Here is a 144,179-nt window from a genome sequence, read left to right on the forward strand (position 1 = left end):
GAAAATGTCACTTCGACGCTGTGGCTGAAATGTACGAAAATCCTGCGGCCTTCAACGTGTTAAATATCTGCATTATTTATGGTCGTAAGAAGAAACTCTGTAAGACAAGGTTACATTATTTCAACCCTTTCGAAACTGATGTTTTTTAATGATGAAGTCAATAATATAATAGTACGAACTATAATACATTCAAATGTGAAGAAAGAAATAGGTTCAACCTAATTTTGAAAATGGAATACATGTGATACATGTATTAGTCCTTTACAATGCGATCATATGTCTCAATAGGTCTCAATGGTGACAGATAAAATGATAACAACTGGAAAACAAGTTTATTCGTTAAAATGTCTGACAAAATGGTTACGAAAGTCAGATTGTTGATATAATAAAATAATTAATTATGAAATAGTGAATAATAATGTGTAAAACATTGAATACAGAGCACAAGTCTACATCTTGTACATGCAGTTTTAGTCCGCTTTTCCACCTTCGCTACTGAACATCTAGTACACCCTTTACTTCATAAATCTTATTTATAAAAATAAATAATTGAATTTAGGAACATATATCCCAGAAACCCTTGATAAAAGTCACCTTGGAATGTATTAGCCCCTGAGTCCTGAAAGACTCAAGGAGCGCATGTAACGATAGAACAATTTTTCAGATGTTACCCACGTAAAAGTGAAAAGATAGAACACAGATATTGTACAATTCATCTAATACAATATCAGTCATTAAGAACATAACAGACGTCACACAGAGTACCTAGGCAATACCTAACACAATATCCCTCGTATAAGATCCAATAAAACTATTGTATGAAAAACAGTGTAAATACCTACACAAGAGACGATAACAACGACACTGACAGCGTCTGAATTATCCGATCGGATTTTACTTACCCAAACGTTGATATACACAATACGAAGAACTCGTTGTTAGAGATCATGACTCCCCCTAACTGAATGTAATAACAGGTTTGGAAGGCATCCAGAAAACGAGACCTGGGAAGCTCCGAGCGTAATCGTGTTGCGAGATGTTTCGATGTGAAGGTTTGTAAAAGACCGTAGGGATCAACAGAGTACAGAGACTCTAAATGTATCTGAATAGAAAGTCAGGGCTTAGCCTCAATTTTGCAGATCCCGTACCAACAGGCGCGGAGTTAACAGATTCTGTGCGGACAAGTTAGGTCTTTGTAAACATGATGCCGACAAGCTTATCGGACATGACCTACTAAAAGCAAAACAATTTTATACTCATGCATTAAATGTAATTCGACGAACTCGTTAACCGGTATCCTCTCGTTTCATTTCATAGCTAAAGTACAGTAAAGCCTTCTGTATCCAAATACCCAATATCCGAATACCCTAATAGTCAAAGGCAAAAAATTTCTGCTGTTGTAACTATCTAATACTCACATACATTCTATACTCTCTTCTAATCGATCAAATTTGACGTAGTCACTTACATATGTTGTAAAATTTCTGTAATTTACCACCCAAAAAGATACAGGATCCATAAATATTTAAACAAATAAACAATTTTTTTTATCTCTATTTAAATAAATGAAGTTTAGTATCAGAAGAATGATTGTTCTATTATCCGAAAATTCCTTTGTCTAAACACTTTTGCCTCCCTATTAGTTCGGATACGGGAGGCTCTACTGTGACTGATGATCATTTATGCCGTTCAAAAGCTAAAGTGACTAACTCCATTTTTTTAATTTGCTTCAAATTTTAATGCCAAAGCACTTGATTAATGCTGAACTTTTTATATTTAAAATAAGTTTCATTGATAATTTTTGTGGTGTTAGTCACTTTTTAGTATTTCAGTAAGCAGACGATTCTAATTTTTTTTCAAATTTCAGGATTGTAGCGGAACTCAGTAGTATTATGAGACAATTTTTTTTCTTTGTTACTTTTTACGTCTTCAGGAAGAAATCACCCCTTAAAGTTCAGGGTATATCTATTAAACTATAGTAGATATAAAAAAACTGTTACTATGAAAACCTGATGGTCTTTTATACTCTATAAAATTATGCAACGAAATTGTTAAAGATTTGATTAATTATTTCTTTACTTATTTACAAAACAAAATTTTAACAATCTTATTGCACGATTTTATTACAGCGCCTAAAGTAACATGCCATTACATTTTCATTTTTATATATCCCCATACAATAGTCCCCTTCAAACCTATAAACTTAAAAAAACGCGGAATGTCCGAGTTACTAAAGTTCCATTGTAGGCACTTAGATGACGCGATGTAGAGTAGTCAGATATCATTCAGCATAATTTCCTGTACCCAATACACAACAGAACAGGTGGGAATTTAGAAGTTACAGGATAGTGTCTCATTCACGCAGGATTAAACAAATTCAACGTCGGCAACTTGAAAGCCATCCGATACTATCTAGACCACTCGGCAGTCCCTACATAATTCTAACAATCGCAAAGTCATCTGATATCATATAGAGGAAACACTACAAGACCATAGAGTATAATTAAGACAACTGGCATTTGATATTGTCTAGTCTACATGGGATACTAGGTATCTAACATTGACAACTTTAACCATCATAGAACTTGCTTATATAGTAAATATTGTTGTTTTAGGAGTCGTTTAAAACGATTACATATTTCTTAGTGTTTAGAAGTTTTCGGGAATTTGTAAAGATCTCTGATTACCTATTTGGTATTGGAGATTTCGAGGATATTAAAAATACCACTAATTGGTCAGCTGAACGATTAAAAAGTATTTCATTAGTAATCAATAAACCAAAACATGAACAGGTTGTACTGTTGTAGTGCAGCACTAACAGACCATTATCAGAGTGTCATTTGACTCCTGATGAAGCTAGCTGCAATTCTTGTGAAACATTGGAATGGTTGATGACTAGACTGCGGTAGTTTATGCAAATTCAGAATTTCAGATACGAATATATGAAAATTAAAATGGGAACAAATTTTGAATTCTATAGGTTTCACGCCGTTAGTAATAACACATAAATAATACAAAGCTTTGTTAATATTTTCATTTTATTGCCTTGTCCAAGTTAAAAGATGCTATAAATGCATCAAAAGCTGCAGTCAGAGATGATTTTGAGATATCGGACGGTTTTGGTATGTCATAGTCTTCGAAAACCTCTGGTACGTATGTAAATCTCTGAAATCCGTGTCTTCTAAAACTTTTGAATCTATCAAAATCTGCGAGACTTACACTTATTTATACTCCACATAGAGAACAGTCCGTTATTAATGGTAAAACCGTCTAGGTGTTGAATCTTAATGAAAACATGAGTAACATCTTTTACAATTTTTCATCACATAGTTTCTAACACTAAATGTCAAATTACTGTAGAAAGCATATAACTCCTGGCATGCCATTGACAATAATTGAAAACTAACGCTAGGAATAATTCAATTACTACTGTTAAGTTTGTAATTAATACATGTATTATATAATCATTTATCAAATTATAATTTAATCATATGACCATTGATGGCAATAAATGTTAGTAATTCTGTCGGTTCGTGTGAAATATTCATAAGATACGTAACCCTCGGAAGGCGGAAAAACCGTCACCAACAACGTGGGTCTATTGAGACATATTTGAACAATTTCCTTTGTTAATTGGTTTTCTTTTTGTTTGAATTAATATGAACAATTACTACTTTAATTTAGTTAAGAAGCTGTTAGTTCGGAAGCTGTTGAGTTGTATGGAGTTCTTGGAAACTCGGGTCAAAATGATCCTGTCATCATCATCCGAGGATTAAACACTTAATTCATTTTGAAATGGTATCAACACATTTATTGCTCGTGTGATTATGCGAATATCAATTACTATTTTATTTCAATATCATTCGAACCTTCTTAACAAGTATTTCATTACTGAATTGCTGGGAAATCATTAGGAACAAGAAAATCACTTCCATCATTACTATTAGGAATATTACTGCAAGTAGAAATAACCAGTCATATTCAGACACGCGGATTAACCCTCGCTGAACGAATGCTAGGCCTTATGGACCCAAATACTACAACGGTTACCTGCCCGTAACAGATCTTATTATTATTGCTCTAACATAAACAACGATGTATTGACTCAACCGTAGTAGGAATAGAGCACGTTGCGGAAGGATCTCTGCAACAGTGTTTACTGCATCGGCTCAGAAGTGACACGAAAACGCATACGGTGCTACCTCTGCATTCGAAATGACAATAAATATTACAGTTCCATGTGACAATAAATATAATTCGAAATATCAAATTTGCAACGTACATATTAACGACAAATGTAAATGTTACGTGTGAAATTTGTAGTAAACCATGATAAATGTCCATTACATATTCCCCCCCCCCCTTTATTACATAATATTTACCACAGAATTTAGAAAACATAATAACAAATTCTGTACGAAAACTTTCAGGACGTATGCGTATAAAAAACTTTTACCGTGGGTCCAAATCACCTGACATCCATACGTCGCGTCACTGTTCCAGGATCCGTCGTCCGATGGTTAAACAATGCACAGGTATACTTATACATAAAAAAAATGCTCAACCCCAAAAACAAAGTCATACAAAAACATTTTATTCTATAAAATCTATTCTTCTCCTCTATTCCACCATCAGTTCCAGACAACCAGTGCAATTCTAAAGAATATTTCATATTCAACAGAACTTTCCAGTCGTGCTTACGTAATACTTGATTCACCGTAATTTCCTGTGGTAATGCAAGAATCGTATTATTCTCTGAAAGGAACCTTCGTGATTAGAATTTTATTGCTTCCATCACGAACGTTATCCCGCGACGGAAAGCTCGATTCAGAAGGGGATGGGTGGGGCCCGCAGGCAATTAAATAGAAACTATAAAGGGTCAATGATTTCCGAACAATACGCACAAAGGGACCCGCGCGTTGCCATTCATAATTATCCTCGCCGTTATCAATTTATCTGTCGACAAACCTTTCGAACTTTACCCCCCTCCCAAACACCAGATAACCGATAGCGTTAGAGCAATTACGAAGGGAATCTCGCCGCCTGATTACCCGTGCGCGTGCAATTTGTTACATGTTCGTGTAATCCAACGAACAATTTCAAGTGGACCAACACCGCGTCCAGGGCGGTTACAAACAACCACGCAGGACCAAATATTGTTTCGAACAAATATTGATATAGTTAACGGTTCCTTGCACGAGTTGTAATTAATTCCGGGTTCGAGCCATGCCTCCGGCCAGCCAAAATTAGTAACAACCAATCGACACGAGCCCGAAAATTCAGGCGCGGAATTACAAGATCCCCAAGAAAGTTTCAAGGGAACAAGTGGTTCTGTCCGATCTGGGGGGGGGTGACGTTACCACCAGTGCATGGAAATGGTATCTCAGGTTGGTCGATAAACGACATCGAGACAAAAAGCTTGCCGGGACGCGAGCACAATCGACGGAAAAGCGAAATAAGGTTGACAAGCTCGACGGGGCGGCGTCAGCAAACCGGAATATCGGTTCCTCCCTCGGTTCCTCGAGTACGGAATGCTCGTTTACATCGACACGATAATAAGCCACGCTCGAAAGTACCGTCGAGACCCCTCGAGATTCCGAAAGGAACTTTGTTCGGGAATTTCCCCGCGGAAGTCCGTGTCCCGGCGTGAACGCGAGAGAGAAACCGCGACCAGCGGAAAAACGTGGGGAAGAAAAAAGGATGAAACAAATCGCCGCCCCTGATAAAAGTGAAAAGTACGGATGGGGAGGGGACGCTTAAATGAGTAACCGTGGCGCGTTACATACGACGCGATGGGACGAGCGAATTAAATGAGGCCGGTTCATGCATCGTTTTCCTGGAAATTACATGGAATCCGTCGCGGTTTCTAATTAGTTCTCGACGACACGCGCGCGAATGAAATACACTACCGCTAAAAAGTATTAGGTTACCTGGTCTGGATGAAGAAAATGCGATGTTTCGTAAAAGTTATGTATTTTAGGCGATGTTTATTATTCCACAGTAGCATAGGCGATATCCATCCAGATGTAATATCCCCTAAACAATACAGGGTGTAACTAAAATGATGAAGAACCCAGAAATGGGAGACTCGTGAGGTGATTTGAAAAAGGTTTTTCCTTAGCCATAATGTTGTCTGAGCCTTTGTTAACGAGATATTAACGAAAATCTCCGACCAATCAGAGCGCGAATCTACAGGCCGAGTTCCCGCGGTAACGTTGGCTACGCGTTGCGATTGGTGGCTAACGTTACCGTGGGGACTCAGCCGGTAGACTCGCGCTCTGATTGGTCGGGGTTTTTCGTTAATATCTCGTTAACAAAGCCTCGGACAACATTTTTGCCAAGGAAAAACTTCTTTCAAATCACCTCACGAGTCTTGCATTTCTGAGTTCTCCAACATTCTTATTACATTCTGTATTTATTTCACACTTTCAGCAATTTCGTAATGGCTTGTAACGTCCTAATACTTATATGCGGGAGTGTACTTGCGAGGCCGGTTTGATTGGCCGACCTGGAAGAAACGAAAGTCAAGTAATTAACAGGTAACGAGGGAATTGCCGGATGTTAGGTTCAAAAGTGCACGAACGCTTACTGGTATTCGATGGAATGTAATTTGAATGACTGACGAAAGACTGCAGTTGTGATTTCATCATTAGTTATTGTGTACAGCTATACAGGATGTGTCATCTCAATTTACGTCAATACTATTGTATGTGGAGAAAAATGGACTCAAGCAAAGTTGGATGATTTCAAGGGGGACACAAGATGGGTCTAACGAAATTTTTCAGGTGGAGACGCTTTAGAGATTTGGGGTGACCTTTGATTTTTTACATGAAATTATAGCAGGATTGTAGTACCATAAGTTGCGATTACTTTGTTCCAAATCAAAAGATGACAATTTTCAATTTTCAATTTTGCAGCTCTGTAAATTGTTAAATTATCTTGATTTTTACACGAAAAAGTATTTCGCCTAAAAATACCTGCAAAGGAGCCGCAAAATCGAAAATGATTATTGTCTGACTATAGGACCAAGTTACCCATGACTGTGATAAAGATACCCCAACTTACGGTACCCTTTTCCTGAATGCAACTATCTCGGGTCTCAAGGATCAAGCTCTGGTAGCTGTTTGTAAGATGAAGGAAGTTGTGAGAAGAAAAGACCATCACTCTCTTACTAATATTAACATTATTTACAGAAAGGGTCAATGTAAAGACCATTCACAGTACGACAATTTCGAAATCGATAAAGTAACGATTTGTGGTACATTATGTAGTGTATAGAGTGATATTTCTCCACATTCAGCGATGATACACTGCTTCATATTAGCCATTGTAGTCGAAGCTGTTGCGTATACTTTATTCTCCAAATGGCCCTATAAAAAGAAATCGAGGGGCGTCACATCAGGTGGTAGTGGCTCGAAATTAATAGGACCACATCGTCCTATCCAGCGATTTGGAAAGTCAGTTTAATGTATTTCTTGCCGCATAATGTACAGGGCATCCGTCTTGTTGAATCGAAATTTCTTGACAAATATGCAATGACACCAATAATGTAATTAAATAACTTTAATATACTTAATAACACTTTGCCAAAAACGAAAAGGGATCTGATACGTGTACCTGACAATGAGTCAGTGTAAGTTTACTTAATTATCATAACTACTTAAACGTCTTTTTCAACGACATTATTTACGCATTTGGAAGAAGAAAAAGAGGGAAATAATTAACACTGATAAGTACAGTCATACTATTTTACCATTTAACAAAAAATTAGGGAATCCTGAGCAATGAAGATGAAGAAAATGATGAAGATAACATCATAATTTCGTATATACTAGAGTGAACATGGCACGTGACTCTGAAATTTATGACTATGCACAGAATCATTAATAATAAGCATTTAGTACGACGTTAATCTTGTCTATATTCATATGATTCACCAAATCAACATAATTGCATATATTCAGGGCAAGCAGTTTATATCAAATTTTAATAAAAATTGCTTCGAGGGTCAACCTTCTATGAATAAATTCCAGACTATTTATCATGCGAGCTAACCATTTGACTGCGCAGGTGGTTAATAATGTTTTAGAGCTCATAAACTGGTGTACATAGACAATCCAATTGTTCGCACATTTATATCTCTTACAATAAACATGTGCATACAACAGAACGAGAACAATATAATGGTAAGGATTAGAAGGATTTAGAAACGTTTTCGCCAAAAAACGAAGTGAAACTTATGCGAAAGATACACAAAGTCTTCCAGCAATCGAGTCTCAGGAACTTGTTAACGAGGGATTAAGTCGTTTACTCGTGCCTTTGACAGTTTCCAGAGTTTTCCTGAAGTTAGCGGAAAGCGTTCAGAATCAGTTCAGGATAAAATTTTTTATCACCGAGTGACGATTAATTTACTTAAGACAGAGTGGGATATAAATGGCTGTTCGAAAATATTAAAGGCACTGTTGTCCCTGCTAAGTTAACAAAGACACGCAGACGTCCTTAAGTTGTTTTTATAGGTCGACCAAGATCAGGGTCTGTAGAATAAAAATATATTTTATGGAACATCGTTTGAAATCATATATGCAAACTATACAAAATAGCAACTCCACAGGCATGAATAATAATAATTGGTCATTTACTTCACAGCAACATGATAGTTTTTTTGAGCAAACATGCTTTTGGTAAAACATGAAAAACTATCTACAACTGAAACTTACAGATACGTGTACATGGTTTCTCACAAATAGGTATTTAAATTATATCCGCAGGTATTAAAAGTAAGGAAAAACGATTCAGAGGAGTTCACACAGTTTCAAGACGTGCATCTGGTGATGATAAAAAAATCTCCCAATGTCGTCTTGAAGGTCACTTCAAGGTCATCGACATTTTTTGCATATTACATTCTGCTTTTTATAATGCGACATTGTGGCCGACATTAAGACGAGTTCAACACATATGACATCATGACCTTATAACTAATATATGGATTATTTGCAACAATTACCAAACCAGGAACTTCTGCTTCTTAGAGTGTTACATCTTCTCATTCTAAAGTGTCTTTTTATCTTTTAGAATCTTTGGATTATACTGTTCCATAAATTAGAAAGATTATAATCCACCAGCCCTCGATAAACAAAACAAAAGATCTGAACTAGTACTAATGGCTTCACAACGCGTTGACAAACAATAGAACCCTCTGACATGCGAGAAACAAATATTGCTACCAATTAATTTTAGTGAAGAATCGAGAAATCATTTAATGACACTGATATCTTAAGGTTTAAGGTCATTTCATGGTCATGATATCCTGGGTCATTGAACTCGTCTTGCTGTCAGTTACAATGACGCATTATAAAACATAGAATGTAATATTCACACAAATTTTCTTGACCTTGAAATAATCATTTTTTCTTACTTTCAACAACTGAGGGAATAGTTTAGATGTTATTTATAAATGAAAAAAACCCTGTACCTTTTTCTATTTTCATACATATCAGGCACTGACAACAAAAGAAAAACGTCACTCCAATGGAACATCTGTAATTGAATCTAGAACCTGCACGGCGAACATAGTAAAACTGTAACCGAACGAGAATAGGACTTAAGTGGTACGTAAATGGCATGGAACTAGGAATCAATTAGTTCGCTAACACTTCTTGTAGTGGTTCCTGCACTTCACAGTTACCTTTGTCTTTAGCTTACCCCGCTTGTCCATTTTTAAAAAAAGCTACTATGATTCTATTTTTAAACATATCATTGAGTGAGTCTTACAATTTTCTTCGCGTATTTATAGCAACTATTTCAACTTAATGTATACCAACTATTTTATTAACAGATGCAAAAACTATTTTTATACTTTTAATAAATCAAGGTAAGACATGTTTGTGTAAATCTAGCTGGCTGGATGGAACTGTGTTGGTTATCTTTACCAACTCATTTCGTTTGACGTACCATAGGTTTAAGGTAGATTCTTAATTAGAAAGACATAATTCAACTGAACTACATAGTGTGAACTAACTGAACTATCAAATAGAACCAATCAATATAAAAATATATGACTCCATTTAAAAAAAAAACAAATTTAACTCTCATGTCCTCTACGCGTCCACCAACAAAAAAATCCCCCCACCCCCTCTCCTGAAACGAATCAAACTTTATCTGAAACATTTTTCGGTATCATCAACGATATAATGATATTCGCGGTGATCGATTTAAAGGACTCGCCCTGCAAATTGGTTGACGTTCAGGTGGCGGGTGCGCAGTCAGCAAATCGGTGACATTGGAGTCGTTTAAGATATGAACTTCCGCCTAGCATACCCTATACAATGAGTAGGTGGAGGTGTATAGTCTCTCGTCAATTTTGCCTGCCAGGTGAACATCTCGTGAAGTCACCCAGTACATTCGCTTCTCTGTAGATTTATGATGGGTAATTTCTATTGTAGACACCTGGACGTACCACTAGTATACAAACGTGACCTGCATACTTCAAGAATTGCAAAGTGATATCCTAAATGCTAGACTGTGCCTCGAAATTATAATTGCGTTCCAGATGTCCGAACATAAACCCATCGACCATAAGTCCTAACAAAGACATTAAGGACTTGTACGTGGATCTATTATAATTAACTAAACAATATTTATTTCAAAATATCCATCACCTAGGAACTAATACATAGTGAAATTAAGTTATGTACACGAGTTAAGTAATGTGATTACTTAAGTAATGAGTCAGCGTCGAATCTGTAGCAGAGCTTTACTCGAAATGTGCACAGCTTTACCTGACGAAAAAGTTTCTCCCGGTGCGCTCGACGCAGTTCTGAGAGGAATGTGTAGAACGAGAATGTTTAGCGGGAAAGTTAAAAGAAATGTCCGACGCCGTACGCGTTTAATAGTCCCCGAATGTTACTGTAGTAGTTACCTATAGTGATCGAACCGATATCGATACATATTGATGATATTCGAACAATTCGATACCAAAGTACCGATTGAAAAGTACCGAAATGTATCGAAATTTTAGGTACTAGGTATCAATTTTTGGTAACCATACATTTTGAAGCGATTCAAAACCAATACAAGTAGTACTATACTATATTGACACTTCACCAAAATATTAATATCTTTATGATATTACTTCGAAAGTACTAAGATACAGATACTACACAAAATGTGGTACATTTCTTTAGCATTGATTGAATACGTCAAAATAATGAAAGAAGTTCGTGTACATAAAAGAGAAGTTGATAAATTCGTACCACGTAAGATATTCTAAGTTATATTTCCCATATGATGCTGATTTAAACGATAATTAATATTGGAAATTGCAGCCTGAAATTAAATTACCAACACGAATTCTTCCTGTGGTAACCATGTTTACAACTCTTTTGTTTAATCGATAAAATGTTATTCTTCCCATTAATATATCAATATTTTGGTGAAGTATTAAATAAGTAGGTATCTATGTAAATGTTTGAAAGGTATCAAACAGGTATCCATAGTTTCATAAATGTATGAAACTGTTGTCAATGTTTTCGTAGAAGTATGAAACGAATATCGATTATGTTTTATACCCTATTTAATAGTACCAAACATAATCGATTCCCCCTATCTATAATAATTTGATATCTTCTAAAATTGTACACAGATAGTGATTAAATACTTCACCAAAATAATTGATATCGTAAGAGGAAAAATGATATTTTATCGATTAAACAAAGAAGATGTCAAAATAATTACTGCAGAAAGAATTTCTATCGGTACCAAATTTTGTTTGGTATCACAAAGATATCGATACTTGCGTGAACTATCAAACAGATATTATTTAAGTTTTGTTTATATAAATGTAGGACACTTTCACAGGGTGGATTCTACAGCCAAAATGACTCGAAAATGAACAATGATGAAAGTGTGTTCAAGGTTTCCTTCTCGAGTTATTAATTGTTGAAAAAATGAGAAAAATACGCGTAAAATACGTCTGACGCGACCGATTATTCTACTTAAGAGGCACGATCTTCAACTGTTTTATGAGTTAGTGTCATACATTTAATTTTATTTCATTTATTATTTTCAATAATTGCAAGTCATCGATCGAGGCCGTGTATCAGTTGGGAATCGACTGTTTTAAGTAGTATAACTCAACTTAATTCACGCACCAAACTTACTTCACGCGTATTTTGCCCATATTTTCAACAAATACTTGCACTGAAAGAACATATAAAACATATAGAACATGACATATAGAATCCACCGTGTGAAAGTGTTCCACATTTTTATTAACACCCTTTAATACTTGTATTGGTTTGGTATTGATTCAACAAGTATCGGTACCGCGTACTGATACCAAGTACCTAAAATTTCGATATCTTCTGGTCACTTCCCACTGAGTACTTTCTATCGAATTGTTCGAGTATCATCGATGAGTTACCAATGTTTAGTAGTTACCGATATGTTACTGTAACACATATATTTCCTTACAGAGGAGACACAGGGCGGTAATGGATCATAGAATAATACGCGCCGTTAATAACGCGATGACGGGAAATGGTGCAATGCGTATCTAGATGCATTCTCAGCCGGAAAAAGCCAGCGAAGTAAAAGATAAACGATCCGATGATGAACAAACCACGAACGAATGCATTTCACGTTTTTGTCACTGTCTTTAGTCACAAGTCCCGAGAGTTTATCATTTGGTGTATACGACTCCTTTTTTTTTAAAAAAAACTTGCATACGAGATAATATAAGAACTTTAGATAAATTTATTTCGTATTCGTTAATTTATGTTTACGTAAAATGTTAGATTGAGTTGCAAATAACTTCTATTTTCTTTTCTTTAATTCAGAACGACACTGTGCAATTAGCATTAATCTATTACACATTCTTTATGAATATAAAACATTGCAATTGCTGTTCAATCGAAATGGTTTAATTGTTATTGATGTTTAATTATTTATTAATGAATCATCTATATCTGTAATGGATCTTCTTTTTCACCCTATACAGGATCTGGGTCTTGTTTTGAAATATATTTTAATAGTCGCTCTCCATTGACTGAGTTAAGATAATTACGCTCATGTTTAGCATAATAATTATGCATAATAATTATGTTAATCATTGTTCTGTATTAACACATGAACAGAAGAAGATTTATTCTATGGAACTGTCTTCTAGAATCTGTAGTAGCTAATGTTACTCAAAATTGATTGGAAGTTTTTATTAACAATAATAAGGTTTACTAACCCCTTACGTGTCCAACCCGTAACTGTCACGGTTGACATGACGCACGCAAATTAACCATTCCGTGAACACTCTTTTACTAAAAATATGCAAATCGATAAACCGGCGAACATCTTCAAGTATGTGTACGAAAAATTTCAAAAAAATACACTATTATCACCTTATATATAATTTTTATAATAATTTACGAACCAATAATTTTGACTGCTTTGGTAGTTCTATTAGTTAAAATGGAATCACATGTCCCAATAGATCTCAATACTGACAGAAAAACCTATAACGACTGGGAAATAAGTGTATTTATTCAAACGTTTAACAAAATGATTAACCAAGTGAAATTGTTGATAGAATAAGGTCATTAATTACAATGGTGTGAATGATAAGATGTAAAACATTTAATACAGAGCTCAACTCTATACCTTGCACATCTAGATCTAGTCAGTTCTTCCAACTTGGCTGCCAAACATCTAACACATTTTTCTTCATAAATTTCTATTATAAATATAAACAACTGAATTTGAGAACATATATCCTAATAGGCTCTAGAAAAGTTTTAACCAAAACAATTAACCGAAGTAATTCGAGGAATCACAAACAAAAAACAACAATCGCCGAATAAGTAAAGAACACCGAATAGGAAAATTGATACGTGCTCCAGGGAAAGCATCCCCCTATCAGCAAGTATCACAACGAAAACAAATAAGTGTAGCTCGGCGCATACGTAATGCATTTACCCCGGAGCCGGTCGAGTCGAACGAATCGCGATGCGATACGAGATACGCAGAGCTCGAGTCAGTCGGTTACATAATAAGCAAATCTCGAATCAAGAACGAGAATAGTTCCCGAAATCTTCTTGGTGATGGAGGCGGAACCTCTCCAGAGGGAAAGTTTTCCGCGATGTCCTGGATTCTTCGAACGATGAGCAAGAGAGAGAGAGAGAGGGGGGGGACAAAGGAAGGAAGAGGATGAAGAGTCTGAACCGAAGAAGAGGAAGCGAAACCAGTAGGAAAAATGGCATCGTCGAACGAATGGAAGAGGGGTGGAGGAGCCGACAGGGTAGAGAGAGAGAGAGAGAGAGAGAGAGAGAGAGAGAGAGGGGGAAAGAGAAAAAAGAAAGAGGAGACTCACCCTTGCCAGAGCCACGGCTGGAAAGCTGTCCCAGGCGAGTTGCGCTTCCTCGCCCGTGTTTCCATGACGTTGACCCGAGAGGATCCTAGCTGCTGTGAGAGTGCTCATCCCCATCCCGTCGCCGACGAAGAGAACGACGCCCCGCGCCACGCCGCCCGGCGGTGTCGTCCCGCTGACGCTCGAACTCGCCGCCGACGCGCGAATACGAGCTTCGATCGCGCGTGTCGCTGCCTCATACCAGACCTCCCGCTCTGTGAACAGAAATTTTTCCTCGACTGAGCGGCCTGGTATCGAAAGAGAAAGAGAGAGAGAGAGACAGAGTCCGGCTCTGGCGGGCGCTATCTTAATTGAATCTATAGTCTTGAAGCGTCGCCGGGAAAATCGGCTATTATTGCCCCGACATTTGCCGTAAGTATTGTACGGTTGTCTTCGGTACTTCTTTGTTGCTGGCGTGTACAGGAAGATGTTCGGATGGAAGCGTGCCGGATCCCATTCGCGACCTGGCTATATAATGGGTTAGGTGGATCGCTTCGTCAGGATTGTTATATCGAGTCGTACACGCGCTAGCTTCCTTGGGGATATTTCTTTCACGGTTTTGCCGCGCCGGCGGGATTGTAACGTCTCAATGGTAGCTTCTCGCGATACTCCTGGGGGTTTTAGCAAATATTTTGACGACCGATTTACGACTCGTCGTAATTGGTGATAATTAATGGTTGTTTATGCACATTAACCCTAGGCGGATGATGGTTCGACCATTCCGCGGAGGCACGTAATAGGTCAGTATTGATCCATTCGCATCTCCTTTCTTTTATACGACATAGGTATGCGATTTTTTGCTTATAAGAACTGATGTTTCCTACTACATATGAACATTATTTTTTCAGAAAATATTAATAAACAAAATATCAGTAAATTACTCATTGTTTATTTTACGAGTTTATCGCGGATTGATCATTGGATTGAAACGGCCACCCTAGGATAGCTAGTTCTATCCTGAAAAGAATACGGAGTGAAGGTGGTGTTGCAGCAAAAAAAACTCACCGAAGCTTAGCCGGAACAATTTATTGTTGAGAGTCTTAACAATATCACACGAAAACACGATTACACTCGGTGGGCACTGGAGAGACGCGAAGTGGTGATCGAGAGTGCCGTATACGAAAGATCTAGGCGATCACGAAAATCATTTACACTAATCGCCAATGTTTGCCACAATTTTACTCGAGTGTCGAGAGCGATAAATATAACACTTGTAGTATTGCGATAATTAACGCACGAGTTGAAAAATGAGAAGTTTGTTAAGATCCGCGATTACTAAAAAGGTTCACAACAGAATGCTCGGCGAGCAACGAAGTTTTTACTGGTTTTCGTTCGAAATTGGTTAGGATTTTTCAGAGACGCGCCGGATTGGTTCCACGAATATCGATCACCGCAAAAACTATCGATAAATGATCGATATTTCGGACAGAGTTGCGCAGATTCCGTAAATACGTTCACGCACGCGCTCTAACGCACCACGGTCGCGAAATTCAGGGACGAAACTAGCAAATCGGCGTTGGGCGCACGCAATCGTTGACAGGCTCGCAGTATGATGCGAGAGCCCCCTGTCCTATTTACTTTTGACGAACGCGTCTCTTACCTTTTCATTTCGAAACACTCATAAAACGTAGATAAAAAGGATTTATTCTGCAAAGTGTGCACGTAATAAAATGTTTGTTGATTCATAATGTATTGTACATATATATCTTTGGCAATTGCCCCATTTGAATTTATATACTTTGTCAATACTCGAGCACATGTGACATTTCCCACGCTTCCGAGCAAATACGTCTATTCTTCATAATATAGACCAATACTGACTGAAGAAATCATTTCTTAGAGATACCCGAGTAGTCTTATAGACCCTGAAATTCAGAGATTTGAGACTTTCACGACCTGACAACATACAGTTATTACTGTTGAAGCTTTCGGGTGTAATCCGTATCCTGGTGGAAATATTTTCCCAACGTTTCCCAAGCATTGCAGCTAGCTTCATCGAGGGTTAAAATGACACACTGATACTGGTGTGCCTAGTGGTGCTCCACTAATATACTGAAGCTTGCTCACGCTCCGGTTCATTGTTTACCAGTCAGAAGACATTTTTCATTAGTCAGCTGAACAATTCCGGTTCATTGCTTACCAGCCAAAAAACATTTTTAATTAGTTAACTGAACAATTGCGGTTTATTTCTTACCAATCGAAAGACACTTTTAATTGATCAGCTGAACAATTAATAAAAATGAATAGGAACATGAGCAAGCTCCAGTATATTAGTGTTGCACCGCAAAGTACACACCAGTATCAGTGCGTCATTCGACCCCCCAATGAAGCCAGCTGCTATGCTTGAGAAACGTTGGGAAAATAATTCCACCAGGACACGGATTACATTCGAAAGCCTCAACAGTAATAACTGTATCACAATAGACCCGACACAGACATCCGAGAGTCTACGTTTCCGTAGTCTATTTGGAAGACATTATTGCGTTAATGCATATATATGGTATTGACGATAATGTGCTGTTCAATAACAGTTCCTTCGTTAATTATAGATTTGCATTAGAAATTGTTGAAAAGTAGTATCCAAGAGCGAAGTAATCCATTTTTAGTCTTTAACCATAAATGAAGAACAATTGCTTTAAATACAAGGAGTTTTAATAACTCGAATGTCTGAGATTATTGTGGGTGACCACGTTAAGCCACTTGTTACAAACAATGAACTTCCAGGAAGATCAATTATATTCACCAATTTTCTTTAAGAAACTTTCATATAATCCATAATCTTTGAGTAACTTTTTTCATAACAATCGATTTGTTGGTTCACCATATAATATTCTTTTAAATAAGACAATATACTCTAACAATTTTGTTATATCTACTACAGTTTTTTAAGATGTACAGAAAAAGGAGAAAACACACATTACCTTTGATGGTGTTGTCACCCTGATGAATCAATAAATAGCAAAAAATTCGCCTGATTCTAACAAGGTCCTCTACCAACTTGCAAAATTGTTTAAAAAATTGGAATGTTCAGGTTACCGGAGTTCCCCCGTAAATTTGTGTTATTACAGTCTCCACTAATCTACGTATCGTCATTCGAAGATTGAACTGTTTCGCACACAGTTACCTCTCATTAGAGACGCGTTATTCATTTGGACGATTCTTCACGAGTCTAATGAATATACCTGTTTGCATAGCGGGAACTGAACCCTAAAAATATGTTATTATGCTCCGATGGGAATTCGCGAATGCTCGGTAAGTACCGTGCTTCTTCCCGGAGTAGCTCAGCTTCCTCCGGATTGTCATGTTGCAGCTTGAAGCAGCGGCTCGTCCCTGTCTGCGACAGAAGCGTTTCTCGTTTGAATGCTGCCGAAGGGACCAGATATCTTAATTGAATCTGTTAGTAAAACGGGCCGAGTCCAACTGTTTCCAGAAAAGTCATTTGCTGCAGTTACCGTTCGCGGAAAAAGGAGGACCTTCGCTCGGAAAGCTGAAGCCGTACTGAGACCCTTAATGTCCATATGAGCGGTCGCTTTTAATACAGGAAAATTACGTTCACCGAGTTATAACGAAGGGAAAGTTACAGAGCTTACGGTCGTTTAAAAGTAACGAAAAACTCATCCAACCTCTAGCTTTCGTCGCGTAATTGAGACGAATAAATAGAAGGTAATTTGCGGACCGTGGCCTGGAATGATATCTGCTAAATTTAAGGAAATACAAAGACCATTTTCATGGAAAAGAATGGTTTCTTTTTTTACACGCAACGAAGGAGACGTGACTGCACTTACGATCGATATTACCGAAATCGATATAATTATGTTGTAATACTTTCTGATGTTAATTTTATGAACGTCACAGGACATGAGCTGTCACTCTCGTTGAAGTCTTCGGATAGGATAGTGTATCTCAGAGATACTGACAATGACATTGTTTTAAATACTTCGGCTTCGTAAATAATACATTCTGTACGTAATATGAGTTAATACATGTATGAATGCAGAATTTAAAATTGCAAGTTTTTGAGTGTACTTTTTGGGTTGATACAATGAGTGTAATATTGAGTTCTTTCTATAGTCATTTATTTCTATAATCAAATATTATCCTCTAGCAGAAGGCTCTTGGGATATTGAAGTGTGTAATGGGGTTGTAATTGTTTTGCTTACGAAAGCTAACTTCGTATGATAGTTTATTTGGTAAGGATGCTATTTTTATTGCTTGGGTGATGCTAAACCATTTTCTTCGGACTCTAAGCTGAGGTTGATCAGCTACATGTAGAAGACTTTGAACAGGGCTTGTTCAGAATGGTTCCGGTTGCTATTCTTAAAGCCGTATTATATGTATATCACTTATTCTTTGTACATATGAATAAATTTTAAATATGAATTATAAATACGTAATATTATATAAATAATTTCTATGTTTTGTATTATTTACAAGCAAACGTAATATCTTCGGGAAATTGCTGGATCAAAAAACTTAAATGAGTATTCAATCATTATTATGTGCACCTTTTATTCTATTGTTTCCACATTTTTAACCTTTTTACTGTTTCGTTATTTCTTTGACAGTATGAATACTTATTTACAGCAGTAATGCAACAAGTAGAAATATTTTATGTATCAGTTTTCCGGAAATGTAAACAGTACTTTGTGTAAATACAGGATGTACGATTCAAATTTATTTTATCAAACGTTTAAATTAATGTCCATTCATTTCCAAACATTTATTTATTCTTTTTACGATATTATTTCGGATATCTGACAACATTAAACAATTTTAAATTAAAATATCTACTAAACTAATGGCTTTTTACCTTGATACTTTTTCGTAGAGAATGGCAAGGTAAATCGACTATTTTTCTTCCAAAACGATTCAACTATTATCCGAATCATTTTCCAGTATCATCAACTGTTTCGAAGATAATCAGTAAATTTGTTTAAAGGATTCACCCTGTATATGAAGCCGAAATATTAAGTAACCAAAAAAATGTTTGCCGTCGGTTATGTATGTTTAATCAAGAACTTATTTAACATAGAATTTACCAGTGTATAACACTTACGGAAATTAATTACTTAAAGTTTTGAAAAATGACCTTGTTTATTTGTGAATGTATGTTTTATGAATTCCAATTTCATTGTTGTGCTTGTTTATTTTATGAAATCCACTTGAGCACCAGGAGCCAATTGATTCATCTTCCATATTCCCCATAAATCATTACTTCAGACTATCATCTTTTTTTAACAATAGACAACAATTTATGAAATCGGCGATTCCTAAATCGACAAAACTTCGAAAAGTTGATGAGGCACTTTTTCGATACCAGAGAGAAAAACTTTAATAAGAAAATAATAGAAAGATTGTTAGATCGTTGGAAAAAGGTAATAGAAGCCAAAGGTGACTATTTGTCCTAAGTATTGTTCGATCCACATTGCGTACTATTTATCTCTACTGATTAAAACAGCACGAACTTTCTCGGTTACCTAATATTTACAAAATGTTATTATCAGTACTTGTAAGACACTCAACCTTATCCGAGGACTTCTACGTGAGCGACTGTTCATGCCGTGTAACCATTACATCCCCATGCTCGGTGAGATTCCAACTGTGAATAGGTGTTGACGGAGGAAGTTCGGTGGATTTGTGTCCGTGGCGATTTTGTTCGATGCCCGGTGGTTGCAACGCCGGAAACGTGTTAAGGTGAACGACTGTTTCCTACAAACTGTGCTACTCGGGGATCTCGCCGTTACGGTTTGTCTAGGAACACATTGCCGACTAGTAGCCGCTAATGGGTAAGTTTAAACTGCGCTATACCTACCAAACTACCATATCCTGTCGCGATATTGGCCGAACCCGTATCTTCCCAGAATGCAAGATCCGATAGGCGACGCAACGGAGAGGTTTAATCTGTGTCTCCCTTCGGAGACATATATCCGCCACGGTACTATCTTCAGGAAAGAAGAGATCCTATGGAACTAGCTTTACTACGATCTAGTACATTCGGCGTAGACATCTTTTATACTACACGTTGAAACATTTGTGATATCTCTTGGGCTTTCTTGTACAATTGAACTGATAGAGGAAAGTAGCCAAACATGAAATACCACTTTGTTTTTCGATACTTAAAAAGTCAAATAAAAGACTGTTATGCGTATTCAAACATATATTTACGCTCAATGTAAGAGCAGTCTTATATTTCTAACGTTATAAACAATGTTCAATATTGAATTAAGATTTAAAAAAACATAAATTGTATCTAGTATGGAATATGTACCCAAATATACAACACTGACGTCCGGGACAATATTTTCATGGAATACAAACAAAAAAGAGTTTTATTCTTCTTATTGATTAAGACAATTTGGTTATGAAATCGCATTTTTTTAAATTAAATAAAAGGAATAGCTATTTGCAATAATTACACATCCAAGGGTCAAACTCTGGACCAGCACATTTGCCATATTTCATATTTAGAATTTCACAAATTTAAAAGGACGTTTGCTTTGTCTAAACAATTTACATATTTTCACGAATATACTTATATAAAAAAATATAATAAAATTGTCACCAATACGAAAAAAAAACGTTATATTTACACACCGTCAAAAGTTTACGAACAGCAGCAAAATAAAACGATCTTGCAATGTCACTAACATTCGCTCGACTGACGAGTCACAACGTGTGCAGTGTCAAAGTAAGCAACTGAGATAGCGTTTAGCCGTTTTACAAATATTCATTTGTCAGATTTTGAAAAATGACACTATTCCATGTTAGATATACTATTCCATATTTGGCCACTTTCCTCTACCTTTTGTATCTCAACATTGTCAGTATCATTCTGCCAATAATCAATACGTCCCAAAAGTAGTGGTACATAAAGAGAATTGCCTATATTGGACCGGCGTCTAGATTGGACCATTTCTGTATCTTGATAAAAAAATATATTTACAGTGTTTCCGTTGGCAACATCGATTTAAGGAGCAGAGATGAAACGTGCGAGAACAGCGAAACGGTTATTAATTTATTTGTCGTTTCACGTCGTTGAGATATAAAAATACGTGGTGCGTGATCATTATTGTAAGTACCATAATTTTGAATAATACTAGTGTAAAGTGTACTGTCTTACCTACACTTACATATCCATACTTACCTATTTTCGTTTAAATATAATAATGAAAACATTTTTCTAATGCAATCTACAAGTTGCCTAATATTGGACCACAATTAGTTGCTTGAATTAGACTGGTCCATTCTAGGATACAATCTATATCATAGTAGCAATTAGTTCAAAGCATACTAATAAGGTTTTTTTATTGCAAATTTTTCCTTTTATACAAATTCAAAATGACTACAACACAAAAATATGGAAAATGTGAAAACCCACCAAAACAGGTACTATTACACTACGTACACCGTAAGATATTTTTTTCTTTCTGTTTCTACTCTTTTTCAATGTCCTGAACAATTTTTCTAAATTGTAGCTTTAATTGCGTTGATTTTTAGGAGCAGTCCAACGTAGGAAACCGATTATTCAAATTAGGAAACCGGTTGCCTGGAATGGACCGAAGTCATTAGTTTAGTTTTTTAACGATATTATTTTTATTATACATTCTTTCAACACGACTGTTATATCCTGTATTCTCAGAACCGCTTTTCATTGCACACTTTTATCATATTACTTTCAAACGCGAAGAACGAGCGAAAACCGTTAATTCCGAGACACGTGGAAGCAACGGGCCTGTTGCTACCCCGTATCTTGCGCGTTTTCTAACAAAATGAAGGGGGGAAGAACTTATAAAAGGATTGTTCAAAACCGGAGAAGCTCTCAGTATTCCGGCTCTCATTTACATCGTGACACATTCGGCTCGTGTGTTATTCTTCTACGCCTTGTTCGTTCGCTCTTCGACAATCGCGCTCCGCTTTAATCTTTTATACGCGACAGCGGGCTGAGAGAAAACGGTCACTCAGCTGTTCAGTTCGGGTTTCGCGACGATATCTCTTCCTTGTGCGACGCGACCTCGCGATTACGCGCGGCCTACAGACGAGTTTTATAAGACACCGGACCGCGAAGTGCAACGTCCGAGACGGCGACAACGTTTCCCGCAGTGCCTAAACCCTGTATCACGGCTCCGAGCGCCAGCGAGAACAGTTCTAAGTTTGTATCGAAATCCCGACAGAACCGAGTAAAAGCGACACGAACCTATCATTCATCTTCATCACCATTGGTATGTTAAGACTTATTTGTATCTGTTATTTTATTTTTAATTGTTAGAATATATCTTTAGTATTATTATAAACGAGAGTGATTTCCTATTCCTCCCGTTCCAAATCCAAACCGCGTACTTCCCCGGTAAGTTTAGACAGGGCGTGCTTTAGCACCTTAAAAGAGCCAGGGCCCGAAATTATAAGTAGAGTAACGACCGCAACGCGGGACGTAACACGACAAATGCACGATACAATCTAGATATAATGCATCATTTTTTCCGTTTCTCTTTGCATCCTTTGATGTTTGATGCTTGTGTAGGAGAAAAAAATAAAAAAGTGTTCCAAAATAGGCAACTCTGCCCTGTATTAATACATATAAAAAATCCAAAATACAGACATTTAATATAATCCTTCGTTGTCGGAAGAATCAAATGTGAAAATCCATGTCTGTGAAAGCAACTACTGCGTTCACGTCATAAATACCCCTAATTCCGCGTCACAAAAGAACGCCGTAAAAAAGGGAATTAAAAAAGTTTCCATTTTCCTCGTAAATATAGCGGTCGCAGAGCATAAAACACTTGCTATTTAATTCAACGAAAGCGTCCATTATTTCGCCGTTTACCTTTAGTGTGCGCGACATGCTTTATAAAAACTTAATTGTTAATAGCGCATATGTTAATCCGTCCTCGGACGGGATTGGTCGAATCGCTGATCCGGAACGTGCGCTTCAGCGTGACGAGGTGTATATATAGCATGAATTTTTCCAAGATCCACAATTCAGCTGCTTCAGTGCACAGCGACAACATGGAGTATTTCAGGTCTTTCCTTTGCGCCATGGGACTGTTGGAGCCCGCCAAGGTAGATTTCATTTCCGAACTTCCGCCGGAGGTATCGCAATTTATCCTACGGAAGCTGGATACTGATTCTCTATTGTGCGCCTCGCGAGTGTCGCGAAAGTGGCTGAAAATTTGCAGATCTGACGGAAACTTGAGACAATCTGCTAGATGCCACAAGCAACGAATCGAGAGGCAAATGAGGCTGGAGTTTCTGGGGCAGGTATCTGCCGCGCAAACAGGGATTGAAGTGCACAGGAAGTTGCGCGAAATGACGAAGGTGGCCATAAGCGGGCCTCGTGATAGATTCGATACGGCTGCTTTGTTCCAGAAGGTCCGGCGTCCTCGGAATATTCCGAAACGCGTCGGGATGAGAAATTGTTTAACGTCCAGACGTAGTAAATGTATTAGAATGTAGTTTGTTCGATTTAATATTTTTAGTTTATTTGTAAAACTAGATGTTAAGTTCTTTTAATTTTGTCATATTAAAATACATTGAACAGAATGACACGTAAGCCTTAAGAAGGATTAATAAAATGTTTATTTTATTTTGAACTTCTCAAAGCTTGTAAGTGATGAAATAAATTTTTCAGAAGTGATGAATGGAAATTCGGACTCTGCATAAACATTCGCAGTTGAGTAATTGTAATAAGTATAATATGATAACAAATATCTTATTACTAGACTTTAGATATTTATGCAAATTCAATATTATGCAAGAATGAAATATATTACTCTAGAAAGAATTTTACTGTGTCTATTAATACTTTGATGTTGATTGACGTAGCAGTACGTCTTTTCAAAAACAAATGCTAAGTGCGGTCGACGTAGTAGTACGTCTTTTTTAAATAAGAACTGGAGTTGTAAAAAATAGAGAAAAATCGCTTTTTCTATATACAAAGTTTGACAAATCCAAGTTAGTTAGTAGTTTCCATTTTTAGTTTTGTGCATGTTATAAACACAGGCCGCTTTGAGCGTACAATCTTACGTTGAACCCTCCCGCTAGCAAAGAGTTAAGTACAATCTTTGTTCAATGTATACTAATATATCATTACTTACAAAGTATTCATATTACCGATTTTAAATAACTATTAGAATTACATCTTTTAGTAACGAATATTTTTATATTATATTTAAAAAATAGGAAGATATGTACTATAATATATAATATAATATTTTTTTAATAGATGCACGGTGATCCCTCGATGAATGCGACACGAGCAACGACGTTATTCCTACAACTGGGAGGGTCCCCTTCTGGAATTAATCAAAACATAGTAAACGGAAGCTAAGCAGAGGCTTGCCATGAATCCTCCGAAGCGGACCCGAGTACGTCGCACTCATCGAGACATTACTGTACTCAGTAAGTAATTTTGTACACTTTATGGGTATATTATAGTTTTCAATTTAGATCAAAACAATCATATGTCTAACATGTTAAAACGTAAACGATCACGAATCGTAAAGCATAAAGCAATTTTTTTTATGGGATAATACAAAAACGTTTCGTAGCTTATCGAAATAATTTAAATCAAACACGAACTCGGCTTAAACAGATGAAATTCCAGATTACGAGGTTTAATTTCTATTCCTGAATACAGGGCGGGAATAGAAACAACGAGCACCGCGGGAGATATGAATTTTGTAAATTTACAGATCCGCGAGCACCTGAAACAGTAACAGCGGTTCTATCCGCGAATTACGTCAACTCGCCGCAATTAATCCACCGAAAAACAAGGCGGCGAAAATTTATGTCTCGGGAACACCCCGCATTTTTACGTTAACGCGTAACCCACGTCGCATTTTATCGGACAAGCGATTTAGGTCGCGCTTCGTGTTACACCATCCCGGAAATAATTCCGTACGAGTCGCGATTCTACCGGCATCGAGGTTATTACGATTCTTCGAAGTAATACCGTTAAATGAATCGGATATTTCCAGACGGTTTTGGTGAATTGCGATTTAGATGGTGGACCTGGACAAAGCTGCTTAACACTAGAACTGTCAAAGCAGTCAAAATGTTGCAGGTTTGCATTTCAGGTGATTTTTCGCAACTTTTATTGACAACATATATATAAAGAAATTAAATAACTTCTAAATCTATCCTAGTTGCGAATGGAAATAGATATATGTAGATTAATTGTGGATAATTTTAGTGCTAATACTTCTTCATTGATCGGACCAAATTTACCTGTAATTACAGACTATGTAGAATTTCATCGGTTTTTTTCGTTAATTTGTTAAAGATTAAGGCTAGAACCTTGTATATTGTTTGTTATATGAAAAAATGTTTCAAACAAAAGTTTTACGATATCGAGGGGGGCTTACGATGTAATAATTAGGTTATTTTATTATTTGGTTTTTTGATCGAGATATGAAGGTAACCATCAGCTTTTTAAATAAAATGTGTAAATTTGGTCTTACAATTCGAAAGATTATTGAACATTGAATAAAAAAACTGTTAAGATACATGATGTTCAAAAACCAATAATTGCCGAGATATTTTTTAAACGATTTTCAACGTAAGCAGTACTCAAAAAATTATCCATTGCAATCAATACAAGTCTGTAGTTGATCAATGAGTAAGAGTGACACACATTCAAGTGTTTCTGTAGTTACAGCATTCTACTCTAACGATGCAATCTTTTATACTTTCAGACGTCGGCTCATCTGTTTATTACAAACAAGCATTACGAATCAAGCAGGCAACTATTGTACGGATCTTTCAATCACAAAAGTTTCATCATCGTTTCCTGAATATACCCTAATCGTTTTTCACTTAGCGTCCAATGATCCGAACTGAAGGGTCAAATGTCACACATTACGTTAAAAAAACTCAAAGTAACCTTCATATGTTGATCAAAAATAAAAATAACAAGAAACTAATTATTACATTGTAAGTCCTCCTTGATACCATACAACGTGTGTTTTAAACATTTTCTGATATAATAAACAATTGATAAGTAATTTAACCTTTAGGCTGCCGGCATTTTTTCATAAAACAGTGGTACTCTTTGGCTAAAATGTATGTATATACAGGGTGAGTCAATAAGAACAACTATCCACAATAACTCATTACCTATTAGTTATATCAAAAAACGTTTTAATGAATTATATAGCATTTCAAGGGACGCATCAGATGGATACAATTTCATTTCATTATTATCTTTTTTTTAATACCATCATGCTATAAGCAGTTGAATTCGCCCTTCTATTGACGACAAGGTGGTATTAAAACGAAGATGCAATAACCTCGCAAAAACGCAAGGTCACCTTGAGATCTCAAAAAAAGAGAGATATACCACAATCAAATCATATGTATCCAATGCATCCCTTAAAATGCTACATAATTCATTAAAATGTTTCCTGATACAATAAATAGGTAACGAGTTATTTTAGATACTAGTTCTTCGTGACTCATCCTGTATATAACATATACACTGCGCTGAATTTCTAGTTTTGTCAATGTCCCAAAATGAATACTCTCGGCAGTCTAAAAGTGAAGGTAACCGAATTAGATGACTTACCCCTACACGTAAGTTATTGATATCGATATAATTCACAAATTTCTATAATAGAAAATATAATTAACAGTCGAACATTCGAGTAGAATTGGCACCCGAACATCGGGTCGAGGGTCAAAATGAATTCTTCACCAAGTTTTATTGTCGTGGCTCGTACAAGAATGTGATTAAATCGAGAGAATAATCGGCAATTCGGGGATTCACGTTCGGAGCAGGTGTTCACGATCTGTTCCTCTATAAAACCGTATATCCTATCGCGAACCACGGAATATTTTAGCTGTCCGGTTCGCGCGTCGAACGGGTTCCTTCCCGCGTGTCGTTAACCCGAGAGCACCGAGAATGTTTGATGCTTTTGCGAAGAGGGGCGGGAATTTTATGGCGGCCCGAGTACCCGGTGAAACACGCGAACCGGGAGTCGGAATTTATTTTACTACGCGCGGAGCCTGATAAATATTTGCGAGGTCGCGACGGATTGAAATCCGCGCGCTGCCGCTCGTTTGAGCCCCCGTTCCCAGCTGCCGATTGACTGCGTGCACCGGCTGAATATTCATAAATACATGCACACCGACGATTCTACCCCCTCCCCCTACTTCTCACCACCACCACCCTTCGAAGTCGTAGGTGACACATGGATGTAAGCCCTGCGTTGTGCCCGTCCGTATGCTCGCTACGTTCGCATAATTGAGATTTAATTACCAGGAATTCCCTTGCATCACTAGATTAGTGATCCGCGGCTACGCGTACTGCCAGATGTTGCGGAGCATGCGCGCATTTATGATGTGAGCCGATGGTAAATATTATATGATTTGATTACGCATGTTCATCTTATCTTCTGGTCATTAACCCGCTACGGCCAACGAAGTTTTCGTAGTTTCGTTCCAGTTGGACCCAGGTGAATTCGCAATTTCGTTTTTGTATTCGGTTTAATATTTGTTTCAGTACTTAAAATAAATGTACTACGTGGTAGGAGACTTTTCTTCGACTAGGGGAAAAAGCGGCGTAAGGGAAGGGCCTCCTATCAATTGGTGAATTTATTCCAGGTACTGAAAGAAATTTTAAATCAAATGTTAATTTTGCATACATTTCAATAATTTCCAATACCAAGAGGTAGGAGCATGGTAGGAGGCCCTTTCCCTGCGTCACTTTTTCCCCTAGCGGAAGCCGAGTTTGCTCACGAGTAAACGTGGTTTCGTACCAGCACGTCCATGGTGATTTCGTCAACCTGTGATGCACTCGTTGTCAGTATTGTTTATTTTGCGATACATTTATGAAATTACTAACACAACAACATATTTATGTCAAATAAAATTTTAAAGTTTAACAAAATTATTTATTTTTACAATTTATAATTTTCATTGGGAACGATGTTAAACAAATTGGTATTTTTAAATACTTTACCCAATAAATATTAGACCTATGAAAAGATATATAAACTAAAAATGAAAATTTAAATCAAATTCATTGAAAATCCGCGGATTTTAAATAAATTTTAAAAAATATCGTATATATATTAAATTTTGTATCTAATATGTTTTTTTGTGGATTGTTGCATAAACAAATAATAAAAATCAATTTCTGCGATAGCACAACTCTTACATGATTAGAAATAGGAACCTTATATAGAAATTCTTGAATATTTGTAATCGATACTGACATATAAGGTATTTTTCGTAATATTATGACTGTACACACTGTGTTCAGATATCTTTTTGTCTTCTACGCACGTTTGATAATTTGAGAGGTAATTTAGAAAGAAACTAATGCTGAAACTAATCGGCGAATTCACTACCGTGTACAAAAGTGGCCAAAAATCGTCGTTTGATCAGGATCAGGGGTTAGACAACAAATTACTATTTTATTTACTATATTATTAACCAAGAATGCGTTCTTTGGAAGAGCTTTGATGTGTTTGTTCGTACTGTTACAATGAATCGTTCTATCTGAACCTCTTATAAAGTAAACGGTTTATTTTAAGTATCCAGTGTTGCACGAACGACCTATGAACCAGAAGTGGATAAAATTTTATTCGAATAATACATAGTGACAAGCAACTGTATCTAAGATCGTTATCCTGACTTTTAAACAGTTAATGTGATTAAGTAATTGTTTGCCAAGTGTCTACTTATTCAAGAAGAAATATTATTTTATTGTGAGAATTAGAATTTCCACGTTAAATCAACAATAAATGACAAACTGCTGTTTTATCTTTTCATTGTTATTCGAAACTCTTTATCTAGAATCTAGACAATGAATTTGCCCATCTCTGATATCGACTAAACGTTCTGGCACTTAGATAATTAGAACACATGTATCAAAAAGTGTTATCGCCTATAAACTTTTCAGTACTATTGGGATCGTAAAATAAGGAGGTGATCTTGGGCAAGATAAACGCAGAATACGTGTTAAGGTAACTGAATTCAATCATTCTATGTACATAATAGTTTACTATTATATAGTAGGTAATATATAGTTATACTGTATGTACGTATAATAGTTTACTATTGTATAATAGGTGTATACAAAAATAGTGGCCGTTTTTAATAAAAAATATTGATTAATATTGAACGATTCCGGCAACATTTCTATTTGCACTAGTTCCCTATATTTGGTACAATTTTTGCGCCATTTTTCTGACAAAAGATGAATTTTCCGTTGATAAAATAAAATCAAACTGCAATATCAACTTAAATGCTACGCCCTTTTTATGTATTACGTAGATTTTTGCATAAATCTACGTAATACATTTTATCTAAACAATAGTTCGGTTAACGTGTTAAAAAGCATCGATGGCGTTCAAATAATCCTGAAAATAATATCAGGACAGAAAATTGTTTACAACGACATATGTATTTGTCCACCTGAGCAGTGCAATTTTGTAATGAAACATGTTTTCATTCACACAGATATTTCGGTTTTCTGTTTCTCGTGAATCATCTTGTCAGAGTTGCCTTGAATAGTTACTTTTAACCATGAACTTGGCGAATTTTTGTCGGAATCTAGAAGTCTGTCTTGTTGGTACTAATCCGCGGCGACGTCATTATATAGATAAATATATACATATCAACTTAATACAAATATATACATAATAACATAAACTTGTACACATATATACATTTATGTTATAATGTATATATTTGCGTATACGTGCTTAATTACTTCAACTCGGATTAGTACCAATAAATGTAACACGGTGTGCAGGGCGCCCATGAACTGTCTACGCGAGAGAAGACATCTAGGTTTCTATAAAAATTCGTCAAGTTCATGATTAAAAGTAGCTACCCCTGGCAACTCTGCATCCTGTATACTGGGATTAGTTAACAGACATAATACGAATGTGACTTCAACCTATCCACGTAAAAAGAGATCTTATTCAACGAAACAAAAGAAACCAGAATTTAAAAATTTTCTATAGAATGTATGAACGTATAATATTATTGAACATTTTTTAATGAATAGTGAATATTAATTAAAAGAAATTAATAAACCAGAAAACAAAATAGTTAAAGATATATATAAACGTAGTGCTATTCGTCGTATATGGGAGAATTTATAACCGTAAACGTAGAAGAGTTTCAAACGAGTATCAAAGCTGAAGTAGTATAGGTGCGCCTATGGCCAGACAAGACGCGAATCAATTGCGGCAATATTATACTGGGTGAATTTCGTGACATGATAACTTCAAATAACTCGTTAATTATATGCTATACCAAAAAATATTTGAAATAAAAGTTGCATAGTTTCCGGGGGAACATCAATCGATTTGTTATTTTACTTGTTTATCGAAATATAACGGCCACCTTCTGTTCTTTAAATCGAATACCTAATATGTCTTCTCGAATTTTGATAAACCATCAAATTCTGCGTAAAAAACTGTTATATCAAGTAGAGTTTAAAATAATTAATTATTGAAATAAGTCATGTTACGAAAGTCACTCTGTTTCATAGATTTTGGAAACTAGTATAATGAAACAATTGATACGGGATAACAGGTCTAACAATATTTGTACTTTATTACACAATTTAATATAAAATTCGTAACAATTAAAAATAATTATTAAAAAGTGTTTTCAATACTAAGATACATCTATGGCATTGTATTATTAAGTGTCTTTTATTATAAACAAAAGAAACAAATGAAATAACTAGGATCGCTACCTTACAATTAAATTAGTATTAATTAAATTTTTATAATAAAGTAAAATATATATAAAAATAAGAAATGTAAAAGATTTTTGTTAAATTATTATTTAGTAATACCATCTAACGAAGATATAGGAACGAAAATTTACACTTATATCCAACTCACTCGCTAAGAATTCTTGTGGATTTAACACGCGAACAAAGTTAAAGTTTCTTAGCAAAAGACAATTCTGTAAAGCGGACAGAGTTACAAGTACTCACGTAAACGGGGTACTTCACTCGTGAAGAAGATACGAACGGTAACTGCATAAGTATAATAACCGGAACCGTTGGATATTCGTAACGCGACTTAATACTGATAAGAGTCGTTGAAAAATGAGAGAAAGATGAAAGAAAGGCGACCGTCGAAAGACACCTCTGGGAACTCCAGATAACTTTGGGAAAGTACAATACTCCTCCCGGGGGAACATCTGAGAGAGCAGATAAATGGTTTTAATAGAATCATCCCCTAGGGTTAACCGGGCAATTTTTAAATGCAGGCTTAATATAAAGATAAACCGAATGATAATGCCAGACATGAAACGGAAAATGAATTTTTAAAAAACTCTTCTCGTCAAAAACGAGAAACATTTGACAAAGGTTAATTGTAGACCTCTTTCCTTATGAGCGTCTATTTGATCACGCGTTCCAAGAGATATTCCCTTTGATGACGTAATTCGTTGAGTGATTTATACGATTCGAAATACCAAAAGTTACCAAGGAATTTTTTATATTTTCTGCAACTAAAATAAGACCAAAAAGCATTCTAAATTCTCAACATTCGTGCATGAGAGTAGGGCAGAGAAAGGTTCACTTTTTCCTACACAGAGTGTCCACAAACTCGTAATACAACCGGCCGGGTAGTGATTCCACATGTAAAAACAAGTTGAAAAGAAAGAATAACATTTTTTCATTTAAGGCTCCGTTTTTCGAAAAATAAGTCTGAATATTCATCTAAATCACGTGTGTTTCTCTTGGCCATAAGTAGAAACGGCCTATAATGAACAGACACGTTAACTAAGTCCTATTCTATTATCCGTGTATCCAACAAATTTTCAAATTCAATTATCTCGAAAGCGAAGCATCACACAAACAAATTTGATTCCTTTTTTTTTCAATTAATTTTTGTATGTGGTATCACCACGCAGCCGGTTTTACCACGATTTTGGGAACGCCCTGTAAATTTATTCATGTTTCAAGGAAATATAAAAAAATTATTATTCAATTATCTACGATACCTAATTACATCAGATGTATAGCTCACTTTATTGGTGTAATATTAGGTGTATTATTCACGAAACATTCATAGTTCACTGAATACACTTTCACTTTTTCTGGGAATATGAAAAACGATGTCCTTTATAATATTTGCAATTACTAGACTGCGAATGTTTATGCAAATATAGTATTTTATGGATTTAATTCTCGAAACTGAACACAAAGAAAAATTTATTTACCCTTTTAAGGGTAATAGGTTCGAAATAAAAAGAATATCTAAATAAACTTTCTACGACTTTGTACAATACTGAAAATTATACAATCTAATATTCTATAAATACTGGCTTTCTAAAAATCTACAGCCTATTTATTAGATATGCAGCATAATGGAAAAATATAATATTTTCGATCCATTATACTGGTTTGAAAGTGTACTGCTATGTTATTAATAGACTGCGAATTTTATGCATTTATAGTCAATAGGACTTTGTGTAATACAAAAAACAAAAAACTTTCATCGCATGTAATGTGTTTTCTACTTTATTCTGAACCCAATAAGATATTTAAGAGAAGAAATAAAATTCTATCTTCGCTGCTGTCGTCAAAAATGACTTCAGAAAATATCATTTTGCATAAAAATCCGCAGTCTAGTTATTAAGCACGAAGTAATGTGTCTGAAATGTGCGAGTTCTTGAGACACTCAATCGATTCTAATAGGAAAAACTCACGAGAAACTTTCCGCTCCTACGAATACTTACGTACATACAATCGATTTTCCGATCGAGAATGAAGTTACATCGACTACGTTCTCTTAAAAAGATGTCTTAATCACATTCCCCTCTAATTCACAAGTTTTCCGCGACTACCTCGCGCGCGGTGACCTTTGATTCACAGTGTTTCGAGTTTCAGACCTCCTCCGACTACCTTCTTCGGGAGTTCAACTTTTCGCACAAATTCACTCTTAATGCTATTACAGACCCTTTCTCCAACACAAACCCACATATCAGAATGGTGGCGCACACACGTTCGAAGAAACACCGTGCAATTCTCGCTCCAACACCGGCGCCAATTTTTTTCAGCCGTGTGAAAATTAAACGCGCCAGTCTTCGCTGTAAATTCCCGTGTCGAACGCATCGAGGAAGAACAAAACGTCGAAAGGAGAACAAAACGTCCTCAACCCGCAATGTTATCCTTATTCAAACGAGACGATCCACGCAGACTGGAAACGCGAGCAACTAATACAGGGTGTTCCAGGACGAGTGGCACAACCAAACAGGAGGTACAGTAACATCATCTACAGTCTGTTTATCGAAAGAAGAGCCCCCGGGGGTCGTCCTGCCTCGGCGCATGGCCTGGTGGGGATCCAACGCGAGCTGCGTATTTCGTGCGACGTTGTCACGGTCTCAATGCCACTGTGTGTCTCTTTCCATCCTCCGGCACTTCGGCACGAGAGCCTCTCGCTCGAACGCCCGGTAAACCAAATTCCTTATTTACCCTGCGATTTCCACGTGTAGCGTTTAATAACCTACGTATTAATTTAATACCCTTTTAATATGTTGCTCAATATTTGGGTACAATACATTTTTTCAAAAGAAATAAACATTTTCTTATTCATGTATTTTAACTTTTGACGTGTGAAAACGTTCAGCATCTCGTCAATATTCTCCGTCATTTCCAGACAATGGATGATTGATGGGCGCGTGCCGAACGCAATCCCCACTACTTGAGATTGTAGGTGGGTCCTTCTCGAGAGGTTTGTAATACGTGCGATGGAGACAGACAACCGTAGACGAGGACGCAGGTCGACGGTCGAACGTCATTGGCCAAGACGCGAAGAGTGAGAAAGACACAATCGCCGAAGACGTGTCGCGATCGCGACAACACCGCGAAAAGTCGGGCCTACCTCCCAGGGTTCTTCTTTCGATAAACAGACCATAATGTCTCCTAGACGTAATATCGCCACTCGTTATATGATATCTGATGAAGAAAGTGGTAAAATCTATTGTTAATGAACTATACTAATGGGCCAAATATATGTACAGGGTGTTCAAAAAAACATTCAATGTTTATATGGTTCATAGGACACTCTGGTGACAGAGGAACATACAGAATTGACAATCGCCGATTTTGATGCAACTATGTAAGATTGTAGTTCTCATAAAAATATTTGATACGTAATTCATTTTTATCTGCTCTCATCCACGTTAAAGGGGTGCAAACAGCCCTCACAGTTCGGGGTGTGAACTGTATTCGGTCGAGTATCTCGGAAACTATTAAAAATAGAAGAACGGTATAAATTACAATACTGCGTGTTTTTTCATAAGGAATCCAGCTATATTACTGGATTCCAGGATAATCTATTTGTTGAAACAATACATTTAAAACACAGCATTTGTTGTTAATTTTGCTGGTTCAACTGTCTATTTAATAAAGGTTATGCAATCGTAAATTTGTCGATTATAGCTCGTTCGGTACGCCGACTTCCCTGCAGCCTCAATTTTAACCATTTGAGGATCAACTAGCAAAGCATATCGTGTATAATCTGTTTGATTATACGCATTTAAGTGCTTCGTCTTACATAAAATGCGAGAAAACTTCAAACATAACTTTTTTAACAATGGAAAAATAAAAATTCCAATTTTTCTGTATTTTATATTTGGATATATAGTTTTCACATACAAATGTACAAGAAAATCGATTAACATTTGACCAGAAAAATTAACAACAAATGCTGTTCTTTAAATATATTGTTTAAACAAATGTAGTATTCAGGAATCCAATCATATAGCAGGGATTCCTTATGTAAAACACACACTACTGCAATTATACCGTGTTTTTATCTCTAATAGTTTCCGAGATATTCGATCGAATTCAGTTAACACCTTTAAATTTGAGGGTTGTTTTCACCCATTTAACGTGGATAAGCGCTGTTTAAAAAAAGGTATCAAATATGTTAACAAGAATTAGAATCTCACAGAGTTACATCAAAATCGGTGTTTCTCAACTCGGTATGTTCCTTTGTGAGTTTTACGTGCGAGGTGCGCGCGTGTATGTGTGAAATTACGATTACGGTGTTTTTAATAGTATGATACAACAAAAAATACACAGGAATCAAATCAATGCGAATAATGGTAACGTGATGTACCTGTTGAGCTACAGAGCGGAACACGCGTGCGAATTGTAAGAATTTGTAAGAATTTACCCGCAACAAGCAAACCAAACAAATAAATATCCTTAATCAACTGTGACCGATAAAATCTAAAACACAATTAACTAAGGTTTTGGATTCGTCGATACTTTAGTTTCATACGGGCCCTTACACCAGACCGCTATGTGGAAAAATTAGGGAGGCTAAATACAAGGTAATGCAACAGAAAGTAAATGATTGCGCTTTACCCCCACCCCCCCCCCGCCACCCTGGGGGAAAAAAGTAGATTTTGCCGCATCCTACAAGAAAAAATATTGTATTCTGCCCCCTCCCCTCCCTTCCCAGAATTACAAAATTTTTGAACAATATTTAATATTGCAATATAATTTGAAACACGACCAACAGCCTCTATTAACAAAACGCATACATTTTCAACGATATATGACTTTAAAAACAAAATAAAGTGTGTCTGGTTACGTACGGCCTTTTTCACTGTGGCAGTCGATGTCTTAATATTTTTGCCACCCCCCCCCTGACCGATAAACCTGGCTACACCCATGCGTCCGTCCCAAGGATCTTCTCACCACTTCACCTGACGTATTAACGCCTCAGTAATCCGCTTTTGTGGTTGATTTCCGCGAACCTGTGCTCCTTCGCATAATTTACGCCCCACCCCCACCCCCCCCTCCCCAAACTTATTATAACCTCGGAACCTCGCAACGCAAGCACAACTTGCGAAAACCAGGCGTAGTTTATGATCGCGATTGGTCGCCGCGAGTTGCAGGACCGACCGCTTCCCGTATCGCTCGCTCGCGGCGATGCTCGGGCCAGCAGGTGCAACCTAGTTCCTTTGACGGTAGGACAGGACCGGATGCGAATATCGTTATCGGACTGCCGCGGCCAAACCTTCTTTCGCTGGCTTTTCTCGTCCAGAGCTCGGCCGACTCTATGCGCCATTTTAATTACATGACCGATCCGAGCGCGGCTACCTTTGAGCCCTCTAAAAAAAAAGGTTCAGGGGGATAGACCGCGGCCGCGGCATCATCTGGACGCGCGACGATGTTACTCTCCATTCTGGAGTGACGTTAATGTTCTCCTAGGGGAGCCACTGCTTACTTTCTTGCAAAATGAATTAAGGTTATGTATGATCAATTATCGAGTGATGATAATATGGCGGGATAAAAATGTGAGACACTTTCATAGGATGGATTCCACATGCGGAACTAAGACGAAAATCAGGAATGATGAAATTGAATTTAAAGGTACCTTCCGGTGAAAATTTTTGGGAAAATCGATATTTTTTATTGTGTATTTTCATCGTATAATACCTCGAGATTGGTTATTTAAGAAGTTTCAGTCAAATATTCGCAGAAGTATTGATTCCACTCGAAAGATTAGAAAATTTAAAATCATTTTGTAAATATCTCCTTAACTATTAGGTTTAGGACGTATGAAGGTCAACATATTTTTACTCAGAATTTGATACTCTGTCGATTTATGGTACAAAAAGTAGGTCATACATTGATGCCATTTTAGTTCTATGCCTCAAAATTGTCATAAAGTGTAGCGTTAAGTCATTATTCGAGGTGATCAAATTAGCTGAGACACCCTGTATATTACATGGTTGTTACTTTAATTGTCTATATCTTTAAAATTATCCAGTATCTACACCTAATATTTCACATATATCATTAGAAACCTATATGTATACTATTATCTTACAAAACCCCGTAAAAATCGAAGTCGTACAGTTGCAGTCCTTCCATTCTAAGAACATAACACAATCACTATCACTAATGATCTATGGTCCGCCCTACTAAATGAGTCAGTAAAAATAACCAAAAGATTTTCGTGCTAAACCCAGGTATTGGCTGGTAACTATCTCTATCCATGTATCACATAGATGGTCATCACCCACTTTGTTTATAGTTACTGACTTCACACTGAATTGGATTAGGTATAGTAGTCGATGCAACGTAAACCCTGCAATTGACAAAAGAAATTAGAATACTGATTTCTCTACTAAAGGTTTCATCGGGATTTACACAGAAAAAGGTCTTTAACTTGTAACTTTACTGATACTTAAACAATCAGGTATTTATTAAATCTTCGAAGACGTAATTACAGTATATTATAATAACTAGACTGTGGATTTTTATGCAAAATAACATTTTCTAAAGTAATTTATAAAGACAGGCGCAAATATAGAAATTTATTTTTCCTCTTGAGTGTCTTATTGGGTTCAGACTAAAATAGAAAACTCATTGGATCTGATGCAAGCTTTGTTTTCTATTGCATTTCACAGAGCCCTAAGTCTTATTGGGTTCAGATTAAAATAGAAAACTCATTGGATCTGATGCAAGCTTTGTTTTCTATTGCATTTCACAGAGCCCTATGGGCTATAAATGCATAAATCCGCAGTCTAATAATACCTTACGAACGAAACGTGGAAAATATACTTCTCACTGAAATAATTTTTGAAAAATTATTGAGTGTCCACATAAGTTTGACGATGAAAGGTTGCACTTTGGACCCTAAATGTATTCAAACGTCGAATATCCATTACCTACTGGAAAAAAAAGATCCATCAAAGAATTGAACCGTATTCAAAAATTCATTCAGTTAACTAAATGAATTGTTGAATACGGTTCAATTCTTTGATGGATCTTTTTTTAGTTAACTGAATGAACTGTTAGACATAAATCTCCTAACTAAACTATGTGTGAAATACAGCGGGTCCACAAAGTCCCCTATCGATTTTATAGAAATTGTAGAAAAAAGAACGAAACTCCGAAGACGTGTTGTTAAAGAATTATTTTGTGCTACTGGAACAATTTCTTTTACTAATCACCATAAACAGGTACAAAAACCCAACTAACTGGATTCCATATAAGCATCATCGATATGTGCTGCACCTTAAATCAGTCAGTTGTTTCGCAAAAAGCATTTGCCAACATGTCTGAAATAATCTATGCCATTGTTTGTATTTTGAGATATCTCAGCACTTACAAATTCTCAATTCTTCGGCGGTGCATCGAGATTCAATAAAGCCCCAAGCAAAAAATATAATTTCTTTTGATAGCATTAGTGGAATAAATTGTTTCAGTTATACGTTAAAATATTCTTTTAAACATTTCCTTGGAGTTTTATTATTTTCTTAACAATTTTTATGAAATAGATGAGAACTTTATGGACACCATCTACAATGAGCTCGACCATATTCCACGACATAAAGACTTGCGAATGCTCGTATTTCCACAGCATCTTCGCGCCACGCGTTACAAGAAACACCGTCACGTGTCAATGATCTTATCAAGAATGCAGTCGCCAGTTAGATAATTGGTATCAACAAAGGCGCGGCTGCAATTTCGTCTACCTGAGCTTCGTTCCGCAGCCCCGAACACACGCTAATTAGTTAAACACTTTGCCGGCCATAATTAATACGGTCCTAATGAATATTCGCCGGTGGGATCGAGTTCCACCAACTTAGTTCCAAGTTTGCCCTGACACGAACCGGCTTCATTCCTAAGGGATATCCCTGTAAAACTTTCGCGAAACCGACTAAATAAAGCACTCCAGATAAGACCAAAAACAATTTCTAGAGAATTTCGAGCAGCGATTCTAAGCCTACATAAGGATAGAAATAAAATGACCAAACTGAACATTTCAGTAACCCTTCTATAATGGTGTACGGTAAAAAGTAATGACCATTTTTCCGTCGAAAACTTTTAGCAATATTTGCTACAGCATTTGTTATTTAAATTCAATCCTCTTATTTTGCATAATTTATTGTCATTTCTCTCCCAAAGTTGAAGAGATGAAATAAAATAAAATACCAGTGCCGAATTCAATGCGGCAGACATTATTTTTGAATACGCATAATAAATAACGAAATTCAGCGGAAGAGCGAGTAACTCTTTCCGTTCGGAACATATAGTACTTTTATTCATGACAATAAATTAATAAAACATGTTTCACATCTACACTGAGGGATAAAAACATTTATAAATATCCTACGTTGTATGAAGACAATGATAGTGTGATTGACCTTCAGCCCTATATATTTGATAAGTGAGCCGTTCTTTTAAACTGGTATACGTCAAATGTTGAAAAATATGAGTTAATACTTTAACTGCCATGTCACCCAAATATGGGTGACACGTACGTTGCAAAGAGGCTGGATTATTTAAATACCGGTACGAAATTCGGCGTAAAATTAATGTCGCAGTATAATTTAAAACAAAATTTATTACTTCAAAAATGAAATAAGTAGTGTCTGGCTACGTACGGCCTTTTTCACTGTGGCAGTAAACTGTTGAAAATAGTTTCCGTTACAGGTGGATGGTTTCTTCTATACACTGCGTGGCATAACTATGAAACCACCCTAAAATTTTCAATCCTTATGTACTGTGGTTAAAATAAAAATGAAACACTGTTTTTTTCTAGAGAATATAATCTATCGTTTTCTGAACATTATTTCTCAATACGATTTCAGGCATGGTATACTTGGTTCGATTTTATTTTAAACACAATACATAGGAATTGAACATTTTGGGGTAGTGTTATAGTTACACCATGCAATGTATGTATAATAATAAAGTCAATGCAGTACGATGTTCTCATGAATTAGTCAAAAGAGTTTTGGCTCTCAAATAGAATTGCATAAATGTTTCTTTTTGGAGAAGCAGTTTAAAAAAAAACAGAAAAAATACTGGCCAAAAAATTGTATACAGGTTAATGATTTTTTGGATGAGATTTAAAAGGATTACAGCAAGTAAAATATCACACAAAACATTAATGGAAGAAAATTTACAGTTAAAAGTCCTAGATTTATCCCCAAAACGAGGAAGACCAAAATATTTCAGTAAAATAGTATTATCGCTGTTATATACAAATTCAAGACCTATTAGATCGGTTAATTATAATGATATGATGAGCTTATATTCTCCCTGTTCACCACCAACATTTCACAAAATTTTCCACGAAGCAAAATGAATAAAATATGCTATGAATAAAAGTTATTAATATTATCTATGTTTACGATTACGCTTTTATTTTTTAATTTACTCTTTTATTAATATTCTTGTAATAAAATGCTCAAAAATGTATGTCAATAATCACTATTATTTGTATTTTGGAAATCAATATTAGAAAGTCTACTTCAATTGAAATATAAATTCAAAGTTGCTACGAGTCACGTTTTTAAGAACTTATTAATTTTCAAAGTAGTCACTTGCGGCGATAAAAGGGGTCAAATGATAAGTAATATCTATACACATGTATAATACATGAATATACTTGTATACTATACCAGGACTCATATTATATAAATAACTGAATATTTATAAAGTCACCTCTAAACTAATTTGTCATATACCGTAGAATCTACGGTCTAATGAATCAGAATCTTAAAGTAAGAGTCAAAGAGCAGTACACCGAAAAGAATCTTTCTGCTTGGTTTGTTCAGTGTTAAAATGATATATAATCGAACCTGATGACCCGAACAGTCTCTACTACTTTCTATTGCCCGAGTTTTGCCTGACACAGATCCTACTGAACGGGGCGACCAAAAGAGGAATTTATAGACTGCGATTGTATCTGAATTCGACAGCCCCGAAACGATCATGGACACTGGAATTTATTTATCGTCGCCGTGTTACCGCCCGGGAACTACATAAAGCAAAACCGAGGGTGGTTGCGCGCAACAGCTTTATTGCGACCAGCAGCCTGGTTTATTGCGGCGCGGAACTACTTTTTGGAATTAGCTCTTCGCCAGTCCATTCCCGATTATGAACCGACCGTTCTTCCTGCTCGCGGGCCGCTTCAGACTCATAACTTTATTCCAACCACGAATCTATTACTTCCGATGCCCATCTTACGTGTCAAATTTAAATTTGAAAGATGTCACAATTGGTCAATTCGATGTTCAATGCTCGGCCCCGGATGCCAATTTTGGGAGTCGCGAAGAAATAATAGGAAGCAATAGGCACAGTAAGTTACGTACTATTCGATAGGATCATCGACTGTAGAGTGTTCCATGATTAAGGGGGTATTCTAGTCTAAAGTGTCATTTGTTAGGTATCTTCTTTAGATCTTTTTACGAAGAAACCATAAAACTATCTGGTATCAATATTCACTTGTATTGTTAATATTATTGTTAAGAAACTGAAGGTTCTGTCGTATAATTTAAGGGGTTACAACTACCTATATGGGTAACAAAAAATCGAGTTTTAATATATATATATATATATATATTTGAAAAGTTTCAAGTTTTAGGAATATATCTTGAAAATTGCGTATTGATATCTGAAAAATTAACGACGCTACATAGCTTTGAATGAAATAAGAGCGCGCGCTCAAACGCTGGTATTTACATGAAATTTAAAAGACATTCTTCTAAGGCGGTGGTCATCACATCACGCTAACAAATTGATCAATTCATTTGAAATATGCACAGGATATTGTTAAATACCTGCATTATGCAATTTCATTATACTTTATTTACTCCCTTCTAATAGTAGTCGTCAATCATTAACCATTAACTGCAATTGTTCAGTAATTTATAAAATTCATTTTTAAAGCGTATAAAATTCTTTTTTTTAATAAACAATTAACTTTAGTTCAAAAAAACTGTATTTAGTTCAATTTCTTTGCCCGCTACTCTACATAACGTTGAAAATTAAGTTAATTGCAAATTTCAGTTTTTTAATTACAATTATGATCCTCAACTACAGACCACTCGTTTCAATAATGAATAATCCGCCAACAAATAACTATGCAACACTTATAACAATCAATTGAACATTATTTCTCGTTATCGTTTCAGAAATAAAGTCCCGTTTACTGTCAATTGAAGATATTCAAACGTCTAAAGCTTCCAAAATTATCCACTAGCTAGTGATAATAAAAGAAAAATTCAAATTTGTCTCTGATACGCGTGATCTATACTTCAAGGTTAATTAAAACTGAAGAATTATTCAATAATTCAACGCCAATACAAGCTCAATGAACGAAATTGGAATTCACATAATCTGTCTCACTTCCCGCCAAAAGAATATTCTTATTACCAATTCACTTAGTCGAGATTCAGCGTAACGCGGACACGAAGATTGCAGAATCGTAAAATTTAAAATTCGAATGCCAGAGATTCCAAGCCGCACGGATTCAGATTCCCTCGAACCTTAACAACAACCGACCGTAATTCTTAGCCGTGCCTACTTACGGCTGCCGCGAAATATATTCTCGCGAAATATTTAGAAAATCGGTGAAATATCCGAAGGGCATCCCACGGGGAATTCCAACCGCGAGACTTATGCGCCATTCAGCATACGAATGCGGGAATACATCTGCGAGTAAACCTAGCGCCAGTATCGGCGGCCTGGATCTCACGTTCCGACTGCCAATATTTCGGTAAAGATACCTGACGAAAAAAGAGCAAATATTGGTTCGAGGTGCACGGAATCATCGAATTACCTCCTTCCGCAGAAGCGTAAAAGAATTCGCGCTCGGGAATACGTAACAGTTTGATATAGTGCGATATTATAGATGATCTACAGTATACACCAGGGGTCGGCAACCTTTAGAGTTGGAACAGCCAAACCTGTCCCTTAGAACAATTTAAAATTTATTTGGGAGCTATAAATATATTTTTATAAATAAGGAAAATTTAAAGTAACATTATAACAAGTTATAGTACATGCTGATAAGACATGCACGTGATGCTGCGATACGAAGATTGCAACTTTGCATTGACGCAAACGGTCATCACTTCGAGCATCTTCTGTAATGTAAGAAAGTTTATTTTACTACCACATTTGACTTTGCATCACCTTCAATGATAGCTCGCTGAAGTCGTCTCAACACCGGCTATCGCATCACGATAAAAAAAACATAGCATTCCGTTAGTGAAAATAGAGATGACCTTGAAATCTCCTCTATGCTTTCACCCACGCAGAAAATGTTTATGTCACAATATGCCGCCCTCTATACCGTGTAAGGTTTGTATATAACATTTTATCATATTATTACAAATAACGGCAATATTCAAAGTGGACATAGTTATTACTCCACCCTGTATAACTTTAGCGTCACACAGTCGTATATCTGTATCTATTAAGTTTTATTTCATTCTTTCACCATCTGATGACACAGCACCTTATTGTTTTACCACTTCTTCATAATCAAGGAGTTTAATATATAATAATACTAATAATAATCATAATAATAACATACACCACCAAGCAAGACAAAACCACATACCTCATAGACATCGCAATACCGAATGACACAAACATAAAACAAAAAGAAGAAGAAAAAATGGGAAAATACATACCACTAGCCATAGAAATAAAGGACCTCTGGAAACAAAATAAAATTAAAATAATACCAATAATCATATCTCCAACAGACATAACTCCACAATCATTCACAGAAAACTGACACAAAATAAACATACATCCATCCATACACACAAACTTCCAGAAAGCAGTGATACTACACGCATGCAACGTGGTCAGGAAATTCATGAGTCCATTAACATAAAAATAGTGAGCCTCTATTTTACTTAGTTTTAACCCGTAAAATAGAGAGAAAACTCAGTGGAAAACGCTGAAGAGAAACTCAATATCAAATAATAATAATAATAATAATAATAATAATAATAATAATAATAATAACAGTAGGTAAATAAAAAATAAACAAATGAAATGTTTAAAAATTGTAAGTTAATTGTTAGTTCATATCCGAAGGTTAATGTTCACTAGTTTCACGTTATACAATTTTTCTTTAGACATGAAGAAAATAGATTATAGAGTTAACGATAGAAAGTATGAGTTTCGTATTTTGTTTTAATTAGTAAGTAGACAATTACAATAGAAGTCAAGCAGTCGAAAGAAATGATGAAATACAACCATTAAAATGTACATTTGCCTTATATTCTAATGTTACGTCTGTTTATGACTAGCAGACTGTGGATATTATACACTTATAACGTATCCAAAATGGGCTAACTTTATTTAGAATTTTACGGAACGTCTAAAAGGATAAATACATTTTGGATGGATCCCAATTTCAGTAAATCAATTCATAAAGTTCTATATTTAAAAAAAAAGAAACATTATTTATATGTTCTCTACTTTTTAAAAGTGATTTTATACATTTTTTCATGTCGTGTTCTGACATTATAGTCGACGCCAATTCCAATACTCACCCTGCATAATATTTTCACCTTTAAAAAAACACATGCACACTTGTATACATCAATTTTTATCGGCAATAAAATTTACTTGTTTATTTGCAAACACTCCATGCTAAAATTAATTCACTTCAAAACGTCATTCACTCACGGCATTTTATAATCGCTTCCTCCCCCTGCAGGCTGTTAAACGTTTCAATATACACGTCCACGGTACCTCCGATTCCTTTTTATTTTCATACTGACGCACCAACGAGGCAACGCTGCGTATACCTACTCGTCGAAATTGTTTTTTCATTGCTCATTCCTACTGTCATCTCGCGTAACAGAACGCCTGGGCACTGTAACGATTAATTTCGACGGGATCGCCAGTTGCTACAAAACAAGCGCAAAACATCGCTATGGTATCCATTTTCTGAACTCGTCATCTTTCCGGCTTCATCGCGTCCAATTAGAGAGCCCAATGAATCCTGACATCGATTCCCCTAATTAAAACATCGAGATTTGTTGAGAGGAAGTTCCATTTTAATGTTTAGCTGCTCTGAGACCAATTGCACAACAATTTTCCAACTAATAATACTAGTATATTTAAAAATTACAAGTTGTAACCTTGCAACCCTTCGATTTCTTTTGTACAAACAGTTTTTACTATTTTACAAGTTCTGTTAGTTAAATCACTAATAATAGCGAGCAAAATATAGTCGGTCAAACCTATTGTATAGAAAAGTAGTTTAGGGGAGATAAAAAGCTCGAGATGTTAACTCTGAAAAAGTGTGCGTCCTAATCTTTAACAATTGCGGATTTATTTATACTATTTAATAGGGTAATTGTTATACTCGCCGTTTAACACTGTTACTCATGAAGTCTCAAGCATTGAAATAAGGCGATTTCAACACATATAATTACTTGTTACTTATGAAAGTGTATAAGAAACAATTTAAAGGCTAACAAAAAAATATTTAGATCGGTACTTTTTGTATGATGAAATGTTGCGTTTATGCAACTTTGGGCGATTTGTTATTGAAGAACGTCTATAAAATAACTTATATATTGTTTTGCCGAAATACAAAAAATACATTATAGTACTATACATCATATTATAGAAGCCCACTGCATGAGAAAGATGCAACAAAAAATTTCCGTGATTCAGGAAAAAAATGGTTTATCACGGTACTACTATAAGTACCTAAATTTTTGCAAATTTCAAAACGTCGCAGGATGTAAGTGGAAGACGAAATAGTGACGAAAAAAATATTAAGCAAATCTTTGAAATCCTCTTTCATGACTGCAATATGAAAAACAGAATTGAATAATATAAATTCACCGAAACAAAGGTTGCGAGTGAAATGTTGCGTTAACACAACGTTGGGTCTTAATGGGTTAATTTACAACCACGGAACATAGAGGAAAGGCGTCTAAAACGATCCCTTGAAGGCGTAATTTATATAAAAAATACAAATGCTCATTATTTAAATAAAAGTAAAGTACTATATCTTATCATTGTCTTAAATAAAATTTAGCTACGTGATCAATTATATTTTTTATACCTACTGATAGTAAATACGACGAACATTAAAAAGCATTTCAGTTATTCCATTTTATTTAAATAAAAACAGCTTTGACGCGTTGTTTTTCTTTCATACTGACGGGGCATTGTTGTAACCTAAACAGAAACAATAATATAGCATACGGGTAAAATGATTTCTGAGATCATTTTATCCTACTAAAGAGGGATCATATGACCCCAAACACCCAACTCACATTCAGTGGTTGAATATAATATCAACTTATTACATGCAGTAACGAAACATTAATTAACTCATTATAGAATTATGGTTAAATCCGCGCAAGAAGCAGCTGTCACATTAAACCGTTCATGACAAAAGTTACACAACATTGAAAAAGACCATATCTTAGATAAATTGCAGTAATTTTAAATTTTTCTTGTGAACAACACACAGAGCACTGATACTCATATGGCACTTCGAGCAATAACTAGTGACATGCAGGGAGAACTATTGTAGAACGACATTACGATATACATTTTACCCCGAGGGATCGTTTTGGACACCTTTCCCCTACGTTTCATCGATTACACCCTTCTTGTCCTTAAAACATCTCTCCAGCAACACACAGTAAATGTGCATTTACCAGTAATTCCCTCACTTTAAACAACGTACAAGTGTCCTATTTGTTCTCCCAACAAAATAGAAATAACATTTTAACAAACAGACAACTATCAGTGAAAACACGTGGATGTTCCTTGATTCCACGAGGAGACGATGTTTTTCCGATCCACGATGCGGTATCTGGATTTACAATGCAAATAACCAACAGACCGAGCGGGCCCGCGAATGCCAAAACTCCGCGGTACGACATTACCATTTTCCACTTAAACGGCGCGCAAGAAAGTTTTCCCCGAGTCTGTCGATACAGACACGTGCCGGGGGTCTGATACCGTACGCCGCAACACGGATTACCGGCATTCGGTGTATCTCAGCCGAGGCACGGTCAATTTAACGGCGTGTCACGCGTCAATTTATCTACGACGAAATATCGTTCCTCCGCGCTCGCGACCCCGCTCGACGCCCTTCGACGCAGTCAATTCGCTGTATTAACAGGAATATTTGGGATGCTGATTAAGCGATTTTATTAGGTACAGTGTCGAGGGCATTCTGTAGACGTGGACGATACGATACGGACGATTGATGAGTGATTTTCCGAGAAGGTACATGGTATGTACAGTTGTTGGCGAATTAGAGTACAGTAGAGTCTCCCATATCTGAACATCGATTATACAAACACCTTAAGGGAGGAGGTGTAAACAGCTAAAAATGAAGAATTTGTTGGGAATTTATTGTGAAGAGAGTATTAAACCAATCTTTTTATTGTACAATTAAACTGAAAACAAACGTTTTTATTTTCACTGCAAATACATAAATATGATAGTTATATGGACTTATGTGCAGCCGGTGAGCAAAAAAAGGTGTTCCGCGCCGGGAAATATAACTGATAAATATTCAAACAATTGACCCGGCATTGCATATACAATTATTGAAATTACATTTATAATTTTAATCAATAAATCATACCTTGTAGCATTTTTACTTGAAAATAAGTTGCTTTTTTTGAAAAGATATCATTTTTCAATTCTGCATTTCTTAGAGCTTTAAAATAGTACAATTAAAGTGAATATAAACATTTTTATTTTACCACAAATCCATAAATATTGTAGTTATAGGGACTCTTGTGCAGCCCGTGAGCAAAAATGGTGTTCCGCGCTGGGATATGTAACTAACAGAACAATCAACCAACTGACTCATCCTTGCATGTACACTGACGTGCAAGCTCAGCTTCCGCTAAGGGAAAAAGTGTTGTGAGGGAAGGGCCTTTTACCACTTGATAAGTTTATTTCAAGCTCTGAAATAAATGTTAAACCGAATGTTAATTTAACGTACACTTCAATAATTCCCGATACCAAATGGTCGGAGGCCCTTCCCCTACGTCATTTTTTCCACTAGTGGAAGCAGAGTTTGCTCGTGAGGGTGCATATGCTTTAACATCTTCTCCACAGCATTCACCTATTTTGAAGCGAAGAAAATACAACTGTAGTAAATCTAACAATTCTTACATCTTTTGACGCCTGCCGTTCGTTTCTGTATCAACCGATTTCGAGATCGATATCTATTTATTAAATTTTCATTATATCCTCAGATTAAAAAGTTATAAAAAACAACCGTTACTATTTTTTTCGCGATTCCGACCAATTGCTACTTTCTCAATTTTTTTTTACACATCATTTAGTAAACTAATGTCCGTAACTTCACAAGAGAACTCAAGTCATTTGGACAAGAAATCCCAATACGCAAATATGTCGTTACGTTTCTTGCCTTGCGTCACGTTCACAGGAGCCCGCGGCTGCCCGCCACTTGCCCGTGCGGGCAACATGCCCGAGCGGACTCGGTTACCCATCACTGACATTGAATAACGCTAATGCCGGCGACACGTAAACTTTGAGTGTTAATAACTCAACAAAATATTGCGACAAATAAAAGTGTATCTGGTGTTTTGTATACATCTCGATGTCAACTATTGGAATATATGATAAAAAATGTAGGGTTCTATTAAACAATTCAGAGGTGACCTTCGCAGCACATTCCGAGGTTACCTCAAAGACAAACAATTATCCTCAAAATACGACCCCCTCGATACCATATAACTTTCATCTGAAACATTTTTTCGTATTTCTGATACCTACAGAAATAATCAAGTGTAGACATTTAAAACAGACATACTGTATATCTTATTGTTAATAAACTTCAATTCTTAGTTGCAAACACGTGCATACTTATTTAAAAATCCCACAATATCATCGAACGCAATGATATAATTACGAAGTGCTAAACTCGAATGTCACAAATTACGTAAGCGTTCGGAGTGTATCAAAGCTGCTGGTGTATACCCCAGAAGTTAAACATATCTAGCCCCGCAGCTTGCCGTAATATACGCGACACAGGCATGCGTTCAGTGGCCGTGGCAAGACCGTAGGTCCCGTTCAGATATTAATTCGCGTACACGGATTACAAGTTACATATGTTCCCGTTTCAGCATTACCGGCTGGCTACGAGTCGGAATGCCTGTCCACGAGGATTCACCTCGCCGGGAATGACGTTATTATCGCGTCACCTCAGACGCGGGGGATCGTTTCCATGCAAATCGATGCGCCAGAAAACCAGCGGCACGTTTAAACGCGATAATTCACTCTCGAGCATTTCGAATCTCTCTCTCTCTCTCTCTCTCTCTCATATTCTCATTTTAATCTCGACGAAACGAAATACGGCCAAATTAACCCTTGCTCAACCGACACTGGGTCACGTTAACCCATGTTTAAATGTGGCAGAGAAAGGACACGTGCATCCCACGCGACTCAGTCTTATCGCTATAACAAAACCACTGACTGTGTGAAGAGGTACAATGTCTCTAGCAGACATTATTGTATACGAGCAGGAAGAAAAAAATCTAACGAACTATGTCTGGATTTAGTGAATTTATATGTACTCTGACGAGCAAACTCAACTTTCGCTAGGGGAACAAGCGGCGTAGGTGTAACCTCCTACTGCTTGGATAAATTTATTTCGAAATGTTAAACTGAATGTTAATTTGGCAGAAATTTCAGTAACTCCCAAGACTAAGTGGTAGGAGGCCTCTTGTTCCTCTAGTGCAAGCCAAGTTTGCTTGTGAGTGTACAATATGAACAAAATCATAACGTTGAACTGTCGTCAGATGGAGACGCTACATCAATCAACGACAAATCATTTTATATTCACAATGTATATACATAAAATAAAATATATTCATAAAATATTTACATTTATTCAGCAGTCTCCATTCTTCTTTGTATTGTAAGCATTATTAGATAATATTTTGTATCAAAATATTAGTTCTAAAGTATGTACTGGTACCCATCAAAGTGACCTAGTCATGGCCTAATACGTCGCTGCCTTCAATCGGCTGGTCGAAGCTCAATCCGTGTGCTATCCGAGCGAAATCGAGATGCGACATAAAAGGAGGACAACGATTTTCTCTTATTACTTTCCACGAGGGGGTATCGCCATATTTTTTTACTCCTCTTCTCGCCCCAGCTGATAAACTGTTGCGGAAAACGTGACACACGGCCGGTCCATAAAACAGATACGTGACCTAGACCCGTGTTCCGGGAATAATCTGGCGGACACGCTTCCCTCGGACGAAATAAAACGAAATGGGAGGCGGTGAAACGGTTCGTCGAAGGGCTGTATCGAACCCCCGTGCCTCCGACTTCGAATTTCAATGCACGGCCCCGATCAGTGAAACAGCTCTCTAAAGAAAGCGCCGCCGCCACTGACGGGCGAAGATAAGTGAGACTTAACTTCCCTCCTCGATCGGACGATTTACGCAGCGTCACTGGCGTCTGCAGTGGGCACCAATAGGATCGCGTGAACCGACCCCTGACCTCCGATAAGCCCGCGGAATGGTCGGAAATGAGAGCGCCAGAAAGCTCGGAAACGTGACCGGTTGCATCATTGGCCGTAACTAAGTTTCATCTGGCTCGAACAACTTTCTTCATTTAACTTGACCTCGAGCCCGCCTAACGTTCTACCGATAAAAAGATCTGTAATATTGGCGATAATCATCTCGCAGTGCCTCGAACAGGTTTGTAACATTCTTCACTACGATTCGAGACGTTCCCGCGCGTTTCACAAATTTGATCTGACGCTGATTGTGGCTTGTCGAAAATATTAGTCGGAGGGTTTGATTTTTAGTAAGATCTACGCTTCTTCGACATTCTGGATCAGTCCTACTAGAGGATCTTCCTCTAGTAGGACTGATTCAGTCCTCTTACCAGAAAGCACTAAAGTGATTCCTCGATGAATGCGACACGTGCAACGGCGTTATTCCCACCACTAGGGGGATCCCCCTCTAGAATCGATCAAAACAGAATAAACAGAAGCTAAGCAGAGGCTCGGCTTCGCGCAAAAAACAAATTTATGAGGGGCTGAAAACGTTTCCGCCTTGCCAGAATGCTCCGAGTATGTCGCACTCATCGAGACATTACTGTATTACCCTTGCCTTGCCCATTCTGTGGCCAAATCCTCCAGAAGCAGTGTCCTTATTTTTATGGCCACGTAACGTCAGGCTGCTTATAATTACCAGCTTTCTGTTGTCTATTTGACATAAATAAACTTACATCTGCCGGTAGCCAAATGACCCACTGTGGTCCTTCACCATCGTCCAATCAGAGGTCCGCTTAGTCTCATACGCCCTCTTTCAAAACCGCACACATTTTAACACCCTGTCGGGAGTAGGTACTCCAATGGCCACTGAGCAATCGAACCATCTGCCTTCGACTTCAATTAAAACACGTTCAGGTTAAAAACCCGTCCAGACTACGAACCTTGTACTCCCAATTGCGTTAGTCAATCGTAAATTACAATAAAGTAAAGATGGAGCGTCGTATAACAAATGTGTATGATTGTTATGGGTGAAAGGTCTGAGCAATAGACAAACAACTGGTGTGTGTGTATGAACAAAATGCCCCAAATTGTCAAGTAGTCATTAACAGCAGCCGTCAATTTGAGAGTTTCTCGCGCGATTCACACTCGACAGTACTGTCACGTGGTGTATTCATTTGAGAGTAACTTCAAGAATTTTTACTCTCAGATAGTCGTTAGAACACTCGCCAAGAGTTTACTATCTGAGAGAACTCTCAGAATCGTATCCACTATACTCTCGTATGTAGTGACTAGAGATTCGTCCGTGCCCGTCGATTCTTTTATATTCGATACGCACATACTATTCTGTATTATTATTTTTGACATTGTATGTTGGAAAACAGATACTAGTAAATTCCTTAAAAATGAAACTAGTATGATCCAACAAAAATACTGCAGCAGCAGCCGCAGTGAACGTGTTAAAGCAATTACTCGAAGTTACTTTCCCTGTGTTCTTTTTTACCATTGTGTGCAAATATTCGATACCAAAAAATCTTATGTTTCCTTTGCAAAAAAGATCCTCCCAGAAAAACTTAAAAAATGTCACTCTAGACTAAAATGCCCCCTTAAACAGTTAACATAATTAAGCTAAAAGAAGAAACGGTACTCAAACGCACAAGCTCGTCGCGTTAAAATGTCTGCAGAAGTCGGCATAAAAGAAGTAACAAGAGACGACATTTTAAACGCATAAAGTCTAACAGCTGCTTCAACCAGCTACTCCGCAGAGATAACAAAAGAAGCCGAGGTATTAAATTCAGAGTGTGCTACGCCACCGTAAATGCGCCGTTCACGTCGCACGCACAGCACTTAAAGTCTTCCCATAGGAAAGGTTAATATCAAGGAAACCGTTCCCTTCTATTACCCGCTATCGGGCACCGTCGTCGCCCGACCAGGAAAACAAAGTAATTGCGAGCGTTCCCCTCCCCTCGATCCTTTTCTTCTTTTTTCTTTATTGATTTTGTTTTAAGTTTTTACGATCGTGTATCCGGCCGCAGTTTGTCGCGGGGACGCGTGGATGGCCCTTCAGGTTCGAGTCTGACACAACGATGGAAAATCCACTGGCGTAGAACGTCCAGTCGTAAATTGAGTACGTGACCGCGTCTGTTGCCGTGAAAACATCCACTCTCGGGATATTTACGGGTTCGCAGCCATTATGTGTCACGGAGGGCAGACATAAGACGCTAATATTTTTTATGAAATACACTCGTGTTTATTTTTCATGAGACACCGCCGCGCGACTATATGGGCGCGGACGTGCCTGGAGCAGTGCTGAAAGTCACCGTGAGCGACAAAATGGAAGCTACTTTTAAACTCTTATTTCTGCGTTTAATTGCTACGGTCTTCGGGTCCACTGTAGGATAAGTGCATGTAATATCACCCAGCGGGTAATATCGCCACTCGTAGTATCTCGTGAAGAAAGTGGTAACATTTGTCGGTAATAAAGTAAACCAGAGACTTAAACCGGTTGATTTTGATACCGGTATTATGCTATCAAAGCTATACCGAAACCGATATATTACCGAAAACCGAAATAAAAACCGGTATTTTTTCGGTTTCTATAGGGGTAGGGCTTATACAGGGTGTAACAAAAATGTTGTTCCACCCGAAAATGGGCACTCGGGGGGTGAATTGGAACAAGTTTTTTCTTAGCAACAATGTAATCTGAGGCTTCGTTACCGAGATATTAACGAAAAACCCTGACCAATCAGAGCGCGAGTTTGCCAGCTGAGTTCCCGCGCTAGAGGTGGCTACGCGCTGCGACTGATAGGCAGCGTTACCGCGGGAAATCGGCTGGCAAATTCGCGCTCTGATTGGTCGGGGTTTTTCGTTAATATTTCAGTAACGAAGCCTCAGATGACCTTGTTGCTAAGGAAAAACTTGTTCCAATTCATCCCCCGAGTGCCCCATTTCCGGGTCGGATAACAGTTTGGTTACACCTTGCATAGGGCGATGGTACAACCGAACATAACAGTATAATACCGGTATTTTAGATTTCGGTAGAAGTCCCTGAAGTAAACTAGTGGCCAAGCATGCGTAGGAAAATACTATGGTTGCAACAGCATTTGAGCAACTTCTGGGGAATGAGAAGTATTTCAGTGAATCTTGATAGTGTAATATTTATTGAACCACGACAATTTTACGTTACATAGGGAAAAGGTACGTTTAAAAAATCTAATTAATGATATGCTCAAGCAATTTAATCGGTCCAACATTTTTCTTAACGGAAACAGTGTTTTGCATCTTGGCCAAAGGTAAACTGCATACTGCTTGTTATGTTACTTTCTCATTTGTATGTAATAATATTTCACATTTTCCCTTCGTAAATGTTAATATTCGTAAATTCATGTTATTATATAATACATTATTGAAATCACCTAGTTGTAGTCTTGTCTAATGTAATGAACATCATCTAAGTATTAGGCTATTGATAGCTTTACTTGTCCCATTAGAACCTTAATAATAAAACTGTTAGCAGGAATTAAAAGAAAAATTTTCTGCTATGCCGGGTTTGCCTCTTGTAACCATTGATTGTTTGTGAACATAAGTTCTCATCATTAATTAATATTGAACGTCGGTACAACAATAGATATGAAGCTAGCCTGTTTCTAGTGGACCATCCTCTACAGTAAATCTTCAAATGTCTTCTGCTAGGTTCCTGAAAAATTACTCACCACAGGTAAAATTAATCTTCAAGGCGAAAGCAGACACCACCGTGAAAGAAGCAATATCTCTTCCATCAATTGGGAAAAAAAACAAATCTCGTACATCACACATACAGTAGGGGACAGTGGGGGAAATACGGACGCGGTTAATCTCGGATATACAGGGTGTTCGCGTTAATTTGTACCATCGTTTTTTTCGTAAACGATAAACATTAGAAAAAAACCGAAGAGGAGGAAGTTGTAATATATTTTACTAGTAATTTGATAGCGTGTCTAAAGTTTTTCAATTTTGAATATTTTTCTAGAAACAAAGGTGACCTTAATTTTTTTAAATGGATTGCTATATATTTTTTTACATCATATGAAAGCGGGCATTAAGACGAGTTGAATCATGTAGTATGAATAATGATTGGCAGAAATAAATTCTCTCAAAAATGCATTCTTACTAATGGAAGTCTCATCGAACACGAGATGTAGTCTTATAATACAACATATTAGTAAATACAATATCACGAAATATTAAATTTATTTCTTTCATTTCTGCCCTTGTATGACCCTGAAGACCATATTAATGCCTGCTTTCATATGATTTAAAAAAATCTGTATCATTCCATTTAAAAAAATTCAGGTCACCTTTGTTTCTAGAAAAATATTAAAAATACAAAAACTTTAGACGCTATCATATTACCAGGAAAATATACTACAACTTCCTCTTCTTCGGTTTTTTTCTAATGTTTACCATTTACGAAAAAAACGATGGTACAAATTATCGCGAACATCCTGTAGAGATATTCACTGTTCCTCCCTTATCCGCGCCACATTTTCTCGATTGTTTTTACTATATTTACTGTCGAGAAAACAGAGTCACAAATAAATAGTGCGTGGAAAAAGTGAATATCATTATGTCCCCTACAAGTCAACTTAAAAAAAGAATGGAGTAGACAGGAGTAGACAATGAACCACGACCAAAGGAATAAAAACATACGACATAGGACAAGCCTTCTATCAACCAATACCTAAATATAACATGGTGAGAAAAGTAAATAATGCTATGACACAACTTAGAACTGAACACTCCAAAATGAATACCTAATAAAGAAAACCGAACCCCTGCAACTGCAACCACTGTGATAACAAAATAACAATCAACTATTTGTTATACAAGAGCAAAAGATTCCTAGTGCAAGCACAAAAATATAAACTGAGTCCAGATACGGCCCTGACGTTACAGGACCACATAAAAAGTACCCTAAACTCCCCAACAGACGCTAAATTCTACTACAAAATCTAACTACATAATATGAAGAAACCACCAACCAAATTCGTCGTTAATGACCTAGCAGTAAATGTGACGAAAAACCAGAAATTAAAAATGAATATCAAAGCATCATTGATACCACACGAAAACACATGGCTTCGGAATACACCAAAATCCAATATGATCCAGTAAGAGACAGAGCCCCGCAGCATAACAATTCAATAATAAAAGCTGTATCATCTCCTCAAACCGTATGATGCCGTAATAACCATGGCCCTCTTTTAAATTACAGCATCACGCTCGACGTGCCGCAGCAAAATTGCACGATATTCCAGGAAAAATTGTATCCCCTGACGGAAGATAATGATAATGCTCGTTATAATCGAGACACGAGTATCGTTTGCTTAACGGCACCCGGAATAAATCCTGAATTCCATCCGAGCTTAGAAATTGTCACGAGGCGTTACAGAACGAAAGCGCAGCAAGCAGCAGAGACGGCGAATTTGCGTCGAGTAACGTTTTCCGCTTGCCCTCGTATATCACCGGCATAATCGTCGGGTTGAGAGGGCCGAACTAATATAATCTGAAAAGGGGGCGGGTGTGTGGGGCCGAGCATTCGCATGTCTCGGACCCCGGCTGCTTGTATCGAACTGGTGGCAGCTTGCGCGCAAACCAACCGACCAACCCCCGCCCGATACACGCTAATTAAGCTTCATGAATTTAAAATCACGCTCGTTAACCACGAGGCGCGTGTCAAACAATTTCTCGCCCACGATAATCATTATCTTCGCCTCCGTGTCGCTGTCGAACGGCCGGTTCCTCGCGTGACAAGGAGAATTTAAAAAAAAAACCAGGAGGCGAACACGGCCTGTTGAAAATATTTCGAGGAAAAGTTTGTTATAACGGGGCCTGCAACGTATATACATATGCTCTGACTCTGTATCTACGCCTTTCAACGCGGTGTATAACCATTGTCCTCGATAAAAAAATATTGGGTTCGGAGTATTGAAGTTAAAGTGGATAACGGTATAAAGGTCTATGTGTTTGTTCGTTTCCTGTTTCATTTAACTTTAACCATCGAACGTCACTTCTTTTTTCATCATTATTCCACAAACCATGACACAAATTTGGAGGTTAATCAATAGCTCAATGTTATAATGTTTATATTTAGAGTAAAGTAGCTAAATATGAGATCCATTTTTTTAAACGCGTATAATTCTTGACTAAAACTAGTTTTATTGATATACGATACACGTTTCAAATATAAGATGTGGACACTTTTACAACATATTAGAAATTATAACAAAACATATAAAGTTTCATCATAATAAAGTAAAAATGAAAAGTATGCAAAAACATGAATTCAAAAAATGATCGCCTAATATGGCACCCAGGTTTCATCTTGTCAAAATTTATTTATTTCTGTCTTTTTTCACACATTGGGCATATAAAATTAATTGCGTAGTGTACCCCCCTAATAGCCTAACGTAACATCCACTGTATGGTTATTGACGACAATTATACACGATATATTATCTTCGCCTCCTGTATTGTTGCATGAAGTTTCTCGTATTTTTTCAGTAGTATGATATTTTTGAAGTTACCTCTTCCTTTTTTTCACAATCATTTCTTTCTAGAGATGCTATTTTATTTTGCGGTTTATAATGCTAGCTCAGCTGCACTCGAAATATTTGCTACGAGCCTTTTCAAATATTCCACTTTTTCAGACAGCTTTATCCTTAACACTGCTCCCTTCTCCACCTTTTCCGCTACATATTCCCTTACGGTCACGTACAAGCCGTGTTCAGTTTCAACTCAACCGTCTACCGCACTGGCCCTTCACTTACACCCCGCGATTTTTTTTTTCCGCCTTCGAAGTCCAGCACGGGGAGAACTATTCCCAGCTAAATTAAAGTGTTCCGACTTGTAGAAGAGAAATAAATACAAGCGTTTGATTTAAACTGTGACTAGTGGAATTAAACATTACGTAAGAAACCAACGGTACTGTGTTAGAAATGAAATCGGGAAATAGAAAATCCTCATTTGGCGATAAACCATCTTTGCTTGACTATAATTGTATAATTAAAGAAACAGAAAACTATACTGAAATCTACATTAAAGTATTCGCGTTTTTGATACAAACAAATTCAAATATCTGGATTAAACTGTGACTAGTAAATTAAATTTTACGTAAAAAAAAGCTAATAGTTACTGTGTTAGAAATGAAATCACGAAATAAAAAATTTCTACTGGACAATAACTTATGCCTTAATTGCATAGTCAAAAAACAGAATACTGTTTCCAAATCTAGATTAAAGTAATATGGATTTTTGAGGAAAAAATATATTCAAATATCTAATTTAACCTGTGACGAATGGAAATATGTTTTACGTAAAAAAAATTAACGTTACGATGTTGAAAATATAATGATCGAGTAAAAAACTTTACCCAGATTTTAAAGCAATGACACAGATTGTATGTACATTTGAAAAGAAGACCTTAAATTAGGTCCTGGCAATGAAGCACAGAAACAATTGTTCTTGGCTGAATTAAAGTTTTTCAACTACTGAAGAAAAAAGAAATTTGAATATTTAAGAAACCATTTGCGTAGATTTTACATAAATTTATCAATTGTATAGTTAAAACATTAAAAACAAGCAAAACGCTATTTAATTATTTATTTCAAATAGCAGAGTGAAGCACGGATACAATTGTTTCTAACTAAATCAAGGGGGTATTCCCTTTTGTAGGGGTAAAAAAATTGATTCTTTTTAATTATATTTTCTTGGTGTATAACATTCTGAAAATGTGTAGCTAAAACGCTACGTCTAAATTTGATGAAGAGGCGAAGTTTCCTCGATTTCAAGAAAGCGATGCACTGCTAAAAATCCCACACTTAAAGTACGATCGCATTCATTAGTATTGAAATTATACAATAAAATTGCCAACAATTGCTGCGGTGGTTTCTTATTTTGTTTTACTTATTGACATCATTAGTTAGTTTAATTCGTCACTGTATTACTTTAGAATTAGATACCACGCTTGAGACGGTGTTGACGCTGTACAGACATTTACTTTGAACGTATTTTTCTCGAAACTGTGTTTCCCAAAATGGGTGCCACGATGTCTCATTACTGTCTTAACCAATCTACTTCAGATTTTGCAGACATACAAAACAGATGCCGCTACATCGTCCATACCAGAATTATATCAATACAGTAATTCCTCGATAAATGCGATACGAGCAACGGCGTTATTCCCACCACTGGGGGGGGGGCGGGGATCCCCTCTGGAATCATTCGAAACAGAGTAAACAGAAGCTAAGCAGAGGCTCAGCTTCGGGTAAAAAGCAAATTTATGAGGGGCTGAAAACCTTTCCGCCTTGCCATGAATGCTTCGAAGCGGATCAGAGTACGTTGCACTCATCGAGACATTACTGTACCTGCAATCACCTTTTTTAATCGCCTGAGAAAATTAAAAACTTTGTGATAAAATCGATATGTTTTTTTCTATGGCTGCTATTTTGTGAAAGTACATTCTTCTTTACTTTATTCTAGTAGGGACGATAAACATACTCGTATAGATTAATCTTATCTTTTATTTCTACGTTTTAAATGAACACAACAACGTGACTGGTGGCAGCCATTCAGAGCGATACGCTGCAAAAAGCATGTACAGTAAATCCTCGATGAGTGTTCGATGGCTCACCGGCACTGAATATTAAATATTTCATAAGTTAATAACCATGTGTAAGTAACATTCTATAAAATAAAATAAAAAAAAACAAATAAATGTAAGCAATATTCTACAAAAAAAACAATTATTATATGTACCCGATGCAATGAGAATTTAAATAATGAATATTACTTTCATGAATTTGTATACTTAAATAATGAAATTTATTTCATGAATTTGTATACTTATATACTGTCTTACTTTTTTGTCCCTATTTAACAATAACATAGGAATAAAAGTAAGTATAATACGAAGATAGAAGCGTAGGCGGAAAACAAATGAGCAAGATATATACCGATGCACGATTGGAGACCACACCGATATAAACGCATATGCTGATGTATATCGGTTTGCCATCAACACAAGCAAGGTGCAGAAAAGACCCCGCTTCGCCGTTCGGCGGTCCGCCTTCCGAGGGTTAATATAAAAAATATTTGTATAATAATTTTACTGTACTTCCTCGAATTGTGAACAAACATGTCCGAAAAACTTCAAGTTTCTTGGCCCAATAATTTTTAAAGAATCACTTAACAATAATTCCTCCAAATTAAAATACCCCCTTGAGGTGTTTCGACTTTCGAAAAAAAAAATAATTTATAAACATAAATTCACATACATGGTCAATAAAACTACAACATGAGAATCTACTATTACGATATTCCGCAAAACTTTGTACAAGACGTTAAATCAAAGCGACGATGGCGCAATTTTTCAAAATGGCTGCAGAAACTGTAGAATAATCCCAGACACCATCGCGGGTGCAAATAAATCGACGCGAATCTTAAAACAACGAACACGGAATATCGCGAAATAATAAATAACTTTGTCACCGTCAACCGCGAAGCTCCGCGAACGATTGCGTGATATACTGCGTGCTCCGAATAACACGAGTAAAAAAAAAGGAGTACAGAAACGACACGCGACTCTTTGATCTATCGGCCACCTATATTCGTTTCCGTTTGAGGCGTGGATAAAAATTCAGATATCGAAGCGCCCGATAAATGCTTACTACACTGACGAATCGGTGTGCACAAATAGACCATAAATTCTGGAAATTATCTACGTTGTCTCCGCGGATCACCCGAGCGAAACGATCGATTAAAAATTAAGATAGAGATAACCTCGAGAACTGTGTACTTTCTTAATCCTCCAACGATCGTGCCGGGTCTATTTGGACCCAAGTTTTCGAGAGCCTTGTCGGAAGCTTCAGCTTACGATGACTGTCCTAGACGGACAGGGTCCAGCTGAATAATATAAAAGCGGACACCACGTGATTCCTTTCAAAATAAGAAAAAAAAGATATAAAATAAAATTTTTTCATTTGAGATATTCTTTTTGAGAAACTCGACTTCGAATATTTGCTGAATACGCGTGCAATTGAAATGAACTTAGCAGGCGCGTCTGGTCATTGTATTCCGTTTCTACTTACTACCATGATGAATACACGCGTTTCAGATTAATTTTCAAATTCGATTCTCTTGAAAACTAAGCTGAAAATGGCAAAATTTTATTCCACATTTCTTTTCTTATTTTTTCACAAGGAATCATGTGGCGTCCGCTTTTACATATTATTCGGCCGGACTCTGTATTAGAACCGATACGACAACTCCGGGTGACTCGAAGAAATGAATTCTTTAGTCAGAATTTGGTTCTGTACCTCGAAGAAAAGTCATATTCGCTCGGTTTGGAAATACAAATTTAATTTATTTTGTTGTTGGTAAGATTTGTTTCAATATTATATGAGGATGTCTCAGGTCGTGTACGACAACCGGACAGAAGGTGATTCTATAAGAAAAAATCAGACGAAAAATGAAAGAATAAAATTTGTTCTGGTGATGCTTAGTCTTCGGGATAATTGAACTTGAAAATTTGTTAGATATACGGGCAGTAGAATAAGACTTGGCTGGCGTGTCTTTTCATTGTAGACCGTTTCTACTTTTAGATGAATATTCAATCCCAATTTTCTCGAAAACGAAACCTCGAAGGAAAAACATTTATTCTTTTTATCCAACTTATTTTTTCTTATAGAAGCACTTCCTACCCGGTTGTACTACCCAACCGAAGACACCCTATATAAAATGAGCTTCACTTTCTATTTATTTTATGTGACTTTTATTTCACAGTGCCTACAAAACAATCAACAAGTAGTTGATTTTATTCATGTTGTTTATATGTGTTCTTTAACAAAAAAAGCTTTACAGCTGGAAATATCAGTTTTCATATGCAAAGAATCGCATATCTAAGAGATAAGAAAAGAAAAAAAGAAATATTGACCAGTTACGAACCTCCGCAGGATCGCCGAACTATCGATACACTGAAAAGTTTAGTCCTTTTGCTAGTACGCGTCGCTGTAGTAATTGTTTCGGGACCAAATACGATTACCGTGACAGAAACGAATAGATATTCTATTTTTGTCGTCCAAGTGACTGTCGCATCGCGATGTAGCGGTAACAGGACTTTGACGATTTAAATTGTTTTATTGCCGTCAAACGCTGCAAGTCAAAGGCTGCATCCACCCAAAACGGACTTATTTATCCTGATAAAAAACCTCTTGCTATACTATTTCTTTTAGGACTTCACTCTCAAGAATTACTTTATCGTTCATATTTTCCCAGATACAAAAGGCATTCTATTCTTATGGCAAGTGTTACATTTATTCTACGCCATAAAGGTTAATACCAGCGAAACAGTATTTCACGTCGACTCAAAGAAAAGGAATAATATACCTGTTTACTAAATTCAGTTTGAAATCGTTATCACGTATCTGACTCGATGTCGTCAGGGAAGTAGTTAAATGAATTTATGCAGATAGCTCTAATAATCTGATCACCCACTACATGTTGCAAAAATCAGTCGAAAATATAGAATAAACTATTTTCGTACGATGCTTCGTTTTCGAGATAATCGAATTCAAAAATTTCCTGCATATGCATACCGCTGAATAGGACTTGGCTAACACGTCTGCTCATTACATTCCATTTCTACTTTTTCTCGGCAAGAATACGTACATACACGTTAGATGAATTTTCAAAATTGGTTATCTCGAAAACGAAGCGTCATACAAAGAAATTTTATTCTACATTTTCGACTTATTTTTACATGCAGAATGAATTCATGTACGGTTCGACTATGCGTCCTTGCCAACTCTGCACATTACATTATAAAACGTGTCGAAAATATAGAATATAATTTTTTCAACTGTAACCAGGTTGAGAGGAAATTCACGTTGAGCATTCGTCAAGCACGCGTGTGCCTGATTGTGAGTACAACCAGGTAATTTGTCTGTTCAATACTGACCATTTCTACTTATGAAGAAAACACGAAGCCGTATGGTTTTATCTGTTTTCCCTCCATGTTATTATTTTCCACTGTATTAATATGTACCAAATTATTAAGAAAGACAAATGATACGTGACCATGACAATATACATAGGCGAATATACTATAATTATACTATGTACTATAAATACATATATAAATATACATTTATTTGTATATAGTATATATAGTATAAATATACAACATGTATATAGTATAACAACCATTACTAATTGTATGACACATTTAATTGATCGTACGTAATGACGTTGTGACCATTAGCAGCCAGTATAATAAAACAAAGAGAACATCCTAATATCTTTGCAACATATTCCTTTTTCCCATTTATTAGAGAAACTATACAAAATACAGGGTGAGGCACCTAAAACAGGTCACTTTGAAATCTTGGCTGTTACTGGTAATAAAAAAAAATAGTGTTAAATCAAACTTGCATGGTATCCAGAAGCACATAATTTGACGAAAATTGTTTTTTTATAAGTGGCCTTTATGTATGTATTTATATTATATACATTTAATGTATATATGAAGATACGTAAAAAAACAAGTGTTTCAATTTTAAAAAACGTAGTCGACCCTCGCATGACCTCTACGCGTCCACCTATCAACAAACTATTCTCATCAACTTATGAGCTCCTCCATACCATGCAAGTTTGGTCTGACACATTTTGTTTATGACAAATAACAGTCAAGATATTCCGGTGGCCTGTTTTAGGTGCCTCACCGTGTATATGTATAGTATTTAGACAGTTGATAGTGTACAATTAAAGAAACATAGATATAGTATTAAAACTATATTTCATAGATATTTAATATTTTAGAACCAGATCTAAAGAATCCGTCACAGAAAATCCGAATTGTGTCAGAATTGATTTGACATGGACCCTTTGCGTCGCTGCTAAATGCTTGTACAACACAAATGCTATTTCGAAGGTACAATTATATAATGCATTAACAACAATACAAACAACCCCGTTTACAGAAATGGAAAAACACGGTACAAACAACAAAAAAGATTTTCTACATGTATAGTGATGATGCTGTAAACGAACGGAAATCAAAAAGCATAATTGCTCAAAAGTACACCCTCGTATCATTCATTTTCTAAATAAGGCGAATACAAGAAAATATAACCCATAATCGTAATTCTTTGTTTTCAACGACGCATTGATGTGTCAGCTTTTAGAATATGTATATTTTTTATTAATTAGGAGCAGTGGTTTGTATTGAATTCAGAAAAGCATCGTCTACTGCAGAAATCAGCAATCTTGTGATTGGTATAACTCTTGGTATCCAGTACAAAGTGCCCTGATCTCAGTATCTACGCGGTACCAGCACCATGGGTCTCAATATGGACGATCTGAATCTCGTAAGGGACGATAATAGTACATCCGTAGAACAAGTATACAGGTGTCCTTAGACATGTTGAATCTGAAATAGACTGCTATTCAGTAGAAACCTATAGATTCCGGAACCATGGAAATCAATACCGACAGACCCGCACTGTGAAACACGATATCAACGATCCTGATCTCATGATACCTGGTGGTAGTGATTTCAGGCCTGTTGTATCATAGTTACATGGGTCATTTCATAGAAAATCGATCAAAATTGGGACTTTTTGAACAAGACCATCACCAATTTTTTTCATTTTTTGTAAAAAATTAGATAATTATGAGGAAAGCATATTGGTAACTCTTTAATCTCCTGCGGAACATTTTGCCTGAATTACAGTTGTTTGAAAATCATAAAAATAGTTCATTTTCATTTAGCAGAGGTATATAAATAATTCAGCGCTGAGCTGCGTAGGGGCAACTCACGCGCCTGTTTCCCCGTCCAACCTTTTCTTCGCAACGTGTGCCTTCGTAGAAACAAAGAAGCCCGGACTCTTGTCTCTGTCACTCTTCTGAGCCAACTTTGCCTACCGCTGGCATAATTCATTCTTTTTGCGTTGGTTAGGGAAAAGTACACATTTTCGGGAAAAAAATACAGCTTTCTTTTTTCGTTGCAAAAAATTTCAAGGACAAAGAAATCATCATTGATCCTCAATTATCTCAAAACCCACATGTTCGATATTTTTTTATCTTTACATAACGTTAATTACCATAATTTCAGTAATAAATTTGCAAAATTTTCAAAATGGGATCGCAATAATTTTGGAAAATATAAGCGTTTTCATGAAGGCATATTTGACGATCGAACTAATTCTTACTCTGCATTCTTTTTTAAAAGAAGAACTTATTCCTTAATTTGAACTAAAACAGAGATAAAGTTATTTTCCCTTATAAACTTGCTCGCTTTCCCATACGATAAAAAGACCAAACTAATGTTTCTATATATTTTTTTATTTACACAATACAAATAAAGCAATTTTTAGTATTAAATGCAAATTTTTTGATAGATTAGACATGTATCATTATTATTTGTGTTTTTTAACAGTGTGTTAAAATTCTTTGGTTACGATGGATAGACGAAGCAATAATTAAGCCAGTCGGTTAAGGAAGATGTGTTACGTTCGAAGGAAACACACATGTGTCCCTCAAATGTGAAACTGCTGGTTCGTCTCCACATCGTAACCATAGATCCATGTTTCGTCTCCAAGTACCAGTAATTTTAAGAAACTTTCATTTTCTTCCCTCGCCTTAGACAGGTTAAAGGACGACGTTTCGCCACGTGAGAGATAATAATTAACCCTTATCGGACGCTACCGTCCTGTCTAACTTGCCGCTGGATCGAAGTTCGAACTTCTACCTGTTCAGCCTTGTCAGTCCCACACGTGATATACAACTTACACGGTAAAATTGCAATGTCATGGCAGAGGTGACATACGACTGAGAAGGGTTAAGAAATCGCAGGAGGAGCTAGACTTGATTCCGGCGTCCGGTTACCACGTCAATTTCGAAAACAAAAGATAAAGGCTTGAAAAGTATATAAGGGTTGATGGGGGTTACCATTATGGCGATACTATGGTATTGTTGTTAAGATCAACAATAAATGATTTATACATAAACCTCCAAACTTTTTAATGGGATCTGGTATATCAAATTCTACTAATCAAATTGCAACTGTATTCCGTTTCCTCTTGTCAAAATTTCAACGATATTGGTTTCGGGGTATTCTCTATCGATTATATCGAATTTCACAAATCATGAATTCTCTTCGACTTTCACAAACTGGAAATTTAGGACGCTTTTCTTTAAATATGTTTTAAGTGAACCATACAATTCTGCTTTCTAGATTTGTCACTGACACCAGTATCAATTGGAAGGACCGTATTTTGAAGAATAGCGAGATTTACACCAGTATTTAGTTCGACTCGACCAATTTTCCATATCGGACCACCGCAAAACCAGGATAGTTGAAAACTTACAACGAAAGCTTATATAAACTACAGCAAACATCCCGCGGACATCGCGAACAACTGCCTGCACATTCATGAAAATCAGCAACAAGCTACGGTAAATCTCCTACCGCGCACGTTGTCCCATTGTGTACCATATATCCCATTAAAATCGGCCCTATCAAAGGGCTTTACACGCGATTGTAATCTGCCAAGCTGGGATAATACCGAGAATCCATTGTGATTTTCCGTATTATGAATTTAGACTGTAATCCGAGGAAAAAATGGTTTTCCATTCTACACGTTGGATAATATTAATCGCAGAACAGGAATGGAACACGCTCGACGTTTATCGACATTTATTACAGTCGAAAGAAACAAAGTGTTCTTCGAATAATTCGTAACATGTAATCTGTTTCCTATTTTCTGGAAACAACGAAAGTCATTATGCCCCGTAAGAAAAGCAATAAATTTGAAATGCATCCACGAAACTCAAGAGATTTAGGTCAAGAGAGCCATGATGCGAGTTAGCCACGTTCTATACACCGTTCCAGGAAGACCTTAATTAAAAATCTGCAAACTGCAGGCCTCCATTATGCATGAAGCGTGCATGGATCCTAATGTTTAGAAAAGTATGCCCTACCAACTGCAGTAGAATATTATGCCAATTATTCCGGCACATCCCCGTCTGTTTGAACGCTCTGGCCAAAGACACATGAATGGCTAATTTGGATGAAGGGTTTATCAGTTGAAGTGCAGACTGCGAACAGACAATCTCCAGAGGTTATTATTCCTGTGAAGAATTATAGAAAAAATATCTCATCAGAATATCCTATCGCAGAACAATCACTTTACTACAAGATAATCTTACATACACATATCAAACGTAATTTTGAACTAATCGTGATGTTACAATTTAGTTAGTTTGACTTTCAAGCTAATTTCTAGCATGATTCCCATGAAACTCAGTACACCTTTTCTACACGCATTATACGCAAATGTACCGCCAAACTTGGCAGATAATCGATATTTTGAAATTCATTTCGGAGTGACGGGACTTTGAAATATAAAGTCAAGAAGCGAACGACCAGATACGAAGTATATAGGGTGATTAAAGATAAGGTCTAAAACTTTCGGAGCTTATAGTACACACCCAAAGGAGTACAAAATGTCTAATCAACATAGAGCCTAAAATCTATCCATTCAAAAAGGAATACAAAAGTATGTTTTCACATTTCTTACTCATGTTCTATACATATATCTTCCTCTTATTTCATTATAACACTCCCATCTGCGGATCATAGATCGATGTACATTTCAAATAGTGGAAATAATTTGATGTCCGTAGTTTTTTTAATCGATGAACACGTAGAGTACCTACCTATCAAGGGCACATTAGCTTTTTTTTAAATGGAATCATATATTTTTTAATCAATTGGCCGATGCAACTGGTCATTTGCTATAAACGAGTGCAAACCATGTATGCCAAAGGACCACTAGTTTAGGAGATATTTTAATATCAATATTGCGAAGTGGTACTCAATTTCAGTATACAGGGTATCCCAAAATCGTTTCGACTATCGGAAATGAAGGGTTCCTGGAATGATTTGAAACAACTTTTTCCTTAGCGAAAATGTTATCCGAGGCTTTGTTAGCGAGATATTGACGAAAAACCCCGACCAATCAGAGCTCGGATGGCAGACTCGTTAACAAAGCCTCGGATAACATTTTCACTAAGGGAAAAGTTGTTTCAAATTATTCCAGGAACTCCTCATTTCCAGGAGTCGAAACTCTTTTGGGACACCCTGTATATAGTTAGTATACGTGATATGTAACACCTTGTGCTTGTATGGATGGCATGTCAACAAACTTCGAAAGAAATGCTAGAAAAGGTTGACAGGTGATTTAGAGACTCAGTGAATCTTTTTGAATTTAGGCTCGAGGACATACTCTTGAACGTCAACTTTCAGAAGGTAAACATGGTATTTCTGGTACCACTTCGCAATTTGTAAGTTAAAATATCTCCTGAACTAATGGCTTTTTATCATAAGTAACTAACGCTTTTTTATAAGGAATGACAAACTGCACCAACTGGTGTATTAGAAAATATAAATCAATTTAAAAAACCAAATGTGACCGAAATATGTCCTCTATCCGTCCACCTACACCAAAATAAGTAACATTAAATCATTTCCCCGTCAATACCATTGAACTTTAATCTAAAACATTTCTCGGTACCATCAACAGTTTCGAAGATATTCGGGGCGATCCTCATGAATGACTCACCCTGTATAAACTAAAATAGTTCGTGTTCGACCCACTATTCTAGAAAAGCTCCTTAATAAGTAACATGTTACCAGAAAATCGCAACACGCTCACGTCAAACACAGCATTTACTATAATCATCCATACACACGAAAGCTGTAGTCTGCACGATCTGTGCTCTGGTAACGTTCTTTCTTGAAAGCGCGATCTAGACTGCTGAGTTCGCGTGAAACGTTACGCGGGCGGCCAAGTAATCCTGACTGACGCTTAATCACGAGAGCCCAGATGTATCCAATATTACCGGGAGCAGTGCTGGAAATAAGGAAGACAGAACCCTCGGGATAGACTGATTCGCTTCTACGATAGCACAAATATTTACAGACAGGGATTAGAACGACGAGTAATTAAGTCACGCAAAAGGGAATATGAAGATGCTCGAGGGGGCTCCGGAGGGCAAGGTGTAGTTAGAGGTATTAGTCCGAGATACCCGGTGGTTCATAATTCACGGGCAGGATTCCTTTCGTCGGGACGTTTTAATCCTCCGGCTGAGGGATCGGTGAACCGCTAAAGAGAAATTTAATAATTCGGACAATCGAAACGAGACGTCGTTTTATGCGAGACGGCGAAAATGGATTTCGTAGAATGTCTTTTGACAACAGCTCATTTACAAATCACACCCGAGAAATTACCAAAGGAACGACTTGAATTTGGAATTCAAAGAGCACCGTATAGGTATCTACAGATGAATTTTCGATCGTTGCGCTAATTTTATCATTAGACGGAACCGTGTGCTCGTCTTTGATCCTGTTTATTCTAGTTCTTTTGAAGTTGAATTCGATGTGAACGTTATAATTTCACGCGCAAACTTTTCGGTAGCGCGGCGTATTTGTATTAATTGTTTAATGTTGTACTGAAGTTTGCAATTTTCGTCTGCCTAGAAGTAAATTATATGGGGGCAGAAACATTCGTTTTAACTCTAGAACGACACAGCTGCATTTTTCGAGCTAAAATAAAATCGAAATGTTCCACATATTATTGCACATTTCAGGAAAATTTTGTTCCGTTCCTGTTTAGACATCTTAAACAAAGATACCGGCAGCGTGTTCTTTTTATTTAAAGAAAGGAATTCAAAGTATACAAATTATTTTGAACTATATGCTGAAAGGGTCTTTGTTTGATATATTTTGCTTATTTAAAAAATACCTACTAAGGGATTGTAAGTTGGTTAAAGATTTTTTGAATGAGATTTAAAGGGGACGCGTCATTGTTATACAAAACATTAATCCAAGAAAATACGGAATATAAAGTCTTAAATTCGTCCCCAAAACAAGGAAGGCCAAAAAATTCCAGTGAAATACACCTGGGTCTGTTTGTACACGGTGGATGTATACCGCGCAGAAAAGGTGCAAAAAAGGGACTGTATAAAATAAAGGAACCGTCTAAAGAATTGCGTCATAAATGGATTTGCAGCAAAGTAGGAAACTTATGTTAAAACAACGCAAACTATATAAAAACCTATTAAAATAGAGATGCATTCAAACAAAATATTTTATTTAATAAACATATAAAACAAAAGTCAATGTGTTAAGGAAAATAAACAGATATAAATATTTTTTTTAAATCGGCACATTTTGCAAAACGAAGTTTTTCCGCATTCTGCACACACCAAAATTTACTTTTATTTGCTAGGGTGCCATATGTTTTAGGAGAATTAAAAAACAAATACAGCTGCACTGTACAGCATATAAAAGGAAATATGGATTTGAAATATTCGTGACATTTTCTACGAACTAATTACTGCGCATTTTTACAACCGCGTTAACCCTTTAGCATCCATACCCTTAAATCGTTATTTGAAAATTAAGAGACTGATATACAGGGCGTCCCAAAGTAGCTTCGACTCCTGAAAGTAAGAGGTGCCTGGAATAATTTGGAACAACTTTTTCCTTAGCGAAAATGTTATACGAGGTTTTGTTAACAAGGTCGGGGTTTTTCGATAATATCTCGTCAACAAAACCTCGGATAACATTTTTACTAAGGAAAAAGTTGTTTCAAATCATCCCAGGAACCCTTAATTTCCGAGAGTCGAATCTAGTTTGTGACACCCTGTATATTTTGTTAATTTGAAGTCGAAAATATCGATATTAAACAGACCCATGTTTTTCTCATTTTTTGCTTTTGTTATTTATTTTTGGGGGGAGTACTTGAATTTCTCAACTGAAAACGTGGAGATCTACTTCAATGAAAAGTTAGATATTAACCGGCAACAGAATAAAATACAAGACCTATTACATTTTCTAAATATATCAAACACATTAAGGTGTGATTCTACATGCCAAAATAAAAGGAAAATCAAGAATGTCCAAATTGTGATGAAGGTTGAGCAATCAAGTTATTAATAGTTAAAGACTCGAGCTAGAAACACCTGAAACCAGGCAAACTACGTATCTGCGTATACATATTTACTTTTACCTCGTAGCAAAAAATGTGATGCATAACACTACTCGAGTCTGGACTACCTTCTTACGACACTTCATTAAAGGGCACACACGAGTCGTTGCACGACATAGAAGAAACACTAAATAAAGTAGCTTAAAAGAAACTAAAATTCACTATAATAAATAAATTAAATTAATACTATTAAAAAATTCGAGGGCTATTTCGCGCCAACTAGGTGTATTCGCGTTGACGACTACTACCAAACTAAAGAAACGTTACTCGAATCCCACACAAAGGACAGAAAAGTCATAGAAGTATATAAACAGTCAGGGGGTATAATATCAACTTTCTTTTCGAAGGCGTCGCCAACGGTCGCGAATGACCGACAGATGTTAGGACTGCACCAAGGGAAAGGTACATGTCGTATATTCGGATAATCGTAAGAAGTAAGGTCATATTTTTTGGGGGGAACGTCATTGTTCGCATTGTTATTGTTGTTCCCTTCTCTCAGTGTTTCTACGCAGATTTCCTGGTTCCAGGCGTTTCCGACCTCAATTTTTGATTGCCAATAAGTTTCTGGAAGTTCACGAATATCTTAAGAAACTTTCTAAGAAGCGAAATTAATAAATAATAATTAATGAAAGTTATTAAGATTATTTATAGTATTAAAGTTTTCTTCGAATTGTTCCTTTATTAATTATGATAAAATTGTGAAAAGTGTATATTAAATGAATATATTTTTACATGCAATAATTTTTATTGTTTTTATTATAATTATTAAACAAATTTTGATTCTAAAAGAGTTGCTACTTTTTAAATTTACTTTGCAAAACTTCAATTCTCCTTAATTAAAACACTGCGAAGATATTTAAAAACAATCTAAACACTTCTACAAACAACGCTATTAATATTGTGTTACTTATTACGAAAATCTAAGAATTTCTGAAATCTTAAAATAAATCAGTTTTTGCAGATGTAGTCGCTCAACGAGCTACGATTTATTGGATAATGATTCGCATGGTTAGAAAAAAATCATGGAAAGCTGGAAATTAGCAGTTAATCGTGTGGAAAAACAGGTAATTGAATGTTCCACGATGAAGGCAATTTTACTCATTGCCAGTCCGACAAAAGAAAAACAATCGTTTCACGGAAATTACCGACCGAAGTTGAACGGAGGAAAAACTAAGAGGAACTTTGACGAATCTTCATTTTTCTTGCCGCATTCTTATTCCACACTTCCCCACGGACCGATAGGCAAATTCGAAATAAGAGCATTTTGCATAATAAAGCGGCGGAATGAAGGAAGATCAAAGATTAATGTATATATTGATCGGTTGCGCGGGTGGTTTCGGTATTACGAGCACCGAGCCAGGAATGCAAGGAATCTATTTACAGAGGAATATCAAACGCGAAGCAGAATTGCTTCTAGACACAAGAAGCTAACAAAAACATTGCCCGAAGCTATGTACTGAATAAATAGCTGTACTGAAAAAACTAAAAGTACAAAGTGGTTTAATAAAGTATTTTGGGTTTTACTTTATTAATGATAATCCTTATACAGATAAATAAGATTTTCTGTACAGAAAAAATGTACGAAAAACAGTGTGCTAACCCATTAAGTCAAGCAGTGAAATATGGCAATTTTTACACATATAATTATTGATGACTTACAAAAGTGTATACGAAAGAATATGAGAGCTATCAACAAAATTTTTCATAGATACTTTTTGTGTAACAAAATGTTACGTTTCTACAGCTTTGGGCAATTTTTTTAATTATAAACGTAAATAAAATGACATATATTACTTTGCCGAAATATAAAAGAATCATTGTAACACTAGACACCATATTATAGAAATCTACTACATGAGAAAGATACAACAAAAAATGTCTAGAATTTAAGTAAAAATTGTTCTATCATAGTACTATAGATACTTCAACTTCTTCAAATTTTAAAACGTCGTAGGGTCTAAGTGGAAGAAGATATAGTGATGTAAAAAATATGAAGTAAATCATTCAAATTATCTTTCATAACTTCACTATGAGAAACTGCATTCAATAATGTCGATTCATTGAAAAAAAATTGTGTGAAATGTTGCGTTACCACATTTTAATAACTTGGAAATGAAGCCTCGAACGCAATTTCGTTATCTTTGATTGTCGTCTTAGTTAGCATTTAGAATCCACCCAGGGAAAGTGTCCTGCATTTTTATTAACACCCTGTATACTGTGGATCAGGAAAGTATTTGAACATTTATTATCAGTTTTTTTTCAATGAGTTTGGGTTAAGGAATTGCGTGTTAAGTGCTAGGACAGAAGGTTTAACACATTGATAGAGCTTGAAATTTCGAAGCCAATGATATTTGTTTCAGCCGCATATGGCTATTAGTTTATGAAATATTTAATGTTCAGTGCCAAGGAGCCTTCAAACACTCATTGAAAATTTACCGTATAATACTATAAAAAATTTATATTAAGAATTGCAGTGTACAGTACATATAATATTAAACACTTTTAATTAAAAAATTATCCACTAAAAATGTAAAAACCATGATACTCTTTTTTATTTTATTCTGTATAGTCCCGAGTTCTGTGGCTCCAATAATTTGATCGCCCAACGTATACATATTTAAAAGCCTCTTAAAACAGATTAACCACGAACGCCATATTTTTTTACCCTCCTAATACAACACTTCCCTCTTCGATAACTCACAACCACCTTCCCTATTCTCCATACATTTAAGCGAAACGAAAAACTCTCCCGGAGTCTCGCGAATCGTTAGAAGAGAAAAAAAAGACAATCATTTTCATTCTACGGGACCATGGAAGAACAACCCACGAGATCAAAGTGTAAAATGTTTACATTCCGGTTCAACTCGACCGTTTCGTGCGAGGCTTCCCTTTCACGCGGATGGAATCGTTCGTCGTTCGCATATATCTTGACATATTTTACGTTTTTTTGTTCTCGCAGCGTGTTCCCTTTCCCAGGCGGAGGCGGCGCACCAGTCGAGCGAACATAATGCGAAACGCGTCATGATAAATAAAGAAGACCGTGAGCATATCCTTTTTACCGGTTAACAGGCCCACGTTATCCTCGGAATATCAAAACGGTGAATTCTTTTCTCGTTTAACACTTTGACTGCCACGTCACCCAAATATGGGTGACACGTATATTGCAAAGAGGCTGGATTATTTAAATAACCTTACAAAATTTTACGTAAAATTAATATCGCAGTATAATTTAAAAGAAGACCAACAACCTGTATCAACTTAACGCATATATTTTCGACGATTTATGACTTCAAAAACGAACTAATGTTTGTCTGACTACGTACGACTTTTTTCACTGCGACAGCAAACGTGTTAAGGGGGCAGGACACCTTTGATAGCCCCAAAACAGGCCCTTTTTCAAATGCAAGTTGTGAAGTGAATAACAGTGGAGTAAACTTTTTTATACTCTTAATCGTTCTTCAATGAGCTTTATTATAGAAAAAAAGAAGTCTAAATATGTAAAAGATCGGAATAAAAACGTAAAGGCGTGTACGCGGCGCACCGTCTGATGGTAAACATCATTACGGATAGATGAATTACTAAAAAACAACGCGAAAGAGGTTTTGTAATCTGTGAAATAGTCTCTACCGTATGTCGGAAGCAGAATTTAGGAAAAGAAAATAATACAATTTTTATGTTGAGAAATACGATTTTATCGTTTTTTGCAGGGAAAAATATTTTTCATCTTTTTTTAAAGAATTTATTTCGAAAATCCGCTCCCAACGCCCCATAGGGAATGATTTTGTGCATCAGTCATTAAATTTTCATCCAAATCCTTGCAGCGGTTTTCGCGATTATATATTCATCGTCTCAAAGAACATAGTTCGTGAAAAATCGTGTTTGAATTAAGTAGTAATCGTTCGCTCGTATCTGGACGCTCTCACATTTTTGGCTGGCATTTCGTCAGTGTTAGGAATTTCAAAGTCTGCTTACGCTTGAAAAACACGGGAAAGATATTGCTACCGGAATATGGACAAATTCCAAAATCGAGTTTTTGAAATTCCCCTTAAACAATGCGTCTCTATCTTTCAAAAGGAACCGACGTACAGTGGTCCTTTTTCCCGAATAGCTGGCCCAAACTCAATTTTTAAACTAAATTGTAGCTTGTTGCTAATATGACACATCTAATATGTACATATCAGTGTAACAAATGTCGCTGGAAATTGTAAAAAAATAGGGGTCGTTTAGTGAGATATATGACGAAACTCGTGCTTCTTAATGGCTTGAAAAGGCTAGCATGTTTAATGAATCAGGCAAAGTTTATTTTTAAAGTAATCATGTGTAAACCACTTTACTATTAAAATACATGTTATAAACATAAACTTCATATATAAACAATGCATAATATCTTTGAACTTACTCTTGTACTTCCCTTCTGAAGATGTCATAAATCTTAGTTATATTTTAATCTAACGAAAGGAAAACAGTTATGTTATACACTGAATTTCATACAATGACTAGTTTCTTGACTTAAAATTACATGTCAAATATGATATCCAATTGAATAGTCTTGCTCATATTTGCAGCTTTTTAAGATATCCGCATTTAAAGTGCCAATTAGTAGGTACCCATCTACGCTCTCCCTAAAGGAACCCTTTTAGGTACGCATTGTTTTGGTTTGTGAGAATAATTTTTGTAATCAATTATTAATAATAGAAGTCTAAATGAACTCCATGTTAAATTTGATGACCTCAGATCATTGTGTTTAGCCATAATAAATATTGCATATATGCAACATCGGTCCTCAACTAGTACTCACCTTTTCGCATGGAATAAGTGAAATAGCACTTTTTTATGTCAAACAACATTTATAATTCTTACTTTGTTCATTATTATTTTCAATAACATATTTGAACTACATACATGACCTGCTAAACGTAGAAATGCTGCATTTTTCATAAGACTCGTCAAAAAATAAAATTTTCACAGTAATTAATTTCAAAACTATTTTGAAATTAAGGTTACCATATTAAATTCGACATTTTAATTATATAATTTCAGGCGAACATCGGAAAATTGTAAATTTCAACGCAAATTAATTGAAAAACAACATTTGTGCCAGTGATAATATGTCTTTCATTGTAAACTTTTCATTTTTGATAACATATTTGAATTCAGCAACTCCAAAAACATGGAAAAACCGATTTTCATGAAAATCCAATAAAGTTAAGAGTTTTGGCCCGCTCTTCGGGAAAAAGGACTACTGCGCGACGCAACGGTCTAGAGAAAATTGGTGAGCTCTGCGCCTTCTCGGCGGGAGCTACCAAGCATCCAGGAACGAAGGAGGCATCGCAATCGACGGTCCACTTCGTATAACCGAGTTTCTGCGCGAAGATTAGGAAAGGAGGAGCACGGATAACATTACAAACCCGAACAAAACGAAAAGTTCGTAAGAAGAAGGTTGGGGGGGGGAGCGATGTATCGCGAAGGAAATTCGAGGGCCTCAATGGCGGCTGTCATATTGGGAACTTCTCGAGAAGTTGTAATGCATAAAAGATGGAAATTCCATGCCCGTCCGGTCTCGCGAATAAATTCCAACGGGAGAACGGCACTATTATATAACGACACGGCTAATTGAACAATTGTGTCATATTATAAATCCCTCGGTTCTAGTAACACTCGGTTACTTCTCGTCGCAGTCTTTCCACGCGAACTAACTAGTGTATGTAATTAATGGCAAGATACTTGGTTTGAAGGTATTGTTCCTTACTCTTTAATGTCGTGATCATTCGAACCGTGTTTCTAGAGTAAGTGATTTAATTCCATCCCTTCGAATATCTTCGAAACAATTCATGATACCGAATAATGTTTCTAGTAAAAGTTGAATGGTTTCGGAAGGTGAATAATTTGATGTGCGTCGTATTTTTGTAGGTGGATGCGTAGAGGTAATTGGTAGGTCAATTTTGTTTTTTTAATGAAATCACATATTTTTTAATTCATTGACCGATGTAGCACGTCAGCCATAAAAAAGGTATAAAACCATTTGTGCCAAAAAACCATTACTTCAAAAGATATTTTAATTTTAGTATTACGAAGGGTAGTATGGAATGTAAAACTCAATAAAGTAGAATTTTTAACTCCCTGAACTTATTATTATCAATGATATTATTATATGTGTCTATCAAACACCAGATCATCTACAGTCGTCAGTATTGTCGGCCTGTCCTGAATTAAGTGTGGAGACGCTTTAGAATTTGAGTAGTAACATACCAAACCAAATGTTCAATGTCGTAATCGTGACGGTAATTGATCATACCATCGCGAGTGAAGACGCCAAAGTCATGACAAAGCGTCGCAGCAGATCACAATGAAATCGATCTTCAAACTCGTTTATTTTCTTTTGTAATTATTTTATAAGTCGGTTAATAGAATCCTACATGTAAAACTTTCTGTAAGTTACAACACATGAATGACACAAGATATCACATATATGCATAAGCATTATAAGTACAAAAGTGGAAAATTGTTTTTGCAAATAAAAAAATTTATAAAACTGATATGCTTTCATAATTCAATAAACCATTGATAAATGCACATTTTTTGCATGTAATGACTATCTGTCTCTTACAGTTAAGAATTTATATGTAAAATAATAAAAAATCATTTTATTTATAAGTGACACATCGTAGAAAATTTTTCTTTCGCTAGCCTAGTAGACCATACAAAATTGAACAATTTCTGTATTTACATTTTTGCTCTATCTCGTACCGTTACAAAGTTATATCAAGAAAACGAAAAAACGGTAATAAAAAATAACGCTAAATAAAAAATAAACGCTAATAATATAACTTTAATATACATACCTACGAGGTCAAAGGATTAGTAATTCAACGGATAAATTAATAACACGAGATTCACTGACGTATGCCATGTTAAATATAGTTCAACAAAGCTAAAAATAACAGTTCAATTTTAGTATCAAGCATTAATGCATGGCAAGTGCACTATTGAGTGACGTCACTTTGATTGGAAGACGAAACATTTCCGATAAACGGATTTTCGGATAATCGAGTCAATCGCCCAAGAATAGGAAATCCGTTACAAGAGAATAAAAAAAAAGGCAATTAAATTATTCGTCCGTGAAATTATCAACGAATAAATTTCTCTCCAATATCGTTTAATTGTCCTGTTTGATACCTTAATTTAAATCACTTTAACAAATCTCTTTAAGTGACTGCAATTTAAATAATACTTTATATTATATTTTAGTCATTAGTAAAAACTATGTGACCTATGTATTTTAATTTGGTTAACGAATTCAGGAACACCTTATGTCATTTAGAACTTAAATATGAAATTACAATGACAAGGTATTAACAGAGCACATTAACTTGATTAAAAAGAAGTCGGTCGACATTTCAATGTTGCTAAAGTCAATGCTAATAAATCATTACAAACATAGTATATAATTACGCGTTCGATGAATGCTCACATCACGGTCATTTAATTACAGTAGAATTATTTAACTACAATACATATTAATATTCAGAAATGCGTTACCATTTGAAGCGTATCAAGAAGCTTTAATTTACATTTGCGTTATTAACGTTATTGATAGAAACTGAAAATAGGATCCTTTTATTCGAATTAATATTACAATGCCTTTGTGAATACTTCTATTATTTACACATATTTAGTTAATATACTTCCGCCGGAATTTTATTTTTTTTCATAAATATTTAGCAAATGAAGTATCATCTGTTGCTATGTGCGACTGCAAAATCGATGAACGGATTGTTTTAAAATAAATTTTTTGGTTTTTCCGATATGCTTCACACCAATCTACACCAAGGTTACCTGCCATCATCCGAAAAAGATAACGACAAAATACGTTAATTAGGTAGTTTTACTGTCGGCAACATTCCAAAGTTTACGCGTATTTTTTTACAACTTTCCCATCAACTCCCGGATAAATAATTATGAACTTCGAACTCCTTAAAGCCTGTAGAAACACGTGCTGCACAAAGTTTTCGTTGTTCGTCAGGCTTAAAATTGGCCAATTTCTGCCGTTGTTATTTCCCGCTTCCTGTGAATTCACGAATTCAAATAATACAGATAGTCCTGGGTTCGCACGAAAGACCAGAAATTAATATCAGCGAGGATATTAGCCATGCACGTTTCGTGAATATATCATGCAGGTGTTCGTCGATTATCATGAGCTTTCTAGCACGGTAGTCGCGGATAAAGGCTGCTGCTCACTTAACCGCGCAGCGCATAAACGGCATCAACGTGTGCACGTAATTATACACAAGGTATCTCCGAACTGATGGTATAACCCGGAAGGATATGATACTACATGGAAGAATAAGTCGAACTGTAAAATAAAATTTTTGGTAGGGTACACGCGCCAATGAAAGAAGTTTGTAACTATTGAAATCGAATTTGAAAAAATCATAATATTAATAAATATGTGGTATATGAAAATTAGAATTTCTAATATCTATAGCTCTTTATAACATATAGATTTCAATTTGAAAAATTGGAAAATATAATTAATTAAATGTAGAAGAAAAAGAATTCAGATTTCACCATTGAATGAACAGTATTAAGTAAATGAACATTTCTAACCAGTCAGTGGTGTGAAAATTGTTTGAATATGAAACCGGGAATAGGAAAAAATCAGTATTTAATTATTTGCTTATTTTAGTAACTTAATGTATTCGTTTTTATATATGATGTTCATTCACTAGTACGCGTTCTTTTACTGGTGCATTCACCCTCGGATATTTCGTTGTCGAGACAAATGAATTTAAAAATCTACTGGATACGCGCACAATTGAATAGGACTTGGTTAACGTGTCTGTTCATTAAATTCCACTTCCACCTACCGTCGACACAAATACACACCTGCTAGATGAATATTCAAAATTGATTATCTCGAAATCGAAGTATCGTACATAAAATTTGTATTGTATTTTCATTTTCAACTTATTTCTGCATGTAGAATCACATCTTTTCGAGCTGTACCACTTGTTCTGAGACGCCCTATACCTGATAGACACCCTGTAGTGTTCAACCCTCGGAGTACGGACCACGGAGTACGGTGTCCGGGTCTAGCTAGACCCGTGCTATAAGCACACCAATACATTAAATTCCGAACAGGCCTTGGGTTTCCTGTTCTTAATATTTTACGTTATACAGGGTGACCTAATCCCAGATAGCACATGACACCTAATGACGTCTTGAAGACGGCTTAAAGGCACCTTAAACCTAAAATAGCCGTAAAATGTGCGTCTTCAACGCGTCATGTGTTATCTGGGATAACTCTGATTACCTGGAATATGTCCGTTATTTTTAGAGGTATGAAAGAACTTTACTTACTAAAATTGTATAGTACAGAAGGGGCCTTAATCTGCCAGTAATAATTTTTTTACAAGTGAAGGGTTTCCGAAGGTTTCAAGGTCACCTCTATTTCTTTAAATGTCATGCTGCACTTTTTTATTCTTTGTACAATAGGGGATGTTCAGATTATTTCAAACAGCTCTAATGAAAGGCCTGAAATCAAAATGTCTATTAACAGACTCCCGGTCAACAAAGTGTTAATCATAATTTCGAATGTATGTAATCGAATATGCGTCTCGCTATATGTGCAACAAACAGTACTAATCCGTGGATAACTGAACCCATTTTCGTTCATACACGATGTGTCTATGAAGTTGGGTGAACAGTATTATGACTGTCAATGAGTATGCTATACAAATATGTAATAAGTTGCATGATACAGTCCAGTGCCTTGCACCAATATATTGCAACACATTGTGTCCTGATCATACTTTTTGTGTGTTTGAGGTAATGTAACAGGAAGACTTGTATATGTTATCTGTCTAAGCCACCTACGTACTAGATAACTTAGTTCCACTTTCACTCTTTCCGACTATTCATCAAACTTTATTGGCACATGAATAAGTGGTACGTCGTTCTGTTGAATGGGCGACAACCTTAATTGCGACCAGGAAAATATGTCCGCTTGAATGAACACCGAATCAAGACCGCGGGACCGTTCGCGACATTTTGCGGGAACAAAACCGAACATCGGAGCCTCGGGCTTCATTCAGATGGCAGAGACATAATACCTATGTAATTATCTCGAGTAAACGTCGCGAAAGAGCGTATCCCAGAGAATCCCGTGACTACTCTTGGACTTAGACAGGGCTGAATTGGGTTATATCAAGACAGAGACGGTAAAGGAGATAAAGGTTAAGCTCTGGCCCATTACCCGTAACGATCTTTTTGCCTCGGTTACGACCACCCACATCCTCAATACGAACGCAAGGAGTATGGACACCTTTTACGAAGTGTTCTCCCTACTTTTCTTTTACAATTTGTGTCAGCATCATATAGTTTCGTTATACATTTTGTTCATGCTTTAATTTGATGATATGCAAATAGTGATGAGTTCTGAAACACTTTGAATCACTTGGAACATGATTCGGCACTTCAAATTCTTGGTAAGTCTTGAAAAGTCTTGCACCTTGAGTCTCGATCGGCCTTGAGTCTTTAAAGATACCATAGGCCCTGAAATCCTTGGAAATCCTTAATCTCTTAAAAAATCTTGTAAGTCTTCAAAAGTCTTCTAAGTATTGAAAGTCTTGAAAGCCTTCAGAAGACTCGAAAGTCTTCAAAACCCTGAAAGTTTTGAAAGTTTTGGGAGTTTTGAAAGTCATGACAGGTTATAAAGGCTTGAATGTTTTCATAGGTTTTTGAAAGCTTGGTGACTATTCAGTACCTTACAAAAGCAATCGAAACTTTTCAGGACCTATCGAAACATTCAAGTCTTTGAAGAATTTGAAACTTCCAAGAGTTTTAAAATCTATCGTATCTTTAAAGACTCGAGGCTGAACAAGACTGAAGATTGAAGACTTATCAAGACTGTCAAGAGTTTTAAATATCGAATCATATTCGAAATGATTGGAATTTTCTAGTATTGAAAAACTTTGAATCTGAGATTCAAACACCCTTCACCATATACAAGGTGTCCCAAAATTAGCTCTCGACTCGCGGATGCCGGGTCATTTCCTACCCATGCCTTGAATTTATTTCGTGTCACAATTAATCTACAATGCCCTACGGGTCGTGTAACTTGAGCTATCCCCAGTTTTCCGTTTCAATTTAGCGATAAGCTAGCTCCGATGCAACGAAGAAACATACGTACATTGTTATGCATGAAATACGTTTCGCGCGGTGGGTTACACTACTTACAACAGTCGATTCCCAATTGATACACTGGATCGATCGCTGACCTAGTCAAAATGAATGAAATGCTATCAAACGAATGAAACCAACTCGGGAAACAATTGAATAGCGTGCTTCTGAAATAAAACAACCCGCCACATCGGACGTATTTTACGCGTATTTCGCCCGTATTATGAACAATTAATAACTCGGAAACGAAGCCTTCATTACACTTTCGTCATTCTTAATTTTCATCTTACAAAGGAAGGCACGGAAGTGTGTCCCTTCTATTTTGATGAAACTTCGTATGTCTGTCAAGCAGTCAAAAATAAGGAATACGTATGTTTTTTATCGGCTGAGACGCGACGTTAAGGGGTGAAACCACCCCTTGAAGTTTCGATCCGAAATTTGTTTGTTATAAACAAATTATATTTTGGACAATTTGTTAGCACCATATTATTGTACATTAAAAAACCGCAAACCTCGTCCATTAGAAGTTTTCATGTGTCTCCTCTGGTTTTCGAGATAGTACTTTCGGGTCGAAACTTCAAAGGTTGGTTTCACCCCTTAAAGTCGCATCTCAGCCGATAAAAAAATACGTATCTCTTATTTTTGACTGCTTAACAGACATACGAAATTTTATCAAAATCGGAGGGGGGGGCATTTCTGCGCTTTCCCGTGTTAGTTTTGCATGTAAAATCCATCCTGCAAAAGTGTCCCATAATTTGATTAACAGCCTGTAGAATCACGAAACAATTCCACTTAAAACAGAACTGAAAGGGAGGTTTAAAGCTTCGCGAAGTTTTACGATTTAACTAAAAATGCATAAAGCCCGCAGTTCAGTTGTCGTCAATGTCTGCACCTGTTCAGCGAAATGTGGTCCGGTGAATCTTGTTTGAAAATAATTTTCGAAGTGAATGCGGGACGCGCTAGAAAAACCGACAGAGTAGGAAATGGAAATGGAAAAGGAGGAGGACGGAGCGAAATTCACGTAACGCATTCAAGTGAGTGACGCGGCACACGGATTGCATCGTTTACCAGGGAAGGAGTTCGCCTCTCCATCCGTCGAAAATAAAGGTAAAAATACACATCGTTTCGCGCGATCTACGATGATCGTGGCGCCGGAGTTTTTCGAAATTTTTGAAACACGTGCGGTCGACGGCCGATTCTTCGAACAACGAAAATTTCATTTTTCTTCCTTCCTTCGAATCTCCTCTCGAAATCGATTCGCTGAAGGGAGAACAAAATAAAAGTCCACGGATCTCAGTCGTCTGAGATTTATTTTTTTTTTGTTGACAGCCGACATTGATAACAACATCAACAGCACCTGTGCTGTGAGTGATGGATATCTTCGATGAACACGTAGAGTAAGTAACGGAAGAATTAACGTCTAGCAACTAATGTAAAAAGTAACACTTCAAGTTGATTCTGATATCTCGTAAACAATTAGGTTATTTCAAGAAACCGTTTCAGCATCATATGTTACCTTCGATGCCGTGGAATTTCTACATAAAACCCTTTTTTGTAAAACACATACTTTAGAAATTACTCGGGGTGTCCACCCTGTTATGTGACTCACCCTGTATATTTACATCGACTACAATATCAGTAAACATAGAAAGTATTCGAACGATAGGATAGTAAAGATTCAGAGTATGCATAAAAATGTTACATTAGTTGCAAGTAATATATTCTAAGAAGATAATCACACCATTTGCAAATACAAGGAATGTAACGTCTAGAGTACAAAAATAGTAGTTTCATAGACTTTACGTTGAAAATTAAGAATCTCTGATGCAGTAAATGATAAAGTAATCACCTTGAGTGGTCTGACAGTAGAGCTCCATCAATCATAAATATTTACAGGGAACGTAAAAAATAATAGAAACTGAACATAAATTTTAAACTACCATGTCGAACAAAACAAAACTAAGTTCATGTAAGAAAAGGGCAAAATAAAATATGTATTATTATTATAAAGGATCAATCAGACGAACTAATGTAATAACATCCACCATTTCCTGTACAATGTCCTAACACTAAACCATAAATAACGAATCCATCGCAAGATCCACGACAGTATATTATTCATTTTAATGAAAATTCTACTGAAAGAATCGATTATAAACGCCCCAAATCAGTTAGAACGCGCCACTCCTCCTTCAACGCGGAAGCAAAAATACAACACCAAGTAAATTGCTCCTCACCGTGTATTTGCCATTCTCCAGCGCAACAGTGAGATAGTAATCAGAACAGCGATGAATCACACCGAAACCACCAATTTTCCCGCGATGCAACCTGTTAAACGCCTCGTACACGATGTTCATAATTACACCCTGATTTTCATCCGGGTGGCGTAATTAACGATTCTTACGGCACGGACGTGCGTTAAGTACAGCTGATAGCCGGGGGTTCCTCGAGATAGCCGCAGATTACGAACAGATTACGACAAACGACGCGCAATCTTGATCTCGTACGGCCGCGGAGAAGTCGCGTAATCATCGAAGGATCTAGGAAGATGGAGCGTGGCTCGGAACCGCCCCTTACCTCTGACGCGCGGCGATAGGCCGCGTGATTGTGTACAATTACGAGGAATATAGTAACATCACGAAGAACGCCGGCCACTCCGTTGAGAAGGTACACGGATATTAGACGACTAAAATGAACGGTTTCTTTTGGGTTCGACTGAAGAACGACTAATAACTCAAATCATTCGCACGTTTCACAACAAATAAGTTTTTATAGAAAACGGTGTAAGTGCAAAATTGAAATTTTGTTCTTTTTTATCGAAAAATGTTCTTCTTGTCAATGGGAATACTGTAGTATACAAGGTAAATGCAATTTCCGTTTGTAAGTTGCTCCGAATAATGATAAAAATTTATCTCTCTAGGGAACACTGTAAGTGCCATTTCAAGCGTTATATTTTTGGTCTTCTATACAAGTAATCTGAAAACACACAGGATTGGAACGAACAGTGTTTGCAAATTTAAATGAATGACACATTAAATTTTCTCAACAAATTGCTTAGCGACCTCTTTGGCGGCGCTTTGTATTACATTTAATTTTTAATATTTTGGTGGTTTTTTTTGTATTAACATACGTGTTATACAGGGTGATTCTAGTAACGGAAAAAATCGTGGTGAAAAGTTTTATATTGTTTAACAAACTCTGTCATCCGACTGTATTATTTCTTAACAAGTATATCAATGTACTTATAAACTGTTATTGCACTTTTTTTAAATTGACTTTTTGCTTAAATTAATTCCTCGTGTCACTTTGCATATAAAAAGTATGTAACGTCATTAAGAATACAATATTTTACGAGATATTTCACTTTTTCCACAATTAGTATGTTAGCGTTGAAGCATCACGCCACTATCGCATGTACTGACTAATGTGCCTTTACTAATAATGGAATGTGTAATCGGCATAACAAGCACGTTTGGTTCACGGAAAATCCATATCTTACATCAATTAAGATACAGAATTAATGTGTGGTAACAGGATTCCCGACCTTTTGTTTCCATAAATGATTTAAGAGAAAGAATTGAAAGTAGTTATTTAAAGGTGAATACTGAACAACTGAAGAATGTAATGAAAACTGTAAAATCATATTCAAAACTGTTCAAAATGTAATGGTAAAACGTTTGACTACTTGCTAGAAGTTTACGAATAAAATGAAATATCTCATAAAGTATCGTGTTTTGAATATTTTATTAATACCTTTTATACGCAGAATGACCCGAGAAGAATTAAGAATTGAAACAATTAAGGAATTGTAGGTTGCAAGTGCACCGATGCACTTATGAAAAAAATAATAGTCAGATGATAGAGCTTGTTAAAGAATGCAAAATGTTCCTCTATGATCTTTTCCTAGCTTCACTTGGAATAGAGCTATAACCCGGCTCAGTACTAGAGTTACATACAGGGTGTAAAAAAAGTGTTCTAGGTCCCTGAAATAGGTCACTTGTTAGGTAATTTGTGACAAATTTTTCTTTGGCAAAAATGTTATCCGAGACTTTGTTAACGAGATATTAACGAAAAACCCCGACCAATCAGAGAGTGAGTCTGCAAGCCGAGCTCTGATTGGTCTGGGTTTTTCATTAATATCTCGTTAACAAAGCCTCGGATAACATTTTTGCTAAAGAAAAACTTGTTCCAAATCACCTTACAAGTGACTCATTTCAGAGACCAACAACACTTTTATTACACACTATATATCTAGAATCACCCTGTATACACATTAAAGAATCTGTAAAGCGTGCAAAAGATTTAAGTTATTAGTCGCTCTACAATGGAAGACGAAAGAAACCGTTCATTTTAACCGTCTAATACCCGTTCACCACCTTAAGTTGACCAGTCATCTTTCTCCATTAGCCCCACGGATCGCGTATGAACGATGGGCACGTAATCCGGTAAAAATTTCCCTGTCCGGTCCCGCGCCGCCGTTATCGACGGAAATTTAATTAACCGGTTAACTACGGAATATGCAGATAAATCCTCATTATCCGGTCCCACATTCGTACGCGGGTGCATCATCCCCGTGTATCGTTGCGTGGTGCATCATCCCCGTGGTTCGTTGCGTGGTGCATCGATCCGCGGAGAAAAATGAAAAACAGGAAAGGAAACGGCGCTTTTTACGGGGCAAGTTGTTAAGTGTTTTCGATATACGAAAACTTCCCGCGGCAACGCGGAACTGCCGAGAGATCCTCGGGAGAAAATAGTTATCGGGTATCAAAGTTGGATTATCTCGGGTAATTCGTACCCGTGCGCGTTTTAGAAACATCCGGCGAACTTGTGTACATTATTGCAGTGAAAAAAAAAAAGTTGGACGAGAACCGCCGAAGATTCAATACGTTAGTTAGACACGCCGAGATTAGTGTCTCTCTCGATCACGTGTTCCAACGAAATTATACGTGAAAGAGAGATGAAAATTCGAGTTTCACTGAAAAAATTGTTTCACCCCTTAAATTTTTTCGTGTGTAGAAAGTATGACAGACATGTCACGATAAAGTGACAAATCATTCAAACTACTCATTCTTCAACAAAAGTACCTGAATAGTTCTTTGTAGAGAATTAAAAAACACGTCAGTTGATGTATAATATATAAAAACATATAGTTTTATTATTAACAAATAGAGGTAACCCTAAAATCTCTGAAACGCCTCCACTTCTCTGCACAGACACGTGCACCATATGATGCACCACACGAAACCGTTTAAATTTTCCTAATGAAATTTTTTCTACCTCCTACTGCTTTAAAGATATAGCTTGGCCGAGTTGCGTGGGCACCCTGCATATTTACTTCGCCAAGTACATTTAACGAAATAGCGAGGAAGGGCACAAGGATAAATGAAGTTAAATGATGTTCGTTCTGTACAGTAGCCGGTAAACTCAGCGTGTAATAGGTATAGTATTAATTGAAGAGTAACCTTTTATAGAGAAGGCTAAACTCGGCAGCTGTACTTTAGTTTCAGAATCTGAAAGGTATTGTTTAATTATTGCGAAATATTGGAATTCCAATAGGGATTCTAAAGTTCATCACATCTTGTTATAATAATATGAATTGGAGTAAATCACGACTCAGAAACTGGAATTAAATTAATTTACGAGTAACGGGCCAAAATTGGAGTAACTTAAGGGACCCAGCATGGACCCAAACACGCGAACTGGTTTAACCACGGAAAAAGGTACTCGATTCAGACCATACCGAGACCTATAGACTTGAATCAGACCACAGAGGATCAAGAAATTCAAATTGGGTGAAATCAAGTCGACAAGATTCGAATCTAGTCATTCCGGATAATGGACCCAAGTGTAATTGCCTGGTTCAAGGCTTCCAAATACTAGAAACTTCAACCTAATACCCTAAAACATAAAGTCTGTGTTAGGACCCTGAATTCAAGGGCCCATAAGTTGGATCGCTGGTTGCGAGAGTACTCTAACTTGTTTCGAAGGGTATCCTAACTTAGACCCCTGGGTCCGAGGATCCTTTGACATTAATTCCTGAGTCTGATAATCCTCAGATTTAGTTTTCTAGGTCTACATATCCTCGGGCTTGGGACCTTCGGATCAGAGGTTCCTTGTCATTGTCCCACAACTCTGTGTTAATACGATGAATGTTTTGACTGTGGGTTGACCCAATTCGGGTCTTTCTGATTTGCTTTGGCCCGATTCGTGTCTCTCGCTCCAGACTTGATCTAATTCGAGTACGTTAGTCCTGATTTGGTTCCATTCCACTCTCTAAGTCTTGATGTGGTCTAACTCTAGTGCCACGGTTCTAGTTTGCCCTAAATGGAATCCCTCTTTCTGGGATGACCTCATTTGTATCTTTCAGGCCTAGGTTGATCTCAGACGGGTCGAGTCTGACGGGTCGTACTTTCGACCGTAAGTTAGTTCAACACGAATCTTTCTGCTGTGTATTGATCCGATTCGGGTCTCCTGGTGCTAACTTCGTTTGCTTCAAATATGTCGGTCCAGGTTATAGTATTTCAAATATACTAAATTCTCACTTAACTAAGAACATGTCAGCTTTTATAGGCGTCAAATTGTAACAGAAGGTACTACTAACGGTGGAAAATTGAAACCAGTTCTGTTCCATCTCCAATTATCCCAGAACACATTGTTAAAGTACCAGGTAAACAAGTCTTTCATCCCCCAGGAAAAATATTTCGCTCCCCTTCTTTTGTGCATCGAAAGCAGTACCGAAATTCCCGAAGGCGCTGGTGGATTAGAGCAATAGAGATAGGCACGTGACGGGTACTGTGCAGCAATAAACGTCGCACTTTCATTTTGCAGAGTGTGCAGACGCCGGACAAACGTGATCCGGGTCTGAATACTGTGACAAAATATTTAGTATCGAGACATTTTATGTGGGTTATATGCAGGTGGAAAGTACAATATTATAAATAACACTTACGTATTGAATACCTACTAATAACCTTGTACCAGCCAAATTGAAACATTGAAATTATGAAAGCAATGAAAAGTAGTCTACGTATTTCATCGTTAACATATAAATTAGTATCTGTTTCAGCACTTTTTTCTTAGCTTACAGTTATTTTTATTAGTACAAAATAAATCTCGGAATCAAAGCCGTGATTAGATTCAAAAATACAAGTAAACAATAATTAAGGATAAAGCACACGTAATATCGCGAAGTTGAAGTTTTATTTGTTTATTCTATCGTCTGCTCTGTGTAACTTTCTCCATTTATCCTAAATTCCACTTTCGTCTTACTGTTACCCAATTCAATTACCCGCACTCTGTTTTGATTGCGATAAAGTGCACGGAAATACATTCTCCGTTGCGGTTAAGTGTCCAGCGTCTAATTTCCGGCCTTCTGTACCCAGACGCTCATCATTTACTTCAGCAATTGGCTACAAGTTAGCTACTGGAAGACGCGCGAAACGGACATTTACAGATCCAGTGAACGAATTATTCAATACTATGGACAGTTTACTGAACCCAATTCGAAATCCTTTAACTCTATCACATACGCTGTGATAGACTCTGTACACTTTTTAACCACTTGGGTCGGAATAACGTCTCTCACATGTGACAGGCACTGCGGACTAAAAGTAAATTGCACGTGTAGGGGTGAACCAAAAGTTCGTTCAGTTTTCTTCTAACAAATGGGAGTGTTTGATCTGTTCAATTACCGACCGCATTATAACCTATAAATTATATATGATTGTGTTCACTGATCTTTTCTCTTTAGTTAAAAAAATCGTTAACATTGGCATAATCAAACTTGTGTGTGGTCGCTTTGAAAATGGAAGACCAAAAAGTATATTTTTGCCTTACTACTGCTTCTCTATGACTAATCTGACCTGGTTCTCCGAAACGAAAGATATGTACAAACAGCTTGTAGAGAAATCTGGAATACGCCCAAAACATGCTCTTTGGCATTCTCGCATCGCAGGTTCATTCACAGTCCCCCTCCCAGACACATTTCGATGGGAAATGAAACTAGAACTTCAACATCAAACTGTATTATAATGGCTTACAAAAGTAGGAAAATTAAACACCATACATTAGAAACATTTCAATTTCAAATTGTGATTGTTATTCTGAAACTCAATCTGACTTTTTCGAGCTTGTTACCAGACTATGAATATAGTACAACGTCACCGTATAGCGCCTGCAGGTCATCGATGCTACCAGTGTTCCGGCCAAAAAGTACTTAACCCTAAACTAAAGATTACGGATTTATAATAGATAAACCGTAGACCTCTCTCACTCCTACAGTAATATATATGCAGGGTGTCTCAGCTAACTTGATCACCTCGAATAATGCCTTAACGGTACATTTTATGAAATGTTTGAGACATGCCACTCAAATGGCATCAAGGGGCACATCTTATAAGGTACGTGCCTTTTTTGCGGGTGAAGGCATTTCAGTGATTTCAAGGTCACCTTGATTTTTCTATCGGAATGATCTATCTTTTGTACCATATGTCGATGGACTATTAAATTCTGAGTAAAAATGTGTTGACCTTTATACGTCCTAAACCTAATAGTTAACGAGATATTTAGAAAATAATTTCTAATGCGTACTTACTTACTATCATATGTATGAGTCGGGTCTTCAACACAGCGATTTCAGTACAGTGATTATTTTGTAAATATCTCGTTAACTATTAGGTTTAGGACGTAAGAAGGTCAACACATTTTTACTCAGAATTGGATACTTTATCGATATATGGTACAAAAAATAGGTTATTCCGTTTAAAAAAATCAAGATTACAGTGAAATCTTTGAAATGCCTCCACTCACAAAAAAGCACGCACCTTATAAGATGTGCGTCTTAATGCGATTTAAGTTCCATGCCTCAAAATTTTCATAAAGTGTACCGTTAAGTCATTAGTCGAGGTGATCGAGTCAGCTGAGACACCCTATATACGAGTATAAAGGTCAAAATATGTATGTATGTTTGTTAGGTAAATGCTTCTATACAGTTTAACGCGTCCACGCCCAATTTGGCGTGCATATTCAACAACCACATTATATATAAGATATATAACAACCACCCCTGAAGCTCACCCCTTTTGAACCCGAACAATATTGTGTACAGTAGCTCAATAATTTTCAATCGTTTTAAGGGCCAATATGTAAAGAAAATTGATTATTCACATTATCCCATTTAAAAATAAAATAAAAAACAAGCAACTATACCCTTTTAAAGAAATAAGAAATGTCTGGGCGGTTTTATCAGTTATCCTTCAACTCTTTAAAAAGTACTGCACAAAGTACAATCAGCCCTTACTCACCCAAAGCCCACCCCTCGCAAGCCCGAGCAACGTCAAACATACAATTATATTTATAAAATATTAAATATTCTTGTTTAGACATTCGATGTTCCTTCGTGTAATTTCATAGCGCCAGTCATCGGTGACCATCTAATGCCAGTCAACGAGTTAACTTCGTCAAAACGACAAATATCCGTGAACAAGAGTGTCAAATCGTCGGAAACTGCCAGACCAAACGTAGTCGACGACAGTCCCCGGTCTCGACAAACAAAACGAAGACGCTGCTTGAAATCCCGACGTCAATGCTCGCAATCGTATTATCCTAAGGACGCGAGACGGGCTCATTCCCCGAAGGTTCGGCAGAAAAACTTCTGAACGAAAAACTCTTAGACGAAATATCTGCGTGGCCGGAAGGAAAAAAGGATACCGTGACAGATAATCAAATGTGTTCCCACCCCTCCCCCCTCACCCCCAAAAAAGTTTCATGCCTGGGTCTTCCGAGCGAAACTTTTTTCATTTGACGTAATGCAGCCCCGGTGGTGCTTGTAGTCGGGTTCGGCTTAATTTTCAAAGATAAGGCAGCGCTCCGGCCAAAGTTTCGACGAAAATCGAGTTTAGGTGGCGCGATACCCCTTTTTTTCGGATCTGTACGCGCCCCGCCTGACACATCGATTGCACCGGGTGAACACGCGTGGGATACACCGATCGAAGAACCGGAAGCGACGGAGTGACTGCTGGTCTTCGACGGAGAACAATGGCCGCGACGCCACGAACTTTCCGTTATCTCTCTATCCGGTACAAGCGTGAACAAATTATGTGCATTTATGCTCGTTGGTAGATAAACTTGTATAGTAAACTTCTATAGTAAACTGGCATACGCCGTGTTGCGGGCGTAACGAGGCCAACTTTATTAATCTTCCGGCCGGCTTGTGTAATACAGCGAAATTAATTGACCAAGAGCCACCGTGGGATTCGTGAAATTTCAGTGATTTCTCTTTTTGTCGGCTATGTTTCAGCTTGCTGTCGTATATTGGGCCTTTTTTCAGGACTACATTTCTAGATTAGTCTAATCGGCTGTATGGTTTAGTTATGATTGTTTCATTCACGTTAACCTTTAGATTGCCGGTAGTATCCCTTTGGGGACACCGACAAAACTCGAAATTCAGCGCAGTGCATAAGGTAAGTCCGGGAGAGATGGATTATGTTTCTTAAAATCTCTGAAAATCGAATATTTTAGAAATAATGGATATTGTACTTAATGGTTTGTGCAGTGGATGATCTTTTCGAGCACATATAGTTAGTAGAACATAATATCTTTATAAATAGCTGCAGAATAACAAATACAAGTTTTTGGGCTCTGGCCCATCTATCCCTAACTACTATGGGTGAGATGGACCGCTTTTATAATGTATTCCTTTATTACATTGATTTGTAACCATTATTTTTAACGATAAACATGTTTCATTACACAAAAAAAGTTATGTCTATTATTATAATTACTGAGCTAGTGTTAATAACTAGTTCTAGAGCAGGTACTGGTGAAACCACGTCCAGCAGTTTACCGGGCAAAAGATCTTCGTTTGCAACTTTGCTAGATGAGAAATCTTTTTGTAAAGGACAAAAAGATTGATTATAATGGTATTTAATTAAAATTTGATGTCCATCTCTACCGAGTATATGTGGTCCATCTGTCCCGAATCATATGGAATAGATGGACCATGTAGTCGCGCTATTATGGTTGTTTTGAACATCATTGTTTGAAGTTAAAATTAGACATGTCATTGTAACTTAGCTCATGAAGATGGCGCAATCATCTGCTCAAACAACATAGTGATTCCATCTTTTATGACTAGATAAGAAAATTCTTGCCCTTATAACAAATTAAAATGCTGATTTTCGTCCGAATTTATTAAAACTTCGATACCAGGTTTACAGACGTTCTGAATAATTTCCATTAAAATAAAACAGTATTAACAGGTGGCGTCTCTGATGGATTGTTTGAGAAATATGATTCTGGTTCGTCCCTCCCACTGGTATATCGCTCCCGGACTTACCCAATGTTACACACAGGATGTTACAAAACAAACCATTTAATATTTATATAAGCTTAAAAATGTTACATAAATTTACAATATTTTGTCTGACGTAATTGTCGAGTAAAATATTGGGATCCTTTAAAGGATGTTAGGCAACATTTACCTTTATTTTCATATACTACTTATTGTTTAAAATTACAAAGTGCCGGAAGTATACAACATTGTCTACCTTCATATCGGACAAGACCTTATCAATTGGCACCTAGCAGATCCCCAAAACTATTAATTCAAGTAACTTCAAATTTGGACACATTGTTCCTTATAAAATAGTCTACAATGCAGGGTATGATTTTCTCAACATTTTGATTTATTTAATTTTCATGAATTTTTAAATCAAATATTTTTCAGTGAAAAAATTTCTTCTGTATAAAGTTGGCATTTCTTAATTTTTTGGAATTATTAAATAATCGTACACTACATTGTGAATATTTTTATAAAAAATAATATATCCAAATTTGAAGTTAATCAGAAAGCACATGTGCATTTCCAAAAGTTACAAAAATCACGTGTATATACTCTAACCGAAGACATTGTATGCCGGTACGTGTTCATTCGTGCTTCAACGTACACCTATCGGGGCATTCCAAGTTGCATTCGACTCACGCAACGAACGTTCCCTGCTCAGGAATACTTCTTATCCAAAACAGTGTCTCCCTTTTACAGGGAAACGGTACTCCACCAGCCTTCTGGATATTAAGCTCACGGAGTTCAAGTTTCTCGGGATTACCGGCTGCAATTCCGCCTTCGACTTCGAGCACAGCGGCACAACAGCCTCGAAGGGGTAAGAGTAACGTAAACTTTTCGCACTAACGATCGTGAACAGTTGTCGTCGTTATCGGGCGGCGCGGTATCGCACTTTTGTTTTAAAACAACCATCTAACCGCGAAAAGCAATGTTTCATCTTAAAAGTGTACACATCGTTTAGAACAAGTGGGATTTTTAAAATTATTTTCTTTATAAATTCGAAATATTTAAATCACAAACTAAAGTGTTTAACTGAAAAAAATCAGAAATTGTAGTGCAAGTATTTTATTTATAATTGTCGTTTCAATTTTATATTAAATTCAGCACAAATTTTTGAGATTTATAGAACAGAAATTACACATTCATAAGCCGTTTTGGGATCACGATTATACACATACTGTTATAAAACTCAACATGAAAACTCTGGCTGCACGTAGATTTGTACACGATGTGTCTTTTCTTTTTAAAATTATTAATGCCAAAATCAACTGTCCAGCATTAGAATTATCGAATATTAGTACTTATAGATTTATACGCACCAGCCCGATGCTTTAGAAAGAGGCAACCTTTTTTATCCCGACGTTACAAATCTAGATACGGATCTCTCGACCCAGTTGAACGAATAATAAAATGCACTAATCTATACGTTGATAACATAGACTTCTTCTCAGGTAGTATATCACCATTTCAATGTAAACTATAACAATTAATTCGATATTGTACATAATAGCGTATCATGGAAACTTTGTCACGTCACAAGTATTGTAATTATTTATTGTATTAAAAAGAAACAAATATACTTCAATTACTGTACATAACATTTTTAATTATTATACTGGCATAGTAAACTAGTCAGATTCATCGGAAGAATGATTAGTATCGCTATTAATATAGGTAAAACAATTACTTCTTAGATCCAAATTACTCAGCAAAGCTAAAACTTCTTTTGAAAATTGTCCACTTTTTTTCATTTTTTAAGTTTCAAAGTACTTATTAGAAGATCTGAAGATACGAGAAAGAGATGTTAGTCTCCAAACTGTTTGTAAATTGACCACGCATTACAAAATTAAATTATAAAAAAAGTGTTACAAATATACCATATTACAATATAAAAAGTTTGACAAATATACCATACCAATCCATATTGTTTTACTCAAAATATTGAGACATGCAGTCAAAAATTGGTTACTTTTTATGTACGTCTACTCTGAAATGACATCGAATTCTTTTAATGTGTTTATTGAAAAACGAAAGTATGTACCTTCTTTACAAAATCCACGACACGTTAAGTAATTCATTGTTAATATCACTATTTACAATATAAAGAAATATCAACCAGCAAATGGTATTCCTAATGGCGGTACTAATTACAGATTTCAATGTCCATATTACCTTACTTGAAGAATTTTCAGTAATTATCTAGAAAATGGGGGCTCAATTCCAATGTTGTTCTATTTCTGATATGTTCTAGAGGGGGTCATGTGTAACATGTACTTCGTCCGAGGTAAGGGTCGACGGTGGTTTCAAAATTAAGAGAAAAAAAAACTTGTAAATGTTACATTACATTTATTCCAATATAATAGATACGTAAAAACGGAATGCAAGGAACAGACGCGGTAGCTACGTTACCACCCAGTGGTAACCCTTAGGTAATTAACATAGGTAAATAACATTCTAATTAAAAATCCTTAGGTATTCAGGAAGTCAAAGAAACCGAGAATTAAGTACTAGGAAATGATCAAAATTATGGGTTTTTCATGGTCAAATGAATGTTTTAAAACACTGTGCGTCGTCCATAAATGAAAATAAAAACGTTCCAAATGAATCACGAGCTCTGGCTTATAATTTCTCACGCGTGTCGTGCTTCACCGGTTGCTCTACAATACGATTCGATTGCATTGATAAGCGAACAAAACGACGCGCGACGTATCGTAATTCCGATCGGTCCGTAAAATTCGTAGGCACGAAACCATCCCGATCATTTTGCTTTATTGTGCATACGGAAGCGTTGCTGCAAATCGCGTTAGTTACAGCACATTGAGCTGGGAAAAATTCAAGGGAAAATCTTGAACATTGAAGGTGGTTTGAAAAAGTGTATGGAATAATATCTGTCTTAATGAATCGCAAATATGGGATGGAATTGAACGAAGCACTGCCTACTGTCAGTATGAATTAATTGGATTCCTAGTAGTCGACTCACATTGATACCAGTAGAAAGGAATAGATTAAAATGACCATTTGCAACTAAATAATTATTCATTTACGTGTTCTTATGACTTTAAGGAGTAACAATGAATATTATTACACAGATTGTAATAATAGTGGAATTTATTAAAGTACATAATATTTCGTAAAGAGAATGCTAAAATTTGTTGATAGTGAAATAAACTGTTGGCTAAGCATGTGTAAGAATATACGGATATTACGCACGGACCATTTTCAAGAAACAGAGTGAAATTATTCATTAATCATTAGGTTTGCGGCTAATAAAGGTGAATACTTTTTTACTCAAAATTTAACGCTCTTCGATATTTTGGCATAAAAAGTATAGCATTCCATTTAAAAAAACGAAGTTAACCTTCAAATCTCCGGAACGCCTCCATCTACAAAAAAAATATATACATCACATAATGTATCCATCCAAACCATACATTTTTTCTATACAAAGTTTTTTCATACAGTGCATATTTTAGAAGTTATTCAGGTTGAATAAGTTGAGCAACATGTAGCAAATTAGAAGTATTTCAGTGAATCTTGATAGTGTAAAAATTTACTAAACCGTGAAAATTTTAAGTCACATTGAGAGAAGTCAAATTTCAAAATTCTATGAATGCATGAATAGTTATTGACAATACCTAATTAATTACATGATTTAGAAATTTAATCGGTTTCAACATTTTTCTTAACGGACACAGTTTATTGTGTCTTGGCCAGCGTTCACACAAACCACCTACCAAAGGTGCATTCAATACCGCCCACCTTTCAATGTAGTATTTACTACAGCTGGCGACACAAACCTTGCAGTGCTGCAAAACTGAATTCTCTATGCCCAATATTCAAACGCAATCGTCTCAAACAATAATATGTACTAATATAAATATTCTAAAATTGTATTTCTTTATTTTTATAATAAAGACATTTTTCAAACATAATTCTATTAAAAAAAATTTGGCACGAAGTCTCCAAATGATTCACATGGTAAAAAATAATATACCCACATATAACTACAACATTAAAAACTTATAAATACATGAATTAAACAATATTTCTCAAGTAGGCAATATTATGTACACTTTTGACATGTTGACTGGCACAGTGAAAAAGGCCATATGTAGCCAGACAAAACTTATTTCATTTCCTAAGTCATAAATCGTCATAACTGTATGTGTTTAATTAATAGAGGCAGTTGGTCTTGTTTGAAATTATACTGCGATGTTGACTTTTCGTAAAAATTTTGTAACAGTGTTTAAATAAGCCAGCCTTTTTGCAATGTATGTGTCACCTATATTTGGATGACGTGGCAGTCAAAGTATTAATGATCCTGATTTTTGCTTGCATTATTTTTTTCCAATCACGATTGAAAATATTCAGATTTTAATAGCCCTAACCTGTCGTACATGAAACACAAACAATTTCTTTTTTATCTGAGACTAATTAAATACAAAAATATCAATTACACTTCCGTTGAGAACAATTTGAATTTGGGAAAGCGATATTAAATGGGCTTACCCTAAGTAAAAATGTGAAAGTCTCTTAGAATATAAATCAATTCTATAAGTCCCTCGTTTGTCTATTTTAAAACTAATATAGAAAATCGATGATGAGTGATGAATAGTAGGAGATCAAACGTATTAGAGAGCTCAGAATACTATCTTAACAATTTCTATCCATCTTAAGTATTCAATTTCTACAAAATAAAAATTTTTCAGTTTTTTCAAAGATCATTTCACACGAAGAAACGTTATATTTACAGAAGGAATGCGGAAAGAAAAAAGTTTTCGAACAAAAAGATGAATTTTAATGTCTCTCAAAGATAAATCGTGGAGTGAAAAATATAGATAAATGAGACAATTGAAAAATCATTAAAATAATGGATAGCAGCATTGATTTCAGACGCTGCGCACACGCTACTGCTTATAATTCATGCTGCCCAGTGACTGTGTGCGTGACTACGTTATGAAAGTGTAAAGCCATTACAATTTGCGTCGTCCCATTAGAACGAAAGTGCTAACTCCTCGTTTACGCGTTGCGGCTGATTAAAACCAGCCCTACCTACTACGAGACTGTAGCTACCGACTGTAAAACGATTTACAACCACGAAGATAGCGTGATCAACCGTGTGAAATTAAAACAAAACCAACTAAGAAAGATCACTTCAAGGAATGTTACATAAAACATTGATCAATGTAAACGGTTCTTTCATTCATGAAAAGCGTTAATTTTCATTCATTGAGTTTTTCTTTCAAGGGGTCAGATTAATGAAACACTTTCAAAAGGAGCATGCTTTTGCGAATTATTTTTCCAAAACTCAATCAACCGAATCTTCTAAAACTTTGGATATTTATTTCAGTACTGTTAAACTATCAATTAGCATTTTTTTATTACTTAACACATATAATTTTTCACATGGCTTTATCCTTCAAAAACCACCGCAATTCAGGTGCATGATGAAGGTCGTTCTAGTCATCTCAAATAAGAAAAATAAATATTTCGACAAATTATATGCTTTTAGTTAGATCAAACTAACTATGAAATTCTAGAATGAAACTTTAAAAAATAGTAGTAATTGGAATATCAGATATTAAAATCTCGATTTTGTTTATATCCTGTACTAACAAAGAGAACATAATTTCTTAGGTTTTTCTTAATTTTTCAAGTTCATCCTCCAATAACATGTGTCTGCTGTAAGGAGACAAAACATGAAATCGTTCGCTTACTTATTTTTTAAGTTATCCAGTTTGAGAAACAGGTTTCGAGAAAAACGTGTTTACACTTTCAAAAGTATCATATTATATTGTATTCCGTGCACCGTTCGCTTCAAAGTCACGTACCACAATCATTTTTACGAATTTCATAAACACTTAAGACAATAAATCACTAAGATACTGAAAAATGATCCTACATTTTCCATTTTGGGACTTTTCCTGTCCCTACGAATGAACGACATGTATTAAATATTTCTAGTAATTCATACTTAAATGTCATACAAAACTGACGTGTAGTGTTAAACTTTCATTTGTAACTTACGACGTGTTAATTTTGACATATTTGAAGAGATTCATTTCCATACTCTACAAAATAATAAGTAAACTCTAGAATTTATGTATTCTGTCGTATTCAAACGAAGAAAACAACGATACAAAAAGTACAATGAATATTATTAGTGATTCCACTAGATTTCTGACTTAATAAACTGACTACTTGAAGGAATACATTCTTTATGATTTTTACTTCAATCAAAAATAGTTCATGAGAATGGAAATTAAAAATTAAAAATTGGAACATTGCAAAATTAACTAATTAAAAATGGGTACACATTGGAGAAACAGAACGTAGACTTTCAACTGTGTTTTCCCCAGTTCTAGATAAATTGAACGAACATCCGCGACACGACGTTGATCAATTATCAAAAATAACAATCGGACAGAAGTTTAATCTGGACGAAAAATGAAATCGACCAGTATCGCCACGATAAAAGCTGTTCTATTTAAAAATATAGAAGAAATGAATCAAAAGGTACAATACCCATTCATTGCGCTACGAATCGGAAGATCCGTATACGTATTTACAGTACGAAAAAATGTTGGGAACCGTTTCATGGAACGACATACGCCAGATATGAATTATGTGACTTCTCCATGGGAGGTTATTGATTAAAAAAAGGGTGAAATACATAATTATCATTAAGAGCAATCAAGTCTGAATTAATGATACATCAGCGAGAGTTGTGGGAAAATGAGACAATAAAAATTACTCGATTCAATATTATAATATATAATAAATTTCGAGTGTAATAACAAGATTTTCGTTTATATTCGAATGACTCTCATATACATATAACGACTGCGAAAGCAGAGAAGGGTAATTTCATTATCTGAATAAGAAGTTTCTTATTCGATTTTTATTATAAAATTTTTCTGTAATGAGCAGACACTTGGCGAACAATTATTTAAGCTCATTAACTGTTTAAAGATCAGTTACTTCTGCTTTTCACCTATATATTATTCGAATAAAATTGTACCCAATTCTGTGTGAAAGTTTATGCAACACTTTTACATGTATTACATTTCATTCAGTTCTTCATTTTTTTGTATTTCTCAATTTAAGAGTTACTGTAAATGCATAAATATCCATAGTCTAATAATGTCAAACAAAAAGAAATGATTATAATTGTTAAATCATATTGCGGATGACTTCAAAGGACAATTTCCCCACTGTATAATTTTTCCGTAGTCTAATAATGTCAAAGAAAAAGAAACAATTATAATCGTCAAATTATGTTGCGGATGACGTCAAAAGAGAATTTCTCCTCTGTACAATTTTTCGTTTTCAACTATCCTTTTAACTAGAAATGCAAGAAAGATATTCGATTATTCTACTTCAGATAACACACTAGTGTACAAATACTGTAAAAACATAACTCCATTCCAGCGATTTCATGTCAGCGATTTCGAATTGCAATTACTTTTGTTCTCTTTACAGGTTACTGGTCATGAGATCGACAGTTTTTCAGCTACAACTCGCAAAAGGAGAAAATATTTGTATTTTACAACACGCATCGCGGTCTTTTAGATATTTTTACATTCAGAACCGTGATCTTCAATTCCCGGAGAGCACGAAAAGATCAAACCTCATATTTGCCAAAATAATCAATATTAACAAAACATTCAATAACGGATGCGTTTAAAATGTGAAAAACATATTTCGTTTCCTTTTAAACCATTTAGATCACTTTTACGGTAAAACTTATTCCATGTGTCGTGGAACATGGAAAACAGATTTCTACGTTCATACTTTTATGTATTTTTTGCATGGAGCAAATTTTCAAAGGAATCACGGGAAAGTATCAAAGTCAAAGGCGTGCTCTGCTTAACGATGAAATGTGTCGTTCCCCTGAATAATGTTATTAGCAATAATTAATTAGTGAAAATATCGCACTGATTGAAACAACGCGCGCGTGGAGAGAAAAAATTTGTACAAAGTCACGTTATAATGTCGGTAAACGGCGATACCCAACGCCTTGCATTTGTAAATAGGTCATCGTGAAGTACGTTTATTATTTTACTTCTGAGGATTTAGCCGTTTTTATAAAATTGTTACGGAGCGAAATTAATTACGTCGTATTTGCACGTCAATTGCAGAGAAGTGGTAAAACGACAGAGAATTTTTTAATACATGCAACGTATGGATAAAAAAATATTATGTAGGGCAACGTAGATAAATAAAATATCGGCAAGACGATATTTATTTACTTCTTTTTCTTTTGGTTGAATATCAAATATGTCTTGTGTTTGAATGGATAATAAATTCGAATGAATTGCCTGGATGCTTAAACTTTGTTACTATTCGGTTAATTGTGTTCGATGGTGCTAAAAAGAATTAAACGGTCGTTTCAGAACATTCAGAGAATTGCTTTTATTCTCTGTCGAACTGATCCATTTCCCGTGATTCGACCATGATCCTGATCGTTTCCCTATGGAGTTTATTTAAAACAAATTAACTTGGACCCAATCCTCTTACTTTTCCCTTTTCGTGAAATCGCGGCGCGCTGTAACGCCTCTTACAATCTGCAAATCGTCCATCGATACTCGAATTTTGTGATTAGCTTTTCAAGAGACAAATATGATAGGGAAAATAAGCATAATTTACTGGAGATTAAATATATTTCGTAATGATATTACGATATAAGATTCTAATGTATTTTTATAATAAGAACCTACTGCAATGAAATTATATTGAAGATTTTATACATTTATAAGACTTTGTGATTCTATAAAATGATGCACTATAGGTAAAACATAAATTTACTGCGGTGGAATAGAGTTTTCCTTTTATTTTCCTAATAAAATAATGAAATTCTGTTTGTACCTGACTTTGTAAATTACCCTCTAGAAACGTGAATTAACATGGAGATATGCATTTTATTAATAACATTCGCTATATACATACAGCGACCAGAAATTGAGAGTTTGGACAAGGATGAAATATTATCCATGGCACTCGTACAGGGTGTCCCAAAGTTTTTTTTTAAATGGGGGTTGTTAATGTTAAATTTTCTAAATTTATTGAAGTCATTCGCTACCGCTGTTCACGGAGAAACAGTTTCGAAGAGACAAAAATACTGACGGAAAGATTAAAAATTATATATTTGGTTTGCGAATCCGATTTAAAAAGCATGCCCCATGTAAAATGTTGTATAAAACATCAATAGAAAAAAAGGCGGAGTTTAAATTCTTAGATTTATCCCTCAAGACGAGGGAAGCCATTACAGATTATTCTTCTATTAAACTTATTATAATAAATTTCTAAAAAATGTAAACCGAATAAATATATTTTTACACTCAATAATATACCTTTATGGTTTTCATTATAATTGTCACTATTTATATTTCAGATTTACATTTTAGAAAAGTTTACTTCCATTGAAATGTAAATTTTAATTTTACCTAGGTCATATTGTTGAAAATTCATTATTTCTGAAAGTGGTATAAGTCTATTTGCCGTTAACAAAATAACTGTTTTACTTAGAGAATATTTATAAAAATAGTCACATAATAAAATAAAAATACATAAAACCAGCTTATTAGCGTTTGATAATATTTTTAAATAAGTTAAAAGGCAAAACATTGAATATCTTGAAATAAACAACAATGGGTCTATACCACATTAAACAAATAACGGTTCGTATGTTTCTTTCTTCATAATCTGCCTCAGAGATTGCCACATTGAAAATAACCACGTTCGTCGCGGGACAGCCATCAAAGCGAAAATATTCCCGATAGTATGACCTGATAAGCAATTGAAAGCGCATACGAACGCATGAACGCGGCTCATTTACCAAAAAAAAACGAGCTTGCGACCGTCATGAACGGTTCAATTATTTACCAATGAAGTAAAATAAGTATTTATGGCCGGAACTGCTTTCGCTCGACTAAATTTCCCCTGTTCGTACCCCAATTGCTTCCTCTCTCTCCCTCCCATTGTAGTACGTCTATAAAACTCAGTGAACAAAAATATCGAACACCATCGATTGCGGAACAATATCAGTTTTATGTCGTCCGTGATATTAATCTTCGAAATGTTTCAGTACTCGCGTTAGCATTCATGGTATCGAAATCGTAAAATTTCGGCAGGATGTTTGATGTATAATTCTGATTGTGATCAAATTTTCGTTGTATTTCTGAATAGATTGACTTTCTCCTGATTTATGTAAACAGTGGAAAACGTTACTTTCTGTGTAATGTAGGTTGTCAGCCACTCACTGTACACGTCGATAGTGAAGGATTCATGGGTTAGAAATCTCATTTTTCGTAAAAGAGAAAATAAAAATGTGATCAATTTTGCGTATTTGATACTTATAAATTGTTTATGACTTCCAGAACTTCAATTTGTTATCGAAGTGAAAGTGACAAGATTCGCCAATGGTCGAAAATGTATAAATAACAATATTAATCAGTAATTTCCTTTTGGAATTTGTTTAAAGAGTGAAAGAGTTTGACAAGTTACTAAAAGAAAGACTATTGCGTATGCCACGATCTACTAATTAATATTTAACAGATTCTATAACACCGTCCAAGTTTAATGACACGTTACTTTTTTTTATTGCAATGTTAACCTTTTCAATCGACCTTTTCTTATCAAAAATTCACAAATTCACAATTTTGAATAATAATATATAAAAACTAAAAGTGGATAAAACTTTAAATACTGCACTAGGGATTTTACTGTGGTTGTAATAATACGTAAATAGTATCAGACTATAATTAAACCATTATTTTAATTTTTATCCTTTCTTGGATTCTACAACTTTCTTTTCTCGAACACTCACGCCTATGTTGTACTTGAATAAACCAACGATTACAAGATAGCTATATGTATAAAAAATAACGTTGAAATAAAATTCTCCAAAATTTTCGAAAATAAAACATGTTACCGTACGTTCTCCATTTATCTTTGCACGTACTAATTTGGTACACATCAAACTATTATTTTAATCATAAAACTTCGAACTAAAGAAATTTTCAATATTAACTTTATAAAAATGATTTACATTGACTTGGATACGTGTTTCTCAACGACTAATCAAATAATTCATATACAGTATGTCCGTTTTAAGTGTTTACACTTGATTAGTTCTGTAGGTATCAGAAATACGAAAAAATGTTTCAGATGAAAGTTATATGGTATCGACGGGGACGTATTTTGAAGATAATTGTTACCAGATTAAATAAAACATTGTTAGGGGAAGGTTTAGTAAATACGGTACACTAAGCAGAACTTAATATACCCAATTGGAATCTTTATAAAGACGTTTGTGCAAGTCGAGGCACAGAATAACCATATAAAGGAATTACACAATTTCACTTTACCAACACCAATTATACTGTTTTATTTCTTTTTTAGTTCCTTGTTCAACTCTTGTCACCTATGAATACCAATTTTAATTATGTTTTATGTATCCCTGTATAAACGAAGGAAACTTTTTTTCATTTTCCCCTAACCGATTAAACAACCACAAATCTACAACTGACTGCTGTGAAGCTCTATTATTAAAATAAAAAATTACGAAGTTTGCTAAGAAATATCCGTAGTTACCTGTTACATGAATTTGGAAAAAACTCCTTTGCTATAAATCCAAACACGCATAATTACAAACACATGAACACAAGAATCGTTTAAAATTGCTAAAACTCGGAAATTCCATTAATTCACTTACATTAAACATTCTTCCATCAGAATAAAATATAAGATATCATTTCTGTACGGTATATTCGTAAACATTTTTCTTTGCAGAAAGACATCTTCTGTCATCGAAGCTCATTTCAAAAAGTTTAAAGTGAGAACATGAGTAGACGAATAAAATCATCAGTATCCGGCTACAGATTACAAAAACATGTAATAGTTCGACAACAATAATCACTTTTACTTTATCCAATAACGTAATATTACGTCAATCGTCATCGATCATTTGACACAATTATCTTCAATACGATCCCAAACATTTGAATGAAAATGTCTCGGGTAGACAATAAATTCCACACCGGAGAGATTTCACGATTGCCCCACAGAAGCAAACGTGAGAAGGACGGACGACTATTACCTTGTTCACCAGCTCGCACGAAGACTGTCCCATGAATCGTCAGCAGGACGACGGTAAGCCCGAAGACACTGTACCGCATATAGCGCCACATCTCCGAAAAACGAGAAGGGCCAGTCCCTACGTGCTGCCTGGATGGCCCTTCATTCCCCCTTTCAGTGAATGTTCCGATGCCAAGTGAACGTCAGCGGTGAAAAAACTGGACCGTCGATTCCCCGGGACTTCCTCCGATCAGTAACCGTATATTCCGACGTTGAACACCACTCGAACCGATAACCGTGACTACTTCGATCCCTCCGCACCGTGACGACATTAACCGATTTCACGTTGGAATACCAAATGATCCGCCTGAATTTACGAAGGGGATCGTAGAACCTCGGTTCTATTCACACTGTTATGATCGTCGATTCGTATCAGGTTGCTCGTCGGGCCCAGTGAACTGAACATCTTGCACAAATCGATCATATCTGCCCATGAAATTCCGTTGTATCGGATATGCTCATCCTACGCACACGACCGATGTCAAAGCTTGTGATGCTTCAGGCCAGCCGGAAAAAACAGTCCACCGATGTATGAAAAGAAACGTCAGTTACAGAGAATCGAGATCAAACGATACTTCGACGAGTATCGTGCCAATTGATCTGTCCAAGTTAAATATCGACTGATGGGATCTCTGTATTAATTTCCCCAGTTCAAAGGACCGTGTTATTCACTCGAGACAGGTCCAGCCGTTCATTCCGCTTGTCACGAGATCGAGTCCCAACGAGCACAGGTTCGTCACAGCCGCGGTATTAATTCCCTCGTAAACCGGGCATCAACGCGACCATCCCGAAATTTTTCGCCGTTAGCATCCTCGAGACCGTGGACGTTTCACAGTCGATGGATCAAAGGCCCTCTTACCCTCCGGCGGCGGGGGCAATCATGGCCCCTGTTTACTGGAAATCCGATGGCGACGAACAAGGAGAGGTGTCTCGTTTCATTAAACGTCTGATTCTGAAAGCGGTTTCGCGCGTCGCGTCCGTGTTCGACGATCACTTAGATTATGCACTCGCGATCCACGAAAGTCTGCTAGAGACTCGAGAACCCGATGGTGTTGATCGCGAAAACCGCGGGAAAACAGCCTGAGCGACGTCGACAGTAACTCGTTAATTAATACCGTACACCACGCGTACCATTCTATACGTGATTACCACGGCACAATCTCTTCTGTGTGATAAATGAAAATTACCGTACACGTTCTTTAGAAACGACACAACCCTCTCGGAGACTCTCGATCCTGGATCGAGAATCGACACGTGGTTATTAGGTACACTTGATTGGTGAGTAACGACGATCGGACACACTTCGAACACACTTTTCGCTTCAATCACTTCCTTGTCCTTCTCGTTTGATTGTACCGAACAAGCTACGAAAATTTTCGTGCATGGATCGAACGATCGACACGCGACGATCATTCAGGGTGTACCTTCTTCTCCGTTGTCACCAGCGAACGTCATCGCGGAGACGCGTGGCGAAGGAGACCGAACCGGAAATAGAGCGAAGTAACGGAGTGGAAACAGAGAAGAAGAGCAAGAGGAAAACACGCAGGTTCCACGCGCGAGAACGACCAAAGCTCGCGCGGACGAATGCAAGCGCAATGCCACGAGCGTTTCGGTAAACTCGCCGGGTGGTTCTTCGTAACGCGGAGCCGAGCAGAGACGGCGGCAGCCGTGCGAACCCGAATGAACGGATCATGCGACTCAGCTCCCGTTAGGCGCCTCTATCCAGCCACCACCATCGGCAGAACGCCTGTCCGATTGCGCCGTGGCGCACCGATGCCACCTTCAACCCCTATTCAAACACTATCGTCCAAACTGCACGTGCTACCTTCTATCATAATCGCACATAATATTGGGTTGTTTCGAAAGTAGTTTTGTTTTTTTTTTTCAGTTAGATGTCGTTAATGGTATAAGGAAGACAACTTCATTCTGACTTATAAAAGCATTACACATATACGGGGTGAACCACGAATCGCGATCAGTAGAGATTACTATGTTATTAACAGTCCGATCGAAAATGTTTTTATCAGTTATAGTATGGTTTCAAGAGAGCTTTAACGTGATTATAGCAAATTTTTTGTTAACTCCTTTTTTCATGATTTTTTAAGGTCATCTTCAATTTTTTGCAAAATTTTAAACATCGCTTAAATTGAGGTAAAAGTTATGTTATGATACTTACCGAATTCGTCTTGAAATCCTCTAACAGATAGGCGTAAAAAAATTATAGATGTATTTGCAAAAATTTGAAAGTGACCTTGAAGAATCATGAAAAAAGAGAGTTCACAAAAAATTTGCTATAATCACGTTAAAGCTCTCTCGAAACCATGCTATACTTGAATAAAAACATTTTCGATCGGACTGCTAATAACAGAGTAATCTCTACTGATCACGATTCGTGGTTCACCCTGTATTGTGATAACTGATATTTCAAACTCCAGTTTGAAACAAATTGTTCTTGAATCTGTCAAGTCGGTTTTGTTTGTTGTTGCACCGAAAATGGAAAACCAGAGGAAGTATCTTCGGCATATTTTGCTTTTTTATGACCGTAAAAGTAAAATGGAATGCAAGCAAGAAAATAATTGTGTGCTGTGTATGGAGTCTATGTCAAAATTGGTTTTCGAAATTCCGTTCTGGGAATTTCGATGTCAAAGATACAACACGTTTTGAAAGGCCAGTTAAGGTTGATGAAGACCAAATAAAGGCATTAGTGGAAGCAAATCGTCGGATAACAACACGAGAATTTGCTGGGAGGTTGAATTTATCGAATTCAACCGTTCATGTGTATTTGAAACAACTTAGTATCGTTTCAAAGCTCGATATTTGGGGTCCACAAGTTCTCAAAGAAAGAGATTTGATTCGTCGCATTACCATCTGCGATATACTGTTGAAATGTGAGGAAAACGATACATTTTTGAAGTGAATCATTATATTCGTTAAAAGAAGGTGATGCTCTCTGTTTGGTGGGATTGGAAAGAGATTGTTTTTTTTTTTGTAAGCTCCTGACAAACAATCAAACAATTAATTCGAATGTGTTCTACCACCAATTGGACTAATTGAACGATTCCATCAAACAGAAGAGGCAAGAATTGGTGAACGGAAAAGGTGTAATGTTTGTTCGCGAAAACGCTAGACCTTACACAGATTAGGCAAAACTTTTGATTCAAACGAAGGTGTAAACAACCTCTTAATTCAATTTGTTGCAAATAAGGACAAGAAGTTCTACGAGCGCGGAATTACTTCATTACCTTAAAGGTAGCAAAAGGTGTTGGAACAAAATGGTCAATATATAACTGAATAAAACTGTTTCATTCTATAAAAATAATCGTCTTTCATTTTCATGCAAAAAACGAAATTACTTTCTGAACAATCCAATAATAGCGAATCCATTATTCATCGTTTGCGTTTTAACGATCATCGTATGAGCTGTTCTTTTTTTTTTCAACCCTCATCCGTCCCTCGTTTTCCCAACTTAATTTATCACTCGGGGTCAAATTGACACAGTGGTAAAAAAATTAATCTAATGAAAAGATGAATAGTTCAATTTTCAGATTCCTTAAAATAGAATTTACGGAGCTTCAGCTAAATTTATCTACACATGATAGAATCATATCATTTGTTAGGAGATGAATGTATCAAACTGAGACAAAGAACGGATGCGAGTTAAAGTAGTATATGTATAAGTCTAATTTTGAAAAGAATGAATTAAATCTAATTACAGTTATAGATGGATGTCGTTTCTTTACATATATAGTACCAAAATCAATACAGTAGAATATTCTCATGAATTAGTCAAAAGAAGTTTGGCAGTTCAGAGTACCCATTGGTCCAAATTTGTGGAAAAATCGATTTGTTTTACATATTTTCATCATACAACATCTCAAGAATGATATGTCAAAGTTTCAGTTAAAAATTCACAGAAGCATAGATTCTGCAAGCATGTAAATGACCTTAACGGACCGACCGCATGTAGCACTCAAAGGATTAAATCCAGAAGTACAAGAAATCGTATATTCAGTATATGAAAGCTTGACCTCTGATGAACTTTTGACACATTGTATAGAAAGAAATACTCGAAATTATAACAAAACTTTCAATAAATGTATATGGAAGCTCGATCCAAAACATATGTTTTGTAGAAAAAACGTTCTACTTTCGACCTGGATCTCGGCATGGGTGTTTAATGAAAGATGCAAACCTTTATTAACAATCATGGATTTATTGTGCATGAATATCAATCACCACGCTGAAAATTTTATCATCAAGATAGATTGAGAGTGCATCTCGAAAGCCAACCATCGTAGCACGAACGCATCAAAAGACGCTAGAGCAACACGAAGAAGGTAAAAAGCGAGTTGGAAATGGAATATGAAGTAACGGAAGGGTTGTTGTACGGTGCAGGAATGGCTGATTATAGCTAAAACGCTTTAATATTGCTCTATATAGACACAATTAACTCGAAAATGAAAAAAAAACTTTACATTCGGTTTCTCAAAACGCGATTTTTTTTCACGGACGCCACGATCGAACATTTAATTATAGACCGATTTTAAAAATTCTTGCAACAGTTTATTCATAATTAAAGTCGCTATAGTGTCACCTACGGAGATTAATTTCGGATCATTATGCATGAAAAAATCCGTTTTCTTGCAACAGTCTGTTTGTACACGTACCAAAGATCGCCCGATTGTTTTTTTTTTGCATTAAGGATAGGTAAGGCAATAACCATCCACATATATTTTAAAAATATTTTCAGTTCTTTTCACTTACAATGATCCTGAGTTCTGATGGCGCTCGTTAAGAACTCTAATTTCTACAGTAGTACAGTGAGAGCTGTATATCTAAGCAAAAATTGATAAACTTCAAACAACGCAAATTTTGTTTATTCTTTAGACATGTAGTAATAAGGATCTAAACGGTTTTTTACTGTAAGTTGTTCCATTGTTTTCTTGTAAATTCATGAAAATCACGTATTTTTTAGCATTTGGCCGGAAAGTAACCCTTAAATATAGTTACATAAATGTTTTTTTTAATTGGTATAAGTTCATTTATAATAACGATTAAATTTATTTAACACATTTGCTACCGCTGTTCACAGAAAGACAATTTCAAAAAGACAGAAAAATATTGACGGAAAAAGTGTACATTGGATAAAGATTTGCTGGATAAGATTTAAAAAGAATGCGCCACATAAAATGTTACATACAACATCAACAGGAAAAGTGCGAAGTTCCTAAATTGACCCCCAAAACGAGGAAGACCAAAACATTTCAATAAAATAATTTTATTGTCCTTATATACATATGTATACAAATTCAGGGCCTATTGTATCAGTTAAATGTAACGATACCTATAATGAATTTATTGCCTTATACAAAGTGATTCTAGTAACTGGGACGGGCTATAGCTCTGTTCCAAGTAAAGCTAGGAAAACATCAAACAACAAATTTTTGCATTGTTTAACAAGCTTTATCATCTGAATTGGACCGTTTAAAAAAAAACGGCTCATACGTAATATGTCCTGTAATTGATCGTACACCACAAAGAGGTTGATTCTGTATGAAAACATAAGACAAAAGGATAGACAATTGTTTAATTTAATAAAAATAAGTAGATGTAATGACCTAGTTAAATTTAATGAATGAAATAAAATGAAATGAATGGAAGCAATTCGTGCATAAATTGAAGAGCACGTCTCGCAAGTAGCATAACCAGTCACGTCAAACGTATTTTGCGCGTAGTTCGCCCGAATTTTCAACATTTAATAACTCGGAAACGAAGCCTGGAACACAATTTCGGCATTCTTAATGTTCGTATTAATTTGGCGTGTAGAATCCACCCTGTACAGTTATCCCAGATTTTTATTAACACCCTGTATGATATATCAGAACTCTTGAGTCTAGTGTTGTCTGCAATATGTCTTATAATGTAAAAATCTATTTATACAAATTTCTATAATTATCATTGAAAATATATACCTAAGTACTCGTAATATATCCATCATTTCCCCAACTTTAAATCTTAAAGTATCAATACACTACGTGGCATAACTATAAAACCACCCTAAAATTTCCAATTCTTATGTATTGTGGTTAAAATAAAAACGAACCAAATATGCCTTGTCTGAAATCGTGTTAAGAAATAATGTTTCTCAAGAAATAGATAGATTATATTCCCTAAATAAAAGTAGTTCGTTTTTATTTTAACCACAATTTATAATTGAAAATTGTCGGGTGGTTTTACAGTTATGCCACACAGTGTACTTTCAAAAAAATATGTTTCACGCGCAAATTTTTCCGAAAATTGAATTACAAATTTGAAAATCAATACAAACATCAAAAGAAAAATGTAAAATTCAATTTACCAATTCTGAAAAATAGACACCGATGATCGAATCAAACAGTCTCATCAATAAACTTTTGCAGTACACGGACAAGTGTAAATTTTTGTTCATCTCCATGTCGAAACCGCGGGGACAATAAATCCGCAACGCTACGGTCACAAATCAAAATGGACGCCGTACACGGGCGTAAACGTTGGTTTGAGTGTAACAGAGCTCGGCCTTCTAGCGTTACAAGCCTGATCCACACTTGTATTAAACCGAACTGAACAAACCGTACGCGTGATCGTCACGCACCATCAGCTGCTATTGCCGGAGGCAATGAGCCGAACACGTGATCGTGGACGCAGCCCTGGAACCGTAAAATAACGTCACCACCGACGGTCCTGTGATTTAATTTAATACCCCCAAATTAATTCGTTTTAAATTGCAAGTAATTGGTCCGGTTCGTCCTAATATTACGTATTATTCCACGACAGAATTAAAATTCAATTCGCTTGACACGATGTTTAGAAAGCCAATTTTTCCTTTCTGACTCAGTAATTGGATCACGAGTGTTTCAAGATACCTTTCACAGACTGAAATTGAAATCCACATGATTAAATATAACGGAAACGTAACTGATCCAGTAACTGTAGTAAATTTGTGATAAAAATATGTCTTAAATCAGTGATTTCTCGTGACGTTAATCGTCGTTACGTGGTGCATTGTTAGGTTAAAACTATTAAAATCTAAAGATTTTCAATCGAGATTGAAAAACAGCAAGACAAGAAAAAATCAGGATCGTGAAAAAGTGCCCACAAGATTGTCTACCTGAAAAATATTGATTAATTTGTGTGGTCATAAGCTTTTAAGACTATACATATTTATACGTGTATTTATTATTTTTAATCGTATGAATTATTTTGGAAACTTTTTGCCAAACCTTTTTTCAACGAGATTATATTTAAAAAATGTCGTTATTTTAAAGGTAAAGAAACGCAATTTTTAAATATTTATATTACAATGTATTATTTTTCAGACGATTATGTTTACATGCTGGGCGAAGAAAGTTCAGTTCTGTAGCTTTGCAAGTTTCGTATCGTTATCTGTAGCAAATACTGCACTGAAACCTAGGCGGTATTGAATGCACCTGTGGTACGTGGTTTGACTGCACGCTGGCCAAAACGTAAAAAACTGTTTCCGTTAACAAATACGTTCAAGTCGATTAAACTTCTGAAGTATGTCATTAATTAGATACTACCAATAAATACTCATGCACTCATAGAATTTCTAAACTTGCCTCTTCCTAATGTGACGTAAAATTGTCACGGTGCAATAAATTTGTACACTATCATAATTCACTGAAATACTTCTAATTTGCTATAAATTGCTCATATGATGATGCAACCATAATATATATTCCTACACATCCTTAGCCAATAGTTTGGTTCACTATCAATAGATTTTATCACTCTTTTCACGAGATATTACGAATGGCAATATTATGCGGTACGCGATTTTAGAAGTTACCCTATTAGAAGTAAAATCCCAGAAGAATTTATCCGTTTGCATTTCAACGATGTAGAACCGTAAATAACACGAATAAATAATTCCAGAAAGTTTCGCCGATAAAGCGTGTACCGTTCAGACACGACGAGATTCGGTTCTCTTCATCGTGAACGGCGGGTCGTAAATTTGACATAAAATTTATGCGACAAAATTGTTGCCTGATATAGGACACGCGATACGTAGAGATACCGGGGCGTCATGATGCATGGACATGGCGCAGAATTAATGCAATAAAATATCAACGACCCCCGCGTCCCCGGAAACTACGCGTACGTCTACCAAACACTATTACGATTTCTGCAACCGTAAACGCGTCAGTTCCGTTATAATCATTTTTCCTCCCGTCGTGGTCTCTTTTTCGTCGGTTCTATCGAATCAATGAATTCCCGATATAAACGTCGCCGCGCGTTTGATCAGTCTGCCGATGCTTTAAAAACCGTACTGCGGCCAGAAAACGAAACATAGCTGGGGACAATGAAACCAATTTGAATAAACATGTTCGCGAGCGGTGAGACGCGGCAAACACGAAATAATTCTGGAATCGCATCGTAGAAGAATGTAGCTTTGGCTTTTGATCGTATTAGAAAAGACAATTGTTGGTTAGTGACTCACGAGGGATGTTCGAGAGGTGATACACGTCGATTTTTCTGTAACTTTGCTCAATTGTTTACAGAACCAACTTAAGAATTTTATTGTACTTGGTTGGTGCTACTTTTAGACTGTAAAGGAGAAACCACCGTACTTATCCGAAACGTCCCCTTTACTTACTCGCTTGTAACTCGTAAACTCAATTGTTTACAGGACCAACTTAAGAATTTTATTGTCCTTGGTTGGTGCTACTTTTAGACTGTAAAGGAGAAACCACCCTACTTATCCGAAACGCCCCCTTTACTTATTTGCTTGTAACTCGTAAACTACAAAAGATATCCAAAAAAAGGTTTAGACAAATTTTATGTCGTTTTTAATTTTCATATGTCGGTAGGAAGAAATTTACAAACACATAATTTTTTGAAAAACCAACATTTTTATATTCATAATAATAATGTCAATAATGTATAATATTCTCGTGAATTAGTAAAAAGAAGTTTGACTATTAAATGGAATTGCCTAAACGTTTTTTTTTAACTGGTTTAAGTAAATTTGTAACAATGACTAAATTTATTTCACACAATCTACACAGCGAAATGAATAAAATATGATTGAAAGTTATTAATATTATTTAGCTTGACAATCGTACTTCCATTTTTTTCAGATTGTTCTTTTATTTATAAAATGTTTTAATAAAATTTTAGAGTTACATTTCGGAAAAGTCTACTTCTATTGAAATATAAATTTAAACTTAGTATTAGTCATGTTTTTGACAATTTATTAATTTTAAAAGCGATATAAGTCCATTTGCAGTTACCAAATACATTATTTTGTTTAGAGAATATTTATAATAATGATCACATAATAAAATTAAACCGTCTGAATTCTTGAAAGCATAAAACAAGCTTAGTGGTGTTTAATAATAGTAGGGTAAAATGCAATACATTAAATGTATCGAAATAAAGAAAAGTGGAACTATGTATATTACTTTTAAAACGGCCCCATTATTAATATACTTATCAGTATAATATTGGAAAATAATTTTCATTGTTAAAAATTTGTATGATTGTTTTCTATTTCCCAAATCAGTAAGAGAATCAGAGATTTTTCCAGAGTTTGTATAATTGTTTTAAACACTGTATTTCATCAGAAAGAAGAGATATTGAATTAAACATAATTAAAATCGATAATATCTTACGAAATAATGCTAATATATCTAGAGGTACTTATATTTGTATCAGTCTGTAAGCTTATGATCGTTCTCTTTTTGTCTTTCGATCTCAAGATATATTCTCGAGGTTTCTAAATACTTATTGAATACTAATTCTTTATTGATAGTTGATAATAATTCGATTTAGTACTTCCATAGGATTTAGTTGTGGATGTAAATACGTTCATCAGATACTATCATTTATTTAAATGAGCATGAGAACCATCCATATTATTCCAACTTCTTGTAGATCAACCTATATTTTCAGACTAATTACACAGGTTTTCGGTAATGTTCACGTATGTTCGTTCATATTTATGTAACCAAAGACTAAAAAAGCTAAAAATTTCACGGATCCCCGACATTACGGTCGCATGGATTTTGCATAATGGGGTTACGCGTTTTCGGAATTTATGAATGAACCAGATTACGATTCGTGTTTAGCACACCCAGCGCTGGTATCGCGTTATTTATAAGCAGAAAAAGAATGAACGCTGCACGCACACCGGATGCAATTTGGTCGCGTTAAATTCAGCACTGGCCACTTCCTGCAGTTTGTCGCGCTGATATTCGACCTAAAGCATTTCGCTTTTACTGGGTGTGCCCGTGAACGCGGCCGCGGAATCGTCGAAATGGTCCAGCATACAGGGTGTCCCAAGAACTTCCCACCGAATCTCATTAGTACCGTTACGGACCCAATTCCCGATCACTTAAGAGCAATTTCTGATCAACTAAATCATATATCTATATCTCACTCTGAGCTATCAAATTCTACGTATAAATTTCAAAATCGTTAATAATTATGTAGTCATTTTTTGGGAAACAAACTTTAATTATAACAAATTTATTATATGATATTTGTATAGTAAACTGATCAAGAATTGAGTTTTGATCAGGAACTGGGTCCGTGACGGTAGACTGCGGACTTTTATGCAAACTCCGATTATTAGAGATTAATCTACTGAATTGAAATTATGTTAGAGATTTGTTTCCTTTATTAACACTAGAACTACCAAATCCGTAAAAATGACGGATTGCAGATTTCTTATCTTACGATTACTGAAATTATAATAGTGCTTTTGGCGGAATTTGTGTTGATTTTTAATTTACTATACATTTTATATTATACAGTCTAGTCTTTAAGGGGCCTAGTATTAGAAATAAGAATAAAATTTTATATCAGCTTGTTGCATAAAATCTAACAATTTTTCCTAAAATAGGAACAAAGACTCATACACCCTGAAAAATTAACCCTACAAATCATTATTCGGAAGATATAAAATCCGAATGACAAATATTGTGAAGCAGACAGTACAAACTTTTTTCATAAAATTAAATGGCTCTTTAATGCATGGCATGAAAAGTTGGAATCGTTGCTGCAACCTCATGTAAACGTAGATTGTTTGAGACTATATCAAGAAGTTATAGAAAGAATAATGTTTTTGCTGAGATGGAAGTAAGATACTTGGATTAACAAGGAAAGAAATCATCGATTTACAATTAGTCCCTACTTTATACTATTCTAAAACCAACTCAATTATCTTTTCTATTACATTTAATATTATTGTTATACTTAGCCTACTGGTGTTTATGCAAATTTATATGTTTATACAGCAATTTACAAAATAGAGTATTGAATTGAAACTTATTTCCCAGATATTTCCCAGTTTATGTAGTAGTTTTCAAAATCAAGTATTTAATTGAAATTTATTTCCCTCTATTAAGGATCTCGTTAAGTTGGTGATAAAATGAAATGATTCATTCAACTTCAGTAAGGCTTTTATTTTATTATGTTTTATGAATGTGAATTTAACTATGAACGCATTCTAAAATCCGAAAATCTAATAACTCTTTAATAAAGCTTCAAATGACCCATATTTATGAAGCCGGTGCGCCAGTCTTTTAATTTACTCGTCGATCCAGAAATAATGGATAATGTGCTCAAATACTCTTCTATTTTGTTTAATACATTGTTAAAAGCGTTTTGAAGCATTCTAAAATATTCAACAAATTTGACTCGAGCGCCCACTATTCTTATGCAGTAACACAATCTCCTTCAGTTGCTCTTTTGAACCAAGCTTGCTGTACCCATTCTTTCTTCCTGGAAGTTTGTTCCTCCTCACCCAGAATTATAACAATCGTTAACAAATTTTCATTCTATACAATACAAGAATAAGCCACCCTTAACTCTGGAGTGCTCGCGTGGATGACAACTGTCATCCATTGTAATTTTTTAATATTTTTATATTTTCAACAGGAGGAGATATCTGTTGCTGAGAGACACTGCGTTCGGATAATAGAACGTTCGAATATCAGGGTATTCCTATAATGGATGCTCTGACACGGGAGATTCTACTGTAGATTTTTACAGACCTTCATACATTCATAGAACATGTGGACGATGTTTAGTCGAAGTCGCGTGGATGACAACTGTCATCCATTGTAATTTTTTAAACTGAACTTATAATATTCCAACTGTTCTTACTTCTAATACTACTCTGGTATTTCTAAATGGTCTTCACAAAGGAAAAATAATAAGAAAATATTCAATTCTAATTAAAAAGTTTTTGTTAAAAAACAACAATATATCACATCCAGAAACGTAAATCCAGGACATAGGTGTATTTTTAATTTACAACCAGGGAGTATTAAATATAAAATGAAATAAAATACTAAGAATGAGGTAAAAACATCGAATAACGCAGAAAAATGAAGAAATTTCTAAAGTCGCTGAACCGAAAAAAGAACTGTTCTTTCCAAAACAGACTCTAGGCTCCGTAACTTAATCCGTTCACTATAAAAAGGATGGCCAACGGATTAATTCGCGTGTATGACAATTATCATCCTCGCTACTACTCCAGGGTTGAAGAAAACCCTTACAATGAAAAAATCTAAATTAAAATACAATGAAAATCTTATTATACTTTATTAACCACAGTAAACCCTAAATATTATAATTGTTTACCTTAAATCATTCTTACCATACTGAATTGTAATCAATTTTGGTATTAACGAAAACGTCACTGGTAGAGACATAAGTGTTAGGATAAAGGAATTTTCGGATAGCAGAACAATTACTTTTATAATACTAAACTTCCTTTATTCAAATAGAGATTAAGAAAATCAACAATTTGTTTGAATATTTATGGATCCCATATCTTTTTCGCTGCTAAATTACAGAAATTTTTCAATATAAGTAACTGCATCTAATTCGATCGAGCAAAAGAAAGTTGTATGTACACACTACCTATATACTTTCAACAGGAGAAGATATCTGTTGCTGGGAGACACTGCGTTCCGATAATAGAACGTTCGAATATCAAGGTATTCCCATAATTGATGGTCTGTAAGGGACATTCTACTGTAGATTTTTACAGACCTTCATACATTCATAGAACATGTGGACGATGTTTAGTCGATAAATTCCAGGATACCCTGTATAAATTAAATGCCAGATTTAACTAAATAAATTCGTTTCTAACGAAACGCAGTGACATTATGCATACATTTATATCCCAAATCAGCAATCACGATCGAACGTGGCCTTTAATTAAATATTAGCAAACATCTGCCGCGGTATAATTGGATATTGAAATTAACACGTGTCGATTTATTATGACCACGTTTCCCTAACAATGCACGGACCTCCGCCTGCCCATAAATTCTAATATGGAACCGTACAACATTCAACTGTAACGCGTTATTTACTCCGTCTACTTAACCGGCATTATGGTGTTATCTGCCATCAAATTATAGCTCGCAATTCGTAGAATTTACAACCTCGTTTATTTCTCAACAAAAACTCGCGTCTAAGAAGTAAATCTACCTCTAGGGTTTTAAACCCCCACACCACACCGCTATTCTGGATATTACGGAGGGAACTTGTTTCTATCCACATACATATTTAATAGCCCATTCCTTTCCTCCTCCTACCTTCTTCCCAGTTATTTCCCTCTCTATTCGCCGATCGTTGATTCTCCTGTGAGCGTTGTTAATGCTGAATTAAAAAAAAAATCCTTTCTGTACCGCAATTGACTTTTTCCTTTGTTCGTAAAATAGTAATAACTTTTCAGATGAGATCATACATCCATATAAAGAGTAATATTTGTTATCTATAAGTAGACACTTAACTTATTTTAACTAGCATTTCGTCCACGTATGGATTTGGTCTGAAGTTGAAAATTAATGTAACTAATTGAAGATTAATGTACTTGTAAAGTACAATAACATAAATTTGATTCAGATTCGAAAAGGTTGAAGAAATGAGAAATATGGTATATGTCCACTTTTACTGTCTTAATTTTGCTCTGCAAAGAGCTCTAAACCAATGGCAGTTTTATAGGAATTGCTCTAGCAGTCGAAGTATAAATTGGACATTAGAAAATATCGTTTTCTCAAGAAGGCTACAGTTTGTATTGTATTTATTATAATTCTAGCCTCATCGGCCATAGAATAGGACTTGGTTCACATTCTATGCTTATCCATTCATCCCTCCACATTCTTACCTATTTAACCCCTCTTTCGCATGACTACAGGTCACTTCACAATACTTATACCCTCCTTATATTAACATAAACTTATATATAACAAAACAAACACTAAACCACATGGTATAAACTGTATATAAATCCGGTAATACATAGCATACTGTATGTTTATACATTTTATTATATTTCGCTTCACTAATCCTAATCATTCGTTTCTGCCTTTGTATTTCCTTATCTCTGTCTGTTAGAACTTCTCCTATATCCCTCCCTCTGTCTCTCAATTGCTCTACTCCACTTAGATTCCATCCATTTCAAGAAGGCTACAGTTTCGAAGGTAAATATTTCCTAAACAATAGGGGTAAAATTTTAAATATTTTTTAATTGGCCTAGAAAGCGTAGTTTATTCAGAACCGTGTAGAATTAATGAATTTTGTAAATCGATTTTCTTTAACACTTTGACTGCCCCGTAACCAAAAAAGTGGGTGACGCGTACATTGCAAAGAAGCTGGATTATTTACGTATCGTTACAAAAGTTTTGCGCAAAATTAATATCGCAGTATAATTTAAGACAAAACCAATAGCGTCTACTAACTAAACGCATACATTTTCGACGATTTAGGACTTAAGAAAAAAACAAAGTGTGTGCGGATACATACGGCCTCTTTCACTGTGGCAGTCAACTTGTTAAATCGAAAATCATGATGAGTGAAAATTATTCTGTAATTTTGATTTACTACCGCATACGAAGAATCACTCATACGTTAAATCGATATTGCGAATAAATGTTTGATGTTACACACAGTTGGTTTATATTACACATTAATACAATTGATTTATTACCCTCTGAATGTGTGCGCATCTAAACAGATCTGATGTTGCATTAAATATATTTACCAAACCAATCGTTCAGATAATCAGCTGAGAAAATAACAAAAAAAATGATGAACAGAGAGCGTCAAAAGTATTTATTGCATCAGTAACTGTGTTTCAGTAACAATTGTTTTTTATATTATAGAATCTAAAAATAGGATAAATAATACGTATAATAATTTATCCAATAGTGCGTGACTCATTAACCGACCATAATTTTTGTCTACATGTTCACAATAACTTTTCACACATCAAGCCTCAAAAAATCTTTTTCCTTTGTACACATTCGGTTCTTCTGTGATTGTTGAATAATCTCCTTATGGACTCTACCGTGACTTGCGGGACACCCTATGTGTATACATTCCTATACCACGAATATTAATATCACAGAAGATTAGGATCCGGAATTAGCTCGTAAACGCGAGTTTGCGTTTTAAAAGCATCAAGGACCCACGGGCAACAGTGTGCTACGGTCTCAACATTTCATTCACTGATCACAAATCATCATTAAAAATGCTACATGTTTTGCTTCACTTATAAGTAGAGTGCGGACGCTTATTCATTTATAGCATATTTATATCTTGGAAAATGCAATGAAATAAAACTTTTTATAATGTTCAATATTACTTACGTGTTAATATTGGTGTAGTGAAGCTTGTTGTAGAGAATTCAAAATTCTGTCCCATTTCAATCTTCAAATATTAGTATCGGAAGTTATAAATTTCCATAAACATTCGCAGTATACTTATAAAATTAAGCACCACGATGCCTTGCATATAAGTATACTAGTATGCGATGACATCTTCATTCGCCCTTTTAGTTGACTAAATACTGGAATAAATTGTTATTTGAATAAAAAATTATTTGTTACCGTCGAATAACTTCGTTTTACTCTTACTTCGTATTCAAAGATTTATTTGAATGAAAATTTCGTCGAACAAAAATTTCTGAGATAATAATTCCTTTAGATAAAAATTTCTTCGGATACATATTTATTCGAATAAAAATTTATTCAAAAAGATTTATTCGGATAAAACTTTTGTCCAAATTCGAACATTCATACGAATCTATATAATACATACGAACATTCATAAAAATCTATTCGAATAAAGCCCAACTACGCCTCCCGTAAACCGGAGATACCTAATTCATGGTCAATTCATCGCTCCGCATCCCGTGTACATTTCCAAATTTTTAATTGCCCTCGAAAATCTCTGTCCTTTTCCATTCGAAACCCGTTCCCCATTTTGTTTCTTTTCAGACATTACTGCACACCTCGACATACCTGTGCAATTGCCCGGCTGAAACGACATAAAGCTATCAAACGGCCGGCGGAATTTTTTTGGCCTCTCTCTCTTTTTTTTCGGGGAAATTTTATAGACGAATCCGAGCCGGGCCTTGACAAGCGGTAACTTTTTAGATTCGCACATGCATACGTGACCGATTCCTCCACGCCCGTTTATCCAGTCGTTCAAATTTATCGACATCTCGAGGGAACGACCATGGAAATTAACATGCGGATTGGCAGTCGATGTTATGAATCTCGAACGTATCCGTGCGCTGCACCACGCGATACAGGAACACGATACTCCCGTTGTACATAGCTGCATATATGCACGAAACGGAGCTATCCGGTTTTTTCCTGTTTCTATTTTTTCCACTGGTGAAAACATTTTCCACGGCGTTTGTGGTCACGTAACGTTCGACAGCCGGGTTTAACGAGATGAAACAAGTTAGTAAGATAAATACAACGAGCTTGATCTGTTTCACTTTTCCTGTTTGTTTCGGTTAAATGTCGTGCAGCAGCATTTCCACTCAATTATCTCGAAGACGAAGCTCCGTATGAAAAACTTTCATATAATATTTTCTATTCGTTTTTGCATACAGTATTGCTTTTTTGTTGATCGTACCATTAATAGCGTACACACTCTTGTTTTTGTTTAATTGTCCAATTACTTTTTGTTTATTAGCTTTAATACTGAAATATTAGGTCATTCCATATGGAATACCGATTGTTTTAGTGACACTTTATGTTGTATTCAACTTCAAAGAATTTTGTTACATAGGGGAGAGTGGTGTAATTACGAACACCTAAGCAAAAAAGCAAACAGAACGAAAGCTGAGTGAGAAAGAAATTTGTTTATTACTTACAATCATACGTAAACTGTTCATCTACAAACTACAATGTCCAATTTTGGAAAAATTATAACAAAAATCAATTTTTTAGTCAGAAAACAAAACCCTTCGTGTTCGTGATTACCCGACTGCCGTGGAGTAATCACCAGACTGCGGATTTTTATGCAAAATATCATTTTATAAAATGATTTATAAAGACAAGAACACAAAGACGAATTTCCGTTTTCTCTAAAGTATCTCATTGGGTTAAAAATCAAAAAAGGATCTCGTTACATCTGATGAAAGTTTTGTCCTTCCTTGTATTTCACAGAGATTTGTAGTCTATAAATGCATAAAATGCACAGTCTAGTAATCACGAACACTGCATGGGGTTGTCACGAACAGGGTGCTAATAAAAACTAATTATCACACAAGTTGCACAAAAAGTCTCTGGATGTGATTTCACCACTGATGCATCTTTCATTTACCCATAACTTACATTTGTATGACATAATCCAGCCTTCAGTAGCCCCCACCCAGTTTGGTCGCCAATACCCCACGACGTCAAAAAATAAAAAATAAATTATTTTAGAGGTTTTCGAAATACATTTTTATGTTTGAAACCAATTTTTCAAAGACATTATTAATTGTAATGTTTTTGTTCAATTCTAGTTTTTAATTAATCTATATTAAAACGGTATATTTAAGTTTTATGTAGTTTATCTTTGAATATGACTTCAAATATAAATACAGGGAAGATCATAGCCGAGTTTCGTCTTATTAGACCATCTGTTTTACGTAAGTTTAAATAGTTTCAAATTAGTTTTACCAGCGAAATAAATAGTGTCTCGTATAAAGTACAAACCGAGCTCTAACTGAACCACGTATTACCAATCAATAAAAATGCTATTTAATATAGAACGATCGAATATTACGCTGAACGAGTTAATACAAATAGTGAAATCTTAAAGAAATTCTCGTCTACAGATTCATACAGAGACGTAAAAATTAAATAATAACGAATTTTAAAGACGCTTGTTGATACCTCAAATTTCAAAGCCTCGAGAAAACCTTTGTCTCTATACTTACTCATAGTTTCATGAAAGAAACTGAAATTTTTATGAAAAGTTACTCAGGAAATCCCTTTGCTAGCAAAAGTTCTGTTTTCTGTTTCAACCGTGAATGAAAATTTCCGAGGTAATGGATAGAAGAGGTAGAATTGGAATGAAATAAGATAGTTGCTTGCTCGTTCTTGCAATTAATTTCGTTTTCGAGCAATCCCGGGATCTTTGTAATTTCAGGAAGTTTGAGATTAACTGGAAGAGAAATGGAAACGGCCAAGTAACTGATTTTCAATTTGAAAAATATAAATGAAACTTTAAAAGGATATCGTTAATAAATATTAAAAGTGATAACTTGTAAAATAGCACGAATGAATAAAGTAATGTAAATTGCAGGCAAAAAATTAAAATTTCAAAAAAACCGTGTCAATAAAAGTAAGTTTGCAATCCAAGAATATAATTAATAATGGAAGTAAAACAAATTATTATCTAGGGAATCGAAAATGCTAGTGCGAAGAGAAAAAAAATTATTCTTCAGAAATAATAAAAATCTTCTGGTATCTCTACATATACTCTTGTTTAACTATTTTTATATTTTGATAAAAACGAAAAAACCAGTTACTGACTTTAATTGAATAGACTGAAAAATTGGAATTTTAATTCGAAAATAAAATTCATTTACAACTCTATTGTACTGTATGAAGGTGTAACTAAAAATATAAAATGGCAAACTAGGATAAAAATTAAAAATAACGAAATTGCGATCGAGGCTGTGTTTCCGAGTTATTAATTAAAAATACAGGCTAAATACGCGTGAAGTACGTCTGGCGCAATGAGTTATACTACTTGAACTGTTTATTCCCAGCTGATACACGAGATCAATCGATGACCTAGTTAAATTTAATGAATGAAATAAATGTACTTCGCGTTAAGTAACCCACATGATCTACAAAATATTATTTATATCATTTATATTATAATATAAATTATATCGTAAATTATATACTTAATATTATTTAATTTAGCTATATTATGATATTATATACGTTTATTATGCCAGAGATTATCAGTGTATAGGACGATATTATCCCTCGTGCACTATTCAGATCAATTTTAACCTGAAACCTATTAGACTCTTAATAATATTTTTTATAATAGAACTTTGTACATTAATTTGACATCAATAGCTTACACATATTATAATCTAACGATTGGTAACTTTCTTAATTCGATTTCAATTCAGGCTCAACTTCATTCTAAAGAATAGTAATGCAATAGTTTATTGAACAGTGCACGAAAGTTCATAGTCTGGAAAAATTTATAAATATTATCGTTCATTTAATCCAATTATAATAATCAATTTTAACATCACCCGGATACTGATCATCCCATGACCTTATTATCAAGTAGAACACCGGTCACTGGTAACCCACATGACAAACAACGTATTCAATTTTTATTTATTTTTATTACGTAAATAAACGCAAAATAGGATAATGGTTTGTACTATTCAAACAAACTTTCGTTTATCTTTGTCTACGACTACCCCTCTCGTGCGGAATACTTCTGCAATTCATTATATGTATCACAGAAAGCATCCATATCCTAAATACCGGAAACTCGTCAAATCGATTAAATAACAGGGTTCTGAACAAAACTCCGTGGAATTGGAATTCACTTCAGTTCGTCGGAATATTAAAGCATTTTAATTTAGAAACAGCCAGATTGCGTCCGATGCAACATAGTTTTTCACATAGACGGGAACTCGAGACCCTCTGCATTAATAAGCAACTATCGCGAGGAAATGGGTCGCTCGTGCATACCGATACGCACATATACGTACATATCAATACGCGGGGGAAAGAGAGTCGGACTTCGAAATTAGCTTGCGGATCGGTGGCCACGATTTTAAACGTACCAAGAGCCGGCCAGAGTCGGCTGTCACGATACGCTTTCGACAGGCACACAGCTGTGCATCCAGAACAAAACACGCATTCTCCATTCCGTTGTCGAATATGCAGAGAGGCTTTTAACAATTCATCAATACCGACAGTGGCGGGCTTTACTTGTAACCCTTACCTCGACATTTTACGATCTTCCTGTCAGCCCTCCCTCCGTCATCTATAACGCGTACGTCGATCACGATCCGATTCGAGCCACCCCGTTGCTCATGATTTCACGTGAATTTCTCGACGTTTCGCGTGACGTTTTAGAGCAATATCAGAGGGATTTCAGTGACTTCGAAAAAATCGATCTAATCGATCCTTCCCGTATAAGTAAGAGTGAAAAGAATAATAGAGCATACATTAACCCCTTAATACGTTGACCGCCACGTTACCTAAATATGAATGACACGTACATCGCAAAGGAGCTGTATTATTTAAATGCTGTTACAAAATTTTTGGCTACAATTAATATCGCAGTATAATTTAGAACAAGACCATCAACCCTTGTGAACTAAACGCATATATTTTATTAACTATACCCATAAAACGAAATAAAGTGTGTCTGACTAAGGACAGACTTTTTCACTGTGAGAAACAACGTGTTGAGTGGAGATAGAATTTTCGCACGCCGCACTTTGGATTATTGGATTGAAAAAGCTAGCAAAAAGTTCAGTTTTTAAACGTACAAAAATTCTGTCAAAAATGCTGTACAAAGAATTCTCATTTTTAAACTTCACGTTTTTATGACGTCAAATTGTATACATATGTATAAAAGTATAAGGCCACCTGTACTTAATGTGTCAACGCTATTAATTATTTAGATACAATTGTTTGTTTCTTTTTACGTGACTCATTTATCGCGTTAACGAAAAGGTTGTACACTGGTTTACAGAAATTTATATTTTGATGAACAAATGTAGAAGAAATGAAATCAAGTTGAATATTATTACCCGTGTTAATTACCTTCAGTATAGTAAAGGAAGAAGAAAGTAAGTATATTGATTGCATTGAAATCCTGTTTACCTTATTCTTTTTTGAACATTTCTTTATGTCATAAACGAATGAAGTTTCGCTGCCTAGTTGTTTGTTTTAACAAATATTACGAGTTTATTGTATCATGAAAAGGTTTAGTTCCTATCTAATTGGACTAGCCAAGCGAGTACTTAACATACCACTTCTTGGACTTTTGTGATGAGTACAACTTCTTCCACTTTGGACATTAAGAAATAATATTTCGCCCGTGCATTCTACACTGCCTGTAGATGTGCACAATCTATAAATAAGCTCACCCCTTTAAAAAAAATTAAACAGTTTCCTTTTAATATATAATAATACTTTAAATAAACAATAAATAATTTGATTGTCTTTTAGCTAGTATAAATTCGTTTAAGAATTTAATTTCGTCTAAGAAATATAGAAATTTTTAATCTTTTCTCAAATAGAGAAACCTTTATAAAAGTTTTCTGGAGAGTTCGTAATACCTTCTGTATTTGAGACAATTCAGTACTAAGTGGTCTCTTCTTATTAATGAATCACATATTAAATGACTTATCACTAGGCTGCGGATTTTATTGCATTTATAGCCTATAGTGAATTTACCTCTGTGAAATTTACTAAAACACAAAATTTACATTAATAGGTTTTCTGGTATACCTATTCTGAACCCAACAAGATACTCAAGACAGAAAAGAAATTTCCACATTTGCCCTTGTCTTAAGGAATTAGTTTGCAAAATGTCATTTTGCATAAAAATCCGCAGTCTACTTATCACTAAATTATGAAATGAACAAAACAAATCACTATACGTACGAGTACCTATAATATAAAATTCTATCCGGATAAAACGCTAAAACGTTAGCCCTCTATTTTATAGAAAGAACAAAATCAATCTTGAAATGAAAGAAACCATTTTCTCCAGTTATACAAATCACCGTATAACTTGTAGCCTACCTACCCCAACGATGAACTCAGAACTCCAACAGTCGTGAAAATAATTCACATAAACCCACATCAACCATTTTTTGTATTTTCCAAACAATCGAGTAAAAGTTTGTTCCATCGTGACAAGAGTTCGATGTAAAGAAAACCTGACAGAAACAATTTACCTATCTTTCTCTCTTCGAAGAAACTGCAACGCTTGTCGTCCATTGATACGCGAAAATCCTTTCGGTCCGACACGTCGCACGTCCGCTGTTATTTAACAATAAATATTTCCCCGGGCGAAGCAGCTTTATGTTTCTGTTGATGAAGTTGCACCATCCGCGGTCGCGATACCCTCAAACCGCATGGAACAATATCCTTAAGTGGCTCTGGAAATAGCTCGAGTTCGCCGGGCAGATCCTACACGAACGAAGAAACAAAGACACATGACTACTAACTGCGACGACACAAAGCGGGACGCGTTATTATCAGCGCACCGGCTCCGGTATATAATTCAAAACTGTTCTCATGAAACGCGACGTTGTAAAAGGTGCGGTGTATTTCATGGTACCGACTTTCGGTGAAAGAACAAGTCCTTGACGTTGAATTTCGCCAAGCTTTACGAGTCCCAATACACCCTGTTGCACGTGAGAATATCGTATTTCCTGCGTACACCAGTGGCCGTTCCTGAATATCAATGGTGGATCCAGAGGGGGACGATAACGGCAATCTCCCCCTCCCCCAAAGGATAATCAAAAATATAAAAATATTATTTCACTTAACAACTTGTAAAAGAAGGTTCAAAGATACACTTATGTACCTTTACACATTTTGCCCCCCAACCCCCCTCCCCCCCAAAAAAGACTCTCGGATTCATCACTGCTGAATATTGGCTTCTATGAAGAGAAAGGATACAGTCGTCAATGAACCCGACATATCGATTCAGAGAATATTCGTCGGGCGAACAACAGATTCGGGATCGGAATGTACAGTCGCTATTCGATTAGCCCTTGAACACAACAGTTTCAATTAAAATCCAATAACGCGCGACCACAGAAATTTTAACAATAGTACATAGTAACTTCTACTCACGTGGTTAAAAAATGTGACGGGATCAATAGTATGAAGTTGTTGCTCACAAAATGATCGATTTATTACTAACACTTGATATGAGAAGTTGACATACAAAACTAAATCGATAAGATGAAGCAATATTTGTTGGAAGCTTCATTTTTGAGAAGATCAAATTTAAACATTCATAGTTAGTATACAGCTAACCAATATATCTGACCATGAACTTATAGTCGACGGTAAGTAAACTCAGCGGATCCTCAAGTCGAGGATCGACTTCAGCATTTTGAAAAATTTCAGAATTGATGTAAAAGGAAAACTAATTTAGAAGAAGCATGCTTTGCGCAAACGTGGGCAAGGTACACGTAATGTATCGCTTGTACACTGTCCTAATACTCTTTATCGACTGCCCATCTCTGTGTTTACGACCTCGTTTAGTTTATTTTTTTAGTATATTACCTTCCCTATGTCGATATCGTCAACGACACTATTAGGTTGAGTAAGACACACAGGTTCGTTCACATTTCTTTCAAAGACCATCAACAGTTATCGTTTATATGAATGCAATACAATTACATCAATTAATCAATAATATTTCTAAACTTTTCAATATTATAACATAAACCGGTAGACATCAGTAAAAGAAATATATAAGGAATAATAGCATAGCTGAATTCAATATTTTATGTAATTTTATTATTATATACGTCATGTAATAAAAAGGTCACTCTGGCGTTGTTATCCATCACTCTGGCGTTGTTGTATTTTTCCGAATCGATAATAAAGCTACGTTCATACCATTCCGTATCTTCACCGAAAATCCAACTCTTACGCGTATGCTTACTTTCTTTCTTTGTACGTGTGAATGCTGCTTTTGGCTGTTACCAATTCGGCAAAATTACCGAATCGATCAAAGAAACCGTATTGTGTAAATTGCCCGCTGGTAAGACATTAATAAATCGCCTACCATTCAATGTATTAATTACACTCTTCAACAAGTCCTACAATAATAGAACTAAACCTGGTTTTTGAGTTAATTGAAGGTTGCTGAACACGATGCTGATTTTAGTTTTTCCCCCACGTATCATAAAATCTAACTTTTTAGATATAAAGTAAGCGTTGTTCAGTCCAACTTATTTCGTGAATTATTCACCTAGTACAAGTTTTCTGACTTCATTTCTATCGTATTTAAAAAATGATAATAAAAATAATAATGTATGTAACATTAGAACTACCGATAATAAACGCATGTCTAATTTAATCGATCGATAAACATAACAAACTGTTGAAAATTTATAAACTTATAAATTAACTAATTTCTTTACTTTCATGACGTAATGAAAGTGCCCAAGATTTTAGAAAATTTATTGGTATAACATTTTAATCATCGTTATAGGAGTGCACTGACAAGTCATTTTGACTTGTATGGTAGATCTAGTGTTAAGTAAAAGTAGGATGTGAACAATTTCATAAATATTTTGATTAGTTACACACAATATACAGAGTGCCATGTAACTGGTGGTACAACCGGATAGAGGGTGATTCTATGTGAAAAAATAAGTCGAAAATGTAGAATAAAATTATTTCATTTGAAACTTCGTTTTCGAGATAATTGAATTTGAAAATCTACTAGATACCCATGCAATTGAATAGGACTTGGCTAACGTGTCTGTTCATTGCATGCCGTTCCTACTTACTACCGTGAATACATGGATTTCAGATTAATTTTCAAAGCAAATATTCTCGAAAATGAAGTTTCAAATGAACAAATTTTCTTCTATATTTTCTTCTTACTTTTTAACGTAGAATCACCCCCCACCCCATTATACCTACCATCAGTTACATGACGCCCTGTCTACCATATTTACAATTAAATTAAAAAAATCCTTACGGTCAAAAGTCAGATTACCATTGTATTCAGCAATTACAAGCAACTAAATAAAATCAATTGCACTCCATCGTTTTAGAATTTTCATAATTTTGTCGAACAATGTTATGAGACCTGGTTTCGTATTTTCAGCCAGTAGTTCACATGCTGCCTCTAATTTCGAGAAGATACTAAAATCTTTATGGGTTTCCTATGAAACCTCTTAAACTTCCACATGAATATAAACTAGTTAATCAAAATACCTGAACCTGATTCTGTTTGCAGAGCAAAGAATCTCGAATTCCGCGTAAGAATTCTCCACAGCCAAAACCTGTTCGCGGATTCGTGAACAGCGAATTAATCAGAAAGTCCATCCGCGAAAGTTTCGAACACGAGGCGTGACAACCAGGCAAATATACCTATACCGATCAGGATGACAAATGCAAGTCAAGAACAGATTTACGTTCGGCGTATTCTCGCTCGTAAAAACACCAAAAGCCACGACTTGGATTCCACCTGGGTGTAGCACTGATACCACGTGATTAATTAAGAGCAGGACGATAAGTCTGCCGCGGCGGCCGGAAAGTACTTCATTGTGATGACAGAATGGATCTGCCGGTAGCAGACACCTGTAATTCAAGATGGTGAACGAGAGCAAGCCGAGGCATTCAATCACCTCTCGACGGGTCGACGAGGCCACCGCCGCCACTGCAGCCGCGCCCGACAAATTTCCAATAGACATTTAATTATCCCGAACAACGGATGACGTTGCCTTTAAATTTCGCATGCCCGAAGCAACATTGCTTAACCGGTGCATCGGTCCCTGCCACTACTTTGGCGCTGACGTCGGAAAGGAGACGCTACCTCTATGTTCACACTCGTGACTCGATGTTCCCTATAATTCGTCGACATGGGATAGCGTACGAACCGAAGGATCTGATCGATTCAACGTGTTTCGGTTTTGATTATGTCGCGTCCGTCCGTGTAGATTCCTTTTCGAATCCGCCTGGAGTTGTAAATTTCAGGCTCGACCGTCGTGGTACACGTCCAGTTGCGACTGTTGCCCGTTAAATTAATTTTAGGCAACTGTTTCACGATTCTCTAAATGAGAATAAACAGTATAGTTGCTCGACCGGTGGAGCTGACGAATCGTGAGTTTGTAATCGTGACTTCTCGAATGATCCAATACGAATGCGTGACTTGTCGATACGAGTGCGTGAACGATCGAATTACAAATGAGTGATCGAATACGAATGAATGTTCGGTACGAATGTTCGAATACGAATGTTCGAGTTTCGTCTGACGTCGCGCTTCTTCCAAGTTCGCCTAAGGCGTTACCAAAATTCGCATTCCTATTGGTTATGCCCTGAAGGGGAAAGCAAATTCCTGGGTTTTCCCCAGTGACGTGGAGGTCGAAAACCTCTCCTTCAGGGCGAAGCGGACGCCAGAAAAATGTCACGCACGTGGTCACGGTGCGACTTGACCGCGATGAAATTTCGAGTCTCCAACGGTAGGGTTTATGGCTGTATTGTCTGCAAGTCAGCGCGCCCCGGTAATGCCTGGCGCGGATGGGTCCCAGGTTACCGTGCACATGTGGTGGACTGCAGACCAAATGTTCGAGTCTTTTGTCTATTATTCCCTTTTGTTAACGAAATTAAAATTGCAAGGGGCCGGTATCGAAAATTTCTAAAATGCCCGGACGAAGGAAATAAAATAAGCAAAAATAACGGTATCGTCCGACTCTAAAGCCGTCGTTTCGGGTCTACGAACAGATTGTGTAGGTACCACGGTCGTATACACAGGTCCAGAAACTCCCGTGGTGAGGGTAGTGTCGTAAGGAAGAACAAAGGTTTCGTGAATCTTCCGCTAGCCACACAGCGCTGCAATCGTATTGTACGTATCAGGTTGATGCAAAAGTTCGTCCCGTTGTTGGATCAGTTCTTTAGCCAGAAATCTCAGAACTTCTATGAACACGGGATTATGCAGCTACCGGCGAGATGGAGAAAGGTCATCGAACAGAACGACACATACTATATTGATTAAATGTAATTTTTAGTAAATAAAATTTTTCTAAATCAACCCAATACATCATGTTTTACAAGCAAGAATAGGTGCATGCGCCCTGATGCGCCACAGGGAATGTATCCTACCGCGACTGAACCCAGGGACCTAGGAATTAGAAGACGGAGAGCAAGGTCCTATTCTTAGGTCCATAACTAAACCATAAGACCGTAGTGCCCTCGCTTCGTGGCATAGTTCGAAAGTACACTTGGTGTCTTTAAGGGAGCACCCCCACCACGGGAGTTTCCGGACCTGCATATACGATCGTGGTAGGTACCAACAACGGTAACGAGTGACAACTCTTTCGCCTGTGATGAAGTAAGGTAACTGTTCGGATGAGGAATTCTTATCGTAGTTCGTTCCGAGTCCTCATCTTGTTGCACAAGTTGGGGATAAACTCGAGGTACAACTGGGTAGAGTATAACTGTTCATAAAGAAATATGTCGAAAGTTTAGAATAACATGTTTGCAGGAAGAGCTTTGTTTCCGAGAAAAGAGATTTAGAAAATTTGTTGGTTACATTATGCTACTGTATAGAACTGGGCTAACATGTCTGTCCATTACTTACCTTTCGATTTAGTGGGAACACGGGTGTAATATGTATTATACAGGGTGTTAATAAAAATGTGGGACACTTTTACAGGGTGGATTCTATAGACCAAACTAAGACGAAAATCAAGAATGACGAAGCTGCTTTCCTGGCTTCGTGTCCAAGTTATTAATTGTTGAAAATACGCGCAAAATACGCGTGAAATGCGCCTGGCGCGATGAGTTATACTACATACTTAAATAGTCGATTCCCAACTGACACACGGGATCGATCAATGACTTAGTTTTTAATGAATGAAGTAAAATCAAATGAATGAAATCACCACGTGAAACAATGGAACAGCGTGCTTCTCAAGTAGTATAACTCACCGCGCCAGACGTATTTTACACATATTTTGCGTGTATTTTCAACATTTAATAACTCGGACACGAAGTCTCGAAAGCACCTTCGTCATTCTTGATTTTTGTATTATTGTTAGTTTGGTCTGTAGAATCCACCCTGTAAAAGTATTCCACGTTTTTATTAACACCTCGTATCAATTGTCAACATTGATTTTCTTGAAAACAAAACCGTGGTAGAGATAAATTTATTCTGTTGTTTCTGCGTATTTGTTAACGTAGAATCAGATCGATTGTATCGCTAGTTTTTCAACATCTTTTAGTACTTTTACCAGTACAGGTACTTTGTAATTCTGGCTCAGTAAAGGAACTAAAAAATTTGCAATTACTTAAATACACTGAATTAATTTCTCAGGATATATTAAATATTTTATGACAAAGTTATTAAGGCATAATGTACAGCTGGAAATAAATACCAGAATATTTGAAATCATCTGAATCGAGAAGCATCGGAACAAAAACGGTATGCAGACACTATACAAATTGAACTCCACCTTGTCCTATTTAAAACTTTCAATAGAACATTTTGTTACACACGTATAAAAATAAATTCTCCACGTTTTCTTAGAAAGAATCATAAGTTAAGAGAACAAAAACTAATGTTATCTATAGATATGTATAGGAGGACACGACGTGGAAAAGTTTTCCTCTACAGTAAAACTTTAATTATTCTTCGTGGACTTTAAAGCTTTAGTTATTTATTCCGAAACACAATTTATCGTATTTATCGATACCGCAATGCAACGTAGATAAACCTTCTGTAAGTTGAAAGTTCGATTCTATATGTAAATTAAGGACATTTTATCTGTGACCCTTAAAGGGAAGGTTTAATTTATTTGGAAAATAAAAAAGAAATGAAAAACAAAAAATTACTAAACGTACAAAATTTAAGTTTTGAACAGATGTTCATTCATGCTTCAATTAATTATGGAAGTTTCAAATAACTACCGTTGATAATTTATCTACCGTGTTTCTAAACTTCTTACAAAATGGCGGTATTCCTCTAATCTTCCAGTAATTCTGCTAAGCTCCACCAAGTATTACAGATATCGACTTAATTTACTTTATGTGGATATAAAAGCGCAATTTTAATAATCCGTTGATTTTTAACACGCTCTTTGACTTTTTAAACAACCCTGTACACAACGAATATACACCAGTTTTATCAAACTCTTATAATTTTAATCATTTTACGATATGGAGTTTAATACCTCAGGGAGGCAGATTTAAAATCCTCGATTTAAAAAAAAAGGTTGTTTTTAAACTCATCAAGTTAGTAGATTGCATCAAGTAGATTACATCTTCTTTTTTGGTTTTACAATTAAAAAACTAATTGAGAGTCTATCCTGATTACCCCTGGCAGGACGGACGCAATCCATACTAGACATTATATATATATAAAAATTTTATATTCATTTACAAAAATTTATAAAAAATAACTCAATGGTTATTACTAATCATAATTATTATCCTGTCATGAATACGTTTAATCTGATATCTCTAGAATCTCGTAGAATCTCTTTTAGTTTGATGTTTCTTTTTAAGCTAATCAGCAGCACTGTTTATTTTCATCAGCTTTTTTGGTCTTATCAGCTTGTATGCACCTACAAGGCCGTTGAGACTTGTGCATCTCTATCTGTTACAAAGATAAAACTCAAGCTTTCCTGTCTCTGATCCTATTTATCGCATTTATGAAACAGCGAATTCTTTCTATAAAGATCTTAACTTTTTTATTGGATCTATCCAGTCTTTCAAAAATCGAATTTACAGTGTCTTCTAATTACCATTTGTTTTCCTCTCTTGTATTTTCCAATTATATGTTTCATTAATTTTATTATTGCTCCGATTTATATTTATATAAACATGTTATAATTTTTTGCTCTTGTATTCTAATGGGAATTATCGCGTAAAATAAAAAAATAAATTTTGCATTTTTGCAAAAGTTAATTTTTTGTTCATTCATCAGACACATCTTCATTCCTCAAAGCATCGCGGTATACTGAAAGAAGTAATCGAACCATCGTTATGCGAGCGTTAATTCAAGAAAAAAGGATACAAATCTTAACACATTCGCAGTCGGAGGTTTTGAGACGAGATACTTAGCTGAATACCGCGTACAATTTTCAAAAGTCTATAACTGAATACCGCAGAGTTTTGCTATTTAAAAGTATAACGAATTACAATTCACATTTTTTTTAAATTGAACATCTTTAACTAGTTATTATATAAAGAGAATATCTAACCCAACAAAAATTTACAATCAAGAATAATGACCATCTTGCTAAAAAGAAACGGGTGATAAATGTTACAAACTTTGAAATGACGTAGAACTACGTTACCGGTCTCAGCTAAAAATTTTAAAATGATCTAAGACTATGTTGCCAGTCACGAATATGTTAACAGAGATAAAGAACAATCAGATGTAACAAATTCTTTCAATGGCTGTCCACATTTCCCTCTTGACAATATCACGATATTACATACAGAATCCTCTCGATTATTGTCTGACTTGTTCTACACGATTATTGTCCAGGCGTTATCCCTACCACCTGGGGGGGGGGGGGGTGTGAAACTTGTCAAGCGCATACTTTGTTGCCCCTCCGCTTTCGTTGCCGAGAAAAACGAATATTTACGAGGGTCTGAAGCATTTCTCCCTATAAGATTATTGTCCCGGCGCGGATTCGAATTGCGAACGATAATATGTACCTGAGTGATTCCACTGGTAGACTTATCTCATTTCTACACAAACATACGGGACAGCGGATTATCCAGGTAATAGGAATTCGATTAAGAACGGGTTCCAGCGGGCTTGTCAATAGTACAGGTTCCGTGGTTCGGCACTAACACATTTCCACCAGCTCCCGCCGCGCGCGTCGTGTTTGTGAAAATGCGCAATTTTCCCGGTTTCAAAGTGGCGTTATAAAAGCAGACGATGTTTCGTTTCCACGCCGGGGAATCCCGCGGAGACGAGAGGGCCGCGCGCCGGATATTTTCTTTTTCATCCCCGTTGACGAGCCGACAGGAAAAGAAGGGAACGGAGAATCTCGACTAACGAGGAAAATCGGGGCCATGAAATTCAGGCAAATACAAATAGAGAGAAGCGGAAACGTCGGGGGCTGGCTGGCACGCTTCGAATGCCTCTCGGTGTGTCTGGCGTTCGACCTGTCTCTCTACCGAACGGCGTATCCGGTGTAACCCGTAAGAATGAAGTGCCGCCGCTGCTCGCCGCCCGGAAACGAATACAGAATCCGCAAACTGCACGCTGCCCAGAATGATGAATGAAAGCGTTACGCCTGGCGAACGGTGTAACGAGAAAGACCGGCCTCGACCACGCACGTCCGTATCGCTGAAGGTAGTCCGCAATTTTCCGCCAGAGTCCAGGATCCTGTCGAAAGATTTCATCCCGTCAAGGTGAAAGCAGTAAACACCGTCAAAACGTACGAACCCCCTTTCCGCGATATCGACGCGCCGTTGATTAATATCTCCGGCTAAACGTACCTCGGATGTTTTCGTAGAGAACTGGTGATACACGGAGAATTAACACGTTCAAGATGGCAGCGAAATTCACGGAATACTCTCACTATTGCTATAGCATTTGCTATGATCTGGTTTGCTCGATTTTCCCGATGCGTTTATTATCATTAACGACACGAGTTTGCCGTTGCCTCCTGTTCGGCTGACGGTATATGGCGCCACATACATTATTACTGTAGGAGCGTTGGAAAAATGAGAGGGCCCAAGGCCCAAGCGGGATTCGAACTCACAACCCCTGGCACCGGAAGCAAAGACTCTACCCACTACTCCATGGAACCTTCCTATTTTCCTACGATGTTATTTGCTCCTTTATTGGGTATGGAGTTCCCGATCCCACACTCGGCCATCCTGCGTTGACATTCGCCCTCGAATGTCTTCTGCGCACGTCTTTTCTCCTCGTCTTTTCGGTAACACTCTCCTACTTTTCAACTTCTGGGAGACGTGCCCCACTCTCTTCTTTTTTTTGGATAACACTCTCCCCACTATTCGACTGTTTGGGAGACGTGCCCCTTCTCTTCGTCATCGTCGTCATCGTCGTCGCCTCGTGTGGTCGTAGATGCCACCATCCCGGATGAGCCCCCAAATGTAGGAGCGTTGGAAAAATGAGAGGGCCCAAGCGGGATTATTCGAACTCACAACCCCCGGCACCGAAAGCAGACTCTACCCACTACTCCACTGAACCCTCCTATTTTCCGAAGATGTTATTTGCACCTTTTTTGGGTATGCAGTTCCCGATCCCATATTACCAGAATCTATTAATGAATTAAATTTTGAGATACCTTTTATTGCTATATTTAATGTACGAGTACATTCAAATGGCTACACAAAAGTCCGTGTAATGGACAGAATTCGGCCGCTGAGAGCAGCACGAGAGTCGATACAGTAGTGCACCGACACCGAACCAGAAGGGTTAACACATTCAGGACGGGCCCTAATTATTTTTCCAACCCGATGGCCTGGAGAAATGAATCTACGACTGACTACAATCGGTTGTTTCGGTTATCTTGTGACATTCGTGATTGGATCATTATTTTCATATAAATATAAATTTATATTAAATATAAACGTGGCGATGGGAGCAATTTTTTAAGATATACATTGTTAAGAAACACTAATATTCGGCGCGAACTATACTCCAGTATGTTGTGTGTATGCAATATGATTTGTCGGTCACAAATATATGCACTATCTATTTAAAGGATGAATGTAATATGAATGGAGAGTAGATTTTTATGCAAAAGTAGATTTTCTAAAGTAATTTATGACGACAGGAAGAAATCTGAATTATTTTCAACAATATCCAGATCTTACAAGCTTCGATATATCTCATTTTCTATTTGTTACAATTATTAACAATCTGCATTGTAAAATGACTGATACAATGTGTCACCGAAGATGTAATTGTTATAAACGTTACATTATCAAAAATATTTAATTTATTGTAAAATAATTTCGTGCGAATTAATGTAAGCCAAAAATTCTATTCCAAAAGCTGTAACAGTTATTGTCAAGGATAAAAACAGTCAACCGTCTATTGAAGAATTCCCATTTTTGACAAATTTTTACGAGTCTCTCGCATAAAACTCTAGAAAGGCATATTTGAATTAAATAATTTTTAGTTAACAATCACCACGAACATTAACACATAGTCATTGTTTAAGAATTTGCAATGAAGTAAAATTTATTCATATAGCAGTTCATAAAACGATTCATTTCTTACAAATTTCTATATACTTCAATTTCTAGTTATTATAACCAATAACAGTTTGCATTAAAAAACAGTTGTTAAAATGTTTAACAACCTGCACCGAAAATGTTATTGTTATAAATATTACATCGTCGAAAATATTTAATTTATTGTCAAATAATTTAGAGTAAGCCAAATATTCTATGCTTTAAATTATAACACTTGTTGTAAAGGACACACACAATCAAACGTCGATCGAGGAATTCTTATTTTCGACAAATTTTTACCAATTTCTCGCATAAAACTCTAGAAAGGCATATTTGTATTTTTGTATTGAATAATATTTAGTCAACAATCGCCATAAACATTAAGACATAATCGTTGTTTAATAGTTTGCAATAAAGTAAAATTTATTAGATGAAAAATTTCATTAAATAATCCATATCTTGCAAGATTCTGTGTATCTCGATTCGTATTTGTTATAAACAATAACAATTTGCATTATAAAACAGCTGGCAGATTGTTTAATAATATCCCCCAGAAAGGTAATTGTTATAACAATTACTTTGTTAGAAATAATAAATTAATCGAGAAATAAGTTCTGGTATGCTCGATTTTCCACTGCGCTTGATTTTCGCGCACCTGTCCGCGCAGCTCGCAACCTCGCGGACGCGGCGAACACGAAAATACGGGCGCGCAACGGACAATCCTCAGTTCACTCGCGTCCATGGACCTCGTCGGGGTCTTCCGTCTTCATCGCCGATTGCTGACCACTGGTGCACACTGGTCAAGGGGATTCAAGGGGTCCTCTCTATTATCCAAACTCGACTAACAGGTTCGATTTTTTTTTCTTTTCTTTTTAATTATTCACGATCACTGGTAGTCATTGGTGGCCAATGGTCAGATGGTTCCACGTTTCTAATAAGTTCTAATCAACTCCTTTTAGTATCACCAACTATTGGTGGTCATTGGTGGATGGAGGCCACGGGGTATACGACGCTATTTCCCTTATCCGAACTCGACGAATTGGTTCGCAACGTCTTTTTTTTAATAGCTAATTAAATAAATTGTATCTTATTTTATTTCTTTAAATTAATTATGTTTTATTTTGATTTGTTTTAATTACTTGTGTTTTATTTTGATTTATTTTAACTTAATTTAATGTTTTCCATTTGACACATTTTAACTACATAGGTTCATCGTCATCGAACGAAGATACCGCTTCCACCGTTGGACTTTACGTTTAAAATGCGGTTAGATTAAGTTCATTATGTTAGTTATAAGATATTGTCAAATAATTGTAATGTATACCAAGCAGTGAGTAGGTATTTTCGCTTCTTTTTTCGCTTAGCCCGCTCCTTCCGGTCACTCTACAATATATGCGAGTGATCGGCCGTGTTGCAGGTCCCGAACGATCGGTTTCCCTAACCAGTTATCCGGATCATTGTTCTCGCACGGCAAGGCGGTGTCTGTGTTTGCGCGGCCGTCTCGCGGCATGCCTCCGTGTCGGGGGCCCCGACTTGGGGCCTCCTTCACTGCTCGCAGTACGTATGGAGGCAGTACGTCGGGAGAAATGGGGACCCGTACGGAGGAGCGCGAGATATCATCCCTTTGACAGGGGGTAGCTGGGAACGGGGCCGTTCCTAGAGGCCCAGCGCACAGTACGCGTCGGTCGAGTCACACTTGCCTCAGAGAGAATTGGTGCTCTCCTTCTGAGAGTATCAACTCTCTGAAACGTATTTTCCTTCAGAGAATATGTACTTCTTTGTTTCTAATAATTGCTGGGTATACTGCCAAATGGGATAATTGTAAGTTAAGTTAAGTCGATCGTAAGAGTAGTGTAAGCTGAAGAAAGAAGACATCGATCAACCGCCGTGGGATCTTCACTTTATTTTCAGGTAGACTCAAGAAAAAAGTCATCCGCCGAGTATCTCATAAAACCACGTTCAGTGTTACATCGAACTTGGATTATTCTAAGAAACGATATGAGATTGAAAGTTTTGTAAGAATGTATAGTATTTTGAATGTTTTTATAAAGTATTTGAGATAAAGATACATGACACTGTTGAAGATTACTTTAGATCCCTTCCCTTATTCTGTATATCTTTGGATTAGAATACAATAGTTGCTGAAGCAATGGACATTTTGACTGAATACTGGTATACATGGAACTTTGACAATTTTCTAAGTTTCATTTGTTCGAGTTGGCTGAAATTCTTAAATATTCTTAATATACTAATAATATATGACGCGTCAAAATATAGATTTTCCAACTTATCTATAAGATAAATTGTTCGAAATGCATCATAAATGGGCATTTTGGCAATGTTACATTTTATACGTTCCTTTTTTTCGTTGTTATATATTTTTTATCTAATAACGTGATATAAGAATCTTAATACGAAAAATAAATTACCTTCTGACGATTGGTGAAGTTTTACAAATAACTTTATTTAAACATCATTTATTTACAATAATTTTATTTATTGCGAGAAATTATATAATGAACTTCAACCCAACTAGAGCTCAGTTAACGAAACTTCCACAATATTACCAGGTCTGCATTTTCTTCATTTTTCCCATAAAGGAAAGCCTTTATCTATTATTTAGTTGGTAATATCTGTCGGATTGTATTTCATAAACTTTAGCGTAATTGTCAAATATTTGACGGGACGTATTTATCATAAAGGGGCAATAAAAATACCACTAGGCATTGTACATCAATGCTTTCCATCCAAAACGAATTGAAATAACAAATTTTCGAAGATAGCCTGGGATATGTACACGGTTGAATTCATTCATTAATCGTAGGGTACATTGGAATGTATGTTTTCGAAAAGTGGTCAAACAAAGGCACGAAACATATCGCTCTGACTTTGTTTATAACCATCGGAGTGCTACAAAATGAAATTTCTGAGAAATCGTCAGTGCTCGTTGAGCTAATCGCAGGTATACGCAAAAAAAAAAGATTGTACCGGCGTGTAATATGGTACTGAATATTCTATTTCGTTAAACTAGAAATTGAAGTGGGGCGAGGAGGACAGCTACACTCACCCACCGAACCACCAATAACGATGTCCCTAAGATAACCGGATCAACCCATCGCGAGCAGTCAAAGACGGCCTAAGGGTCATTCGTCTTTCACAAGTTGAAGTGACAAGACGTGAAGTGCATTCGCTCCCATCGAAGTGTACGTGATCTTTACTTTTCACATCTAATCATTTATACAAACTATTAGTGCATTCGTTAGTTCTTTATCGTTACTTTCGTTTAATATTTATTCGATTTCGAGTAAATTATCGTAACTTAATTCGTTATTACGGGACAAAGTGATCGGTTTTCACGACTTTCTTTGTCTACGCTGTAGTATTTACGCATTTCTGATCCTATTTACAATCTTTTACGGCACATCTCGAGTACAATAGCTATTTATTTGTAACGAAACCATTGGTAATTTAATGTAATTGCTTGGTTTAAATGCGTTTATTTTCTGTTTCAGAGCACCGGTTGGAAAGGACGTGCCCCCTGACAGGCAGTAACTCCGGAAAATTGGTGAAACACTGTAATATATTGTAACAAATAGGTGATCATCTACTATATATTTTTATTTTATCGTATTTCTATTATGTCTCGCTGTAAGCATGATCGCGATTTTTTTTATTTATTGTGCAAAGATCGAACGAGAATTCTTGGGGGAAGTATGTACAGTGAATTAAACTGCGCAATTAAAGAATTTAAAATGGCTACCGTGGCCATTAGAAAATTTGAATATTACTTTTAAACATTTAAATTCGAAATATTCGTAATTTCCTGTGTCACGGTCGCGAAATTGTTTGAATATTAATTATTTCATCTGTCTGTCTTTATGGAACCATCGTGTTTGCATTCGCATACGGTTTCGGTTGTAAGTTTGATTATATAGATACTGCGTAATTCATCGTGCTCATCGAAGCACGGATAAATAACGAAACTTTGATATTTGTAATGATTTTCTGAATATTTACAAAAATCGGGACCGTGGTTTAGATACAGAAAATGAACGTGCTTACAGCTCTAACAACATATGTCTTTAATATAATAGATAAATATTAAATATATACATATAACGGATTTAATATATTTATATTGAATTGAATAATTATTCTGTAATATTTAATAATGTTTAAACGCATGTGAATTATTGAAAGGCAATATTTTCTCGACAAACACTTGGTAGGATATAGAAACTAAAACAGTAGGCAGGCACAAGTGTGCCTTGTATTTCCCATGTACTTTTCTTTCAGAGAATTTTGTGGCCGCGCGCAATGCGGTCGAATAGAGTCAGTGTTTATATCGTACAAGATTTTTTGTTTATGTGGAGCGAACTGGCTCCGTGTAGAATCTCACCGGAGATCTTAGGTTTTCGCGAAATTAGAGTCAATATTTATTGCGTGTTATCAATTACTGTCAGAGTGTCGGGACACTTTTTGCTTTTTGAGTCGCGAACGTAGAGTCAGTGCATCACTGAAGAAAATATGTTTGCGCAGCTCTGTTTACAGAGGATGTAAGTATCTTTATATTTTATTACTTACACTATTCAATTGAAACAGCTAGAATTTTGAGAGGAGGTTGTAACGATTTCTGTTCCTTTTTTATCAGATTCATCAGGCGCTGTACCAACGACCATTGCAGAGGATGTCCTCGGGCGAAGCTCCACCAGCCAAGACTGTAAGCATCTTTAAATTTTTTTACTTACATTATTCAATCGAAATAGCTCAAATGTTGAGAAGAGATTGTGACACATTTTTTTCCTTTTTTTTCCAGATTCCTAGAGTCTTAGACGGAGCCCTTCTGTCATCGGGTGAGTCTGCATGCTTTTGTTCCTCCGGTCCCCAATCATGTCGTAGGACGATTGGTCCGAAACGACACGGGTGACTGGTTGTATACGTGCTTAATTTGGCAAGTACAGTGAACGCGGATATGCAATCATATCCGCGAGTAGTGACATCGATCTGTTGTATTTCTTAGATAGGCTAGGGTCTTCTTGTACGCCGCGTTTGATATTAGTAATACAATTCAGAAATATTTTCTATTGAAAGTATATTTATAAACGTATATTAATTTAATATGAAATATTGACCTTTTGTATTTTGGAGCCAGAAGTCCTATTGTTTAAACAGTTGATATATTTTTATTAATCGAGAACGTGGTACTATGTTATTCAGTTGACTAAAGAATGCAGGAACTTAATGGTAATTGGTAGAATAGTTTCAATGTAATGGTTTCGATATTGTTATTCGGATACAGTCGTCTAGTATCGTTTATGAAAATGAGCAGTAAGATTTTATAAAAAAATACTTGTAATAATACTAGTATTACGTTTTAAAATTTTACTGTCCATTTTCATAAACGATATCAGACGACTGTATCAGAATGACGATATCCAAAAGATTACATTGAAATTATTCTACTAATGTCTTCATCGATCAAGACGATTACATAAAAATTATTCTAGTATTGTTT

The sequence above is a fragment of the Dufourea novaeangliae genome, unplaced genomic scaffold, assembly GCF_001272555.1.
Source record: "Dufourea novaeangliae isolate 0120121106 unplaced genomic scaffold, ASM127255v1 scaffold376, whole genome shotgun sequence".
NCBI lineage: Eukaryota > Metazoa > Arthropoda > Insecta > Hymenoptera > Halictidae > Dufourea > Dufourea novaeangliae.